The sequence below is a fragment of the Xenopus tropicalis genome, chromosome 1 (genome assembly GCF_000004195.4).
Source record: "Xenopus tropicalis strain Nigerian chromosome 1, UCB_Xtro_10.0, whole genome shotgun sequence".
Classification (NCBI taxonomy): Eukaryota; Metazoa; Chordata; class Amphibia; order Anura; family Pipidae; genus Xenopus; species Xenopus tropicalis.
In genome coordinates this window covers 162,988,716-163,096,622 of record NC_030677.2, presented here as the reverse complement: position 1 = coordinate 163,096,622, position 107,907 = coordinate 162,988,716, and the positions used below count along the sequence as shown (strand labels likewise).

At 38.6% G+C, this 107,907-nt stretch overlaps 3 protein-coding genes across 3 annotated transcripts; 2 read left to right on the top strand and 1 right to left on the bottom strand.

The window, feature by feature from the left end:
- Positions 1-23,298: 23,298 nt before the first annotated feature.
- On the bottom strand, positions 23,299-40,473 carry brap (BRCA1 associated protein). The gene is made up of 12 exons (XM_002937687.5): positions 40,222-40,473; positions 37,755-37,916; positions 37,362-37,557; positions 35,161-35,350; positions 34,199-34,312; positions 32,946-33,094; positions 31,419-31,494; positions 30,515-30,653; positions 29,816-29,925; positions 29,126-29,215; positions 27,994-28,097; positions 23,299-25,153 (listed from the first exon to the last, which is right to left on the bottom strand). The coding sequence occupies exons 1-12, from the start codon at positions 40,298-40,300 to the stop codon at positions 24,805-24,807; spliced, it is 1,758 nt and encodes a 585-aa protein (XP_002937733.1). The 5' UTR covers positions 40,301-40,473; the 3' UTR covers positions 23,299-24,804.
- A 373-nt stretch (positions 40,474-40,846) lies between these two features.
- acad10 (acyl-CoA dehydrogenase family member 10) lies at positions 40,847-76,674 on the top strand. The gene is made up of 21 exons (XM_004910509.4): positions 40,847-40,942; positions 42,612-42,806; positions 44,824-44,972; positions 47,029-47,223; positions 47,362-47,520; positions 50,443-50,602; positions 51,938-52,079; positions 53,965-54,033; positions 54,131-54,312; positions 54,943-55,093; positions 57,550-57,695; positions 58,509-58,682; positions 60,552-60,958; positions 63,054-63,194; positions 64,165-64,302; positions 66,957-67,047; positions 68,624-68,782; positions 70,441-70,613; positions 73,150-73,293; positions 74,289-74,366; positions 75,402-76,674. The coding sequence occupies exons 2-21, from the start codon at positions 42,620-42,622 to the stop codon at positions 75,534-75,536; spliced, it is 3,180 nt and encodes a 1,059-aa protein (XP_004910566.1). The 5' UTR covers positions 40,847-40,942; positions 42,612-42,619; the 3' UTR covers positions 75,537-76,674.
- Positions 76,675-85,982: 9,308 nt separating this feature from the next.
- On the top strand, positions 85,983-107,523 carry aldh2 (aldehyde dehydrogenase 2 family member). The gene is given in 13 exon segments (NM_001004907.1): positions 85,983-86,197; positions 92,378-92,482; positions 93,836-93,976; positions 94,962-95,041; positions 95,565-95,676; positions 96,853-96,981; positions 97,133-97,246; positions 101,294-101,396; positions 102,552-102,736; positions 104,098-104,262; positions 104,411-104,568; positions 106,422-106,536; positions 107,015-107,523. Coding segments are annotated over 13 exon segments (1,566 nt in total). The 5' UTR covers positions 85,983-86,071; the 3' UTR covers positions 107,048-107,523.
- Positions 107,524-107,907: the final 384 nt, after the last annotated feature.

Below are 107,907 nucleotides of genomic sequence, written 5' to 3'. Positions count from 1 at the left end.
ATTTTTCCCACACATCAGAGTCTTTGATCATTCATGTGGAAAACCTATGGAGAACACTTGGGTGTTCTCCTCCATGTTACACAGTCCAAATGCCCATGATGCTGCTGTGTTGCTTCTGTGATCTTGTGTAGCTTTTTTTTATAGAGATGTATTTAGTGGAGTTGATGCTCGGCCAGATTTTGATTGCCCTTTAAAAGGATGGTTTAAAAAAAATTTCAGTGGGCAGTGATTAATGAGTTTTGGCAACAAGTAAAAGAGCTGACATTACCAGCTCACCCATTTAAAAAACTCTATTGTGAGTTTATTTGATGTTTAGCAAATTAATAGGTGCATGCTTTAGATAGCCCTGGCAAAATTCAGTTATTTAAATGATTGCATTTCATAGTGTAGATTTTCTACATTTGGTTATAAATTGCCTCTGTACCCTTCAGTTGGGCAGCAGAAATACTTTAAATTCTGGGGAATAACTATGTTGGCATATACCAATTATATTACACACTTGTAAGTTGTACCTGGTATAAAGAATTGCTATGGCTGCTTGCCTGGTCACAGCTCCAGTTATGTCAGGTCATGCCCCCTTCTTCCTTCTTGTAATGGGATAAGGATGAGGGTGATAAGAAGCTTGTAATGGCCAGCCTGCAGTGAGATGATGGCTGCTTATGCAATGCTATAGCTGCAAGGTGAGAAACTAATATCTTCACAGAATGTTTGAAGAAAAAAAAGCAAGCAAATAATACATATATACGGCATACTTCTAGTGACAAAATAATATCAAGGCGGGTAAGCAGTGAATATTAACTTGGTGTTACTTGACAACTCTTTTTCAAGCACTTAAAAACAGCTGCAACAATTGCCTGATAATCCCTTGGAGTGCATTCAAAGAGAAGGCAAATGGACAACATCAGGTGTTTTTGAGCTTTCCATTTGGATTATTGTTCTGTTGTAGTAAAACATACCGATGGTTTTTAAAAATAAGTTTGATTAGATTCAACTTGTGACTGTCTATCCCCTTAACAGTTTGTGGGTGTAACACCAGGACAAATGCTGACACACACACATTCCTGATTGATAGTCCACTACACACTGGCTTGTGACGTGTGTTTGAAGCATGATTGGACATAAACAAAGGCTGGCATATCTTATACACATTCCATGAGATGTATTTGTAGCAGTATCTTCCATAAGCTGTGTGTATTTAAGAAGGAGCTCCCTGTGCCTTTAGGCTTAGGACTGTACCACCAAAATAGTGACAAACTTACTATATAGAACAAGGCTAATGTCACACAGGGCTACCATCCAATTCTTACTTTATCTGCACTTACTGACTGGATTGTTCTGTGTGCTAACACATAGCGCAGATATCTGCAAAAACTTTCTGGTCCATGTGTCTACACACAGGCTAACATAGTGCCTGTCAGATACCAGAAGGAGCATAATAGGAGCGTATTGGATTTTCTCCATCTAAGAAGAATAGCCAATCTACAGCCCATCATGCCATTAACTTAATGGCTTTTACAGGTATTTATTTGTGTGTTTGAGATGCACATCTAAACTAATTAAGCTAATTAATTCCTTTAAATTTTGTCTGGTTATACTCATGAGTGTTAGAAACAATTACCAAACAATAACGCTCTAATAAAGAATGGAGGCTGCACAGTGTTCTAAACAATACCCCAGTCACCTGTGCCCTGATAATGTTAAAAAAAAATATAATCTGCAAAATTGGGCAAGGGACTTTGCTTATGGACTGAATGGGTCTGTGAAAAGTGATTAGCAAAATTTTTTGTCAGATTTTGCTGTGAATGAATGGCCATAAACCCCAACAGCTGCGAAAAAAAAGTTGTGTGGTAAAAAAATAGAGTTGCGTGGTATGAAAAAAATTGCTATAGAAAAACACCCATTGACTTCAACGTGTTGTGCAGATTTTTGCCATTTCCTGGCAAAACGGGGAAGATTCTCTTGTTGCTATTTGTGAAAGAACACCCAGCTTTAAAAAAGCTCTATGATGTGATGGCAAAACGTATTGAAAAGTGATTTGGTCGGGTGCACTATGCTAGTAGTTGCCATAGCCTCAATTAAGCACTAATATATATCATGGGAAATACTGCAAGGCTTATGTGCAGTTGATCTTCATTGTCTACTGCAGTACTAATAGATTGCATAAGACCAGTCCTTGTTTATTATTAATACACCTATATTGTTTTGCAGTTTTGGTAATGAGCAGTTTGTACAACTGGGACCCTGCATTGAATTGGGCATGGAGTACCAGGGCATGACTGCTACTTGCAATATCCACAAAATAGTGAACTCCACAAAAATGTAAAACAATCTCTAGGATTTTGGGAAATGCCCTTGTCCAGCTACTATGATGGACAACTTATGTCAAGCATCTGTAGATGAACATTCTGCTTGGTGCAATATATTCAGTGACTGCCTCTGCCATGCTCTTATTCATCTGTTTAAACTGCTGTGTGTTCTATAGTATTACGAAATCCATCCAACATCCATAGATGAATTGTTGTCTGTGTCTTCACCAAAACAGATGATAGGGAAGTGACAGACTAGGTAGCTTGTATATAAAATATAGCACGAAGTGTTACGTGTGCACTTGCACAAGGTGATATTTTGTCATATTTGAAATAAATTACAGAGTATTGCTCACTTCTACCCTCCCTTTTTAAGTGCTGCTGTTGTACACAGACTGCTTTGGTAGAGAAAGTAAAGACTTAATTCACTGCCTTGGGATTTTATACAAGTATCACACACAAGAGCCATGAATATGTTGTAAATTATATTTGTATAAACAGTGCTTAGTGATGTATTGTCTGTCATATGACTCACTGAAACTTGTGTATAATAAATAATGTACCCCCTGTCATAAAATATGAGGATATTAAAAGTCACATTGGACCCGTATAAAAGCAGGCATAGTCATATCTTGGTGATATATAATATCCTTATATTTCAGTTGGGTGTACATTATTCACAATATTATGAATTTTTTTTTGATATTTTGTACATGAACCTAAAGAACAGTGAAAACAATTATTAGAAAAAAAAAAAATTACATGGTTACATCTCTGAGAGGTTAGTTAGTGGCAGTGACATATAGGCAGATATGTCCAGCTTTGTACCTTCATGATTACAATTTGCACATTACCCTTCGGAGAGAGTGTAAAATAAACACAATACTGAAAGTCCTAGCATACATGCTAAAATAGAACAGCAATACGAAATATGAATAAATAATAAAATAAACATCTTGATTTCATACATTTTTTTTTTTTATCATGCAGTTACTGTTTCCATGCTGTGTAAACTGCAATTCTCTGCACTGACCATTCAGAACTCAAAGCGTGACAAAAGATTCATCCTTTCTATAGCTGCAGCATGTTGAACAGGAGCCAGTGCCTGAGTACAAAATGCTGGCTACCTGACAGCAGTGAAAAGGGTCTGAGCATGGTTTGTAAAGTAACTGCAGTTTAAAGCAATACTATAATGGGAAACACAGGTCTTTTCAAAACGCATCATTGAAAAAAGCTTTTACAGCAGAATCCTGCATTGAAATCTGTTTTTCAAAAACAAAAATAGATTTTTTTATATTTAATTTTGAAATTTCACATGGGGCTAGACATATTCTTCATTTCCCAGGGTGCCACAGCCATGTGACCTTTGCTCTGATAAACTTCAGTCACACTTTACTGCTGAGCTGCAAGTTTGAGTGATCTCTCCCTTTCCCCCCAGCAGCTGATCAGCAGAAGAATGGGAAGGGAGCAAGATAGCAGCTCCCAGTAGAAAGAAATCCAAGTCCGGCTTGGGACTCCTCCAGTTATATGGAAGTAGGAGAAACAATAGGTTATCTGAAAGCTAATGTGTAGCGCTGGCTCCTTCTGAAAGCTCAGATGCCTACACACTGATATTACAACAAAAAAAATACATTTGTTGGTTCAAGAATAACATTTAAATTGTAGAGTGAATTATTTGCTATGTAAACAGCATAATTTAGAAATAAAAAGTACACCACAAAAATCATCACAGAATCCCTTTAACGTACAGTGACCTTTGCTGTTCTAGATGCATTAGATGTAAGACGTCTCGTCTTTCTGTAATTTGGATCTCCATGCCTTAAGTCTACTAAAAAATGTAAACAATAATTAAACCCAATAGGACTGTCTTGCCTCCAATAAGGATTAATTATATCTTAGTTGGCATCATGTACATGGTACTGTTTTATTATTACAAAGAAATGGGAAGTAATTTTTAAAAATTATAATTATTTTCTTATAATTGAGTCCTTTCTGTAAATTCAGAACTTTCTGGATAATGGATTTCATACCTGTATGTGCAGGGCAGGCAACAGAGTGAACACTTAGTGGGCTGTATGCCCCCTTGTTTAACATGAATTTAATGCTCTGTTCTACAACTGTAAAGGTGCCCATACACAGGCCGATTTCAGCTGCCGATATTGCTCCTTTAAACTGATTCGGCAACTTATCTGGGCATCACCGACGGCCTCCCCAACTGTTTGATCGGGGAGGACGGCTTCTAGGGCCAAACAATCCAATTAGCCTGATATCGCCCACCCATAGGTGGGCATAGCAGGAGAAGATCTGCTTGCTTGGAGACCTCCAAAAAAAGATCAGATTTTACAGTGTATGGCCACCTTAAGTACATTTGGGAACTGAGGTTTATTTTAGAAATTCTAAACCTAGAAGAAAAATAATCTAAGCAACCATTGGAAAAAAAGGCTACATAAAAAATTGGTTTATACATGCAGTGTCAATGTGCCTCATTCACTCTTGGTTTGCAAGCTGATATATTGCATTTCTTAGGCACAGTTATGCTCATAGCAAAATGCGCTTGATGATGGAGTTGGCCAGGCAACTGAGGAGGTGTCCGCTCAATAAATGACTCCTGATATCTCCATGTGATAGAGGGCAAATTAGACATAAAAAGTACAATTTAAAAATCCTTTGACTGGTTTTCAGCACTGAGGAAAAATGAGGTATCCTCAAAACCTATGGATATATAAAGGAATGCCATGTTTTTAAAGCTTCCTGTCAGGCTTTAAAAACACCAGAGGAAAATCAAGCATTTTTACGTGCATATATTTGCTGGGCATATTTTTTAAACAGCCATGATTTACTCTACTCTCCCATTCCTGTACTACCTTTATACCAATACATGTTCCCCACAAAACATGATGTTACTCCCAGCTTCTGTTTTGCCTAATTGTCTGAGTCGTGTAATAATGAACATTTTTGCACATAATGTAAAAAAGAAAAGCAATGTGCTGTTCCTGTTAAATTAGCACTACTACTCCTTGCATTCTGCAACTCACCAATGAAGACAGCTGCTTAACATTATAATACCATTGACAATTATTCAATTTTGGGACATGGACTTCATTGATTTATTGATGTGACCCTTGTCCCGATGGCCTGTATCCTGTCAATGTGAAGGTGGGCATATCGGAGAAAGATCCACTCATTTAGTGAACTTGCCAAACAAGTGGCAAGCTTTAGAATGACAGGAAATTTTAAGTGGAAAAAATAGGGCCCTATTTATTATTGCGCAAGCCTTTGGGCTTGAGCAACCATTATTAAAACCTTGTATGAATTTCCTAACTCACACTGGGTTTCAAGCCCAGTTATATTCTCATCTTTGTTTTTTTCCCAGAGCAGGATTTTGTAAAAAAAAAAAAAAAAAAGTTAATGGGGCTGGAATTCTCCTCTTTTAAACTCTAACCACACTAACTCCTCTTCCCTTGAAGTTCACAGCATACACTTATTTCCCCCAATCCCTCTGTGTTGTATTTATGTATTGCACCCCCCCACCTTTTTAGGGAAGCATATTCAATGTATCTTGATTGATGAGACATCAGCTTATCATAAATCAAGCTCTTGCAAGTAGGGCCCTTTGACACTTTTTTCATTCAGTAACCCTTGTTTGTTAAATTATTTTTTGTAACTGTTTGTTATAAATTAATGTAAAGCACTGCTGGAGCTATATAAATAAATGATGATGAAAAAGAACAACCTACTAAAAACCTTAAGTAAGCAGCAATCTTTGTGTCTTTACGCCAACATGTTCCGGCAATCCAGGTGTATTTATGTAATTTTATAGATAATCATAATGCAATATGCACAGTTAGTTCCATGATTATTTTAAAGGCACATAAGGTTATGGACTGCATTAGTTTGTTAGGTTATCAGTAATGGTGATTGTTCTGAGAAAATTCACCCAAATGTGATGAGCAGTCCTGTTTTGGACCATGACATGGAGTAGGGGCCATAATCGTTAAATATATTGTTGATGAAATGATACTTCAATACCAAGCTTCATATGGGTGACTATGAAACTGGGGTCATAGAATGAAATAGGATGAGTACAAGGCTCTGTTGTTCAGGAGAGTTTGTAATTAATAATTATAACATGGTGATAAGGAATCAGATTTCCCAATATGCCCCCCTTCAGTGGTCCATGAAGGATTTTGTGAAGCTATTCGTATTACCTATCATTCGGGCACCAAAGGAGTTAAAGCTCCAGAGAGTGTCTTATCAGCTACTATGTACTGTTATTGTTTTACTGTTGTAGAGTCCAGCTGCAAGCACAACCCCACAGACTTGGATGGATTCTGTTCTCAAGCTAGCCTTGGTTGCTACTACCATGGCCTTAAAAGAGAAGAAAAGGTAAAAGCTAAGTAAGCTTTATCAGAAAGGTCTATGTAAATATAGCTATAAGCACTTACAAGATAGAGTCCTCTATCAAAAGAAACACATGATTTCTTATCTCCTTTTTTGTGAACATGTTCTTCTGCATTAGACTTCCTCTCTTTTAGGGCTCCTTTAGGTTTGGGTCTTGAGTCTGCTCAGTTCTCTCCTCTCTCCCTCTTACCCTCCCTTCTCCTGCACCCCCCTCCCATAAGAATGCATAAGAACTCAATCCCCCCTCCCTTAGGAATGTGTGATCTTGAGCTTCCAACAACTATAACTATAGCAGGAAGCTACCAAAACCAAGCTAAAATGGCAGCTGCTATTAGAGGGAGCTTCTATGGCTCTTTACTCAGGTATGATAAGCTTTCCGTTTAATAAATATATTGTTCCAAGTGGCACTAATGTGGTGAATCTATTGGCAGTAAAATGCCAAATGACTTTTCTTCTTCTTTAAATACAGAGCCACCTGTTTGGCTGTAAAAGCAGTTCTTTGTCACTTTAAAAACAGGAGAATATTACAAGTCACTTCAGAGTTCCATGATCCATAGAAAAGTACTTGACATCTTGAGCCTTTTATATATTACCAGTTATAAAATTACCAGTAACTAAATGTTTTCACAAACACTTTCCATGGCCTGATGTCAAAGACATGCAAAAGTGTGTTTTCTCAAACAACTTCCCTCATTATATGGATTTGTTCTTTCTCATTCTACCCTGTCTTTAAGAAAGTAAAACATAAACAGATTACTTATACTGATAAACATCAATCCTTTGTCTTAACCTGCAATAGCAAAAAGACAATAACTCTGGAAATGTAAAAAAAAAACATCTGATGTCTGGCTTTAACATCATGTGATGTGTCAGCAGAAAACTAACATTCCTTCCTCTGCTTAGTTATGAAATGTATGATAAATGTGGTTTGTTCATCCCATCCTTACTTAGTGACTCAGGAAGCAAGACAAAGATATTCTGTATAGAAAGACCTCATAGAAAGGTCACAGACTTTTTCAAAATGAAGAACTGGTTGACTGGAAAACAATTACTTATCACCCCCATATTGTTTTCCCCACCAAAGGTGCAGGCTAATAGAGGCCACACTCCAGTTAGGGGAAACAATCGTTTTTTTTCCTTTATATAACCCCTGCCAGTGCTAGACTACCCAGGGCTGCCATGTTGTGACACACCCATGTGCATAACGAGCAAGTGCCACAACTCATTCACTATGCTCATGCGTGTAACGTAGGAGCATCAGTCGCATCCAGCACTCCTATGTCCGGTGCATGAGCATAATGAGCGAGCAGAGAGATTTGCTCATGTGCGCATGCACTCCACATAACATGGCTGCCATTACTGGGACCTCCCTCACAGTGTGGGTGGCCTAGCGCTGGCTATTTTTTTTTTTTTTTGTCATAATTTAGAAATAAAAATCATACAAATATGACAAAATTCCTATTAAGAATGAGTGGAGCAACATACTCTCCTTTATCAGTTTGCTGCATGACAGAATGGTAGGAGGGGCAACTCAGGGAAACTGGAGTGTTTTAACACTGACTAGATAAAGCTAGAACACTGCAATAAATGTTCTCTACTGCCAGTAACCAATCCCCTGCAAATGCTTCCCACTGGCAATAAGGTTAATCGCCAGTAGGAAAACAAATGCATCTCTTTGGGTTCCTGAAGTAGCCCTAAGTTTCCATGTTTTTGTAAACCGAAGTGGTGCATATGTTTTCCCATTTACAGGAGATTTGTTGCCAGTGGTAGAAGAGATTAAGAATCTCCTAGTATGCCTATATATATATATATATATGTGTGTGTATATATATATATATATATATATATATATATATGTATATATGATAGGCTAGTGAGCTCATTAGCACTTGTGCAGTTCTGCTTTCCAATGAAAAACTGCTTAAATGTCCAGATATTTGGTTGGGCAGTTTTATCAATGTTTTAAAGCGGACCTGTCACCCTAAGAAATAATTCCAAATGGTTTTCTTTTGTGTTTGTCAAGCAAAATGAACTTCACCTACACTTTAGAAATTATTTTAATCTTATTTTCTCAGTCTTGGAACTCACAATTGCAGCAAGCAGGCAGGCACCATTTTGTGGACACTGTTATATTGGCAAGCTTTGCATCCTGCCAAAATCTTGTTTCTGTGCCAGTATGGGGGGACCCGATACCCATGTCCATGCACTGGTTATTAAATTAGATTGTGAGGGGGGGGATGTGAGGAGAGCAGCAACATCTAATAAGTTCTAAATTGAAAGTGAAAGTAACTGTCTGCCCCACCTCTATGCCTAAGGCATAGAGGCGGGGCAGGCAATATATGATTGACGGCTGGGATTTTTAAATGCTTTTATTATGGGTATGGATGTGTTAATAAAGAAAAAGGCTTTTGATTTCATATTAAATTTGAAAAGGGCTTTTATTATACAGCTTTTTATGCCTGGGTGACAGGTCCACTTTAACTGTGTTTCAGTTATTAGCCAGAACAAATCATAAATTGTTATATGGATGGCCAAATAAAACAGTATCCAAATTTGACAATATCCAACAGTGTCAAAAAATTTTTGCGATTAATGTCTGTCTGTGTTTGTTTTTATCACAAAAGCTGAAAAACAAAGCAGAAATCTCAAAGACATGGTAGCCAATAGGAAACAAAGAAGTCCTGCAGATATCAGTGCAAGACAGTGTCTGTCTCAGGTACCTAAGAGTTATGCTGCAGGGATTCTCAGTGTTTGTGCATGCAGTAAACATGCTGTTGTGTCTGGAGCAATTCTTTTTTTTTATTAGCTCTGTAGAAAGTAAATCACATTGCAGCACAAAATGCCAAGGCTAGGCATAGGTTCTTTAACAGGGGGAGATTACCAACAATATAGACTAAGCTTTAGTCAAAAGTACAGGTCATAAGTAAAGGCTTCTCCAAGTAAAATCAAGGTCACTGCAGCCTCACGATCTACTGAAAAGAACAGCAGCATGTTTACCTGCTCCCCCTGCATTCCAGAATCCCTTGCTTCTTTCTCTCAATTTTTTTGTTCAAAATCTGTGTTTGAAGCATGGGGGGGGGGGGAGTGCAAAGCAAGCCGTGACAAGGTACCACGGTTTCAGAAATAATGTAGTAGAAAGGCCTACAATAACAAAACATGGGCTTTAGTGCTTTCAGACTCAGCAGCAACCCTATGGCCCATGTATGGGTCCAAATTGGTAAATATCTCATCATAGATTAATCAGATATTAATCATGCTGGCTAGACAATCCCATTAGACAGGGACCACAATGAGATGTAAGTTTGGTCCTCTCTTCACCATGTTGGTGTCCAAACTAATATATAGTGACCTTCAGCCTTATGTTTATGACCAAGCTTTACTCAAAAACCACTTTATACACTACAAGAATTGTGATTTAATGTAAGCACAAACACGTATGAATACATTTGCTGCCTCAGAAAGTTATTCTGTTGTTAGTATGCCTTCCCAGCAAAATGGTTTAATTAAAAGATTATTCAACCCAAACTAATGCAATGGCATAAATATTAGAGTTTAATGGAAAGGAAGCTGCAAATGAACATTGCGTGAATCGTTGAAAATTTATATTTATGACTGAAACTCAAAAATACTCTTTGGTTCAAGGGACACCATACCTCCAATAAAAAGCCTTAGTAGTATAATGAAAATATTAAGAGGTGAATGTAAAATAATTTCTTAGCCATCACCCAAAGCAGGCAGGTAGGTTATTGTGCGCGATGAGCCCCTCCAAAGATTTTTTTTGCAGGGGTGGGCTGTCACTGTGTTATCATGCTGCTGCATTTCTCAGAATAGAGCTACTCAAAAAAATGGAACTGAGATACCACCTCAGCTCAGTCCTCCCATCAAGCAGTCAGTGCTCTGGTGGACAAAGACCCAAACCCTATCTCCCAAGTGGGGAGGGGTCTTCCAAGACAGCACCAAATGGTACACAACAAAGACAAAACTTCATATCATTTTGCTAAAACTATGGGCCATCAGGTATGCCTTACATCAGTGATCCCCAACCAGTGTTTCATGAGCAACATGTTGCTCACCAACCACTTGGATGTTGCTCCCTGTGGCCTCAGAGCAGGTGCTTATTTTTAAATTACTGGCTTGGAGGCAAGTGTTGATTGCATAAAACCAAGTGTAAAGCCAAACAGAACCTTCTGTAGGCTGCCAATCCACATTGGGGCTATCAAATAGCCAATTATAGCTCTTATTGTCACCTCCAGGAATTTTTTCCATGCTTGTGTTGCTCCCCAACACTTTTCCCATTTGAATGTGGCTCACGGGTATAAAAGGTTGGGGATCCCTGCCTTACATCATTGGACAGATCTTCTCCGGAATTCCCCCTTAAAAGTACAGACAGACAATGTAACAGCGGTTGCCTACTTCAGTTATCAAGATGGTACAAACAGCCAGGCGCCCTAGAAGGAAGTGGGCAAGACCTTATCATGGGCAGAACTTATAGGTCAACTAACAATAAATGTGAAATTATTTCATATTGATTGGAAAATATCTACATAAACATACACCAGAAAAGAATAAACATAACTCAATATTTTACACAATAATACCCTTACACTAAACACACAAAATCATATAAAACACATATATTCTATAAGGACACACACTAAAATGATAAGGATACAAAACTAACATGGACTAACTGTTTGTATTTGTTGGTTTGGTAGGGACCAATCAATGGCTTCTGCACTACATGGGGTGCAAAAATTATTTTCCAAATCGATCCAATAAGGACCAGTTAACCCTAGATGTAGTGTGGGTAAACTAGTGGTTAGTTGGGCTGTGTTGTAGTAGTGAAGGAAGGTGGGGAGACCCAGCCTTTGGAAAAAAAAATAATACAACGTGTTATCGCTATTATCTCTCCAGATTTGCACTGCAGATTTGTCTTCACAGTTACAAGTAAGTTCATTAATAGTTTTTGTCAGTCTTTTCATTTGAGTAAAATACTTGATGAAAATGGCTTCAGGAGGGTCATCTCTATTTCTGACCACCTTGTCCATGGTTGTGAAGGCAATACATCCGTAGCTTGGTTCAGTATATTAGCTGTATAATATTTCTTAATGTTGATGTTCTCGTGATATAATACAGAATTGCATGTATACAGTAAATGCATTATCACATCCAAGTTTATACAAATCCTTTCTTTTAATTCATGGTGTATTCAATCAAATGCTGACAAATTACATGTACTATATAAAGCATCTGGTACTATCCACAACCTTAATAAAGCCCACATGGTCTTTGTATATGATATTGCAGATAATATCCTGTAATCTATTTGATAGTATTTTGACATAAAACTTCAAATTTCAGTTTAGCAGGGAAACTGGTCTATAGTTAGAATTTTTAGAAGTTTTTACCTTGTTTTTGTATAACCATAATTGTAGCCTGTAGCATTTCTTCAGGAAAGTATTCTCCTAGTAATATTGAATTATATAAGTAAGTTTCAGAATTAATATCTGCGCAAATTGTCTTATGAAACAGTATATTACAGGTAATCCATCTGGGTCAGGTGCTTTTTTTTAAGGAAGATGATTTATATAGTTTAATTTATATAGTTTTTCTTATTATTATTTGTATTTCCTTGCTTTTAGTTTTAGAAGTATTACATTTGTTTTGAGTTTTTAACTGAGCAAGATTAGATTTGTTCTTAAATTTCAAACTTGTTTTTCTTTTAATAGTTGGCCGCTTTTTGGATGAAGGACCATTGTATAGATTATTAATGCGCACAGCATTGTGTATGAAGTTAGGTTTCTTTAAAAGAGTTAAAAATTCAAGTATGTAATGCTGCACACCTACAGAATCAATACAATAAGGTGGGTGCTCACTGCAGGGGTGCCCTGTAAGATCCCCCCCAAAAATCCAAAACATAAGAGAGAAGCAGGGCACATCCAAATGATAAAAAGTTACAACTTTATTTTACATATATGATATATAAAATGAAGTTGTAACTTTTTATCATTTGGATGTGCCCTGCTTCTCCCTTATCTTTAAAAGAGTTAATCTCAAAATATTCTCAAACTTTTTTTTTTTCTAATATTTTCTCTCTCCTACCTTATTCAATAAAGATTCATTTAAGTTTATTTAACGGTTTGTTTATGTAAATTGAAACAGGAGCTTGGTCTGACCATGTAATAGTTCATATGTCTGCTTTTTTTACATACTGTAAAAGTACTTTGTCTACAATGAAATAATCTATTCTTGAATACCTATCATGAAGGTGAGAAAAATATGTGTAATCGCTAGATTTAGGATTAAGTTCCCTCAAAGAATTGTAAAGATTATATTGAGAAATAAGTTTAGCTAAAGGAATATATGTTTCTCCTCTTTTACTATCTTTAAAAGAAAATTTGGGGTATTTGTCTGAGTTTGATGCAGTGCCTGTTTTAGAATCTAATATATGATTAAAATCTCCGCCTATGACTATAAACCCTTGTTTCTGTTTATATAATTTGTTAAATAGTGGCATTAAAAATCTAATTTGGGAAGTGTTAGGAGCATATATATACTGACCTTGTGAACTAGGTGAACAAGAAAACACCACATATATAGCATGAAGTTAAAGTAATACTGCCATGGGAAAACATGTTTTTTTTCAAAATCAGTTAATAGAGCTTCTCCAGCAGAATCCTGCATTGAAATCTGTTTTTCAAAAACATAAATAGATTTAATTTTTAAATTTTACATGGGGCTAGCCATATTCTTCATTTCCCAGGGTGCCACAGCCATGTGACCTGTGCTCTGATAAACTTCAGTCACACTTCTGAGTCCACTTACTGCTGAGCTGCAAGTTGGAGTGATACCCCCTCCCAGCAGCCAATCAGCAGAACAATGGGAAGGGAGCAAGATAGCAGCTCCCAGTAGATATCAGAATAGCACTCAATAGTAAGAAATCCTAGTCTGGTTTGGGACTCCTCCAGTTACATTGGAGTAGGAGAAACAATAGGTTATCTGAAAGCAGATCTAATGTGTAGTGCTGGGTCCTTCTGAAAGCTTAGACTCAGACACAATGCACTGAGATGGCGCCTACACACCAATATTACAGTTAAAATATACATTTGTTGGTTCAAGAATAACAATTTAAATGGCAGAGTGAATTATTTTCTATTTAAACAGTGTAATTTAGAAAAGTATACCATAAAAATCATGACAGAATCCCTGTAAAATGAGTGAGTGAAAAGCAATCATAGCATGTCTTAAAGGAGAAGGAAAGACTAATAAAAAGTTAATCTCAAGCGGCAGGCATACCTTCAGTTGTCTCAATAGTGCCCTTAAGTCTCCCCATATTTCTCCCGTTGATGATCAGAAGCCTCATGTAAAGAAAGTTCTGTAAAGTTCCCATAATGCCTCACTCCTGAGACCAAGACCAGTGTACATGCTCAGTTAGTAAGCTTCCTGCTGATTGGCTCTGATCCACATTCCTAAGGGAGGGGGAGCGGGAGAGAGGAGAGAGCTGTGTGTCTCTGGCACAGGAAAACAGAGACAACAAATCTGTTGACAGAGAACTCTGTCCAGTGTTTCTGTGAGTGCTTATGGTTGTATTTACATAGACCTTTCTGATAAAGCTTACTTAGTTTTTACCTTTCCTTCTTACAAACTTTAGAAAGGGATGTAAGAGCAACATCTGCATTATTGATTTTATGAATTTAAGTAAAGTAGAATATAATGTGCTAAGACATAGGAAAAACATAACATATAAGTATTAAAAAATAAAATAAATGTAACATCTATAACAACAAGCTGACTATTTAAAGTCAGAAAAGAAAGAATTTATATATTATATCAATATACTCTTTAAAATTTTGTTGAAAACAAATAAAGTGAACGTTTTCCAAGCTCCACTTCACTCACTGAGTGGGCCTCAGGGGCCCACTAGAAAACCTTAGCCCACAGGCCCACTCTCTAAACTATTTTTCCTTCTTTCCTCGCCCAACCTCTTTATTCTAGTCTCTTTTATTTACATGCTATCATCTATTCTTCTATCTATTTCTCCTCTTTCTTCCCATTCAGAAATGGGGAATGACCATGAAGCAGGCCAAATGGTCAGGATCAGAAGGGTCCACTGACACCTTGGCCCACCTGGCTGTTGCCATAACTATTGCTCTCACTCTGGCTGTTGCCATAACTATTGCGCTCACTCTGGCTGTTGCCAAAACTATTGCGCTCACTCTGGCAGTTGCCATAACTATTGTGCTCACTCTGGCTGTTGCCATAACTATTGCGCTCACTCTGGCTGTTGCCAAAACTATTGCGCTCACTCTGGCAGTTGCCATAACTATTGAGCTCACTCTGGCTGTTGCCAAAACTATTGCGCTCACTCTGGCTGTTGCCATAACTATTGCGCTCACTCTGGCTGTTGCCAAAACTATTGCGCTCACTCTGGCAGTTGCCATAACTATTGAGCTCACTCTGGCTGTTGCCAAAACTATTGCGCTCACTCTGGCTGTTGCCATAACTATTGCGCTCACTCTGGCTGTTGCCATAACTATTAATGCAGGCACACAGAGCGGCGTGCGGAAGCAGATCTGCTTCTCTCAGCCAGGCAGAAAAGTGCAGGGCTGAGAAAAGCGGATTAATGCTGAGAGAAAAGATTGGAACATTTATTGGAACATTAATTGTTTAAACATGTAAATAACTTTATAACGCTTATGGGCAGATTTACTGAGACTCTCAACATTTCTCATCTTTTTATTTTCCAATTCAAATAAACTCGTTTCCACAAATGTCTTACATTTACTAAAAAGTCTGTTCTTCCATGAAAACTGAGACTTTTTCGAATTGTCATACAAAAAAAACAGCATTAACATCAAAAATCTGAAACCTCTAAAGTTTCAAAACAAAAGAATGATCTTTCAAAGAAAAAAAGGGACATCTGCTATTGCTATTGTTAATTATAGCTGGAAAATTGTCAAAATCTGGTTTTTAGCTGTTTTGACACATAGTAAATCTCTGAAAGGTCGCACCTTTTTCTCTGTGAATTTTAGCTTTTAAAATAAAAAAAAAATCTGATAGTTAGTAAATGGGCCCCTTAGATAGAATAGAGAAGTTTTTTAGCCAAAAGGTTTCAACACCTCTACAACTAGATGTAGATGCAAAATCCTCTAGCGGTTTGAAAATACTTTCATTTGACTGAAATTATTCTAGGTTTCTTTTAGCAGGAAAGTCCCCGTTGGAGTCTGTATTATCCAACTCCCATTCACTCTTACACAAGCTTCCTCTGGTGTATTTTGTACAGCTGTGATATCATTACTGGCTACAATTAGTTTTGTTGGGAAGCCCCATTTGTATGGGATATTGGTAGCCCTCAGAAGTATTGTTTAGTGATGGGTGAAATGTTTCACCAGGCATGGATTCGCGGCGAATTTCCGCGTTTCGCCATTGGCGGATTGTTTTGCAAAACGGATGAAAAAATTTGCCGCACGTCCAAAAATTGTCACGGGCGTCAAAATAATAGCCGCAGGCGACGAAATAATAGCCACGGGCGACAATTTTTTTTGCCACACGACATTTTCGCCGTTTCGCGGATCTTTTGACAGAAAATTTTTCAGCGACACGGAACAGATTCGCTCATCACTAGTATTGTTATGTCGGCAAATTCCTTGTGTTGAGCTAGAGCAGCAGCTGACAAATCTGCAAAAATACGGATTGATTAAAATTGGTCTAGTAAATCTTTTACATTCATGAGTTCTTTAAGAAAAGTGTCTTTTATATGAATAAAATTATATTTTGTTATAATGTTAGGCAGTGCCATGTGCACGGTTGCCTATGTGCGCAGTCATGTTAAAGGAACAGTAACATCAAAAAATTAAAGTGTTTTAAAGTAATTAAAATATAATGTGCTGTTGCTCTGCAAAAAACTGGTGTTTTTGCTACAGAAAAGCTACTATATAAATAAGCTGCTGAGTAGCCATGGGGGCAGCCATTCAAGCTGGGAAAAAGGATAAAAGGCACAGGTTACATAGCAGATAACTAGTAGATAAGCCCCATATAATGGGGGTTTGTCTGTTATCTGCTAAGTAACCTGTGCCTTTTCTTCTTTTTTCCAGCTTGAATGGCTGCCCCCATGGCTACACAGCAGCTAACTTATATAAACTATAGTAATCTTTCTGAGGCAAACACACAAGTTGTAGCAATGCAAGGCAACAGTACATTATATTGTTATTACTTTTATACACTTTCATTTTTTGGTGTTACTGTTCCTTTAATGTCTTCAGAGAAGTCAATGGCCTGTTTCTGTAAAGAAGAAATATCATCTTCTGTTAATGCAAATGTCCACTACTTGGTTATGAGCAGCAACAGTCTCCTTAGCTTTATTTTCTAGATGTGCAATTTTGTCACCTTACCCCCTTATCTCTGTCTTTATGTCTAACAAAGTTTTCAGTATTCAGTAGTTCTTTTAATTTACCTTCCATGACTGGCTGATTATAATCGCTACTGTGTTCTAAGGTGCTTGGAAAGACTGCCTGTATCTGGAAAGCCGAGACTGCAGCTGTAGAGATTGCGATGCCATCTTGTGAAAGCTCTGTATGCAACTCTTGTGTGGCACTTTTGAGCATTGATAATTTCGGTGGGGAGTGGGATTTTTTGGTTCTGCCTATAGAGAAAATCATGTGCAAGCCCTTAAAAGTATTTCTGCATGTAGCAGTACCATTCAGAATGGGCTTGCTTGCCAACAGGAGAGACTGGTGCAGGGATTGTGGGACTATGTGACCATCTTGCATGGCGCCAAACCACACCTCCAGTCTAATTATTTTTTATTAGTACTTGTATAATAAAAATTATTTTCTTTTTAAATAGAATGCAAGAAAACAGGTTAATTGCTAAAACATTATAGATGAAAAGTTTAAATACAAAGTCCTGGAGGGACACTATTACCTTACATGTAAGTATGCAATCCTATTGATTCCTACTAATAAATTCTTAAGATTAATGGACCTGGTAGAAGAAAACATAGATACTGATAGGAGATCTGAGGACAAATCAATACACTTTGTTAGCGTATGAATACTAATGAGCTGCAGAAAAGGACGATTGCAGCCATAAAAAAAAAATTGGAGCAATCTATAGGGCATGTGAGCAAAGTTCTGAAGTCAAAAGTAACCATGGTGGATTCTAACTCATTACATTCTCACACAAATATAATTGTGAGTGAGTTGTCTTATGTCCTTAGTGAAAAATATCATCTTAGATATGTGTACAGGGGCTTTTTCCTGATATTTAGTGATGCTAAATAGAAAAGGATCCCATGTTGGCACCCAGACAGCTCCTTCAATAGATAGAGGGAGGGCTGCGGTGGCTTCCAATCCCATTGGTTGATATGGAAGGCAAGTGGCAGATAATTATGTCCTTTTGTGGTGAAAATGTACCAGGCAAAAAAGTTCACTTATCTCTACTTATATTGTGGCTCTTGTGCTTTTTATAACATTTTCACAAAGAGCAGACCACTGGAGCTGTACTTGTCATTAAAATGTTGGCTTGGTGCAAATTTGGACACAGACAAAAAGACAAAAAATGGACACAAGCGCATTGAAACTAAAAGCATGTCTGTACAGGCACAAGGGAAGCAATTCATGTTAATATTAAAGTTATATTACATTGTCATTGTGTTTTGTAGTATAAGGGCAGAGGTACATGGGCCATTGATGCCCTTGTGATCCTTGCTAGTTTGCAGTTGCTATCTTAACCCAGGATAAAGTCATTTTAAGTAACCTTAATGTTTGCATCTGATTGGACAAGCACCTGAACAAGATGGTGCTTGTAGCAACATGACAAGTGACCAGCGCATCACACATAATTATACAATATGAGGAAAAAATGAAGTTGCTGCACTGTGCATGATACACCTTAGCACTAGCGCTTACAAGGAAGAACAGAAAATTAGCTATTCTGAAACAGGTAGTCAATTCTTTGGCCATTCCTTGGATACCTGCAGTCAAACTAATAAGCACAGAGAAGTGCTGTGGGCACATTTTACAATTTTGTTTTTCTCTTTTAAGCACCAAAAAATAGATTTGGCATATTCAATTAAAAGTAAAAGTATAATGTGTTTTTAATGTGATAAAGATCTTTTTACACAATTCAAATTCAATTAAATTTACCTTTTATAAGTTGATAATATTTAGTTTGTGGACAATTATTCCCAATTATAATATGTACCCATATAAGCAAAGGGAACAAAAAACATTGTTTAAATAATTGTACACCTGGTGGGAGATGTGAAATACTGCAAGTGGCATGGAAAGGTAGACACCTATACACCTATACGCTAGGATACGGTATTGCACAGTTCTGTTTGTATTATTTTCAAGGGAAAATATATCCCATTTTTTTGACATTCAGTCGGGCTTAAGGGAGGTGACAGATGGGGGGATTAGTTGCCCTGCGACAAATCTTCGTTGCCACAGGCCTTGGGAGGAAACTTCGGGCGACTTTCGGAAATCGCAGGGACGCGTATGCCATCCCACCAGCGACTTACATTCTTTCCGGTGGGATGGCATTGCGGGGAGACTAATCTCCCCTTCTGTCACCTCCCCAAAAGGTGCACAAACACTATCTGAACTTCTAGATATAAAAATAAAATAACTGCCAGACAACAGTCGTACTGAAGTTATGTTCTGGAAATACATTGTAGGTCACCCAAGGATAATGTCAGATACACAATACATGCACAGATATTATGATTATCTGACTGAAATGATCTGTCTGACTAAACCACCATTTGCCATGGTACAAAAATTATCGAGACAATAATTCTCAGCCCATACACGGTCTGAAAATTTGTTTCATATGAATGTTTATGGCCAGCTTTACTGTAATGCAACCCCACCCTTATCTTGTTGCTTTGTTAAAGGAACAGTAACACCAAAAAATTAAAGAGCTTTAAAGTAATAAAAATATAATGCACTGTTGCCCTGCACTGGTAAAACTGGTGTGTTTGTTACAGTAACACTACTGTAATTTATATAATAAGCTGCTGTGCAGCCATGGGGGCAGCCATTCAAGCTGGAAAAAAGGCACAGGTTACATAGCAGATAACAGACAAGTTCTGTAGAATACAATAGTGTTTTATCTGTTATCTGCTATGTGCCTGTGCCTTTTCTCCTTTGAATGGCTGCCTCCATGGCTACACAGCAGCTTATTTATATAAACTATAGTAGACTTTCTGAAGTAAACACACAACTTTTACCAGTGCAGGGCAGCAGCACATTATATTTTAGTTACTTTTATACACTTTCATTTTTTGGTGTTACTGTTCCTTTAAGTGATGGATTCTGGGAAGACCCTCTGCTTGGCAAAGAATCTATGAATTACTAACTATGAGAAGTAGAGATACTTCAAATCCTCAAACAAATTTGGGGAGGGGATGGGGATCTCTTAGCATAAGAGATCTTATTGGAGTTATTATGGTTTCTTTTAAGTTGTGGAATAAGGCATGTTTGTGTAAAACAGGGGTCCTCAAACTTTTTAAGCAGGGGGCCAGTTCATGGTCCCTCAGACTGTTGAGGGGCCAGACTAAAGTTCTCCCCCTGTGTCCTTATACTATGGCCACTCCCCACTGCTTCTTCCTGCTTCCTCCGTCTCCCCCCTGCATCCTCACGTCAGATCATAGTGGGGGCCAGGTAAATTACCTTGAGGGGCCGTATCCGGTCCGCGGGCGGTAGTTTGAGAATGCCTGGTGTAAAACATATTTCCATTTATTTCTGGAAGTCAAAAGATAGTGTTTACACACCTTTTCTGCATAAGACAAAACTGAATTTCAGGGCTCATGTCAAAAAGGGGGTATATTTTCTCTTTAATGATGGTAAAGAACGCTATACTTGCTGCTGGTTTTTCTATCATTGTTATATATACAGTGGAGGAAATAATTATTTGACCCCTCACTGATTTTGTAAGTTTGTCCAATGACAAAGAAATGAAAAGTCTCAGAACAGTATCATTTCAATGGTAGGTTTATTTTAACAGTGGCAGATAGCACATCAAAAGGAAAATCGAAAAAATAACTTTAAATAAAAACTCCTCCCGTGTAGTTCTAGGATGCTTTTTCACCTTTCTCAGAATCATTGACACCCCACGAGGTGAGATCTTGCGTGGAGACCCAGAGCGAGGTCGATTGATGGTCATTTTGTGCTCCTTCCATTTTCGAACAATCGCACCAACAGTTGTCACCTTCTCTCCCAACTTCTTGCTAATGGTTTTGTAGCCCATTCCAGCCTTGTGCAGGTCTACAATTTTGTCTCTGACATCCTTGGACAGCTCTTTGGTCTTTCCCATGTTGGAGAGTTTGGAGTCTGCTTGATTGATTGATTCTGTGGACAGGTGTCTTTTATACAGGTGACTAGTTAAGACAGGTGTCCTTAATGAGGTTGACTAATTGAGTAGAAGTGTCTAACCACTCTGTGGGAGCCAGAACTCTTAATGGTTGGTAGGGGTTCAAAAACTTATTTCACTCAATGAAATGCAAATCAGTTGCTATCTTTTATTTAAAGTTATTTTTTCGATTTTCCTTTTGATGTGCTATCTGCCACTGTTAAAATAAACCTACCATTGAAATGATACTTTTCATTTCTTTGTCATTGGACAAACTTACAAAATCAGTGAGGGGTCAAATAATTATTTCCTCCACTGTATACGGTTACATGGTTTTTGTCTGTAAAGTACCTTGCCTCACAGGCCTGGATTTCATACTGTTTATGCCGACCCACCAAAAATAAATGTTTTCAGATTATCTAAATTAAAGAACAGAAGGATCAGAAAATATTAAATAAATATATAAAATGTTTCTTGGTGATTAATCCTCGTTTACTCCAGGGTGGTTAAGTTGGCAGATTTCAAAGACAGCCTGGCCGCTATATTGCTGTTAAGTGGTTGATGGGAAATCTTAAGGTCTACAGCAAGTCATGCAACACTCAGAGGGCATATGAGGACAACAGTTCTCACTACTGCCAAAATTAAAAAAAAAAAAAAGAAGACAAGACAGATATGCATTGATGTTAAGGTTGCCTTTACTGTGGTTCTTTTCAAGAACAGTGAAGTGAACTGGGTATAAGAAAGATCTTAAGTTGTAATGCATGCTTTGTACATTAACTTACATAAAGAAATGTTTAGTGAAAACAGAGAAACATGTTTTCACACTCACATACTTTGTATACATTACATTACAATATCAGCGTTGTTTTTTATTTACCTAAAAGCAAACAGAGAATTTGCCAACTACAACTTGTACGGAAGTAAAATTGTGTATTTAGTGGTCTAGTTGGTAATGTGTGTGTCTGGAGTCAAACCAAACAAACAATACAAAAACAACCTCTTACCAACATGTGGCCCCAGCAGACCAGTTATGCCGTACATTTACTAACAAGTCAACAGAGCTAGGTAACAGAGAAAGGAACAACCTCCAAGCGTCTCCCACAATTCCCCAGTTCTTCCTAAATTCCAGCCTAGCTGCATTAGACACCCAGCCTTGATTCTTTCCAGCTAATTAGCCACCCAAATGCTGGATGATGGGCAAGTTGTTTAGTCTATAGTTAAAATGGAGAGATTATGACCATAAGGCCAAATAATCTCTTATCTGGGGATGTGTGAGGAAGTTATAGCTACTTTAGCCAGAGATCTCACATTGACTCAGAGCTGAAATGATTTGCTAAAAATGGTCTGCTGAGGGCCTATGATTGGAGTTAACTGTTCCAAGTGGGTTATAAACAAGATAATCAGCTGACCATCTCACTGTGCGTGCCCAGCTTTATAAATTGCACAATAGCTGCTTTGTATACTGTGCCAGAAAAGCTGCCAGCATAGAAACTTGCACAATTGAACACTGCTAGCTATTTGACTAACATAATATATTCATCATTTCAATACCCTTATAAGCCTGCCTACCATATCTTGGGCAACCAACAGTAAGAGATTCATGGAAAACATTAGACAGCAGTAACTAGTATGCTAGTCTCGAGAACAGAAACACTACACTGACACCATAGGAGCTTTGTAACACAATAATATTTGTGTAGAATACACCATTTAAGTTCAGTAAATGGAACCATATATAAATGTTGTTCTAATAATTTAAAGGGCCAGTAATATACAAACTGAAAGAGCTTCCAGCTGTTCCTTTAAAAGTAATGCACTTTTTTTCTACTTGTGGAAAAATTGTGGCAAATGACCTCTTAGGGCTCTGGCACACAGGGAGATTAGTCGCCCGCGAACAGGGAGATTTGTCGCGGGCGACTAATCTCCCTGTGTGCCAGAGCCCTAAGAGGTCATTTGCCACAATTTCCCCGAGTTGCCATCCCACCGGCTAAAATGTAAGTCGGCGGTGGGATAGCACACGCTGCGCAGGCGATTTCGGGAAATCGCCGAAAATGCCTCGCGAGGCAACTTACATTTTCGCCGGTGGGATGGCAATCCGGGGAGATTAGTCGCCCGCGAACAGGGAGTTTTATCTCCCCGTGTGCCAGAGCCCTTACAAATGTCAGACAGGTAACCAGCCATAAGAATTTTCAGTCATGAATGTCCAATGAGATCAGATGTCAACTGCTCAGAATGATTGTTTGATAGCAGATAGCACCATAAGTGGTAAGGTTTTTTATGGATAATGAAAAATTTTTTTAGAGATACATACAGTATCCTATAAGTTATTTTCTGATTACAGTGCAATAACTTTTAGTATTTAATTACAACTTAGGGTTTCGGCACTTGGTGTTTTGCTGCTCTTAAGCTCTCTAGTACACGATTGGCAAAATACTGTAAAATACCCTTTTTTCCAGCAGTTTGCCACCTGCAAGAGTGTCAAAATGTGTCATTACTCTAAAGGGAGAAAACATAACTACTAAAAGAGCAATGCAAAAAAATGATATTTGCAGGTAATAAATATGCAAAAGATAATACCTGAATTTATAGAAATCTTTTTAACTTTTTTGGTATTACTGGTCCTTTAATAGCTGAAGAAATGCCATACATTAAAAGGGTTTTATAACCCAACAAAACTTTTAAATCAAATAAATAAATAGGATAATGAAGCCATTATACATGGTACAGTCCCTTATTATAGCTGTATAAAACACCATAAGGATTAGCCAAGACATGTGATATAGCAAACAAGCAAGCATAGTAGCAAAGCTGAACAGGGATCAGTTGGAACAGACTTACCCCCTAATATAGTGTTACAGCAAACATAAATAATGGAGGACTCTATAACTACTTGTCACACTAACTTTCTGCTTGCATTTACTTATTGAAACTTTTTGGTATGCCATGTTGCAGTTGTGCTTGTTTGCTACACAGTGATAGCTGGTTCCAGTTTTGGAAAGAAGAAATAGGGACTGTGCAGGGTGGATTACTCCAGTAAAGGCAGCTGGGATGTCATGTGCATAGTGAATTTGTGTCTTTGACTAGACAATATAAATAGGCTTCAGTGATGCTTCAATGGCAGCTACAGTCCAGAAAGAAGTTGTTGCCATATTTATGTGTACAACTGATGTATACTTACATTCATACACCAGCACATACACAGCTCTATGCAGAAATGGCAATATATTTAGGAATCTGAACAACAATCCCAAAGGTACCTAAGCTCCAAACATATGGTAGGCTAATATGGTGCCAAAATCTCCCAGTGCTTTAGTTACTCTGTAGGTATATTATTCACCATAACAATAGCCACTAGTAAGTAAGCAATAAGCTAGTTTAGATCTTTCCACACAAATATTCATAAAACAGACCATATCTGGCTAAGCTCAACAGCAGAAAGTTATATATTTGGCCTCTTGCTTTTCAAGTCTTTTTGTACTGGTTTTACTGACAGTTGTACGGCTAAATTGTTTCTGAACAAGTTCACAAACAAATCATGGAAGAGGTCTGAAAATAAACCATATTGTACCTACTAGTGCTTGATAGCTGAAATAAATAATGCCAGAAGCTCTTAAATCTCCAGCAGAAAATGGAAGAATTCCTACCTGAACAGCCTAAATTCTGTCTCAGGAAAATATTTTAAAGTCAAAACTGTGACAGAAGAACCCTTAAGACGATACATAACAAAGGGATAAAAGACAACTTATTTGCCCCTTTTTCCACGCCCCTTCCGAGATGAGAGCTTTCCGGAAGCAGCAGGAGAACTGGGGGATGCTATGTTGATCTGGCCATCCTGTATCTCCTGTCGAGTGTCTGCAGGCATATGGTTTATTTTTTGCTGTGTTTCCAAGTAAAACATTACATCTCTCAGTTGCTCCTGCATTTCTAAGAGCTGCACGTCCTTCTGCTCGCAGGTTTCCTTGCGCATTATTTCCTCTTCTCGAAGCCTGGATTGCAGCATGGTTTGATTGGCCCTAAGGCACTTGTTCATTTCTTGCTCTTCTTTCAGCTCAGTGGAGAGCTTGGCCACTTTACTGTTCAACTGGGCACACCTTCCAATAAAATAGAAAAAACACCTGATTAGATTATTCCTTGACTTGCAGCAAACACTTAGGGGTATATTTATCCTGCTGTGTAAAAAGTGGAGTAAAGCATTAGGGCTCTGGCACACAGGGAGATTAGTCGCCCGCGACAAATCTCCCTTGTCACGGGCGACTAATCTCCCCAAACTACCATCCCACCGGCAAAAATGTAAGTCGCCGATGGGATGGCACATGCTGCGCAGGCTATTTTGGCAAATCGCCGAAAATGCCTCGCGAGGCAACTTCCGCGATTTGCCGAAATCACCTGCTCAGCGTGTGCCATCCCACCGGCGACTTACATTTTCGCCAGAGGGATGGTAGTTTGGGGAGATTAGTCGCCCGTGACAAGGGAGATTTGTCGCGGGCGACTAATCTCCCTGTGTGCCAGAGCCCTTACCGGTGATGTTGCTCATAGCAGCCAATCAGATGCTTTGCTTTGGCTTTCTAACTGTTAAAATCTAATTGCTGATTGGCTGCCCTGGGCAATATCACTGGTAATGCTTCACTCCACTATTTTTACACAATGATAAATATACCCCTTAGAATCATGTGATAAACACAGCTTGGTTTGTACTCCAGGAAATGGCATGCTCAACATATCTGGAGAGTCACTGTGCCCAAATTATACTTTCACCTTTGAGTTTATTTTTCCCTTGTCAAGCTCTTTGTTGGCTTCAAAAATAAGAAGAATCAGGCTCTCTTTGAAAGGAGATATATGCCTGCCTTCGAACAAACTACATAAATAGGCTGTTTTCCAAGGCTTAATATTCCACATTCGAAGTGCAAACCCCATCATTCTCCACAGAAGAAAAAGTACTGTAGATGGAGTAACCAAGCTTAAACTGCAACCTTCTCTACTGATGCGCCACAACACCTTTTAAAGGGGCCACGTCTGTCCATGAACAGCTAACATGACACTGAAAATGACACAGTTCTTTTCCCCTTTGCATTTGTCTAATGGAAACTTTAAGAAAAGAAGATACAATGATAACATTCTTGGAGGGTTTTTCCTACTTTCTATAAAGTGGCTGCTACTGACTTAACTATATCCTGTCTTGGCATTCATCTATGTCTACTTATCACAAAACGTACATTTCTTCTTTAAAAGCGTTTCTTGCCCAGGGGTGTATTACAGGGGCCACATGCACAATTTATTATTATTATTATTATTATTATTAAATGCTGCTAAAAAAATACTTTAACACTCAAACTCCTAGAAAGCCCATTTTCTTTTTTCATTTGAATTACCCTGATGCTGTTAACTCTTTACAACTCTGCAACTAGGTGATTAAAGCAGTTCACACATAATGGACAAGCCAGGAGGCTCTGTCATTAAGGGCTTTGGCACACGAGGAAATTTGTCGCCTGCGTTTTTTCCCCCAGGCGCTTTGGCGACAAGTCGCCACGACAATACACACGAAGAGATTTCATGCGAGTTGAGCTCCAGGCGATCTGCTACCCATGGTACCACTCAACAGTTAACCCCCCCATATGTTTACTCAAGTCACTCAGAAAAGGGTCTGTGTGTGATTTGAAACAGCAGGCGATTTGAAGTAGCCTCGTATGTTTTGACGCTGGCGATTTCCATTGGTTTAGCATTGGCATCTTGTCGCTCGTCTTGTCGCCAAATCGCTCTTTTAAAAATCGCCAGCGACAAATCTCCTCATGTACCAGAGCCCTAAAGGAACATTAAAGTAATTCCAATATAATGTACTGTTGCCCTGCACTGGTGCTGTTTAGCCAAGGGGGCAGCCATTCAAAGGAGAAAAGGCACAAGTTACTTAGCAGATAAAAGATAAAACACTATTGTATTCTACAGAGTTTATCTGTTACCTGCTATGTAACCTGTGTCTTTTCTCCTTTTTCCAGCTTAAATGGCTGCCCCTGTGGATACACAACAGCCTGGGGCATAGAGGTGGGGGGCAGGCCATATACGATTGACAGCTCAGATTTTTAATTACAATTACTTTATCTTTCCATTCGGAACTTCCTAGATATCACCTAGATGGCAAATGCATAAGATTTTGGGGTGATACAAAGCTTGTGTACACAAAATGGTGCCTGCCTGCTGACTGTGACTGAAAGTTCCAAGACTAAACAGAAAAAAACATTAAATTGTTTATATGGTGTAAGTGAAGTTTATTTTGCTCAACTAACATGATAGAAAAGAATTTGAAATTATTTTTTAGGGTGACAGGTCCTCTTTAACCCAATGTGGTGCTTTATGTCTCTGTGCATAATTTAGGCAAACAATATTTTGTTTTGGACACCAAAATAATTAACTAGAACCCTGCAGTATTTGTTTAAAAATATAAAAAAATTATTTTAAAAAAAATGGCCATACACAACACAATGTGTATAGTACCCCATTAATCAGATCAAGGGCCAAATGGATGGGTATCTTGCAAGAGGCGATCCATGTATATGGACCCTTTTTTATTGCTGTTGGTTTGGGCCTCTATACTTCCTTTTGGTGGTCTGATGAAAAGTTTAACTAAGAGGTTAGAGAAATGAAAGCAGGAAGTGCTCTGGCCATTATGTTATGTGACATCTGCTCATTCCAGCCTTTATAGATTCCATTTTTGCCTAAGCAACTATATTAGAAATATTTTTTATTTTGCGCAGTCTGTTTTGCCCAGTTTCATTTTTACACTGAACTGTTACTTTAAGGCTTGAATTCAGATACAGTCAAAAATTGGTCTGCAGCTGGGAACTGATCAGAAACAGCACTTTACACCATCAAGAGAAAAACAAAGGTGTAGACTGCTATAATAAAATTCAGTCAAATACTAACCACACTAAACCCTTACCTTCTTTCCACAGCTTGTTTCTCTTTGCTCAGGTCATTAAGTCTATGCTCCAGGCTGTCACACTTATCTATGGTCTCCTTAAACTTTGCCTTCATGTTATTAATCTATAATCAGAAACGAATGTTGGGTGAATTCATACAGGCCACTATGTTGTGTTTGACCTTATCATAATGGCAAGAATGGCACTTGTCTATAAAAGCAGCAGTAGGAAGCTTAAAATCCAATGTGTTGCAGCAGTGTGTCTCTTGAAAGTGGGTGTTAACTATACAATGATGCCAAATTTTATCCTGTGTTTAAAAAATCATCTTTGCTCTATAATAGCAATGTAGGAGGTCTCTTAAAAGGCAATTAAGCCCAAATTCATTGGAGAGTGCCTGGCATGTGTAACCCCCAGTGAATTCAGTTGGTAAGTTTTTTCCCTGGCCACTGCTGTTTTTGGAAAACATGCACCAACTCGGGGAACTATCAGCGCAGCAAACTTTCTTCACTTTCTCAGGTTCTTTGTGAAGACTTGCACCTGTAAAATGGAATCAGTCTCATTTAATGCACAGCCTAAAGGTGGCCATAGATGGGCCGATTCTAACTGCTGATATCGGTCCCTTAGACCGATTCGGCAGCTAATTGGCCCATGTAGGGGCACTAACGACGGGCCTGCCTGACTGATATCTGGCCTGAAATTCATTAAAAATTGTAGTTGGATCGGGGACAGCATCAATGAGCCGATGTGGTCCCCGATCAGACTAAATTTTTTATCCTGTCTGATCGAGGTCCGACTTCGCCTATACCCGTCATTCTAATTCGATCGCTTGGCCCCCGGACCAAACGACCAAATTAGCCTGGATTTGCCCAATATCACCCACCCGTAGGTGTATGGCCACCTTAAGTGTAAGTCTTTGGATGGATGCCTAAAAGAGAAAGAAGTGGTGCTATGCTGCTAAAGAAAGTACCCCAGGTTTGTTCATATTTTCCAAAAAAAAAAAAAAAAAGAGCACCAGATACTTAGGAACTGAATTTACTGGGGATGCCTTACTTTTTTCTTTTTTAACCTAATTTGCAAATTACCACAATTATTTTGGGTTTGGAAAGTCAACATGCACATACCACAAGGGACAAATTTAAGCATGTCTCTAACCTCTTCTGCTGTATCTTTTTCCAGGCGCACAATTTTGTTCTCCCAGTAAATACGTTGTGATTCCAGCTGACTGGTGAGAAGGTACGAGTACTAAAGCAATACAGAAACACAATATTGAATAAGACAGAGGGTTTTATGAATCTATTATCTTTTTAGTTATGCTAGAGGGCAATAATATATACACACTGAACAAGTGGAAGGGTGTCCAAACTTTTGCACTTACCACACTGTTTTCTTTGTTCCTGTGTTTTAAAGTTAGTAAAATAAAACATGACTGTTCAGTAACATTTGCAACCTACTGATTCCTATGGAGACCACTAGCAAGGGATTCAATAAAAGGGTTGGTTAGCAAAAAAAAAAAAAAAAATAATAATATTGGCTTTATTATCTGGAATGCTCAGGGCTGGATTCCTCCCAAGGGCACCTACAGGCCAGAATCCTACATTGTCCCCACCCAACCCCCCCCCCCCACAGCATCCCACGAATATGCATCTTATGTCCCTGTGTATGGAGATCCAAATTATGGACAGATGGAGAGATTAGTCGCTGCGATTTTTAAAAAGCGAGTGGTTATAGCACTTTGACTTATCTTGATAAAAGTCTATTAACCAAAATGTCAACAATGTACTTAATTAGCGATAAGGCCAAAAAACAAAAGAAAACTATTCTGAGTTAGTTCAAGTTTCTTACTTCTAGCTGTAGAGAATCAATCTTTTCATCCTGGCAGGTGTCTCCTTCACATTCATACTGAACAATTTTGCCATCTGTTTTGCTTGCAACCAATCGATGGACATAATTATCTGGAGTTAAAAGCATATAATTTTTTTTTGCAACTAGAACCATACATAGGTTGAAGACAGATAAAATAACATAATAGCAAAATTCCATGTAGTGCTGCCTTTTCCAGCCCTAAGAGAGCCCAAGGGGTATTGTCTCCAGCAGACCTTTGTACAATCATCTCATATATTGAAATTAGGAGTGTTTGTTTGGCTGCTGAACAGCTATATTTGCCAGCAATCACTAACACAGTATACAAAGTGCTGGGTAGAGGACTACAGGATGCAAATGTTACCTCTAAATGTAGGCACCCTTGTAGTTGTCAGTCTTTAGTTTACTCAGTGGAAATCATACAGATCAACCTTAAAGCATCTATAAGCCCTGCAAATGTGGTTTATTTTGTAGACTGCATTCTGCTGAACTGCATCCAGGCACTGTGGTTCCTTGTTACCAGTGTGCCAGCTTTTGTTGTTGATATTATATATTATGTATATATGTATGTGAGTATGAAGTGTGTGTCACATAAATGACATCTAATGACATTATCAGAAAGAAAACCAAATTGTGTGGCAATAAAACAAGCAAATAAACAACAAAAAACTGTTTGCTCACCTCCTGCATAATCCCAGACTCTATGATTTGTCAGCTGCATTGCATAGGTGTGTTGTGTTTCTTCAAAGTGCTTATATGCATGCCTACTTACATATCTTCCACATCCAATGTGGCCACAGATTAGACAGATCCAGAGGTTCTGCCAGAGCAAAGAGAAATAGAAGCAGTGCACTTTTATTCTTTTACCTAATTGCCAATATTTGACTTCTTAAGGGTAGCCTGATAATAACCAACTTTCAGTATTTTACACATTGAAATTTACCCAAGCATTTGGTTAAAGAAAGCTTAATGCCTAGGACATACATAGACACACTTTTGGGTGTTTTGTCCACAACATTGCAAATCCAAGAGATTATCCCGACTACACTTCATCACTGGAAAACGTGCTTGTTTTCATGCAAAAATTGCTTGAAAATTGACAGCGCTGGCATTTTCTTGTGAGTCCTATTTAACAGTAATGAGGCAATTGTGGGCATCCACCACATTCTGTGTGGTGTAAAACTTTTAGTGTTTTATTAGTGTGCCTCAGAATGGCATACTAAACTCTGCATTTGGTTTGTTCCTATATATTTCCCACAATAGTGTATTGTAATGCTGTGCAAATAAGTTTTACCAACCATTATAATATTATTAAAAAAGGCATCCTAAGCACAATGCTGCAGATGCTAAGCCTGCATGTTTTCTACCCTTTACTGTGGGCAAGTACCAAACAGGATACAGGAAAAACTACGTCCAGATTAGCAAAAAGTCGCAGTTCTAGACATCAGCAATATGGATATACCTAACATACATACATTTTATTCATATTAGAGAAAAGCAACTGGGAATTATTTTCAATATAAAGAAGATACAGAGTAAATAAAGACAACATGTTTTCCTGTCCAGTTTTTGAATGGCAACTTACTTCCTGAACACCACATTCAAAGCATTTGTTTTCCTCTACTGGCTCGGGAGTTTGGCAGTATCTACACACAGGGCATCTGTAACACAGAGAAGCCACACTTACATTGTGCCTTGCTAGCATTTAAACAATCTAAACAGTGATCCCAAACCAGTAGCTCCTGACGAGCAACATGTTGCTCATCATCCCTCTTTAATGTTGCTCCCAGTGGTCTCAAAGTAGGTGCCCATTTTTAAATTTCTGGCTTGAAGGCAAATTGTGGAAGCACAGAGACACAGTTTAGGCATAGTGGTGGGGCTGGCAGTTACTTTCACTTTCAATTCAGAACTTCTTAGATGTCGCTGCACTCCTCACATTCCCCCTCCCTTCTTACAATCTAATTTTGTAACCAGTGCATATACTGTACATGGGCATCAGGTCCCCCCATAGTGGCACAGAAATAAGATTTTGGCAGGATGCAAACCTTGCCTCAATAACAGTGTCCAAAAAATGGCACCTGCCTGCTTTCTGCAACTGTGAATTCCAAGGCTGAAGAAAATAAGATTAAACTAATTTATATGGTGTAAGTGAAGTTTATTTTGGTGGAAGAATGTACATGTCTTGATATGCTTACACAGTACAGTGCCAGCCGACCGAGCTTAAGGTCTGACCCACAGTAGCATGAGTCTGACCCACAGTAAGCATGAGTTGTGAATCAGCAGAAAAGGTTATACTGTGGGCATTATTGGAGGCAGAAATCTTCACGGTTGGTACAGAATGACAAAACATAAAAGGTATAGCCTTTCTAGCCCAATTCTTTGATGAGCTTTAGTTTTCCTTTAAGCAAGTGTATTTATCTGTGACTGTTGTCTGCCAACATGGACTGTGATGAGTCACACAGATTGGAAATTACTCAAAATATATACAATGTTAGGCCTGTGTGGTCTAAACATATTGACCACCATGTGGTATGTCAGCGAAAATTTGCAAATACTGTATTAATATTAAACATAACAATATAAAAACTTAGCATGACTCAAGGATCTACTTAATCTCTCATAATTGGTTTTTAATTATTGCCATTTTAAGTGAAGTGGTGCTACATGCTGAGGCACCCCCCCAACAATGCTCACTACTTGGTAGTGCTAATAACATAATATCATAACTTCCTTATGTGCTACAGGAACTAAATGTATCTCACCACAAGTTGTACCTGCCCTGGTACTAAAACCTGCTCCAGAAAATGCTGCATAAACGGGACAGCAATTTTTCTAAATATCCCAAAGTGATATGTCTATTACATGATGCAACAGGCAAAAAGAAAGTGAATTTTTAATATAGGTATAATTTATGAAGCACTAATACATTTCTTTACATCTTAGATAATTTCAAAACCTTTAAATGGCCTGCTTAAATTACCACTACTTATTTTTTATAGTGTTTTTTTTTTTAATAGTGTTAAATTAAACATTATCTATAGATCACCTTAGGTATGTAGTGGTTCTCACAGCAGTAAGCAGCATAATGCAAAACCATAAATAATGTACTTACGTGGTGTCCTCCCAACGTTGCAAACACTGGCTATGAAAGCTGTGGTTGCAAAGTGTTGTCAGAATTCCATTCACTGATTCATCCATCCGCTCCAAGCACACGGTGCATTTTGGAAGCTCAGTCAAATCCATTACTGGGAGGCTGGCACCCTGTAAATCACAGCCAGTTACCAGAATCCGCAGAGCTAAAAATTATGCTTTACCACATCATAAAATATGTTCAAGCTTTAAAAATAAAACATAAATGAGCTTGAAAATCTGGGTCTTACATTTTCTCATTTCCTTATGATAATTTACTGTTGCTAACAACGCAAGGAATGCAACACTTTGGACAGGGTGGATAAAATTGAATTATTGTGGCATACTTGGTTGGGATCAATAATATCTTCCAACATCCTGTTGCATTTGCAATGCCCAATAAATTTAGATGGGAACAATCTATTTTGGATTATTTCTCATTATGTCTCATTGGCCACTTTTTTTGTTTGGTACTGGGACCAAAAATAAAACTGCATATCTGCAGCTTTTTGCATAAATAATTACAATACAGATGTAAGTTGAAAAAGGGATACTACAGTATCCTAATGTTTTTATTATAGGGTTTTGAACCATTTAAAGTACTGTCCTGCAGCTCTTTGGTTTACAGTATTAAGAGGGAGATTAAAAAACAAATGATTTAGGAACAGAAATAAATAGGAAATGAAGACTGACTGCAAACTGTTCAGACTATCCGTGTCTATATTCTACCAAAACTTCATTCTAAGAAGTTTGCCCCTTATTTCTGTCTAATTTTTTAACTTTTTATCGGACAATTTGATTATTTGTTGTAGGGGAGAGAGTGGACACAAACAGAATTACAGGGGCTACTGCGCGATCCTAGACTGAGGCAAAGTACTCTTGTGCTTTAAAACCGGAACAGCAGCTTTGTGCATGAATATAATGTAAAATATTGTATGTGACATTAAGTCACCCATTTAGTTGATCTAAGGGCACACATAAAAGGCAACACTTTTAGACAGTTCTAGCACCTACAGCATAAAATGGGTCAGTTATAAATACCACATGCTAAACTTTAGATTGTAAGCTCTTTTGGCCAGGGCCCTTTTTTACTCTTGTATGTGTAATTGATTGTTTTTGTAATCTTTTATGTTTAGTGTATACAACCAGCGTTGTTGAATATGACACTTTATAAAAAAACATGTACCACATTATCAAACATTCCATGACTAATACTGTGAACTGAAATATACTCACGTCTTCAGATTTCAGCACCTCTGCTCTTTCTACATAAACTAGCTGGCAAACATCTTCTTCAATAGAATTAAATTGGCGACCATTATTTGCCATGTAAAAACTGTCAGCATCAGCCTGAAGGCAAAATCGACATATTAGAGGAATCCAGGATTAGGAGATTTTGTCCATGCAGTGGTTCAGGTGAAAGCTGAAAGTGGTGACTAATAAGAGCACAACACAACTGAGGCATTAACAGGAACTGACAGCTGTTTGCATTCAACCTCTCAGGTCATCTGACTTGCTCTGACACAACTACACCCCTTTCACATGCACAATGTTATACTAGATCAATCTTTTATGAGGTTTCTTTTTTTCTCAGACCAGCTAGTCACATGGAAAGAAACCTTTGTTGCTTAAAATACATGTGAATGGAGAATTCCCAGTGGGAAATTGTCATCTAGCTAAATGAAGCAAACTTCTGTCTTCAAAACTCCATATTATAGGTGGAATATACTAGGCTGGCTAAGAAAAAAAACAGATGGTGTAACAGGCAGCTAGCAGTGGCCTATGTTGACCCACAGGCCAGGTTTTGTGAATCATGCTGGGCAAAAAATGAAACAGTCATTTATACATGTGAAGCTAATGTTATGCATATAACCATGTACAATGAAATTATGTTCAGTCTTAATCACACATAATAGAAAATGAAACACTAGAAATTTTACTAAATATAGAGCTGTGCCAGGTAAAGAGTACACAGTACTATATTTAGTAATATAAAGGAAGTACGGGCAGTATGGAGGTTCTCCATATATTTTAACAAGTTATTTTAAAAAAACAACAAGTTATGATACATGAATTCTATTAACCTTTGTTAGGGTATGGTACAATATGCTACACCAAAAAAGACTTAATTATATGATTAGAGAGCTTTAATTCACAGGAATTGGAGATGGTGACTTCTATGTATAATTTGCACTTACCTGGGAACTAAATTTTATCAAAACCATATACTGATTTGGAGTGGAGTCCCGGATGATTTTCATATGCTCTATTACTTCATTAAATGATGCTACAAATTTCATAAGGTCATGACTGGTCATGGTAGCCGGTACAGTGAGTATACACAGCATGGCACTACGTCGGACATCTTCTTTTAGTGATGTCATCTTACTAAGAATGACAAAAAGAAACCAGTACTGTTCCGTTATACAGCACATGAAAACATGTTAACATGCAGTAAAACATTTAGAGTTGTTTGCAAACATTTAGAGTTGTTTGCAAACAATTTATATGAAAACACTATGGGCCATTACACATATAGATGGGACAAAAATAATTGAATGAAAGAGGAGGCTTTCCCTACAGATTAACAGCAGAACACTCTGCACTCTGAATCATTGTTTCAGCTGCATTTCAGCATGCAAAGCATGTGACATTCTAAATATGGTGTACTATTGTACCTCTGAAATTTGCAGGTTCCTCCTCTGGAACCTACAACTGAAAATGGCACACATAGTTTTTTGATTGCTGCTATGTTCTAATGCAGTACCAGTCTATGCCCTCCAGTCTAGCAGCCAGTGAAGAGATGGCATTGCTGGTTCCCATAGAAACTCAGCTCTAGCTGTCTGCTTCAATTTTTGTTCTCCTATCTTTCTCTCCTGAGCTCAGCTTAATCATTACAGTGCTCAAACAAAACAGAACTTTTATCAAATACAGTTTTGCCTGTGTGAGCCTGTATTCTTGATTAAATGTATGCTGAATAAGGGTCATTGTGTGTGTATGCTGTTTGCAGATTTAAATGTATCAGAGGAAAAATGGCCACTGGGTGAAAGCTGCTATTTGCTTTAGGAAAATGTGATGGTGCTGGCAAGCGAAGGGGATGTATGCAGTACAAATGATGCCATTTGGGTGGGGGAGACATGCCCAACTGATGCATTGTAGGCAAATGTAGGCTTTACATGTCCTTTAATATGCTCATTGTGACAGGCAGTGTTATTCCCATGCACATAATAGGTGGTGGGGGAAAAAAAACACCCACTTTTGGTGAAAAAACTTTGTGCTACTCATTAAAATGTTACCATTTCACATTTGTCAACTGGGTGAAAAATACAAAAATATTTACATTTTAACACACTAAAAGTTAAATACAGATTAACAAAAAACTGTATGTATGTATGTATGTATATATATATATATATATATATATATATATATATATATATATATACTGATACTGTATATATAAATGCTCTTCACAGGCTAGCTTTATAGTGGTCTGAAATCTTGGGCTTTGTTCATTGTGAACACATAAGCAGGAGGTAGTCTGTGTAATTTTCCAGACATCTGATTTCTGAGAAAGAATCTCCACATTTGCCATCAGCCTTAGGGTTTATAAGGCTTAATTGCCCAAACTGCACCAGTAGCTTCCTACTGAATGTGAACTTCATAAAGGTGTTAGTTATGCCAATTATTGGCCTAAACATAGGGGCCGATTCACTATGGTACGAATCCAAATCACGAAATCCAAACATTTCTGATGATTGCAAATGCCACGAAAATTCTTTTCATTTAAATATGAAAATTTTGTACTAAGAATCCGAAAGCTCTAAAATTTTCGTGTTGAAACGATCATTTGGAAAGCTCCAAAATTTTCGTATCTGAACGATCATAAGCGGTGGGAAAACCTTTCTGACTTTGACCCTTCAGTGCATGATTTTGGAAGCCTCCCATAGGACTCAATGGCACTCTACGGCTCCAACCAGGCCCCTCCGATACCAAAGCTTGAATGAATCCGAAACTTTCGTACTCGTTGCGACAAATAGAATTTTGATGCACAAATTGTTGCAAAGTACGAAAAAGTTGAAGAAAATATGCACAGTTCTAAAACTGTGAATAATGAATATTATTGGACGCAAAACAATCCTATTGGGTTTAATTAATGTTTTATCGATTTTTTAGTAGACTTTAGATATGGAGATCCAAATTACTCTTGGTCCCGAGCATTCTGGATAACGGGCCCCATACCTGTATACAGAAGTCAGCTGAAGCAATGCAAATATAAACATGGCACATACTTGCAATGAAATTGTTCTAGAATTACAGTTATAAGGATTAATACCTCACTACTGAATTTTTTAGCCAAGGAGCAAAAACAGACTAAACGCAGCAAATGTCTTCTTACTTTGTTTTATACAGGTGCATAATACCATGAACTATTTCCACTGAAGGATTTCCGCTGAAGAAAGTGATCTGTTCAGGTAGTTGTTTAGAGGGTGAATCAGGAACTGCCATTGCACAGATACCCTGTTCATCCATACTGGCCTTATTGGTAACTGCCAGTGGTTCATCCATTTTCTCAGTAGAACTCACCTTAACATCTAATAAAAAAGACAGTTGATCACAGACAGACATTAATCAGACACAAAGTGGAGCTGGTTATCAGCTAGGCAGAAAAAAAAAATCACTACATCCTAATCAGAAGTATTAAAAGTATTTATGAAACAGGTCAGTATTATGACTCAGACAGGCTCATATTGATAGAGAAATATACAGTAAGCTGAAATTTAAAGCTAACCTGGGCTGGGGCCTAGTGTCTCTATTATCATGTCCGTCATTTCTCTCCTTCCAATGTGTTGGTGCAGAATTGCAGTCTTATCCACTGGCAACTTCCCTTCCAAGTAAGTTGCTGCAACATGCAATGTATTTTCTTTGACTTCTTCATCAGACATTTCAGTGGCTAAAAAGGAATATTAATAATAGTTTATTTTCATTTTCAGAAACCAAAAAAGTACTGAAAGTATTGTAAAAATGAGTGGGCACTTTATATTGATTCCTTATGTGAATTTGCAACAAAACACTTTGCTGGCTCTAAACTCTAGAAGATGAAACTGTAGAGAGAGGTCAAGTGATCATAAAACCTGTCTGTAAAATGTAGAAAAAAAAGATAATTGCAGAATTTCTGTGCTCTAACTTTTTTTTTTATTTAAGATTATCTTTATTGATTTTTAACAAAATAGTTGAAGGAAGGAGAAAAGAGTATAGATAGCTAGGGCTTCTATGGCTACGGTGAAAAGGAAGGGAGATCTGTGCTCTAACTTTTGGTAGAATTTATGCAATTTGTTTTTTTTTTTAACACAAAGATTCCAGTCAAGTTCCTGGGAGTGCCAAAAAAGGGCTGTAATCGGCTATTTAGTAGCCCCTATGTTTGGCAGTACACCTGGTTTTTATGCAATTTAAACATAAATGAATAATAATATGAATGAATTAAAATAATGAAAAAATAAGCACCTGCTTTGAGGCCACTGGGAGCAACATGTTGCTCCAAAGCCACTGGTTGGGGATCACTGCTCTAACCTAATTGGACTATCATCATCACTATCACTATCATCAGAGGCCATCGTATAATGAGTTGCTTGTTATCTTGCAACCTAAGGGCAATGGCATACTGGGAGATTTGTTGTGTTAAAAATTCACATACGTGGGCGACAAACCTCACCAAAAATGCCTTGCCCTTTGCTAGCATTATTATATAGGAAAATATATTAATATTATATTAATATAGGAAAATGAGAAAGCAGGCACTTCCTCACATTAACTTTTAATATGTTAAAGAATGGCCAATTCTAAGCAACATTTCAACTGGTCTTCATTATTTAACTTTTATAGTTTTTTTTAATTATTTGCCTTCTTCTTCTGACTCTTTCAAGATTTCGAATGGGGGTGACTGACCCCGGCAGCCAAAAAGCTATTGCTCTGTGAGGCTACAATTGTATTGTTATTGTTACTTTTTATTACTTATCTTTCTATACAGTCCTTCTATTATTCGTTTATCAGGCATTCTCTTAAAACACTTCCTGGTTACTAAGGTAAATTGGACCCTAGAGACCAGATAACTGCTGAAATTCCAAACTGGAGAGCTGCTGAACAAAAAGTAAAATAATTAAAGAACTACTACTAATAACAAATGAAGACCAACTGCAAATTCTCTCAGAATAGCACTCTCTACATCCTACTAAAAGTTAACTCAAAGGTGAACAAACCTTTAAGATAAATCATTGCGAATAATGTAATTTACTTGCGCCCATTACAATATTAGCGAAAGGCAAGGCATTTTTGGGGAGATGTGTCACCCAAGAAAGAAAACTTTTAACAAGGGTGACAATCTCCCCATCTATCATTGCCCTAGGAGGATGCATTGCAGGAAGGGAGGAGTTTGTTTATAAATTGCTGATTTTTTTTTTTTTAAATATGTCTTTACATTTCAGATTTTGTCCTATTTAGTGCATGAAATCATTAAAAACCCATGCATATTTCCTTATTAAAACAAGAGACAAAAGTTATGTTCAGCACAACCAATACTTATGGAACTTTTATTTAAAAAGGGGGCATAATGCACCCCCTTGACTCTTTTCTAAATGGGTGGCAAATTGTGGAAGGGTAATCCGGTTTCTATTTATGACCCATGGTGGACTGGGTGCAACATAATCCACCTTTTACCACAATTTCAGTCACTGTCAATGTCAGGCTGATTCCATTTACATAAACTGGTGGCTGTTTTTCCACATTTGGGTACTTTGTTGTTGTTTTAAAAAACTGGTAGGGATATGCCCAATGTGCCACAGGTCTAAGAGGCTGCAGGTCAGATATCGCCCCCCCCCCCCCAAATGTTTTTTTTTCAGTGTCCCAGGTCAGTTTAAGAATTCCATAATTTCTTAGTATGACATCATTGTAATAGAACTTTGCCACTGTATTTGTGGTACATTGGAGCATAAGCTCAATATGCATTTAAAAGTAGCTTAGCACTGCTTTATATTTATACAATACACTTTTGATTTGGGTGGGTACATTTTATTATCAGCTTTGAGGTGATAATATGGTTATGACACCACTTTGTTGACAAGGTAACATTACATGATTATACTACACCCTGGCTACGGCCAACGCGTTGTTTCATCACGGTTAAATAAAGGGAAAACAAATTTAGAGCAGTCAGCAAGCTTTGGGGTAATAATGTATATGGTCATCCAATGTCCGAAACTTACCAGCACAATACTGAAAGCCCACTGGGAAGCGAGAATGATCCGCAAGCTCCAGTCGGATGACAACTAGTGAAACACTCATATGTTTAGCCGGGCTGGTGACAGCCGCACAGGGAGAGTCGGGAATGACACAACCCCCGGGTCACGGATTGATGACAAAAGAAGGAAGGGGAAAACCAGGGCCGGGAGCAAAGGCTTCAGTGGATTCTCCCAAGACGTTGTCAGTAGCGTTAGATTTCCGGGAAGGCAAACACGTGACTCGGTTCTAGCTATGTGAATGGACAGAACGGCCAGCTTAATAACATTCTCTTGCAGCCATGTTTGATAGGGATTAAAAAAAAACAACTAGTGCCTACCATTAATATCAATAACTTAACGCTATTGTATTAACGTAAACATAGCCACCTCCTTCCTCCTCATTAGAATAACAAGTTCAAAAAGGTTACATTAAAAGGGCATTGCAAGTCTGTTTTCTTTAGGACATATTGCGTTACTTGTGTCAGTCGTCTTTTATATTAGGACTCGTTGGCGGCCGAATTCAACATTTGGAAACAGAATGTACGTACACTGGCAGTAAACAACTCTCTGTGTGCCCATACCCATCATGGAAGCCGCGATTTGGCACAATTTAACCAATGGTGACCTTCTGTCTCCTCGGCCAATTGCTAAGCACAACATGATGACGCGGTAGTCCATTAGACGCTTTCCCTTGTGCAGAGCTAAGGTAAATGGGGGTTACACAGTGACGGAGGTGACAAGGAGAGAACAGTGGCATTATGGAAAAGGACATTTGGCAATTGTGTGGCATTTTATGACATATTTGTGGCATAAGTAGTCCTGCGCCATCAGTATTTTACTAAACCTTTGCCTGTAGTTGAACTAGTACAATTATACTTATTGCTTATGAAGTACTTAGTATGTATGCCCATTTGCTCTTTAATTTCAATAAAATTACATTTTACACCAGTTTTAGTCTATGGGATTTCATAGTGGCGCAACTAGAACGTTCTGGGTGCCAAAGCAAATGTATGTATTTTTATTATTTATATAGCACTTTGGGGCAAACACTGCAATAGATAAAAATAAATCAGCCTATACTCAAATAGCACATGTAATATATACATATTTAATGGAGGCAGGAAGGAGCTTGCAGTCTGAATACAAACAAAAGAGAGTAATAAGTGCAGCTATTCACAATAGCTGGGCCACAGATAAGCAGGGCTCTAGAAGTTTTACAAAAGGGCATGAAACGCAACTTTTTAAACAATTTCTGTGTTTAGATATGTATATATTTTTGGTTATGTATTAGGGCGAAGACACACTGGGCAATTACTTGCCGCAACTTTTTATATTATCTTATATTATCTTTTGATATTATCTTTACCTCAGCTATCTCTTCTTCTTCCTGAAACCCTAAATATAAACTGTATATTCTTTTAGGGAAACCCTAAACACAAGTCTTTTTGCTAATGGTACACTAAAGGCATATTATATAACCAGCACTGTGCCCAAAGCAGACGAAGCAGTGATAGGTAAATAACTACAAAAAGCTCTTGCTCTTTCTGAGCAGTGATTCACCTGTTATTGCCACATTTACTCTAGGCAGTGGGTTTCTCATATAACACTTTGAGAAGCAGTGATAGAATAGATAGAGACTATCTATAGAAGGATTGAACTTTTTTCTGTGCTGAGCGCAGCAGCAGTTGAAAAGTGTCCTAGGCTTCAAATTCTTCTGGAAAATCCTGTGCTTCTAATTGATCTATATCAATAGCCCCCTTAGGGCAGTGGCACATGGGGAGATTAGTTGCCTGCAATAAATCTTCACTATTGTGGGCAACCGAACTCCCTGACATGCCATCCCACTGGCAAGAATGTAAATAGCCAGTGCAATGGTATACGCATCGCTTCTGTTGCCTGAAGTGGCCTCGCAAGGAAACCGGGCAACTTCAGAAAACAGAAGCGACTCGTATGTCATCCTATCGGCGATTTACATTCTTGCCAGTGGGATGGCATGTCGGGGAGATTTGTCACCTCCAATAGTGAAGCTTTAGCGCGGGTGACTAATCTCCCTGTGTGCCTTTGCCCTTAGCATTAAGGGTGAAGACACACAGAGCTACTAGTAGCAGCTACTTGCCACAACTACTAAAATAGACAATGCTGATCATTTACTGATAACTGTCTCTATGTGTGTTTTAGCAGAGACAATTCTCAGTATTGTCAATGGCAGGGTATTCTCTGGCATTTAGTAGCCCTGACAAGTAGCTACTACTAAGTAACTCCGTGTGTCTTCGCTCTTACTGTAATTACAAGTATATGCTTTAAAAAATAGCAAATAGGTTGAAAAGGTAAAATGGCTAAATTAAAACAAAAGTGACTTTTTTCTGTTTACACAGGTGATGTAATGATGATAAGCAGAGTTCTAAAAACATCCTGCCTGAGCTACACAAAGGCAACTGCAATATGGAGGAGCTTTCTTTTTCAACAGAGTAGTTCAATAAGATGGAACCATACTGTGTCAAAAGGGTATAAGGCTGTTATTTTTGATATGGGAGGTGTGCTGCTTCCGTCACCTTATAGAATGATAAAAGGTAAACCTACGTGATGCATATGTGAATTAAATTGCAATGCAATGTATTGTCATCCAGACTAAACCAAACAAGAATACAAGACTAATAATTATAATCTGCCTTTTGCTGCTAAATTTAAATAATAATAAAGGGGAACTATACAGTGACACAAAGTAAGCAGATTGTGTTAGTATTTCACAACACAAAGCACTTTATAAAATACTTTTGATTACTTTTAATTGCAGTTGTAACAATAAAATTACATGTTCTTTCTGCAGCAGTTAAAGTTTTTTTTTGTCTAGGTAGCACAAGGGTCTGTGGCTATGCTGTCTACTGACAGTCAAAGGGAATTAAGAGGCCATGCCTGCTTGCAACTGCACCAATGTTCTACAGACCAAACTACTAATTTCCTATGTGCTTCCACTACAGTCATTACCCCTTATGGCCACTGTCCCCTGACAACAAGAGGATTCATCCTTTTTTATTTAGAATTTTATTATTAGGACTTGTACTCATAAGTGTTTTTTTAGTCCACATGTGTTTGAAACGCATGTTTGAGTGTACCTAAACACAGTTGCTAATTGATTTCATTATATTCTGCCTGGTTATACTCACGAGTGGTCAGAGTTGCGTTTTACTCTACTAGTTTTTCATCTCTTTTTTTTTTAGATGCAAGATGCTGCGTTTTCTTGCGCTGGACGCACATTCATTATTTAGTAGAATAGAGGTTTGCATTTGGAACTGACAAAAATACGCTTAGCTGTGTTTTAAAAGCTGCATATAAATACAATATATGCATCTTTTCGCACTCATCATGCGTTTGTAAACACAGAGAAAGCACTTGTGAGTATGAGCCCATAGAGGGGACATAACCCAAAACAAAATTTCTGCCTAATAATGAAAGAAAGTTTAATTCTAAGGAACTTTGTGATATGCATTTATTATAAAATATCAGTGGTTTTAAAGTTATTTGTATATACTGCTGGAATTCAAAGCAGTATGTCTGTACCTGTCTACACTGCTTGTTCTGACTCTAGAAACAATGCAGCAAAAGTCTCTTCCAGCCACGAGAGGAGTGTTAATCAGCTGCCTTGTTCTACATTGTTTCAAAAGCCAGAGCTACTATTGCAGTAAACAGCAAGGGGAAGACAGTTTCTGTTTTCAGTAGCAGTTACATTTACAAATACATTTGAAACTAATAATGTATCTGGGAAGTTCCTCAGGATACTGCCACAACAGGCTGATTCTCAGCCTGATGATAAATGCAGGCCTAGAATCAGCATACTGAGGGCATACTGAGGCAAGCATAGGGGCTGATTCTCGGCCTGCATTTATCCGCAGGCTGAAAATCATCTGGTGTGGCACTATCCTTAGAATTAAGTTTTCCTTTAGTGGGCAAAATGTTATTTTTGGGTTTACATTCCCTTTAAAACTGTCAAGAAAAATCAAGTATATTAGTTTTTAGTTTTGACATCTACTAAAACAATCTGAACACTCTGTGTAAGATTTAGAAAAAAAAAATCCTAATTACAAATGGGTTTATGTTCTATTTTTTCTGCAAAGCATATTTTTCCTTACTGAGCTTGTTGCTTGCCTATGATGTGTCATTCTCTATAGCTGGAACAACAGAGCAATGTAGGTTATTTCTTGCTATTACTGAGAGTACTACAGCAGTTCTCTCTGTTGCCTTCAGAAGCAAATACACATAGAAGGATCAATAAATGGAATAACTATAGCTTCACTTATTACTGTAAATGTTTAACAAAAAATAAATGGAAGAAACCATAACTTGGTTATCTTGCTGAGAGGGAAAATACAGAATCCTTGCAGTATATCACAATCTATAATGCTGTGGATTTATGCACATTGTTTAATTTTTAAAATGTTGTGGTAATTTTATTCTGCTTGCATAGTACATTTCTTGGTAATTTTGAGTCTTCTAGCTTGATGGTGCATTCCAGATTTAAATCTATTCCTGCACAATTTCCACATGAGGCAAGGGGGCGTGTTTTCCTAAATGTGTTTATTTTGCATATAGAGTGGGAAATTTGTAACAAAGTTCCATCTGGAACATTAAAGCAAGCCATACGAACAGGTGGACACAGTGGACCTTGGATGAAGTTTATGAGAGGAGAATTGACTGCAGAACTATTTGTAGAGCATTTTGGGGAGCAGTGTTCAAATATTGTGAGTTTATTTGCTTAAATTTTTTCAAATGTAATTATTTCAGTTTTCTGTAGTATTCTTTACTTTACCAAAGAAATATAGGCTTCTGTAGTTTGAAATGAAATACCTAACCTTTAAAAAAAAACCCCAAAAAACTTATCACCTTCAGAATTATTCTTTAAAATATTCAAATTCAGCCTGATAATGATTATATCAGTTGAAATTGTACAAATTATGCATCAAAGAAGAAGGAAAGGTAAAATCTAAGTAAGTTTTGTCACAAAGGGCTATGCAAATACAGCCACAAGCACTCATAGAAACCCTGCACTAAGCCCTCTGTCAAAAGAAACAGGATTTCTTGTCTTTTTTTTTCCTGTGCCAGAGTCTGCACAGCTCTCTCCCCTCTCCTGGCCCCTTCCTTAAGAATGCTAAGAATGTGTTATCTGAGCCAATCAGCAGAAATCTTTCTTATAGTCTTACAAATTGTGCGTGTACAGCAGCATGCCATTATGGGAATTTCCTTTACAGAGCTCAGCGTCTTTTTTTCCTATGACGCTTCTGATCATCTGAACAGGAGAAATATGGGAATACTGAAGGTATGCCTGCAGCTTGAGATTAACACTTTATTAGCCTTTCCTTCTCCTTTAACTGCAATACATGGCCATATAGACTGACATTTGCAAAAATGCTAACAAGCATTTTTACTGCTGGTGACTAGGATTACATTAATTGTAATAACAGGCTGCACTATTAGGGTAGGGCACTTGTCTGCCTGCTAAAAAAATCAATAGCAAGGAATTCTCATGAGTCTAAGGTCTGTGGCAGACATCCTTCGCTGTTTTTTCCTGAGAATATTTGAATGTGTGTTTTCAGGTGAAAGTTATGTAAAAAGTAGACAGGCACTTTCCTGTGATTCCCTTTGAACACAATAGGATTAACTAATAGTCTTGGAGGTTGTGGAGCCACCATGGAGCCAAGATTTTGTTAAAATTGATTTGGGTGCCTTGGACCTCTGTGGTCAGTTTAATTAATGTTTAATAATGTGTTATTAACTAAGGTGTCTCCCAAAAAAGATAAATAATTAATCACAATTGTCAGTTTTTTTCTCTCAGACCCCCTTGGTCAAATCAGGCATTGCCTGAAACCATCTGTACTTCATAAGGTCATACAGCTTCATAAGCTTGAGGACAGAGGTCAAGACAAACTGACAAAATAACAAAGTTAACCTAAATGGTATGGGGGAGTGTAGGATGCCCACCAAATGTTGAAACTTGAACTGTGGCTGTAAAGAGAAGAACTGAGCTTTGAAAGCATGTCTAAGATTAAAATATTTGTATATTGGGAGATTGTGTTGGTTGTGTTTTTGGGAGAGTTCCTGATGTGAATAAAATCCAGATTTAAAAATGAGACCCTCAAGGTATTTTACTCCTAGGACTCAGTATGAAGTCCTGGATGTCTGAAATATGGAAGGTAGGAGTTATCCCAAAAAGTTCAGTTCTGGTATGGCATATGTTATCAGAAACCCCTTATCCAGAAAGTTCAGAATTACTGCAATTCCATCTCACATAGACTTATTATAAGCAAATAATTCAAATATTTAAAAATGATTTTCTTTTTCTCTGTTATAATAAAATAGTACCTTCCTTTTGATGCCAACCAAGATACAATTAATCCTTATTGAAGGCAAAACAATCCAATTGGGTTTCTTTAATGTTTAAATTATTTTTAGCAGACTTAAGGTATAGATATCCAAATTACAGGAAGATTCCTTATCCAGAAAATGCCAAGTCATAAGCATTCTGGATAATGGGTCCCATACCTGTAGCTATCAGCAAAGAGTCCAAATAACTAATAACTATTAGTGGATAACCATGCTTGTATTGTATTAAGATATGCATAGTCAGTTTCATTTAAAAATCTCAGTATTGTTTAGCTTTTTTAAATAAAATCTAAACTTACTAATTTGCCTTTGTAAGGACAGGTGTCATGGTGACCGAGCAAAATGCTAAGTGGCATCATTGTATCTAAGATATTGTCTTTCCCATACCAAATAATGACCTTTATTTTTGTTTTCTAGGCTGGTTCCCCTGTCCCAATTTTCAGATTCCTTACAGATTTCACAAGTGGGCCAATGATAGAACAGCATTCATGCATGACCCAGGCCATACAGTGTATCCGTTCTGAGGGTCTCAAAATTGCTGTTTTAAGCAACAACTTCTTTTTACATAGTGGAGAAAGTTTTCTGCCTTTGAATCGTTCACAGTTTGATGTGGTACGTGGATATTTTATTGTATCACTGGTGATTATTCTTACATTATTATTACCACCACCACCACATATTAATCAAGTGACAACATATTTTGTAAATGTAAATTTTATATTTTCAGCCTAATCTTTTAATATCCTTTAGATTGTTGAGTCTTGCATTGAAGGTGTATGTAAACCAAGCCCTCAGATCTATCAGCTTTGCGTGGAACGGCTAGGTGTTCAGCCGAGAGATTCTATCTTCTTAGATGATCTTGAACAGAATGTAAGAGCTGCTGCACAGCTAGGCTTTAGTACAATAAAGGTGAGTTGGGGGGCTAGGACCCATTTTTATAAGTATACATGTTAAGAACTCAGTTTTGTTTTTAATTATGATGTAGAGACCACTAATAATAATGATAATAAGTCTTTTGCTGTACCATTGTGGAAAATCTTGGCGAGAGATTTTTCTCTCTTTAGCAGTTTTACTTTGGGTATTTACATATAGAGGGAGATCCTGAAATCTGAAACACAGACACCCTATAAAACTGCATTTGGTGAATATATGGAGTGTCATTACTATTGTTTTTAAGTGACTGGTTGCACTTTTATGCTAGACATAGCATAGACTGTTTGTGTACAGAGTATATAAGATACCCCATGTCATCTAGCGTTTTTCTTCTGTTTATTTTCTCTTAAACAACTGCAGCTTTTTAACACCTTTTATAATTCTTTTCATATTTATTTTTATTGCTTTTATCCTCAGATGAGACTTCTTATTAGATGCTATAAGAGGATATGCAAGTTTAATTTATGTGACTTAAATATTCCACAAAGGCAGTAAAAATGGAAACAAATTATGAATTCAAAACATACTTATAAAGTACACTATTTAATGCACCCTACTTGTTCTCTATGGGGCTGATTTACTAAGACACGAATTCAAATCCGAATTGGAAAAATTCCGATTGGAAAACGAACATTTTGCGACTTTTTCGTATTTTTTGCGATTTTTTCGGTGCCTTTACGACTTTTCGGAAATTGTCACAACTTTTTCGTTACCAATACGATTTGCGTGAAAAAACGCGAGTTTTTCGTAGCCATTATGATTTGCTCGTATCTTGTCACGACTTTTTCGTATTGAGCGCTCGTAAGCGGCGGGCGAAACTTTCAGACTTAGCATGATTTTGGAAGCCTCCCATAGGACTCAATGGCACCCTGCAGCTCCAACCTGGCCCAAGAAAAGTCACCATACTGAAGCTTTAATGAATCCGAACGCTACGAAAAAATCGCAACATTTTGCTCAACTTTCGGAATGGCTACGAAAAAGGCACGACTTTTCGCGCAAGTTTTAACGCTACGTCAAAATCGCCAGATTTTGCGCAACATTCGGAATGGCAACAAAAAAGTCGCAATAATTTTCCGAAAAATCGCCAAATACCGATCATTACGAAAAAAATGCAATCGGACGCATTCGGCCTGTTCGTGGGTTAGTAAATGTGCCCCTAAATATTTGCTCTTGCTTTTAATACTATACCTGTATTTGTCTAGGGTATATGGCAGATCAACTTTTTGTTCAACGTTCTTTCAGTTATTGTGTTTTTCTTGCTTTAGTCTGGACCCTCCTCAGGTACTCCCTGCCATGAGACAAGGCAGCACCCCACAAGATACCAGGAGCAGTAACCTTAAAGGGGTTGTTCACCTTTAATTTAAATTTAATATGTTATAGCATATCTTATTCCTAGCAACTTTGCAATTGGTCTTAATTATTAATATTATTATTATTATTCCCTGGTCACTGTCCCCAGTAGTCCTAGAAATCTAAAAACTATTGCTCTGTGAGCTTACAATTTTATTATTATTAATACTTTTTATCCTTTTTTTCAGTCCCTCTCCTATTCTTATTCCAGTAAGGTAAACAAGACCCTATCAACCAGATAGCTGCTGAAATTTCAAACTGGAGAGGTGCTGAACAAAACTAAATAACTGAAAAGCCACAAAAAAATAAAAAAAAATGTAAACCAATTGAAAGGAGTCTTAGAATATCAATGTCTTTGTCATAATAAAAGTTAATTTTAAAGTGAAAAATCCTGCTTTAAGAGCAGAATTTCCTGTGATGAAACAAGTTATTCAGTACTTCTTGTTCAGAGAATGCAATTGTGCTCTCTGCACTAGTGATGTGGCACCCCCTTCCCTCAGCAATGGAAAGGTAACAAGTACAAATTCAAGTATAAGTTAACCCAGGAAATTATACAGGAATGGATAAACTGTCATCTACATGAATTCTTGGCAACAGTCACTGGATCACATCTGGACTTCCAAAGCCAGTGGCCCAGAGCAGTGTGTCTGACTGTTGGCAGACCTTTTAGATTCCACCCTGACAATACAGTAAATTATTCAAAAATCTATTTGTGACAACTTTGCACAGTATTTTTTATGCCAGGCATAACTGAGGGAATCACTCAAAATCACAAATGAGCAAGCACTCTCAAGAAGACCACAGCTGGAGATAAAAACAATGTTTATTTCATAGGGTAAAAATAAAAAATCCCCTTATGCATTTTGTATCATTAGATAAGTAGTCATACGTTATGCAATGCGTCAAAAATTAACCATATGAAATAAACCTTTTCTCCTGTCGTGGTCTTCTTGAGAGTGCTTGCCGTTTTGAGTGTTTATCTCACCCCAATCTAAGGGCTCGGGGCAATGTACCTGGGCCACCAACAAAAGCCGCTGAGTTGTTTCTTTATTTGCATGCTGATTTCAAACTGAATCTATAGCAGATTGACTCTTCACACCCAGGCCCAAAGGTTTATATGGTTTGTTTACTCTTAGGTTGAGCTGCATTTTGCTTTAATCCAATAAATGGGGGAATCAGCATAAAGCATATTATTGTTTGACTTTTAAATATAAAAAAGTAATTGTGATTAGTCAGATGCTAGACACATGGCACAATAAAAGCATTAAGTACTGACAATTTTTCTGTACAGAAGAAGATATGTCACCACACACTTGGACAGATGCTAAGTATCTCTCTGTCTATCAATTACCTATGGATTTTTCAGAATTTTGGCTGGCAACTTTGAGAAGTTTTAAAGGGGAGTGTTTATGGTGTAGCAGTATTTACTACAATATATAATTAAATTATTATTATTATTATTAATTAAGCTAAACCCTACTTAGAGACTGAGCATATTATAAGTTGCTATAATAGGTTTCCCTTTTAATGTATTTTAAATAAATACAGGTGGATGATCCAAGAGAATCTCTTGAGCAATTAGAAAAGCAGTTAGGATTCTCATTAAAAGACTTTGTTCCAAACACTCGTTCTGTAAGACCAGCAATGGAAATTCCAAGAGATACTTTGAAGAAGTATCTGGAAAACATTTTAGGGGAAAGAATATCAGGTACTCAAATAATATAGTATTTTGTATTTCAGTTGTATATGTGCTGATATTTATTTACTGCACCGTACAACACATGGTATTTTGTGTCTTTTTTTCTTTTCTTGGCTTTTAGCAGTATTGTAATGGTTAGCACAAGCATTTAGTAAACCAATTGCTTCCTGCATTGACAGTTCATGGACATTCCTTGTTGGTTCAGCATTATATTATAAGGTACAAGAGCAGTGCGCGTGCCATCTTCAGGCTTACAGTACAGGTATGGGATCCCATATCTGGAAACACGTTATCCAGAAAGTTCCGAATTACGGAAGGGCCATCTCCCATAGACTCCATTATAAGCAAATAATTATAATTTTTAAAAATGATTTCCTTTTTCTCTGTAATTATAAAACAGTACCTTGTACTTGATCCCAACTAAGATATAATTAATCTTTATTGGAGGCAAAACAATCTTATTGGGTTTATTCAATAATTATTTTTATCAAACTTAATTTATGGAATTTATGGAGATCCAAATTACAGAAAGATCCCTTATCTGGAAAACCCCTGGTCATGAGACTTCTGAGTAAAAGGTCCCATACCTGAAATAGCATGGCCCTAGTCCCTAGCATACTAATTGCAGCAATTAAGTATAAGTAAACCTTTAAAATAAGTGAATGTAAAATTGATGAGAGTGCTATTCTGAACAATTTTATTTATTTTTTTTAATTCCAAGATATTAAGGGTTAAAGTACTGTCATTCTAAATGAGTTTTGTCACAACAGCTCTGCTGTTCTGTTTCTAACCATGCTCATGCTGTGGAAATTGTCAGGAGAAATAACAAGGGCTGATTTGATATTCTTCTTGTTAGGAAAGATGTGTAAATGTAAATTGCAAAAGTCCTTAGAATAGCATAGTACATACACCTATTTTAAAGGTTTACTTATCTATTAAGCATTTTCTGTGCTGATCCAGAAACATTGTTTAGTTGTTTGTTTTTAAATACTGTAGCAGCTGCAGAGAAGACTGCTGCCCTGTCATAAATAAGTCCCAAAGCAAACTTGTGTTGTACCATTAAAATATTACCTCATGAGCTGTGGTGTTTTATACCATTTCAGACTATGTCTTGCAAAGTAGATGCCAAGTAAGGAAAGTGTAATGGTAGATTTGCTAATATAGCAAGAAAAGTATAATTTAACTAAAATCATTTGAAGATGTTTGAACTTATTATGTACAGATGACAGAATTCTTATGTTATGTTTTGCGTACAGATGACAGAATTCTTATGCTATGTTTTGCTGGTATGGCGTGCAATGCAAAAAAGAAAAATTGCTAATTTTTTCATCTGATAACTTGCAGACCAACTTACTGTCCGACAGTTCAGTCATGGACAGTCTAACCCCACATACTATGTCAAATTTAATGAAAAGGAATTTGTGTTGCGGAAAAAACCTCCAGGGAAACTCCTACCTGCAGCACATGCTGTTGAGAGAGAATATAGGTAATTTATCTATGTACAGTCCGATATTCCTGATGTACCAGATCCATAAAGTTTTAGACTGTGCTGAAACATTTCTTAAAATGCAACTATCACACTAAATTTGCTTCCCCCACCAGAGGTGTGGGCTAATAGAGCTGCACTCTGGTTAGGGGAAACAGTTTTTTATTCGAAAAACAGTCACCGCCGGTGCTAGGCCACCGCCGGTGCCCTAGTTCCCCTAACCTGAGTACAGGCTCGATTAGCCTGCACCTCTGGTGGAGGAAGCAATTTTAGGGTAATAGGTGCCCTTTAACCTCAGGCTGAATGCTAAATCTTTTTTGGACTGCACTTGCTTGTTTGAATTGGAGGTTGACAACTAAAATAAACAGCTTTTTTGAGAAAAAAAATGTTGTCTTTAGTTGCCCATGTTAGTAATGTAAAGCCACACAACATACATGATATTTTTGATTTAACCAAATACAAGTATGGGATCCGTTATCCAGAAACGCGTTTCCAGAAAGTTCCGAATTACAGAAAAGGCTGTTTCCCATAGACTCCATTATAAGCAAATAATTCTAATTTTTGAAAATGATTTCCTTTTTCTCTGTAATAATAAAATAGTACCTTGTACTTGATCCCAACTAAGATATAATGAATCCTTATTGGAGGCAAGACAATCCTATTGGGGTTATTCAATATTTAAATGCTTTTTTAGTAGACTTAGTAGACTAAGGTATGGAGATCCAAATTACGGAAAGATCCCTTATCTGCAAAACCCCAGGTCCCAAGCATTCTTGATAACAGGTCCCATACCTGCACTAAAGATGTATTTTTCTAAGAGTTATGCCAGTTATCTAGAAACCTTTCATTATTTTTGATTGATTTGCTTTGTTGCTTATATCCAATATGCATTATATATAAGCTATTTGTAAATAAAACTGCTTTTGTAAGCAGTATCTTGTATATTTTTGTAATAAAAAACAGCTTTTGGGTGGTGGCCTCTTTTAACTAAGATAACATAACTTCATGTAAATCGCCCTGCAGTATGAAAAGACCTATTTTCTGGAAGCCCCCAGGTACTAAACATTTTAGATAACAGATCCAATACCTTTATTTGTGATTTAGCAAAATTTGAAAATCACTTGCACCATACATAATTTGTATAGTTTTTTGTAGAATTTATTTTGATTTGCAAGAGAATTATCTTGTCATTAGGGATTCTCTGAATACATGATTTGGACAATGCAGGGCCACTATCAGTAATTATAATCCCCTTACAACTAATTTAGTGGGGCCCACCTCCAGGGGACCAAGACCCTTGAGTGGTCGGCCCAGCCAACAATTAAAATAGATCTCAATAAAAACAAATAAGCCCTTCTAACTTAAAGCCCTTACCCTGATCTGTTCATGCACCAATTCTGCCAAAATTCTGCCCACAATCCACCCAGATTTCCCTTTCATGACCTTTCCATCCTGGAGCCCCTCTCTATCATGTGGCCCCTGACTGCAGTACCCCCCGATGGCAGCAGATTTAAGCCCGGGCAACTGAATTACATTATTTACTAGGGATATTATAAAACAGTAATCTATATTATAAAAAAAAAAATGTCATACTGTGTCCTTTGGCAAATTGCTTTTTCTCCAGTTTCTGATTGTATTTACAGCACTGCATATAAATAGTAGCACTATATATATAACTAGGCTTGTCCATCCTAATAGCTCATTAGCTGGAAACCCTATAATTCACATTATGATTAGTGTAGGCGTGTCCAAAAACTGTACAAAATCACGGATTCACTTGCATATTTTACCTTCTTGTAGTAAGGTTTATAATGGTACATTGGTTATATTCAAAACAAACTGCATAAAACAGTTAAATTTGTTATAGCATAAAATTCTTTTTTAGGATAATGAAAGCCCTTAGTGAGGCTGGTGTTCCTGTTCCAAGAGTGCTCAGTCTTTGTGAAGATTCCAGGTATGAGCTTAGTAGTATGTTACACCAACACTATTATATATTCCAGCTGTCTTTTTAATTCTGGCTTCTAAAAGAAACACATTTGCATTCTTTTTAGCATTATTGGCACTCCATTCTATGTTATGGAGTATTTAACTGGACGCATCTTCAAAAATCCTGCCTTACCTGGAATGGAAAAAAAACAGCGTTGTGCAATATACTCAGCAATGAATCAAGCTTTGTGTAAAGTCCATAGTGTGGATATCAAGGCAGCTGGAGTAGAGGATTATGGAAAACATGGTAAAAGTGATGGGTGTTTTCAATGTCTTAAAGAAAAGGCTAACTAGTATTGTGAAATACAATGCAAGTTCTATTGTATGAGGAAACTTAATTTACCTTCACTATAGTAATTGTGTGTGGAATATGGAGCTCCAAGCCAGATGTTGCTCTGCTGGCATAGCAGTCATTAGATAACTTTGAAATATATTTCACAATATCAGTGCTCTGGTTACATTGTATATTTCCCTTTGTGCATGGAATTCCCACCACTACAGAAAGTGGTTCATTCCCACAGATCTTCAGTAGAGTGCTCTGCGCTTTGCTGTGAGTCTGCTGGAAAATATAATGTGACCTCTGTGATTGCTGGCCACAGGCCAAGGAATGAAAAAGATAAACAAAGGACACAAATGTACACCAGGAGAATAAATGTCTATAAATTATAAAAGATACTTTCATTTTAAGTTATATATTCTTGGTCTAAATTTTATTTTATATGTATATCTTACATGTGTAGCATTGAGATTAGTCGAATGTACTGGCATTAGATATAAATCAATATTTTTTCTTTATGTTTAACAAAATTGTGCCCTAATTTCATATGCTTTTTCATTTTAACTTTTAATCTTAATTATTATGATGGCTTACATTTAGGAGCTTATATTCAGCGTCAAGTTCAGATTTGGACTAAGCAGTATAGACTTAGTGAGACCCATACCATCCCAGCTATGGAGAGGCTGATTGAGTGGCTCCCACAGCATCTACCCAAGGAACAGAAAACGACAGTAGTACATGGAGACTTCAGGTACAATTCAATTTCTAACATTGCCTTATTAATAGAAAATGCCTTCTGGCTGTTTCTTGACCTACGTATAAACAGCCCCTGTGCCATTAGCTTAAGAGCGATCTCTAATAATAAACTTGCAGTGCAGAGAAAGAATTTTACACAATAATTAAATGTGTTACAGCCACTAAAAAATTATGTTTCAGTCCAGTTGTCTTTAAAGGAGAAGGAAAGGCATTTTGGTATTTTGAGCCAATAGAACATTATATTTATTCAGCAATAGAAGCTCCCACTGTTTGTTTAAGATAGCTGCTGCCATTTTAGCTTGGTCTCAGAAGCTTCGGTGCTGCAGCTCTAGCTGCAGGTAGCTCAGATTGGAGTGAAAGAGAATTCTGATGGGAGGGGGAGCAGGAGAAGTAGAAGGGAGAGAGTAGAGAGCTGAGCAGACTCATGCCCTGAAGGATTTTTCTGAGATTCCCAAGCCGGACTTGGATTTCTTACTACTGAGTGCTATTCTGATACTGGGAGCTGCTATCTTGCTACATTCCCATTGTTCTGCTGATCAGCTGCTAGGGAGGTAAGGGAGGTGGGGTGATGACACTCCAACTTTCAGCTTAGCAGTAAAGTGTGACTGAAGTTTTCAGAGCACAGGTCACATAGCTGTGTCACCCTGGGAAATGAAGAATATTGCTAGCCCCATGTGAAATTTCAAAATTAAATATAAATAACTCTCTTGTGTTTTTGAAAACTGCATTTCAACGCAGGATTCTGCTGGAGAAGCGCTATTAACCGATTTGTTTCAACAGTATTCTTTTAAAAGTTGCCAAAAATTGGCGCATTACATAAGGCTTGAAATTGAAAGAGTTGAAATGACAAAAAATCCTATTTTCCCTACTTTTTTTACAAAAAATACAGGGAAGTTATTTTTAGAGTTTTTTATCTGCCTTTAAATAAACAGACCTCTCCCTCATCTAAGGGCTCTGGCACACGGGAAATTAGTCGCCCGCGACAAATCTCCCTGTTCGCGGGCGACTAATCTCCCTGAAATGCCATCCCACCGACGAAAATGTAAATGGCCGGTGGGATGGCACACGCGGTGGCGCGATTTCGCGCAAATCGCCAAAAAAGCCTCGCGAGGCAACTTCGGCGATTTGCGCGAAATCGCGCCGCCGCGTGTGCCATCCCACCGGCCATTTACATTTTTGTCGGTGGGATGGCATTTCAGGGAGATTAGTCGCCCGCGAACAGGGAGATTTGTCGCGGGCGACTAATCTCCCGTGTGCCAGAGCCCTAAGAAGTAACCTTTAGGGTGAAGAAACACAGCTACTAGTAGCAGCTACTTGGCATGGCTACTAAAAAAGACAATGCTGATCATTTACTGATAATTGTCTTTACGTGTGTTTTAGCAAAGGCAATTCTCAGTATTGTCTATGGCAGGGTATTTTCTGGAGTTTAGTAGCCTTGAAAAGTAGCTGCTACTAGTAGCCCAGCGTGTCTTTACCCTTAAGGGCTCTGGCACACAAGGAGATTTGTCGCCTGCGTTTTTTCCCCCTGGCGCTTTGGAGACAAGTCGCCACGACAATACCCACGAAGAGATTTCATGCGAGTTGAGCTCCAGGCGATCTGCTACCCATGGTACCACTCAACAGTTAACCCCCCCTCATGTTTACTCAAGTCGCTCAGAAAAGGGTCTGTGTGCGATTTGAAACAGCGGGCGATTTGAAGTAGCCTCGTATGTTTTGGCGATTTCCATTGATTTAGCATTGGCGTCTTGTCGCTCGTCTTGTCGCCAAGTCGCTCTTTTAAAAATCGCCGGCGACAAATCTCCTCGTGTGCCAGAGCCCTAAGGAGCTTATTATTTGGGGGCTTCTCAGTGGACTGGTTATTATTTTTATCAGCTTCTTTAAAGGTTATTTTGGACTAGAAGTGACAGGAACTGCTACTGGAAAGTGAAACTGGCTTCATAGTCTTGTTTAGTTACCATAAATACCAGAAACCCAGGTATTTAAGTAGGCAAAAATTATGTTCAGTACAAACCCTGTTTATTTAACTTATGTTAAAAAAGGGGTGTATACTGTCCATTTAAAATTTCCTAAATCCGAATGGTGCCGCTTATGATGCTCACCATCAAAACTGCATCTGCACTATTCACTTTCACAAGCGCACTGCACATTCTGCTCTGGGAACCCTCGAGCTACTGCAGCCTTGGAGAGAGAATAGTAGCTTCAGGGTTCCTGTATGTCAGTAGATAAACCTGCAGTTCATTTGGTACAGGAGTATGGCAGTACCCAAGTGCAACTGTATGGAAATGCAAAGAGCACCTTTAATGATTGGGATTTTTCTTGCAACTGACTATGGAGAATTTAGCCTTTCAGCTGCACTTGCGGTCATAATACAGTATCAGTGTATTATGCTTATTTTATTTTTTGTTGTATTTATTATTATGTTTTATGTTTTTATTTCATTTCTGGATACAGGTTGGATAATTTAATTTTTCACCCAGAGGAACCTGAGGTTCTTGGTATTTTGGACTGGGAATTGTCCACATTGGGGGATCCTATTTCTGATGTGGCTTACAACTGCTTGGCTCATTACCTCCCTCCTGATCTTCCAATTCAAAAAGGTATAAATAAGGTTCACATATAATTATTTTCTCAAAGCAGAGCATTATACTCTGTAAGAGGTAAATGCAACTAGAAGTAGAATATTTGTGGCTAGAACTGCACTAATATATTTATTAACTGACAGAGCTGGGTAAAATGGCATACTTTCAGTGAAAATTATTTGTTTTGTTTTATCTGATGTAGCTAGCTCTGGTGCAGATTCCAGTTCAGTGAATGCCCCTATATAGGCCATTGAAGTATTTAAAATGCCCCTTGACATCACCTCTAAAGTCAAGAGTCTCCAGGCAAGGTTGGAAATGATTTTATAAATAACAATTTCCCTGTTGCAATAAATTTTCACTATTCAGGTATAGATTGGGCTGAATATAAAATCTTGTTTGTCAAGAACCACATTGAGGCTCTGAATGTGGGGCTGACCCACATGTCCTATTCCCCCATGCCATGGCATCTTGACTGAACGATCTACATTCAAATCAGCCCAGTATTGCCCACCAGCTTGATTACCAAACTAAGCAAAGATTACCGCATAAAGTAACGTAAAAAAATGAAGCCAATAGGATGATTATGTAATGATGATAGTAATGATTGCGTCATTTGTAACTGTTTCTGTCTTTCATATTTGTTTGTGTTCTTGCCAATTCATTGTACAGTGCTGTAGAATATGTTGCCAGTTTATAAATAAAGTATGATAATAATTGTATGATTTCATGTGATAATGTATAATGGATCAAAACTGCAAGACAATGCTCTGCTTCCACCTAGTGGAGGCAAACCACATAACCTTTTAACTACTGTATTGCTTCTTTTTTTAGGCCTAAAAAACTGTGATCTCGCAGCACTTGGGATTCCCACAACTGAAGAATATTTTCAACAGTACTGCAACAATATGGGAATACCAAAGATTCGCAACTGGAATTTCTACATGGCATTCTCCTTTTTTAGGGTGGCAGCTATATTACAGGGTGTATACAAACGTTCACTCACAGGTAGACCAAATAAATTTAACAACACAAACATTCATTTAAATTAATACTCATTTATTCTTATTATACATGTTATTTTGTTGGTTATCTGAAGCTTGAAATGGTATTTTTATCTGAATATGTTCTGAACTCTGCTGTGACCAAATAAACAGAGGGTTTTGTAGCAGTGTTTCAAATCAATATAAATAAAGGTTCATAATAATTATACCTAAGCTCTTGCACAGATAAAAATTATTCAAACAATAGGTAGCATTATAGGTAAGTAAAGGTATAATACATCTTGGCAGATATCACACTTGTATCCTGTTGTGTTGTTGCCATGGAACAACAAATGCTAGACAGGGATTCTGATGTCATACGGCACATCCTATAACATGAACACATACAGATACAAACACATACAAACAGCTAAAGTAAAATTACCATTTTTTAAGAATAGCACATTTTCTAATGGATATCCAAGAATAGCACACCATACAATGAAGTGATAACCTTATCTTTTATTTTATTTTAATAGATTTTTATTGAGTTTTGATTTATAGAGAACACTGACGTCTTAATTATGTACATCAGTTATTGTATTATCAGTAATTTTCTGTCAAGGGTTGTGGGGTAGAGAACAGTGTGTTAGTACAGGAAGGTAGGGGGTCAAACAGTCTAGCACTGGATACCTTAAGTCTACGCAAACATTATTTAAACATTAAATAAACGCTATAGGATTGTTTTGCCTCCAATAAGGATTAATTATAGCTTAGTTGGGATCAAGTACAAGGTGCTACAGAGAAAAAAGGAATAATTTTTAAAAATTAGAATTATTTGCTTGTAATGGAGTATATGGGTGATGGCCCTTCCATAATTCCGGAAATTTCTGGATAACAGGTTTCCAGATAACAGATCTCATACCTGTATACTGCTCCAAGTGATTGCCACATCTGGTGGCACCTCTGACACTTTTTTGGACTTCCTAGTCCAAAAGTTCCAATTGTATTTTTAAGTTCTGTTTCCCAGATGGTCATATGTTTGCTTTTACCTTCTGAATATTTCATTTACATAGTCTGTACAGTGTTGATATCATACTTGGGGAGTGTTGATCTAATATACAATTTTTTTTAATATACAAATATTTCCTTGAGATCTCAGGGAGTGTCTCACCTGTTGGTATTTATAATGGTCTGCCTGTGGTGGAGATTAGTGGTGTACTAATTATTCATGCGATTGGATGTGGTTTCTGTGGTATAATGCACCTGGTGTGGCGATGCCTTGGGCTTCCCAGTTTTATAGGGAGAGGAAAAGAATTTCCCTCTGCAATGCTTTAAGTGGGAGTACAGGGACAGATTAATCTTAAAAAGCTATGTTCTTTAACTCTTCTCCAGGTTGTGAGGAGGCCCTTGGTAGTTTGCAATTGACAGTTGAGTTTTTGCTCATCTGGAGTTGTTTTAGCCCATATGAGCATTTGAGTGCATACGAGCTGGGTTTAGAGTAGCTTTTTCAATCTCCACCCATTGTTTATCTGGCCTAGCAATGGTTAGGTGTAGAATTATCTTCAATATGAATGTGTTTGGGAACCCTAGAACCCCCACTGAGCTTGGGTCTGTAAAGTATGTTACTGGCTACTTGTTTCTTTTTATGATTCCAGATAACATCGAAGAGCACTCGCTGTACTGACCCTTATCTTTTATTTTACATCTTATTATGAATTGGGATATCTGCATATTTTATGTAAATAGTTAAAACGATGTGAAGTAATTGTGAATTTTGCATGTATTGGAAACACAAAAGAACAAGTTAATTTTCTCTTAGATATCCCATGCTCATGGTTGAGGCATAAAAGGTTTGTTTGAAAATAAAATGTCACACTGTAACCTCTTGCAGGACAGGCTAGTTCGTCAGATGCATCAAGTGGTGGGAAACTTGTGGATGTTATGGCTGACATAGCTTGGGATTTTGCAACAAAGGAAGGATTTCGGATCTTCAATGCTCAATCAGGAACAAATTCTAACAACCCATCATCAAGGTCATACAGTACATTTAGTAGAATGGCTAAACAAAGGGGATCCCCAAAGACAGCCTTTCCTACATTGCCTAAGGCTTCTCTGTACTCCTCTTCAAGGGGTGGCCTTATTCTTTCTCCTGATGACCTCTCTGGGGAGGCTCTGGATCTGTACCAAAAACTAAAGCAGTTTATAGAAGTGTACATTTATTCCGCTGAGCAAGAATTTAGAAATTATCAGTCATCTGAGAAGAGATGGACGCCACATCCACTTATAGAAGACCTGAAGGTATATAAAGACCATTCTTTCTGTGATATACTATTCAGCGTATAAGTTAAAAAGTTAACTCTGGATGAGAAATAAATATGTTTTAATAAGGAAAGTATAGATCTGTGTTAATCTGTTATATTTCACCAGTTAATTATTATTAACCAACAGTAAAGATTATTTTGTCTCTCATAACATTAATATTTGACATTTAAATATAAAAACTGCACGTGACTTTAAAATCTGAAAATTAAAATGAAGCAGAGGTCCAAAATAATGTAAGAGCCTTAAGCTTAATGTCAGTGTTAATGTCAGTGTTTTTCTGCCAATATGTTTAATACTAAAATCTACAGTTAGTATTGATGTTGGTATACATGGTTTATGCATGTGAGTGTATAGATAGGTCAGTATGGGTCTGTATGTGAGTGGATAGATAGGTCAGTATGGGTCTGTATGTGAGTGGATAGATAGGTCAGTATGGGTCTGTATGTGAGTGGATAGATAGGTCAGTGTGGGTCTGTATGTGAGTGGATAGATAGGTCAGTATGGGTCTGTATGTGAGTGGATAGATAGGTCAGTATGGGTCTGTATGTGAGTGTATAGATAGGTCAGTATGGGTTTGTATGTGAGTGTATAGATAGGTCAGTATGGGTCTGTATGTGAGTGTATAGATAGGTCAGTATGGGTTTGTATGTGAGTGTATAGATAGGTCAGTATGGGTCTGTATGTGAGTGTAGAGATAGGTCAGTATGGGTCTGTATGTGAGTGTATAGGTAGGTCAGTATGGGTCTGTATGTGAGTGTATAGGTAGGTCAGTATGGGTTTGTATGTGAGTGTATAGATAGGTCAGTATGGGTCTGTATGTGAGTGTAGAGATAGGTCAGTATGGGTCTGTATGTGAGTGTATAGATAAGTCGTTATGGGTCTGTATGTGAGTATATAGAAAGGTCGGTATGGGTCTGTATGTGAGTGGATAGATAGGTCAGTATGGGTCTGTATGTGAGTGTAGAGATAGGTCAGTATGGGTCTGTATGTGAGTGTATAGATAAGTCGTTATGGGTCTGTATGTGAGTATATAGATAGGTCGGTATGGGTCTGTATGTGAGTGGATAGATAGGTCAGTATGGGTCTGTATGTGAGTGTAGAGATAGGTCAGTATGGGTCTGTATGTGAGTGTATAGATAAGTCGTTATGGGTCTGTATGTGAGTATATAGATAGGTCAGTATGGGTCTGTATGTGAGTATATAGATAAGTCGTTATGGGTCTGTATGTGAGTGGATAGATAGGTCAGTGTGGGTCTGTATGTGAGTGTATAGATAGGCCAGTATGGGTCTGTATGTGAGTGTATAGATAGGTCAGTATGGGTATGTATGTGAGTGTATAGATAGGTCAGTATGGGTATGTATGTGAGTGTATAGATAGGTCAGTATGGGTCTGTATGTGAGTGTATAGATAGGTCAGTATGGGTCTGTGTGTGAGTGTATAGATAGGCCAGTATGGGTCTGTATGTGAGTGTATAGATAGGTCAGTATGGGTATGTATGTGAGTGTATAGATAGGTCAGTATGGGTATGTATGTGAGTGTATAGATAGGTCAGTATGGGTCTGTATGTGAGTGTATAGATAGGTCAGTATGGGTCTGTATGTGAGTGGATAGATAGGTCAATATGGGTCTGTATGTGAGTGGATAGATAGGTCAGTATGGGTCTGTATGTGAGTGTATAGATAGGTCAATATGGGTCTGTATGTGAGTGGATAGATAGGTCAGTATGGGTCTGTATGTGAGTGTATAAATAGGTCAGTATGGGTCTGTATGTGAGTGTATAGATAGGTCAGTATAGGTTTGTGTGTGCTGTGTTTACTTAGAAGGGTTGAACTTGATGGTCTTTTTTCAATCCAGTGTAACTACAATAAGAGAAATCAAATCTGCAACTCATTTTCATGTTAACCAACAGTTGGTTTTGGAACATTCCTCCAACATTTTGCTAGCTAAGTAAGCAAATACAATTACAAAATAGGATAGGACTGGCACCAGATAGGTAAAACGGGTGATGTTGCTGTAGATATGTGCCCAGAATATATGTATGAAAACTCCTTAAATATGATTCTTTAATAGGAAAAGGCCAAATTACAAGGATTATGGAACCTTTTTCTTCCTTTGGAGAGTGACCCAGAAGGCAAATATGGTGCAAGACTTACAAACATGGAATATGCTCACCTTTGTGAATTAATGGGTACATCCCTATATGCACCGGAGGTATGTATCAACATGTGCAATTAGATCAGCTCAGGGCTGGACTGGGGAGTGCAGGGCAGGCCCACCAGGCTGCTGCCCCGGGCCCCTGCAATGGCCCCTATACCCCCCCCCCCCCCCCCACAGGGGCCACCCGACCAATCCCCATCCCCAAGCATGTATAAATGAAACTTAAGGTGCCCATACACAATACCTAATTTGGCGAGGGCCCCAAAGAGGGAATCATCTCCCATTATCAGGCTAATTAGTTTGTTTTCAAGTAGATTAAATATATGTATAGGTATATGGGCTGTCACACCAAGGACCACATCAAGAATCCGATGCGGCCCCTGATCTGATGGGAAAACCTACCCAATCTAAATCAATTTTAGGTCACATATCGGTAGGGTAGGCCTGTCGAGGGTGCCTATACATGGGCAGAAAAGCTGCTGAGTTGGCCAATACCCTGCTCCTGAGAAAGCGTGCCGCCAGCACGTGAAACGCGTTGAGCTATTGGATTTTGTTTTTATACCTCTGTACACTGATCGAGTTCCCACTACAATCAATGTCTGTTTTGGGTATCCTTTTGCCTCATTCCAATTATGTCTGGTGAGCATATATTTTGGATTATTTGAGTTAATATTACACCTGCCATTATAATTCATCTCTAAGCACTTTTGGTGTTTGGCTTATTCAGCAATTTAACATTTTGCACTAGATTTTGTTTTATTTTTTATGCGCTTCCATCAACTTTATCATGCACACAGGAAAGTCTTATGATGTTTTACCGCTCAGAAAATGTTAAAAGACATCTGATGTTTTTTTAGTCAGTTCCAAGTAGAGCAAACCAAGATTTCCTTTGAAAACTGCTAATATCTTAAAAAATAAAAAAAATAATGTAAATTGCATTAATTAATTTCGGTGGTTTAACTACTCCACTTGTATCTCTCTTTACCTCTTTATAGATTACTGTCTTTTATTGTGTTATGTTTAGATATTTAACTGCTCAGCCCCCGATACAGGAAACATGGAAGTGCTGGTTCGTTATGGAACAGAAGAACAGAAAGAACTCTGGCTGAAACCCTTGTTAGAAGGAGAGATCAGGTCCTGTTTTGCCATGACTGAGCCGCAGGTGATACTTTTTCTAATGCTGCAGTTAATCTTTGTCTTTGCATTTACATGCTTTCTTCAGATTAAGTGCAGCAGATAAAATATTGTACTTATTTTCTTACTGAAGACACTAGGGGGCTGATTTACTACGTTCGAAAAGCGTCCGAATTCGTTTTTTTCGTAATGAACGGTATTTTGTGATTTTTTCATCGCCGTCGCGACTTTTTTTTCGTAGCCGTTATGACTTTTTCGTAGCCGTCGTGAAAAAATCGGAAAATACGAAAAAGTCGCAAAATGTTAGTTTCCAATCCGATTTTTTCCCATTCGGATTCGTGGATTAGTAAATCAGCCCCTAGGTCTGCAAAACTATACCTCTAAAATGAATTCTTAACCAAGAATTATTTATATTATGTTAAGTGAACTATTAAAGAATTTTGCCAAAATTAAATATAGGGCTGAGGTATTAAAATAACTTGATGACCAAGTTTATAGGAAACTTGATTGTGACCCCACATTTGCTTTTAAAAGAAGGGTAGACATGACTCTATCTATGGCCTTGAAACAGGGACACATCTCAGAAAAAAAAGATTTCCTTTCACAAACACACCTTATTTGTCCTATACTTTATACTCTTCCAAAAATCTACAGCGTCCACCTGGACGTCCGATAGTCAGCGCCAGGGGCTCAATACTACAACTACTTGCTACATTTGTTGCAAGTTACAACAGGTCCCTACATACATCAAGGACAAGGATTTTTTTGGTTAAACTTAAACAGAGTTATCCTTTACCTGGGAACACCAAATTAGCTACAATGAATGTTACCTCCCTATATACAGTTATCCCCACCACTGATGGCATCAATTGTATTAAGGATAAACTCATCCTGTGTCCAGATAATCTTGTTTTTTACAACTCAGTGGCACAAGTATGGGTTCTAACATTGCCCCATCATTTGCAACATTTGGTTTGTTCTTAAACCAACAAATGTATTTTTTGTTGTTGTAATATTGGTGTGTAGGCAGCCATGTCTGTGCATTGTGCACATTGTGTCAGAGCTTTCAGAAGATACCAGCGCTACACATTAGAACTGGTTTCAGGTAACCTATTGTTTCTCTTACTCCCATGTAACTGGAGGAGTCCCAAGTCAGACTTGGATTTTTTACTTTTATTCTAATATCTACTGGGAGCTGCTGTCTTGCTACCTTCCCATTGTTCTGCTGATCGGCTGCTGGGAGCAGGGTGCTATCACTCCAACTTGCATCTTAGCAGTAAAGTGTGGCTGCAGGTTTTTCAGAGTACAGGTCACATGGTTGTGGCACCCTGGGAAATGAAGAATATGGGTAGCCCCATGTGACATTTCAAAATTAAATGGAAAAAAAAATCTCTTTGTGTTTTTGAAAACGGATTTCAATGTAGGATTCTGCTGGAGAAACTCTATTAACTAATGTGGCTTGGAAAAATACATTTTTTCCCATGACTGTATTCCTTTAATATAAATACCCAATAATTTTATCACCCAACCTTTACCCTCTAAAGCCTGACCGCCAATTTCTGCCTGTCTACATTGGGACTGAAGGGGGCTAGTCACCTTACACAGTCCACCTATACAGCCCAGCCCAAGGGTAAAGGTTGGGTAATGAAATTATTGGGTGTTTATATTAATAACGTATAGCAATACAATACAACCAATAATGGTCCTCCTTGTCAGGTTTTAATATTAACAAGTACTGTATGAAACAAAATGAGCAGGGGCATGTAGCATGGTGGATTTTCTATTGATTTTATAATGATTTACAATATATACATCTGCTTTGACATATGAATTAAATCTTAGGTTTGAGTCCAGTAAAAGCAGCAGATTTTGGGACAGCTATTGTCCAATGCTCAAGGTACAATGTCTTTGTTCTATGTATATTTCTGGGTAAACAGTAAACACAGGTATTGTTACCCAGCAAATATCCTTGGAATAAACAGCATATAGACAATACACTCTATGTACAACTTATTTGAGCAACAAATAAGGCCTTCTACGAAGTTAGTAAATTGTCTAGATAAGAGGTTTTGTTCATGACAAAAGTTTGTACACAATATTGCACAAGTCAGCACTTGGTGTTAGGGGGGTTTGCTAAGAACTCTGGTATAAATGGGAGCCTCCACCATGGGTCAGTAGCTTCGCCTAGGACTCCTGAACGAGTGCCGGGACATTTGGATCATCGCTTGGTTATCGGGAACCTGAAGGTCTTGCACCAAAGGTTGTGGGGCTCCCCGATTGTGCTGAATTGATGCAGAACTGGCTATGCTTGTAACTATAATCATACAAAGATAAGTAAATCTATTTGGTTTTATTATTACTTGTGTGCATGTAAGTCATTGCTCACTAATAGTTTATCAGAAGGTTTAATCATTGATCCTGCATATGTATTAATATTTGTTATTAATGTCAATTAATACAAATTATTAATATTAATAAAGATTCACCCCCTTTATTACAGGGCACTATCTAAACTGCTCTGCTAGGTCACCTAGAGGAGTTATTCTGTAGGCTTCCTGTGCTTGTTGTTGTAAATGCTGTAGAATATATGTTGTATTCAGACTTGCACATAGTGGTCTTGAAATTAAAATTTAATAGTATCTTTAGTTTGATGGTTTAATTTCATCTTCCATTATTCCCCAGGTTGCTTCTTCTGATGCCACCAATATTAAGTCCTCCATTAAAGAAGACGGTGATTCATATATAGTTAATGGCCACAAATGGTGGACTTCAGGTAATTAATTTTTTAAAGCAGAATATGTTTTAATTATTGCTTAAGTAACATTATACATTAGCTATGGCACCTTTAGGGTGGTATGTTTTTTTTGCAGAACAAAAAAATATGTTTACACTGTCTCCTGGCATTCTCGAAATGTAGTTATGGGTTGGTGACCCCCGGCACCCCCCCGACAACCAATTATCTCCAGGCAAGAAAAATAGGAGGGCTAATCAAAAACCATTTAAAATTGTTTAAAGAAGACCATAATAATGGTTGGTTAGGACAGGACCATCTATAACATATTTGAATTCCCTCTTTAAAATTATATTTTAGTTTAATGTAGCCAGCAATATTCTTAAACTTTTAGCTTATTCTCTGGCTTTCACGCTTGATATAGGAGATATACTCCCACCTATACATTTGCTCTTCTGAGTCCTTTTGCAATTTGCATTTATTATTTTTAGTTTTAGTTTTACACTGCTTATATGAATTTGTAAGTGAAGCTCTCTCTGCTGGTTTGATTAAAAGTGATACAGGCAACAATATGGCATTTACAGTTGCAGGGTAAAAAATATCAGTATAGTTAATTGATAATAAACAAACTAATAAATAGTCAATAACTAATAATTATAATACAAAATAAGTGATGAAGATCAGTTCTTAAAAAATAATTAGGGCGCCCCACAAAATATATTTTTATACTACACAACTAAAGGGCCTGAACATTTTCTGTCTGCTCACTGGAACTAGCTACATCAGATAGGATGACACTATACAACTTAGTCACCTTTGTAATAACTACAGAAATAGGATGTTTCCCCCAAATGAAATCCATTTCCCTTTTCACTACATTTTTATTAATCCATGATAAAAAGAAAACACTATTACTAGGAAAACCTAGAATTCATCTATATAATTATTTTGTCTTACAGTGGACAAATAATTAGCTTTTTCACTTGCAATTCTTTTGTAAACATCCAGACTCCAACAGCCGCCATTAAAGGGGTGGTTCACCTTTCAGTTAACTTTTAGTATGTTATAGAAATGCCAGTTCGAAGCAACTTTTCAATTAGTCTTCATTATCTATTTTTTCTAGTTTTTTAATTATTTGCCTTCCTTTTTGCAGCTTTGAAACAGCTTTCAAAGCAGATTTCAGACCCCCACAGTGAATAAACTATTGCTCTGTGAGGCTAGAGTTTAATAGTTATTTTTACTTTATATTACTTATCTTTCCATTCAGGTCCTCTCCTATTTAGGGCCGTGGCTGACGGGGAGATTAGTCGCCGCGCGACAAATCTCCCTTGTCGCTGGCGACTAACCTCCCCGAAGTGCCATCCCACCGGCTAGAACGTAAATCGCCGGTGTGGTTGAATACGCAGCGCTGAAATCGTCAAAGTTTCCTCTCAAGGCAACTTTGGCAATTTCGACAAATCGCCATGCCACGTATGCCATCCCACCGGCGATTTACATTCTAGCCGGTGGGTGGGTCTGTCACGGCCCTTATATATCAGTCTTTCATTCAAACCACACCCTGGCTGCTAAGGTAATATGGATCCTAGAAAGTGAACGTATCTTAATTATCTTTTAACAGGTGCATTGGACCCTCGTTGTAAATTATGCATCTTTATGGGAAAGACAGACCCAGATGCTCCTCGACATAAACAGCAGACCATGATCCTGATTCCAATGGACACTGCTGGAATAAAACTCACAAGGCCATTAACTGTGTATGGACTGGATGATGCACCAGGTGAACACTTGTCATTTGTTAGGTTTCCCTTTCAGTTATGTTAAACTGTGGTCAGGAGTGCTGTTGTAGCCTAATATAAGCTTTGGAAATTTTAAATATTTCATCTCTAAGGGCAATTTGACGGGCTGTTTTGGGCACTTATAACCCAGTTTCAAAATGAGTTCAATGAAAAGGCCTTTTGCTGAATATACTTTTTATTTTTTGTTATTTCCTATGCTAAACTGAGCTAATATGGAAAGTGAAACTACTCCATGCTACTCCACAGATGAACAGAATTCCAGAGGGATTACACGTGCACTGGTAAAATATCTCATACGGACCAAACATGAAGTAGTTTCAGTTTCCTTGTTTGTTCCAGTCCTCTGTTTTATTAAGTGGACCTGGCCTGAGCCTCTCAGATGACACTGCAGTTGAAGGATAGCAACAGGGAAGGCTTTACATCTAAGGGCCGTGGTAGACGGGGAGATTAATCTCCCCAATATGCCATCCCACCGGCTTGAATGTAAATCGCCAGTGGGATGGCACATGTGGCGCCAGAAGTTGCCTTGAGAGGAAACTTCCCCGATTTTGGGAAATCACGGCGCCACATATGCCATCCCACCGGCGATTTACATTCAAGCTGGTGGGATGGCATATCGGGGAGATTTGTCACCCGCAACAAGGGAGATTTGTCACGGGCGACTAATCTCCCTGTCTACCATGGCCCTAAATGGCCATCTGCAAAACCCATTCCCAGAAGTCTGTTTATCAGCCCCAACTCAGTTAACCTTTTGTGCCAATTCACCCATCACCAGTATAGATGACTTCCATCTGCATGTTATTGCACAGTGGCTCTTTTGTTAGTATTGCTGCCTTTATGGTCTAGTGTTGTGAGTTTGATTCCAGCCTGAACACTATCTGCAAGGAGTTTGTATGCTCTCCCTATGTCTTTGCAGGTGTCCTCTACTCCAGTTTCCCCCCAGACTCCAAAAACATACAGGTTAATTGGCTCTTTGGTCAACTTGGTCACTTATTGTATGGCTGCTATAGCAGACATTAAGACCAATGGTACACATGGCATTTTCAAAAATTTGTTTGTCCACTTAATTATGCCAGTAATGTATTCACATTTGAATGAATTCAATTGGCCAAAAGGTAGACACATACATTTCCGATGGGCATAACAATGCCAAACTGTTCAGGCCAGTGCATTCTTTGGTGTTGGGTAAAAAATGCCATTAACTTTCCATGTGTATTGATTGCAATGCAAATGCAGTAGTAACTACTACACGTTGCTGAAATACGCTGCTGTTTCAAGATGGCACCACCAGTTCTCATAAGATTGTGTCACTGTGTCATTATATGGTGCTCCGTATCATTGTGCAGTTGCGCAAAAGAAATGCATAATGGGGAAGTAGAAGTTACTGATAATTGGAATGGAGTATGGGGAAGGTAAAAAAAACTCCTTGTATCTGTCGTGTTTATGCATTGGTGTAATTGTGCTGTCAAGAAATTTTTAGAAAAGCAGTGTAATAAGTCCACATATGGCATTAGCCTCAAAGTAGGGAAGAAATTCTGAACTAAAAGCAAATAATGCAAATGGCACAATAATTTTAGTAGACATAATAATAATATATTAGAATAACTACTTGTTTTTTAAATATTTGTTTTTTTAACAGCTGGGCATGGCGAGATCCAATTTGACAATGTACGAGTGCCCAAGGAAAATATTTTGCTAGGAAGTGGCAGGGGGTTTGAAATTGCGCAAGGCAGACTTGGTCCAGGACGAATACACCACTGTATGAGGCTTGTAGGAAATGCAGAGAGGTCTTTAAGCCTCATGAAGCAGCGAGTAAGTGCTCTGCTCTTTTCTTGTCTACAAATTTAATACTGCTTTTGTGCTCTATATTTATTTGTGCCTTGGCTTCAATGTAAACTACGCCTGGTCTTTCCCTGCTAGCACTGTAGGTCCCTACATTTCTGCTTTGATCTGTGCCTTGGAATAGAGTCTGGCAACAGGGGGCACAGTAATTCACTGAGATTCGGCAGTAAAAGGGGAACACCACCCAAATTATAAAATAACATTTTGCAAAATAAAAAAAAATCTCATGCTAAGCAAGGTTTTATTCTATTCAAAAATCATTTTCAGTGACTTTAAAAGTTATTTGTAAATGTATTTGCTATTGGAAGCTGTATCTTTCTGTGCTTCCTTGTTCAAGAATTGCTCGTACTGACTACATGTGCCATTTAAACAGCGTTGCAATAATAATCTGTACTCCAGTTCCCACAATACCATGTATGTAATCAACAGACCTGTATAAAAGGAGAATTACAGAAGCATGCAAGGTATTGTAAGAATTGGAGTCTTGGATGGAGAAGAAATAACTAATGCTGCAGTGTATTTAGGACTAGCAGTGAAATGAAATACCAAGGGACGGACTGATACTGATTTCAGTAGCACCTAAATAAAACAAATTTCAAAATCCAAAAATACATTTTTGCCTATTGCAAGAAAATTATGTTAACCGTATAAATGTAATTGCTTTGAAAGCAGTATTGTCTGTTCCTTTCTGCAATGAATTGTGTCAGGCGTTGTGACCAGCACTTTAGTGAACAGATACAGCCAGACAGATACTGTTTTTAGTTTAAAAAATTTCCAAATAATTTTAAAAGGTCAGTGAAAATGGAAGTGCACAAGCAACATCTGACTAACCTGAACAACATGGAGCAAATCTACCTTGAAGAATGGGGCATAATCACTCCTGAACTATGTACAAACTCGTACTAAAGATCAAAATATAGGGACTGAATATTTGCAAGCAACACTTAATTTTTTTTCTTAAGATTTTTTAGTTTTTGAGCTTGGTGCTTCAAAATAAAAATATTACAGACAACAACATATTAGCCAAAGATTTTTTTATTTGGTGAAATAGGATTTGGTCAGTGGTCTGAATACCTTTGCAGGGCACCAGATATTATTCAGGAGCTTAAACTGTATATACCACTCATAAGAACATAGGAAAAAAGTTTGTTACAGGGATATTATACCTAACATTTGAAGGGGCAAAATACAGTGGTTCTGGATATTTTCCCTTCAGCTAAAAGTGAAGAATGTATACTTGGCATAGCTTGTATGCATATTTGCATTTCCATATGTGAAAACTCCTACTGCTTGTTTCTACAAAAGCATTTTCATACTACAGAGAAACTTGCTTGTCTTCAAATGTCACTGTCCCCATTAACAAACACAACAGCAGCTTTTGCAGTATCTAAATATCTCACTTTTTTGGTGCATACAAAGAATTTTGTGTGAAAACACATAATTTTGTACTGCGCACACTGGTTTTTGTTTAAGGTGTGCACACAATTTTAAAAAGTGTGCACAAAAGACAATTTTTGCACACACAGCGAAGAAGAAATTAAAAGGAACATTGCAAGCTCCCAACCAAATCTAGCTTTACTTTTCGTTTATAATAAATCACTCACCTGGTTTGAAAGATGAAGATATGTATTCAGTTTATGACTGTTCAGGGCTGTATGAGCAAATGGTTCCTGTAAGGCCTACTAAGTGCCTCTTTGGATGTAGTGGCTCTTATTTATGAATGGATCACAAAGCACTCTGATCTTTATTCTGTTTATAGTGAATTTGCTTTGCTGGTTTGCTACCTTGCAGTTGCAGTTTGTTGTGTATGATGGAATCAAAGCTTTAGTCAAGGTGATGGCTCAGAAACCTTTTTAAGCTGTCTGCTTTAAGAACCAATTCCTGATACCACCAAAATTAGGAGTAACATCTACTTTTACTCCCAAATGAAACTACCAGTAGAATTTGCTGCCTCCCCTGAGTCGACTGCATTTGAGATACGTAATAACTATGACGATGGACAACTCACAAAATAAGAGCATACACTGCTAAGTAGAATGGTAGCAGATGCAAAACAAAGTTATCACAGTGGATAAAAACGTCAGCAGTCCCTTCACTGAAAATAAATATTACCTGTGTTCTTTCTTGTGTTCACAGAGAAATTAAGAATCACTGTGCGCTTTTGCAATATGTGTAAAGTTTATCATGGATTACCAGTAGGATTATTATATGCTTACTGGTCTAAAGAGAGCATAGTACCCATCCCAAAGGTTGCTGTTTTTATTGGTTTGAGAGCTAACAATGAGGAATGCTTTGTGGAAGTCAGAAACAGAGTGTCTGGATATAAATTCTTATTTCAGCATTCACATGCTTGAGTCATGCTTAACAACTTTTTAATATATAAATGACGATTCCATATGTGAATTTATTCGATTAAGAAAAACAAAATCGAATTCACAAATTCAATGATTTGTAAATAAGCCCATCAATGTTACTGGAATTTGCTGTTTCTATTTTTCTTCTACAGGTGAAGTCAAGAATAGCTTTTGGCAAGCCTTTAGTTGAACAAGGAACTATTCTAGCAAGCATTGCACAATCCAGAGCAGAAATCGAGCAAGCCAGATTGCTGGTACTGAAAGCAGCCCATCTTATGGATACAGTTGGCAATAAGGTAAAAGTGACAGCTTAGCCTGTTATGTGTTTGACTACTGTGTTTATTACCTGAACATACTGACTTAAGACATGGCAATGTTGTGTTAAAGGGGTCTTTCTGTTGGAATATCGCCTCTTCAGTCTACAAAAAACATTAAAAAAAGAATTGTATTGCCATCAGAGTGAAAATACACTTGTGGAATTAACATCAGGTACACAGTATTGTCTTACTATTACAGAAAAAGTGCAAATCAGTTCAAAATGTATTTTTGAATAAGACACTGTGGGAAATGTCATATTTGGTAAATTTTCTGGATAAAGGATTATCTCAGTATAATGGTTAGGTTTGTTTTGTTTAGGGATGCACTGAATCCAGGATTCGGTTAGGGATTCGCCCAAGATTCGTCCTTTATCATAGGATGAATCATAGCACATTATAATTTAAAATATTTTATACATTATGTTGGATTCTGGTATATTCACAGAGCATCATGGGTAAGCACCAATATAAAAGACAGTATTGAATTCGAAAGACGCGTTGTCTGACCATAAATTGTTGCAGATTGAATGAGCAGGTGTCTGTAAGGCTTCTGCCACAAGGGGCAGATTCTTTGACCTGCAGAGAAAAGCTCTGTGTGCCTTAACCGGCCTGGCACAATGGCTCAGGGTGCAGGCACAACAGTGAGCTTTTTTTAAGCATGGCAGGTAATTATGATCTACTGCGGGCCACTAATCTCCTGAAAATGCTTTCCCACCAACATAAATTTTAATCGCTGGTGGGAAAACATGCACCGAATAGTAGCCTGGAGTTGACTGTTGCTGTAGTAGGATGAGATTGTGCCTGCAGCAGTCTGGTTATCACCCCTGTTGGAGGAGACTGTGGGTCCTTAGGAAAAATATCTGTCTGTGCGATAGCTGGTATAGTAGGTGGATAATAAAAGTGGATAAGAACCTGCAGAATGAGATTGTGGTTTACGCATGTACTTACAAACCCTTTCTTTGCTTCCTTCCTAGAAAGCTGCCCTAGAAATCTCCTTGATTAAAATGGTTGCTCCAACTATGGCCTATAATGTGATTGATCGAGCTATTCAGGTAAAAAAAAACATTGTTTGATTGTTTTCATGCAAGTAAATATAAAAAATGTTTCACTGCTGTGATCATCCTTCATTTGCCACCCATTGACTATGCCTTGAGAGATAGAGATTGTGTGAGGGGCCACACATGGCACATTCTTCCTGTTTTTTTGATTGTTTATGCAAAGTGAAGAGGAGCTGCAGCACCTTTTCATTTGCTCATCTACCGATACACTTGCCAATATGGTGCCAGTGCCAGAACTAGGGGCCTTGAGCGCTGCCCGCAATCCCCTTGCTGCCTGCTCTTTACTACACACCCCTTACTCTGCATATCCACTCTCACTGTTGTGGGGGAGGAGTGTCTGGCTGGGTTGCCTAGGGCATCTGGCTGGCTTGGCTTGGCACTGCATGGCACATGGGCAGATAAAATCTTCAAACCTTTCCCATCCCAGAACCAACTGATAACCATAATACATGGATATTGTTCACACCAGATACTCACAACAAAACCTTTTCTGCATGCGATTGTCTATGTTTGTGCAAGGCCATTTTAAGACCAGTAGCATAACTAAACAATAATGGGCCTCACTGGGCTTCCTACACTCCTGCCCCTCCTACAGCATTCAAAAGATCTTTTTGACTGTTGGTATACCCTTAAAACATTATGCTTTTCCTGCCAACTATATAAATTCTGTGTTGTTGGTAGGGTTGTCATCACTCTGGCTGGAAAAACTAATGCTTGAGGCAAATGTTATTAATAGTGGAAAAAAAGATAAAACTATAGGAAGGATAGTATTTTTTCAGGAAAAGTTGGCAACCCTAGTTGTTGGCAAGGGGGTTAAAAGCCCACCAGCAATTTAGAATCTATATTTCAGTAAAGTCAGTGGGAAAGTGTGCACTCGGAACTCATGAACAGGCATTAAGTAAGAAATTACTTTGTAATGCTTCTATAAACTCTCAGTGAGAATTAGAATTTTACTGGGTGTTACCTATTTTTTTTATATTAATGATAAATGCATTGGCATATAAGCTGTGTATGCATTATGTTTTTCAGGCCTTTGGTGCTGCGGGTCTCAGTAGTGACTTCCCACTTGCTCAGTTCCATGCATGGGCACGAGCACTACGACTTGCAGATGGACCTGATGAAGTTCACCAGGCAGCCGTGGCTAAAATTGAATTGAAACATTAGCCAGCCTTGCCTTCAAAATAATGCGATCATCAGGTCTATTATCTCATGGATGTATTTCAACAAAAATCTGCTTTATTATTATATACATATGCTTTTATAAATCCTGTCGCTAACATAACCAGATAAATGTCACAGACCTTTATTAACAGACACCATTCTCAGAAACGAAATTTTTGCTGTTAATTAAAGCATACAGATAAAAATGCATGTACCACTTTCTATTATATAGTCTTATTTTTAGTAGTACACATTTCAAGCTTACACAGGAATGAATTAACATCACTTTAAAATCTTTCAGGAAACAAGATTACTTTTTGAAACTACAACCTTGCCTCCCATTTGCCCCGTCCCTGTTTCTTCTGCTGTTGCCTTTACATTAGTGGAAACAGTGCCTCTAGTTTATCAGCTCTTTCAGCACATTCAGAATTTGGCTATTCCCACACGGACTGATTCTTGACAAACAGAAAAACGCTGGCTGAGAATCAGCCCCTACACTGACACCAGTCTGCTACCTTGCTTTACGCGGCAGATATAAGGCAAAAAACACAAGAGTTTGCATTTTACAGCCAATGTTAATCTAGAAAGAGAAAAGTATTTTACTCAAGGTTTTGATCTCACATCTGGAGTGAAAAACAATAATAAACCTTTCTCTTTTTGCATTTACATTTTTTTCACTAGTCTTGAAATCCTAGGAGTGCTCTCCTTGTTTTAGTATATATATATATATATATATATATATATATATATATATATATGATATGTATCTTCAATTACAACCAAAGCCTAGGTTCAACATTGCTTTGTTTAATAGTAAAAAGGGTGTCAGTCATTGCTCATGATAAATGTGTGCCTTAAAGTAGTAATTTCTCACAGTCCATGCTATAATGCAATGTGTCAGAATGTATATGTTCTGATTCTTCTATACAGTGTCTTACATAGTAAGCTTTTTACTAGGCACTGTCTTATGATTTGTTCTATTCTTTTTGTTAAAAATAAAGGGCTAATATTTTGTATTGATAAAGAATTCAAATACATTGCAACCACTACTTTTTTAAATGTTACTCTTTTACTCTCCAGTAAACTTCTGGATGCTGTGATTGACATTTTCTGTTTTTGGAATAAAGTCCAAGTGAGGAAAGCTTGCATTTCTGTTAATCTTGACAACTGTTTCCTAGTCAGAAAGGGGAAACACTGGGGATGGTGTTTAGCTAGCATCTAGATGAACCTTGGGTGGCAGAATGGCTGTGAAAGCCATAATGTATTTGGTATATTATCCACAGATGAATATCTGTGCGCTTTTACTAAGAAATGTAGCATGAGGAGGAACGCAATCATAGAAGTGCTTGTTTTTTATTCTCTGTTGTTTTATCTCACCATGCAAAAATAGTTTTTGGGTGGAGGACAAGGCAACCTTTTTCCAAAGCATATACACTTTTATTTTCTGCTCCCAAACTGCTTTTTGTCTGGAAAATGTTACTTTTTACCCGTATTTTAGCTGGAAAATGCAGAGCTTGTCAGCATTCTTTACAGGGCTGGAACTAGGGGTAGGCAGAATAGGCAGCTGCCTAGGGTGCAATTTGTTGTGGATTCAGCTTGAAAAAAAAAACCACTAAAAAATATATTCCTCCCTGCTCCAGTCCTGGCTTATTAGTTTTGGAAAGGAGAGATGGAGCAGGTAAGTAAGCGTAGCGGTGGTAGAAGAAGACGACTGTGGTGGTGTGTGGAACTAGAGCATGTTGAAATGAGCAGTAAATGGCTGGCAGCAGTGGCCAGTGGCTCAAGAAGTACTTGCCTTGGTTGCAATTGCTTCTTGACTTGGCTCTGATTTGTTGCTGTACTATTTCCTAAAATAAGCTGTTGATCTCTGCATTCTCTGTTCAGAAACAGGCACTAAAAACACAACTGATTCAGTTCTGGGGGAACATGGGGCAATGGGCATGCACAGTCCTGTGGTGCATTCACAGAAAGTCCTCTATCAAAAGAAAAACAGGATTTCTTGTCTCCTTTTTTGTAAACATGTTCTTCTGTATCAGACTTCCTCTCCTTTAGGGCTTCTTCAGGTCTGCAGAGTCTGTTAGGAGAGAGCTTCTCTCTCCCTCCCTTCTCTTGCTCCCCCCTCCCATAAGAATTCATAAGAACTCACTCCCCCCACCATTAGAAATGTGTGATCTATTGTACAGCGCTGCGGAATATGTTGGCGCTTTATAAATAAATGTTAATAATAATAATAATAAATAATAATCTGCAGCCGGAAGCTATGAAGACCAAGCTAAAATGGCAGCTGCAATCTTAAACAAACACAGGGAGCTTATAGGGTTCTTTACTCAGTTATGGTAAAGCTTTTTGCAGAATAAATATAGTGTTCTAGGTGGCACTAATGTGCTGAATCTATTTGCAGTAAAATGTCTTTCCTTTTCCTTTAAATTCCAAAATCATACAAAAATACCTTTGAAGGCATTTTCATGTTTTAATAAAAGCCAGTTATTTAACATGCTATAATTACTATGCACTGCCCTGGAAAGGTATTTTCTGTGTTGTCATCTGCGGGAAAATCAGTTTTCTGTGTCCAGTGTTCATCATTCAGCTCAAAAACTAGACTCAGTTTGGGTTTTTTTCCTGAAAAGTAGTTTGGATGGGTATTAACGTTATTAACAGGTACTGTAATAAAAGGTACAAAGTTTTCTACAGGCCTAGTTACTTATAGCAATGAAACAGCATGTATAATTTACTGGTCAGCTATATAAAAGAAAACTTATGATTGGTCGTTATGGGTTATAGACCTGTTTTTTTTATAACACATATAATTGTAAATATATAATAAGTTATAAAAGGAAGGTAGCTTTTAGCACAGAAACTAAATGATTTGGAAAAGAGCCAATTTTTTTCTCCAGTGTAATGTTTAAGTTAAGAATTTGAGTGATTTTATTATTTAATTTTCACCACCATATCTAATCTCAGGTCTTTTATGTCATGGCAACGTTTCTAATATGCATACTAATGTAGGGCCTACTATTCCTATGGATTAATATATTGGACGGTATAAGCTTGTGCCAGCTGTTATGAATTACAGCTCCCAGCATCTCTCTGTTGCTGTTGACTGGTGAGGATACATTGCATTACTGATCCCAGCTGCAGGTATAAATGTTTTGAAAAACCTTGGAATATAAAAATATTAATTGCTTTTTAATACATTCTGCAGGATGTCAACATTTCATGTTTGTATGTGTTCCACTCATATCTTTGGGTAACTGCCAAAAAGAAAGTTAGAACAAACTGTACAGCATTATGGGTGTTACATAGAACAAAATATGTGCAAGTAAGCGGGAACAGACATACTACAAAACATTTGTGAAAATGTAGGAACTTTACAAGAGTCCATTAAAAGCAGCTGCTTTTCAATATACATTTATTTTTTAGTAGATAAAGATCAGGTTCCTCCAGCTACAGTGGATATAAAAAGTCTACACGCCCCTGATAAAATGTCAGGTTCCTGTGCTGTACAAAAATACAAAAGATAAATAATTTCAGAACTTTTCCCACCTTTAATGTGACCTATAAAATGTACCACTCAATTGAAAAACAAACTGAAATCTTTTAGGTGGAGGGAAGAAAACCAAAAAAACTAAAATAATGTGGTTGCATAAGTGTGCACACCCTCTTCTAACTGGGGATGTAGCTGTGTTCATAATTAAGCAATCACATTCAAAATCATGTTAAGTAGGAGTCAGCATACACCTGCCATCATTTAAAGTGCCTCTGATTAACCCCAAATAAAGTTCAGCTGCTCTAGTTGGTCTTTCCTGGCATTTTTTTAGTCGCATCCCACAGCAAAAGCCATGGTCCCCAGAGAGCTTCTAAAGCATCAGAGGGATCTCATTGTTAAAAGATATCAGTCAGGAGAAGGGTACAAAAGAATTTCCAAGGCATTAGATATACCATGGAACACAGTGAAGACAGTCATCATCAAGTGGAGAAATATGGCACAACAGTGACATTACCAAGAACTGGACGTCCCTCCAAAATTGATGAAAAGACGAGAAGAAAACTGGTCAGGGAGGCTACCAAGAGGCCTACAGCAACATTAAAGGAGCAGCAAGAATATCTGGCAAGTACTGGCTGTGTGGTACATGTGACAACAATCTCCCGTATTCTTCATATGTCTGGGCTATAGGGTAGAGTGGCAAGACAAAAGCCTTTTCTTACGAAGAAAAACATCCAAGCCAGGCTACATTTTGCAAAAACACATCTGAAGTCTCCCAAAAGCATGTGGGAAAAGGTGTTATGGTCTGATGAAACCAAGGTTGAACTTTTTGGCCATAATTCCAAAAAATATGTTTGGCGCAAAAACAATACTGCACATCACCAAAAGAACACCATACCCACAGTGAAGCATGGTGGTGGCAGCATCATGCTTTGGGGCTGTTTTTCTTCAGCTGGAACTGGGGCCTTAGTTAAGATAGAGGGAATTATGAACAGTTCCAAATACCAGGCAATATTGGCACAAAACCTTCAGGTTTCTGCTAGAATGCTGAACATGAGGAGGAACTAAATCTTTCAGCATGACAACGGCCCAAAGAATACATCCAAATCAACAAAGGAATGGCTTCACCGGAAGAAGGTTAAAGTTTTGGAATGGCCCAGCCAGAGCCCAGACCTGAATCCAATTGAAAATCTGTGGGGTGATCTGAAGAGGGCTGTGCACAGGAGATGCCCTCGCAATCTGACAGATTTGGAGTGTTTCTGCAAAGAAGAATGGGCAAATCTTGCAAAGTCAAAATGTGCCATGCTGATAGACTCATACCCAAAAAGACTGAGTGCTATAATAAAATCAAAAGGGGCTTCAACAAAGTATTAGTTTAAGGGTGTGCACACTTATGCAACCACATTATTTTAGTTTTTTTGGTTTTCTTCCCTCCCCCTAAAAGATTTCAGTTTGTTTTTCAATTGAGTGGTACAGTTTATTGGTCACATTAAAAGTTCTGAAATGATTAATCTTTGTCTCATTATTAAACAGCATAGGAACCTGACATTTTATCAGGAGTGTGTAGACTTTTTATATCCACTGTACATCTGACAGTCCCAACCTCAATAAGAACATTTGGTGACAGCACCCACTTCTCTTGCAGCAGGAGCTACTGCCAAAAGTGTATTTATTCTGGCTTAAACAGCAAGCCTCAGAGCTGCCTGGGAGTTGGTGCTTGAGGTGCAGAGAGAGAGAATTCGAGAGCTGCCTGGCATTTGGTGCATGAGGTGCAGAGAGAGAGAATTAAAGCAATGCCTGGTAGTTGGTGCATAGGGTGCAGAGAGAGAAAACTGGATAGCTGCCTGGGAGTTGGTGCATGGGGTGGAGAGAGAGAAAACTGGAGAGCTGCCTGGGAGTTGGTGCATGGGGTGCAGAGAGAGAACACTGAATAGCTGCCTGGGAGTTGGTGCATGGAGTGCAGAGAGATAAAATTGGAGAGGTGCATGAGGTGCAGAGAGAGAGAATTAAAGCAATGCCTGGGAGTTGGTGCATGAGGTGCAGAGAGAGAGAATTAAAGCAATGCCTGGGAGTTGGTGCATGAGGTGCAGAGAGAGAGAGAGAGAGAGAATTAAAGCAATGCCTGGGAGTTGGTGCATGAGGTGCAGAGAGAGAATTAAAGCAATGCCTGGGAGTTGGTGCATGAGGTGCAGAGAGAGAGAGAATTAAAGCAATGCCTGGGAGTTGGTGCATGAGGTGCAGAGAGAGAGAGAGAGAATTAAAGCAATGCCTGGGAGTTGGTGCATGAGGTGCAGAGAGAGAGAGAATTAAAGCAATGCCTGGGAGTTGGTGCATGAGGTGCAGATAGGCCCAGATTTGTAGAGAGGCCACAAAGGCCCGGGCCTAGGGCGGCATAAGTTTAGGGGCCGCTGCGAGAAAATTTTTAAATTTGGGGGGGGGGGGAGTGTTGTGGCGCGCATGCGAACTGGGGGGGGGCTCGTTTGCGCATGCGCACGGGGCGGACCAACGGGGGCGGCCTCGGGGCACCCAGAAGAGAAATCTGGCCCTGGGTGCAGAGAGAGAGAATTAAAGCAATGCCTGGGAGTTGGAGCATGGGATGCAGATAAAAAATTAGAGAGCTGCCTGGGAGTTGTTGCATGGGGTGCAGAGAGAGAAAATTGGAGAGGTGCCTGGGAGTTGGGGCACAGGGTGCATATAGAAAATTAGAGAGCTGCCTGGGAGTTGGTGCATGGGGTGCAGAAAGAGAGAGAATTAAAGGAATGCCTGGGAGTTGTTGCTCAGGGTTCAGAGAGAGAAAATTGGATAGCTGCCTGGGAGTTGGTGCACAGGGTGCAGATTGAAAACTATAGAGCTGCCTGGGAGTTGTTGCAGAGAGAGAAAATTGGAGAGTTGCCTGGGAGCTGGTGCTTGGGGTGTAGAGAGAGAAAATTGGATAGCTGCCTTGGAGTTGGTGCATGGGGTGCAGAGAAAGAGAGAATAAAAGCAATGCCTGGGAGTTGGTGCATGGGGTGCAGAGAGAGAGAGAATAAAAGCAATGCCTGGGAGTTGGTGCATGGGGTGCAGAGAGAGAGAGAATAAAAGCAATGCCTGGGAGTTGGTGCATGGGGTGCAGAGAGAGAGAGAATAAAAGCAATGCCTGGGAGTTGGTGCATGGGGTGCAGAGAGAGAGAGAATAAAAGCAATGCCTGGGAGTTGGTGCATGGGGTGCAGAGAGAGAATAAAAGCAATGCCTGGGAGTTGGTGCATGGGGTGCAAAAAAGAGGGAGAATTAAAGAGCTGCCTGGGAGTTAAGACATGGGGGGGGGGAGAATAAGGAGGGCAGGCTGCTGGGGGACTGACTGGCTGTTGCAGGCATGTGCTAAAGATGTTCAGAAATTTATTTGTTTCTAACCTTTTTGATACCACCCCAGCATTCTGCCTGAACAGTCCTGCTTCTTAACCTACACTGCCCCTGCTGTTTAGATGTGTCCATGTTTCCCTTAATGTGAACATTTCTTACTTATATTATTATTATTATTATATTGTAATCCCTATTTGAATGCAAAACAGTCCAGCTAGAATAGGTTAGAGCATGGGGTACATGCGACTCTTCAACAGGATGGGACTTCGCTATATGGAAGAAGCCTGGGGTGTAGTGCAACACCAACTCACTACAGCTGTGTGCAGTGCAAATTAGCAAAAATGGATGCCAGAAAATTCTTGATGAACAAATAGCAACTGGGTTTATAGTCAGAGACAAATCAAGATGCAGGGTTATCACATATACTCACAAAGCAGATGTAACATGCAGTATTATACTCAACAAGAGAGAGGATGCACCGGTTTATCCCATCTATTTTGGGAGAATGGGCAGGGTAAATCATCTGGTCAGCTTGGAACCACTAATGGAGGGCAGTCTGGATAGATACCTCAGTCCTCAGGTTGAAGTCTAGCTTAAAGGACAAGGAAAGGTTAATATAAATTAAAAGTAAGTCTAAAGGCATTCTTTTTAAGTACTTACTGCATATCTAAATGGTGCTGGCAGCCTACAGCAGTGTGGAGACTACAGTGACATCACTGAAATATCTCTCCCCTTCCAGCCTTCAGAAGCAATGCATATGTGCGTAACTTGATCCTGTCTCCTGTTCTGAGCTACACATACCCACCAGCCAATCAGAAGCGGATTTGCCAGAGGCGGGGGGAGGGAATGAAACACATGTGCAGTATGAAGCAAGGAGGGAAAGGAATGGAGAATACATTTTTAAAGATGGTTGCCTGTTCAAGAAAACAGATAGAAAATGTGAAGTAAGTGTGACTGAGTAAATATTTGATTAGGTGAGCCAAAAGTGTGGCGTTTTTACTAAACAACAGGAGGACTATTGGGCAGTATGCTTTTTAAATTTTGACTTGCATTCTCCTTTAAAAAGTTTTACAGCCAACTGTGGATCAGGTTTTAGGTACTAGCCTGTATCCTGTGTCTTAACCATGGCTCTATGCTAAGGCAACAGTGCCTGTATGGAAGGGTACTTCCAGCTGCTTTCCTGGTTGGAGCTAAAAAGTGCTCTTGCTTCCTTCACCTAACTACCTCACTTTCCTAGAAAGTCCTCGACAGAGTATAACTATATAGCTGGTCCTCATTCACGGGGTCCCTGTCCCCGACTTCACTAGAGTGTAGATGGATACTCTAGGATAGGAGTGGCTTTACTGGGGCCCTGTTGACCCCAGGCTTCCACCTGCGACACCAGAGGCAGCCAAAGAGAGAGACTCACCCCTTTGCTAAACACTAGAGGGTGCAAAGGGTGGAGTCAACCTGTAAACCAATAAGGCACATATGCAAAACTATACCTGGATACAAGGGTCTTAACAGCATAACCTAGGAAGTTGTAAGGCAGGGGGCTCAAACTCAATTTACCTGGGGGCCGCAGGAGGCAAAGTCAGGATGAGGCTGGGCCGCATAAGGGATTTCACAAAAAATTGGCTTTCAAGGGATAATGCAAGGCACGGCGGGCGGGAGCTGCTGATTGCGGAAATGACGTTATGCCATCATAACAGTTACTATGGGAAGACGTTCTCTGTGTGCACAATTAGCTGCTAAGGAGCTAATTGTGCACACAGAGAACGTCTTCCCATAATAACTGTTATGATGGCATAACGTCATTTCCGCAATCAGCAGCTCCCGCCCGCCGTGCCTTGCATTATCCCTTGAATCGCAATAAAAATCGCAATCCATTCATTGCTTTTGAGAAGGCGTTGGTGCGGGCCACAAAATATTGTACCGAGGGCCGCAAATGGCCCGCGGGCCGCGAGTTTGAGACCCCTGTTGTAAGGTTTAAAGCCATAGGGGTGTGTTAACTAGGGATACACCAAATTCTGGATTTGGTTCGGGATTGGTTCGGCTGAATCCCGGGTTTTTTTAAGGATTCGGTTTTGGCCGGATCTGAGGTTCCGGTCGAACCGAATTAGCATAAATTGGGAAATTTTTTTAACCCCTTCCGGTCCTGATCAGCATATGCTCATTAGGATTCGGTTCGGGATTCGGCCAAATCCTGCTGGTTGGGTATGGGGGTTCTGCCGAACCCAAAAAAAGTGGGTTTGGTGCATGCCTAATGTTAACCCTATGGGGTCCCTACATTATGTATCATATTTCAATGTAACAGCCATTAAAGGGGACATATAGGATAAATGGGAAAACCCTAATTTTGTAGGCAATTATGAATAATATACGGTGCTGGTTTCCATTTGTGCTAAACATTAATCCTCTCTGTAACAATGGCCCCTTTATTGGAGCTCCCTATAGATCCTATCACTTCTCTGTCTGAGTTTGAAATGGAGAGTGGGCGTGTCCTAACGGTCCCTGCCAGAAGCACAGTAGGAGGGGGAGAGCCAATCACAGCCCTGCAGTCACACAAGCACAGACAGGCTTCAGTTCCCTATCAGGTCAGCCTAGCTGCTGATTGGTTCCTATCCTACAGTGCAGGGTAGGGAGGGCCCCTGGCTCCCCAGCTCATCCAGAGAATTCAGCCAGCAGGAAGTGGAACAGATGGGCGGGACTAGTGGGGTTTTTGTGAAATTTCTCAATAAATCAGCCTGAAATACAACTTTTTTAAGCACATTCCTTCTATATCTAGAGGAGTATAATTCACTGGTACATTCTTAATTTTTATAGGATATGTCTCCTTTAAAATGAGGTGCAAAAGCATATTGGTCTAAACCATCTGGGTCATAAAGGAGAACTAAATGCTACTGAAAATCATGATATCCTGCTGTATTTTATATAGGGAACCAGACCTGAGGTTCAGCAGCCCTATAACAGGAATGAGCCATGCCAAGCTGCCCACTATAGATCTTATTAGTGCTTGTGCTTACTGTTAGGGGCCATAGGAATATAATATCAGAGAGGGGGTTACATCTGTCAGAAAAGCTGGCGCTACAGGGATAATGATTAATGACGCAGAATGCAGTGATTTCTATGATGCCATGTAATATATTTTCAACCAACAGACAATGAAGCTATAAGTATCACATAAAAACCCACTTCATTCCGGGTAAAGCATGTGATCGCGCTATAAAAGTAGAGCAAAAATGTCTGACACGCTTTCAACATCCAATCTTCATGTTTGTTTGGGGAAGCTACCATTACATTCCACTGGAGAACTATGAATATACTGTTTATTAGTCGGTGTCCTTCTGGGGCGGGGTCAAACTCCTTTATTCCTCATTATTCTCCAATTTCATGCCTGCCTGTGCCCAATCCTGACGCAGACAGTCCATAGGGGCAGGAAAAACAAACAATACAAATCTTGCATGGGGAAGAGGAGAAGCAGCAGGAAGAGCTGTAACAATTAAACATTACCTTGTCATGGGCCTTCCCCTTGAACTTCAGCTGCACCCCCCCCTCCCCGCTGTTAGTGCCCGCCCATCGGTTTGGGAAACACTGCTGTAATATGATTAGACTCGGGCCATTCCACTCCCTCTTTTAGGGAGGGGGCAGAAGCAGCAGCTATAAGGCTGATCTGGGGCTAAGTTGTTGTGTTGAGCTTTGCAGCTGAAGTTCGGGCTCTCGATCTGATTAACCATGCTCCGGACAGCCTTGGGGAGCCTCTGCGGTAGGGTGGCTCGTATGCCACTGGGGGTACAGCTCTGCAGGTATTCCGTTGCAATCCCAACTCCAAACCCCAAGCCAGATGTGCACTTCAACCAGGTAAGGAGTGACACCTCGGCATAGAGCCGCGCAGTGCCAACTTCACTCCTATAAGGGATATATAAGGGAGCTGTAGGCCTTTTAGCAGGCAATGCCTTTTTGTGATTTTGGCATTGTGGTTCCTCATGTTTGTACGTCCTTGTGCTCGTAACGTACCCAGTACTGTACAACATGAGGGCAGGAGTGTGTGAGAATGTGTATATGTGCAATAACGTACCCAGTACTGTACAACATGAGGGCAGGAGTGTGTGAGAATGTGTATATGTGCAATAACGTACCCAGTACTGTACAACATGAGGGCAGGAGTGTGTGAGAATGTGTATATGTGCAATAACCCAGTACTGTACAACATGAGGGCAGGAGTGTGTCAGAATGTGTATATGTGCAATAACGTACCCAGTACTGTACAACATGAGGGCAGGAGTGTGTGAGAATGTGTATATGTGCAATAATGTACCCAGTACTGTACAACTTGAGGGCTACAAGTCAACCAGAAGTCAGTTGACCATATAAAGACGCAAGGCTGCACGCCAATTGCTCTCAGTCAGGATCCTTTTACAACAGGGGGGCATTATTTATAGTATTACATAAGCATAAGTCTAAATAATTTCTGATTTTTTTTTTTGGAGAGTATTGATTGGTGGAGTGTTTCTAAGGAGGAAAAGTCTGCCCTACTTCTGCTAATCAGGGTGTTGCAATAAAGTTGGCAGTCGCCTGCGTTGGTTTAGCCTATCGCTCAAACTTATAACTGAGAGTGTTTTGCAATAAGTGGGACTGAACCAACTGCAAATTAAGAGCCATTCCTCTGCAATCCTGGCATGTACCATACCTCTTTATTTTTCAGCTGATCTGGACAGTTATTGCAGATAAAATGGGGGCATTACTGAGGAAATAAAAGTAGATAATAGTGCTTAGATTACTTGACAGCACAGCTCCATTCGATACTATGCAGAATGCCTCAATTTTAGGGGAGGGGGGGGGAAATTTGCTTCAAACAAGCTGTGGTGTATATTTATCAAGGCTGTTGCCTCAGTCTTTAATATTTCAATTTACAAATGTCTTTATTCCAGTTTCAAATTGTTGTATGTTTTTCCCACAAATTTGTATTATTCCTAAATGCTAATATACAAAAATGTAATCAACATCCATGCTGGCATCTCCTTGCAATGTGGAGCCAGCCAGAGGTGAGTATACATGGCACTTAAGAGTAAAATCATGCTTAGGAACCATGTATACTCGCTTCAGATTACAACTGTACAACGAAGACTGCAAAGCTGGAGATACCTGAGCTGGTTTGGGGCAAAATATAGAGTCTTTTTTAAAGATTTTTAACAGAATACCTAGACTTTGTGGCATGAATTTTCATCCATTACCAGTCCCAACCATATGTTCCAGTTAACCTCTGCCTTCTTGTGCAGGGAGCCCTCAGCACACTGCACTGTAGGATAGGAACCAATCAGCAGCTAGGCTGACCTGATAGGGAACTGAAGCCTGTCTTTGCTTGTGTGACTGCAGGGCTGTGATTGGCTATCCCCTTCCTACTGTGCTTCTGGCAGGGACTGTTAGGAATGTGTTAATGATAATTTGTAGCCCAGACTGAAACCAGCACCTTAAAATATTTATCATTGCCTACAAGAGGGGGGATTTTCACTTGTCAAATGTGTCTACTTTAAGGGCAATGACACATGGAGCTACTTGTAGCCAGCTACAAAGCAGACAATATTGATAATTGTCTCTACATGTGTTTTAGTAGAGACAAATCTCACTCAAAAGTATTGTAGCAGGGACAAGTTGCTGGCTACAAGCTCTGTGTGTGGTAGTCCTAAGACTAATGCCACATGGGGGCTGATCTCAGCCTTTTGGAAGAGTGCAGGCCTAGAATCAGCTCCAGCGCTGACATTAGTTTTCTTCTTTGCCTGCACCCACACTGGATATCCTCTCTGAAATGCAAACTCTTGGTTTTAGCACCGATATCTGCTGCAAGTGCCTACACCTGGGCCAAGACTATACAGGTCCTTTTCAAAAAATTAGCATATTGTGATAAAGTTCATTATTTTCTGTAATGTACTGATAAACATTAGACTTTCATATATTTTAGATTCATTACACACAACTGAAGTAGTTCAAGCCTTTTCTTGTTTTAATATTGATGATTGTGGCATACAGCTCATGAAAACCCAAAATTCCTATCTCAAAAAATTAGCATATCATGAAAAGGTTCTCTAAATGAGCTATTAACCTAATCATCTGAATCAACAAATTAACTCTAAAAACCTGCAAAAGATTCCTGAGGCTTTTAAAAACTCCCAGCCTGGTTCATTACTCAAAACCGCAATCATGGGTAAGACTGCCGACCTGACTGCTGTCCAGAAGGCCATCATTGACACCCTCAAGCAAGAGGGTAAGACACAAAAAGAAATTTCTGAACAAATAGGCTGTTCCCAGAGTGCTGTATCAAGGCACCTCAGTGGGAAGTCTGTGGGAAGGAAAAAGTGTGGCAGAAAACGCTGCACAACGAGAAGAGGTGACTGGGCCCTGAGGAAGATTGTGGAGAAGGACCGATTCCTGACCTTGGGGGACCTGCGGAAGCAGTGGACTGAGTCTGGAGTAGAAACATCCAGAGCCACCGTGTACAGGCGCGTGCAGGAAATGGGCTACAGGTGCTGCATTCCCCAGGTCAAGCCACTTTTGAACCAGAAACAGCGGCAGAAGCGCCTGACCTGGGCTACAGAGAAGCAGCACTGGACTGTTGCTCAGTGGTCCAAAGTATGTCATTCGGAAATCAAGGTGCCAGAGTCTGGAGGAAGACTGGGGAGAGGGAAATGCCAAAATGCCTGAAGTCCAGTGTCAAGTACCCACAGTCAGTGATGGTCTGGGGTGCCATGTCAGCTGCTGGTGTTGGTCCACTGTGTTTTATCAAGGGCAGGGTCAATGCAGCTAGCTATCAGGAGATTTTGGAGCACTTCATGCTTCCATCTGCTGAAAAGCTTTATGGAGATGAAGATTTCATTTTTCAGCACGACCTGGCACCTGCTCACAGTGCCAAAACCACTGGTAAATGGTTTACTGACCATGGTATTACTGTGCTCAATTGGCCTGCCAACTCTCCTGACCTGAACCCCATAGAGAATCTGTGGGATATTGTGAAGAGAAAGTTGAGAGACACAAGACCCAACACTCTGGATGAGCTTAAGGCCGCTATTGAAGCATCCTGGGCCTCCATAACACCTGAGCAGTGCCACAGGCTGATTGCCTCCATGCCACGCCACATTGAAGCAGTCATTTCTGCAAAAGGATTCCCGACCAAGTATTGAGTGCATAACTGAACATAATTATTTGAAGGTTGACTTTTTTTGTATTAAAAACACTTTTCTTTTATTGGGCGGATGAAATATGCTAATTTTTTGAGATAGGAATTTTGGGTTTTCATGAGCTGTATGCCACAATCATCAATATTAAAACAAGAAAAGGCTTGAACTACTTCAGTTGTGTGTAATGAATCTAAAATATATGAAAGTCTAATGTTTATCAGTACATTACAGAAAATAATGAACTTTATCACAATATGCTAATTTTTTGAAAAGGACCTGTAGTTCCAGGTGCAGGTGAAGAAAGCAAGCTAAGGCTGATGCCAGACGAGGCGTAGGGCGGATTTTTTTGGCAAGTGGAAAAGCGCTTGCTGAAAATTCCGCCCTACGCCTCCTACATGTGCCTGCACCTGAATGAATGGAATACGCTCGGGTGCAGGCACATGTAGCCGATATACGCATGAAAACGCGAGACTTTGCATTCTCTCGCATTTTCATGCGGATATCGGCTACATGTGCCTGCACCCGGTTGTATTTTCCTTTTCCGCTTGCCGAAAAAATCCGCCCTACGCCTCATCTGGCATCAGCCTAATGTCAGCTATGGGGCTAATTCAACTTTAGGCTTGGGGCTTCACTTTATTGAAAGATCCCTCATCTGGAAAACAGCAGGTCTCAATTATTCCAGGTAATATGGGGGCAGATTTATCAAAATGTGAGATTAGATTAGCACTCGCCACAGAAATTCCCCCACTTTCTATTCATCCCTTTAGTGAACTGATTTTCACCATTGATAAATAGTTTTCTTAAAATCCCATAGGAATTATTTGGGAGTGGGTGAATTTTGATAAGTCTGCCCCATATGTGTGTACTTGACAACGCAAAAGGTATTCATCTTCAAATGGAATTATAATCAATTATTTAATGGAATTAATATAATCAAATATGTCAGGACCCAATAATACGTTAGAGTTTCCATGATCCCTTTACTTTAATGTAACGTTTCTTTCAATAATAGAACATACAAACTAAAACAAGGTGCATATTTAGTTTTAAGACCGCTTTGGGTCAAAAAGCTGATTGTGCTACTTAATCTGTGTCCATCTTTCCCAAAATATTTAAGGGGTGTGGTAGTCACATCCTCCCCTAAGAGGGCAGAGTGGTCATATCACATGGGGGCAACTGGCAAGTATATCCAACCCAAAAATGCTGTCTTCTACATGTGAGATTAAGACCTGGGCATTACACTTTATATAATGCTCCTTTACATTGAGTAAATTCACCCTTGTGGTGCGCTACAAAATGTTACAGATCTGAGCCCAGGACTCCTGTCCTACTGGCAGCTCATTGCATCCTCTTGTCCTTTTGCTTTTTGCCAGGTATTTGCCAAGCAACCTTTGGCGCATATGTAACTCTTACCCTTTGCACTGGAAACAGTTTACTGTTGTAGAATGGCATGATAAGAATCAGCTGTAGTAATCCCTGACTTTAGTATGTGGGGTCGACATTGTCCCTGTATAATTATGTTTCTGCCAATATGAAAAGTATTCCCTACACCTTCAGGACAATTTGAACAGTGCCACAAAGAATATCATGCTAGGTTATCCCCTGATAGTCACAAGGCAAAGCTCACTTATTCCACATGACTGTTGATCTGATTTTACTTTGGAAGCTGTTTTGGTTTAAAACGTGAATCCCATCTCACTGAATAAATATCAGATAGTGACGTGTTTAGGGCTAATGGCATTTATCTCTGTGGGAAGCAGTAATAGGCTGAAGCACAGCAGTAGTTAAAACTCTCCATACACCAGTGCATAAAAACTAAGCAACATGAACTCATTCCTTTTAGAAATGCATGTTTAATGCAATAAGCTGCTTTAAGAGCTCATTTTCTATTGCTGTGGAACAGACCGCGCTTGCATTTTTTCCCCAGATGCATTCCCCATACCATGCATTTTTACTGATGTATCTGGTCCCTGATATAACACAGGGGCTGGGCTAGTAAAGCTGCTGTTTCTCTGCTGCAGTTCCCACTAAAGCATAACAAGTGCTGCTTTCAGTGTCATATAATTTATCTTGCCAATTAATATTAATATCAAGTTCAGATATGTCTGTGGCAAACAGAGGGTTTAGACCACCTTTGTGCTTTAGCTGACAACTGCAGTTGTTTAAAAAGGTCAGACATTTAAACTGCAGTTTAAACTCCACCCCCCCCCCCCCATTTTGTGCCATAGGCCTAGAATGACTTGGTCTTCCGGGAAAGCCTTTGTTATTTTCTGTCAACAATTCCTTTTGTGTATATGTGTGTGTGTGTGTGTGTGTGTGTGTGTGTGTGTGTATATATATATATATATATATATATATATATATATTTTACTTCCTTAAAGGTCACAGTATATGAAGCAGTTTCAGAGGTTTTGCCCAGTGTTTTTCTATGCTAAAAATGAGGCATTCAAATGATTGACATCACCCCCATTACCTATGTGAATTATATCAGAATGCCAGCACCTGATGTTTGCAACCATCACCATTGCAACCATGGTAAAAAGGTTTCAGGTGTTTGACTAGAAACATATCTGTTTACCATGGGCTAAAGTGGTCTCCGACTCTGCTTCCATTTTGTGTCTGAATCCATTGATCCAAACATACATCCAAATCATGTACTGTCAGATTAGATTTAACATTGGGAAAAGTACATACATAAATAAATGCAGCTGCTGCATCTGAAATTGACGTACAATGGATTTTTCAGATGTAATGGGTGGTCTGCTGTGTTGGACCAGAGTTGTTCTAAATCTGATGACCCTCTGAATATCAGATCTGTTTTATGTAGTTCTTTGTTGTTTGTTGTATTATTCTGTAATTTTTTTTCTAGCTCTTTATAAACAACGAGTGGCATGATGCTGCCAGCAAGAAGACCTTCCCCACCATCAACCCATCCACAGGAGAAGTGATATGCCATGTTGCAGAGGGAGACAAAGTAAGTAGCAGTATAACAATAAAATGAATGGCAGACTATTGCACTGCACTTATATGTGAGTATGTATTTTGTTACCAACCATTTTGAGCAGTTTTTCAAGTTTGCCTGCTCCATTTTATGAAAAATTAAGTTTTAATCTGTGGAATGTGGCCGTGCCTGTAGCACATGACAGTGTGGATCTATACTCAGCATTTTTTTTAGAAACTGGTTATTTCCTTTGTGCTAAGTGTTTATGGCTCTTCTGTTGGGCTGTACTTTAACATGCTTGGAGATGTAGTCCACACACACACACGTGTGAGTATACCAATTGCAAACTGTGCATTAGGCAATACATCTAATGTATTTAGAATAAGGAATTTGTGTTTCTGTGGTTCACTACACTAGTGCAAGCCCACATGCATTTTTAAACATTAGTGCTAATATGTTTCTAATCTGTGTGCCTTTTAACTGCTTCAGCGGTATTGTTTCATGAATATCTGCAAAGCATTCTGTAGTTTTGCCAGTTATGGGTAGGAAAGTCATCCAGATATTGTCAGACTGGCTGGAATCGGATGCCAGTGGAACGGTGGAAGTTGTAGGAAGCAACAAATGCACTAACAGATCTGTAATTGTTTTTTCTTTTCTTTTTTAAAATATGATCTTTCCTGAAACTGTATTTTAACTACGATTGTTGTAAATCCATTTGAAAACCTACACCCATATGTGAAATCCATAAGTGGAGTACACATGAGAATGCCAAAAATTGTTTAGGCCTAGCTTGTACATACTATATTCTAATTACAGCTCCTCATTAAGATAGATCTGGATTAGTAAAAGTAGATTTCTTAACCTTCTTAATTCTATTTTTGCCGGATATAGGCAGTGGCATTTTGGGACCGCACAGGTGGCTTGGTTATATCTTTTGATCCAACTGTTGCTAATCCCATTTTGTATGGCAGTTGATGAAGTGCATGTGGGGGAAATTGTTAAGAACTGGGAAAACATCATAGTGCAGGTTATTTATATTTCCTCTTGTATCAGGCATCAGGCACTTCAATTATTCTGCACATAATACTATCTTTGTTATCGTATTAGTTTTATGTGATTATAACAGTCCATGCTCGGAATCACAGCTGATAATGTTCAAATATGTTATTACATATGCTTTATAGCACAGTTTCCTTTCTTGATAAGCCACATATAACACTGGTCCTTGCACTGAGATTATAATTTAGTCCATGCTCTGAATCATAGTTTATAATGATCAAACAATGTTATTGTACATGCTTTATAACACAATTGCCTATATTGATAAGCCACATGTAACACTGGTTCTTGCATTGTATTGGAGTTAATGGTTAACGTTCTTTGCAGGCTGATGTGGACAAAGCAGTTAAAGCTGCACGTGAGGCATTCAGATTGGGATCACCATGGAGAAGAATGGATGCATCTCAAAGAGGTGTTCTGCTAAACCGCCTGGCAGATCTTATTGAGAGAGACAGAGCTATATTAGCAGTAAGTGGCACCAAGAAAAGGAAGTTATGCCTTAAATTATAATATAATATATTTTGTAAGTTCTCAAATATGAGATACCGCCTACATGTCTGGGTCCTAAGGTAAAGTTAAATAACGCAATACCACACACCCACTATCTTATTTGCTCTGACACCTAAAGCATATGGCCTACACAGTGTGTAACAAATTACCGACATTCATAAATCAACATGTAACTGCCCAGTTTTATTACTTTTGTAACTTTAAGCTTTATTGGTAGGTTTAAAGCACATTCCTTTCTGGTTATTAAATAATCTCTAAAGTTGTGTCTTCGCTCTCCTTATGGGCCTGAACACTGGCCCAAATATATTTTAACACACACACCTACACCCCCCTCTGCCTTTGGAGTAGTGAAACTTAGAAGAATGTAATAAAAGTTACAAACTTTACTAACCCATAGCATCCAATCAGATCTTTGCTTTCAAACAGATGACTAATAATTGTTTTTTAAGTGTTTTTGAAGGTTATTTAGAGTTTAGCTTTTGCAGCATGGCCTAGCGTTGGTGGCCAAACCAGATACCTGATTTGTTTATGGAGAAATGCAGAATAAAGCTAAAGGGGTAAAGAAAAAAATTGTCAAATATCACATTATATTGTATTTTAAGGTGATTTAATAAAACAAAAAACACTGTTGTCTGTATCAGTTCATGTTTGCTCATATATCCATGGCCTTCATAATTTGAGATTCTTTCAGCATTAACATTACATTACATTAACATTTATTTATAAAGCGCCAACATATTCCGCAGCGCTGTACAATAAGTGGGTTACATACATTGGACATACAGAGTAACATATAAAGCAATCAATAACCGATACAAGAGGTGAAGAGGGCCCTGCCCAAAAGAGCTTACAATCTACAAGGAGAAAGCGTGTGTTTCTCTAATAGCTTCAATATTATGTGTGTTTACCTGGCTTAAGTCTTTTTATTCTCCTTTATATGTAGACTTTGGAGACCTTAGACAATGGAAAACCATATGCAATTTCTTATGCGGTGGACTTGGATCTTGTAGTAAAGTGCCTAAGGTAATGGCCTCCTTAATCTTCTCGTTAAACTCTGCTGGGGGATTTCATATGGTTTATTGCAATGATCTGTATTTGCATACAGATCAGTGTTACAAACATATTGTGGGTGGATAAGTCTTTTCTAGTGGCAATATATCTTACTAAACCCAACCATGAAGTCATTCCATTGTGACCGTTTACTCATTCGTATTCTAAGATGTAGTAAAAAAACATATTGTGGGTGGATAAGTCTTTTCTAGTGGCAATATATCTTACTAAACCCAGCCATGAAGTCATTCCATTGTGACCGTTTACTCATTCATATTATAAGATGTAGTAATGTTATTTTATACATTCTAATCGTAGGGGGGAAGGTGCGGCTATTCTAGATCGTACAACTGTGTTTTGAAAAACATTTTTTTTAAAAGATATATGATAATTTATAAATATCATATTATAAGTCATTTTGAATTTCAAGTCTAGCGTGACTGGACACGCATGATACTGGCTGATATTTAAAAAGATGTTTTTTTGTCCATATCAGATATTATGCAGGCTGGGCTGACAAATGTCATGGAAAAACAATCCCAATCGATGGAGATTATTTTACCTACACCAGACATGAACCGGTTGGAGTTTGCGGACAGATCATTCCGGTATGTTGTGGCTGAGTGAAGTGCGTGAAAATATTTGCCATACTCATTTGAACGTTATTAATCCTTTAAGTAGCATGGAGAATAAAATCTCCACTTCTGTAGAAATTGCATTGTGTTCATTTTTTCCCCAGTGGAGTAGCATTTTCAGGTAAATATAGTAGATAGAAGGATGTCACACACTGACGTTTTATCACTTTGTCATAATCCCAGAACGATAGAAACCATATACCACCACTTTAAAGCCTGGTTTGCAAATGATATATTGCCCATTACTCTTTGTTCTGTCTGTCAGTAGATTTCTGCTTCATTGATGTTTGGTTACCACACATGTCGAACTGTTGCTTTGTAGTGTGTGTACATTATTATGTCCCCTCATTTGAGCATTATTTGCTAAGCTCCAAACACCATGTATTGATCTTGGTACAGGAGGGGGATGTAGAGTTTAGTTTGTAAATGTCATTATTGATTTTTTTTCTTTAAATATATATATGGCAAACTGTCTTAGATGTAAATGGACACAGACTGTAGTGAATTCTTAAAGAGATAGTGACACCAAAAATAAAAAAAAATTTACATTTATCATAACATTGTCTTTGCACGCTATTATAATTTTTCCATAAAAGTATTTGTCAGATGCGTTTACATTACTTTCTGATGCCCCATGTTCCTCTGTGAGGGGGCTGCCATATTTGTGCAGCACAAGAGAAGGGACAGTCAGGTTTAGGAACTTCAAGTAACAATTACTGACAATAGCAGCCCTATGAATGAAATATGATCAACATTAACTATAGGTAACTTATGTAGATTCATATTTTAAAGTAGTTTTTTCATGTATCACTTTAATGTTATTCTTATTTTGCTTTCTCAACATTTGTCATACTGCAAATAACTCCACCATGCTGTATGCCAGTAGTGTTTTTCAAATTGTTGCCTCTTACTGGGATCAGCTAGTTAGAGCAGGTGAAAGCTGACTTGTGTTTAGTAACTTGAAAGAAAAAAATAGATTGAGGAATGCACAAATAAATACATAAAATGTAAAGGTTAAAAACATTTAATGGTTTACAGATATTTTGTAATTACTACAGTTCCACTTAATTATGTATGTATCTTTATGCATTGTGTATTTTCAAGTTACATGACCAGTTGGGTATTTTATTTATTTATTTTTCACTCCAGTGGAATTTCCCGCTACTGATGCTGGCGTGGAAATTTGGACCTGCTCTGGCCACTGGAAATGTGATTGTCATGAAGGTGGCTGAGCAGACCCCTCTCACTGCTCTGCATGTTGCCAGCCTTGTGAAAGAGGTGAGCCATATACTATTGTTCTAATTTTCAGAGGTCACCGTATACTGAACACAGTAAATGTTTCTTTAATATTTTCAAATGGATTCTGTCTAAATTGTAGACATCTAAAGTGTAACTTGCGGCAGTAGTTTTCATTGTCCTCTTATTACAGGCTGGATTCCCACCGGGTGTTGTGAATATCATTACTGGAATGGGTCCCACAGCTGGTGCAGCTATCTCCTCTCACATGGACGTGGATAAAGTAGCATTTACTGGCTCTACAGAGGTAAAATCAGCCATTATTATCTTTTTATACACTTCCCAGAATAATTTAAGACTGAATGGTTGCCATTGATATATGAATACCAATCATAAATTGTTCCTGCCATGTTGGTAAGACCTTGAGAATGAAATGAGAGATGATGTGGTTTGGAGGAGCTAGTGAAAGGTGTGGTGTACAACATAAAGAATAGAAAATATAGGGAAGCTTCAGGAGGTACTGAGAGTGAAATTTGGCATTAGAAGTCCCTTGAAGTTAAAGGTGGAGAGAATGAAAAGGCATTTAGGAGGTACAGTGCCTTTTATTCATTCTTTTTTTTTTTAATTTCCTCACATTTTGTATTGCTGCCTGAAGTGATACATTTTTCACATTTAAAAAACAAAACAAAACATATTACTTAGAATAGATCATTAGCTTGTGATTGGTGTAAGAACAACAAGCATCATCAGAGCGGAACAACCTCTGATTGTATATGGTTTCTACGTAGATCAAGCTAATTTATAATCATGACCAGCCAATATGCTCTAAGGCTTCAGACAAAGAATAGCCAACAATTAATTTTTAAGTTATCGTGTCCAATTCACACCAGGGGGCCAATATTTTATCAAATCTAGGGTTGAAGATGTGACACTCATCCACCAAAGTTTAATATTCCTAACTCCTGGGGGCATATTTACTAATCCACGAATGTCCGAAAAGCATCCGAATGCGTTTTTTTCGTAATGATCGGTATTTTGCGATTTTTTTTTTTTCGTAAATTGTTGCGACTTTTTCATAGCGTTAAGACTTGCGCTAATTGTCGCGACTTTTTCGTAGCCATCGCGCTGAGTATGAAAGTTTCGGATTCATTCAAGCTTCAGTATCGTGACTTTCCTTGGGCCAGGTTGGAGCTGCAGAGTGCCATTGAGTCCTATGGGAGACTTTCCTTGGGCCAGGTTGGAGCTGCAGAGTGCCATTGAGTCCTATGGGAGACTTTCCTTGGGCCGAGTTGGAGCTGCAGAGTGCCATTGAGCCCTATGGGAGACTTTCCTTGGGCCAGGTTGGAGCTGCAGAGTGCCATCGAGCCCTATGGGAGACTTTCCTTGGGCCGGGTTGGAGCTGCAGAGTGCCATTGAGGCCTATGGGAGGCTTCCAAAATCATGCAAAGTCTGAAAGTTTTGCCCGCCGTTTACAAGCCCTCAATACAAAAAGTTGCGACAATATACGAGCAAGTTGTAACGGCTACGAAAAAGTTGCGACAATTCGCGCAAGTCGTAACGGCTACGAAAAAGTCGTGACAGTTTACGAAAGTCGTAACGGCGACTGAAAAAATTGCAAAAAATATGAAAAAGTAGCAAAATGTTCGTTTCCAATCCGAATTTTTCCCATTCAAATTCGTGATTAGTAAATCAGCCCCCTGGTGTTGCAGTCTGGCAACTCTGTAATCATGGTGCAGCCTCTGAACTGCCAAAAGTATTTCTGGTGAAGTGTTAGAGAACAATGTAAGTCAAAAAATGTTTGGAAGGTTAACCTTCTAAATGTTTTTATTATGACACTAAAACAAAAAGCGGACATCTGTTGGGTACATACTGTAAGTATTAACTTCCCTCAGTCCCTCAGAAATGGTTTTGCACATTTTTACTGTGATTTAGGCTGATGTCAGACGAGGCATAGGGCGGATATTTTCGGCAAGCGGAAAAACGCTTGCCGAAAATTCCTCTCTACGCCTCCTACTTGTGCCTGCACCCGAATGAATGGAATACGCTCGGGTGCAGGCACATGTAGCGGAAATACGCATAAAAAGAGTCTGTCGTTTTTATGCATATTTCGGCTACATGTGCCTGCACCCGAGCGTATTCCATTCATTCGGGTGCAGGCATATGTTTGAGGCGTAAAGCGGAATTTTCAGCAAGCGTTTTTCCACTTGCTGAAAATATCCACCCTACACCTCGTCTGACATTAGCCTTACATGTTCAGATTTTGGGATAGTTAGCCCAACCCTGATTGGAACTTTTCCAGAATCTTATTGCAGACTTGTTTGGATAGCTGCTTGTTCTTCATGATGCTCTTAATATCAGCATTTCCAGAATCGGGTGAACAGAATTATAACATAAAGATTCTTCAGCTGAATGGAGGCCACCTGTGTGCAATTAACTATTTGACTCCTGAGCATTTGGTTGCACCAGATCTTATTTAGGGGTTTCTCTGCAAACGGAGCCTGGGACATTGAATGAGAAAATATTGATGGGAGGTGATGTTGGGGTCTTTTTCACTGAAATTCTTCAGTGATTTTGGAAAATAAGCAGCATGACTGACTATTTGATCATGGGCCAGGATTGTGTGGCATGATATATTAACTGAAATGTAGTGATGCACAGAATCCAGTACAGGTATAGGACCCATTATCCAGAATGCTCGGGACCAAGGGTATTCGGGATAAGGGGTCTTTCCGTAATTTGGATCTCCATACCTTAAGTCTACTAAAAAATCAATAAAACATTAATTAAACCCAATAGGACTGTTTTGCATCCAATAAGGATTAATTATATCTTAGTTGGAATCAAATACAAGGTACTGTTTTATTTCTACATAGAAAAAGGAAATCGGTATTAAAATTCTGAATTATTTGATTAAAATGGAGTCTATGGGAGACGGGCATTCCGTAATTCGGAGCTTTCTGGATAACGGGTTTCCGGATAAGGGGTCCGATACCTGTATTCCATTTGGGGTTCGTCCTTTATCACAGGGGTCCCCAACCACTGGGCCTTGGACCGGTGCCGGGCCGCGGACTGTGCTGAACTGGGCCACCTGGTCTCCCATTGATTTTGTATTATAGTGAGCTGTATTATATTTTATAATGTAATAATATCAATAACAATAAAAATAAAGTGCATAATATAAAATGTAATAATGATATTTACATTATATATGTAATAATTAACTTACATACTATGCACTAGTTGCGTCCCTACCAACCTTGGTCCTTGGAAAAATTGTCTTGCTTAAAACTGGTCCGTGATGCAAAAAAGGTTGGGGACCACTGCTTAATCAGCAAGATTTGGATTTGTCCGAATCCATGCCTCTGGCCAAACAAATTCAGAATCCTTAAAATCATGACTTTTTGTCACATAAACTCGGTGCGCGGTTCTCTTTAACCATTCTGCATCCTGATTTGCATATGCAAATTAGCATTCATATTTTCATTATACAAATGATTTGTGGTTCGGCCGGATCCTAAAATTGTGGATTGTGCGTATCCCTACTGAAGTAGCCCACCTGGGTACTAGAGGGAATGGTTTGTGCTCGCCGATGCTGCATGACCTACTAGTTTACAAAAATGTGTTTTATGGTTTAAACCTACCTGTTACACAACAAGACCTGCAAGTTTCTTGAAGGGCCTTTGAGTCTTTGAGCATACAGTACATTCTTAACAGTGAGCCATTAATCACCAGAAACCTTTGGCTAATCCAACAAGACTTTCCGGAGATTATCTTTTTAAGGACAGCACTTCCAGGCTTCTATCAAACAGATAAACATTATTTGCACTGTGATCCGTTTATAGGATTCTCTATCTCTAGGTTAACAAATAAACCGTTATTGAAAGAGTCTGATCCAATTAAAGGGGAGCAATCAAAAAATTAAACTTTTTGTTAATTTGTTTCTTTAAACTTTTGAAAGAATTTTAGAGATTTAATAATTAGGGATGTACTAAATTGAGGATTAAGGTTAAGGGTTAAGGATCTGAACAAATCCTGGCACTCTTTGCAGGATTTAGATATGGCAAAACCCTAAGTGCTCAGCTGAGCCAAATAAAGACCTTTTTAAGGGCTTGTACTGACGAGCGTTTGATCCTGCGCTCCCCTGTGGCAGCGTTCTGCGTTTCACCGCAGGGGCTAAATGATATGAGCAGTACTTATGAGTATGTTAATTACATCTGGATTTAACACCTCAGCGTGAGCATTATTCACTTGAGTACCATTCTCTTTTGCATGACTATATAAAAATGAGTCAATGTTTCTTCTCAAGGTCAATTGCATTCTCTTTTATGACTATATAAAAATATATTTTCTTCAGGTTGGTCGTTTAATCCAACAAGCAGCTGGGAAGAGCAATTTGAAAAAAGTGACGCTGGAACTTGGCGGAAAGAGCCCAAATATTATCTTTTCTGATGCTGATTGTACGTATTCCAGCACTAAAGATATGTACAGCGTTTGTGTGGTTTATTTTAATACTCAAACCAGAACTACCGGACTATTGTGGTGGTGTGGTTCAGTCTGTATTGACCAAATTATGCCATCCACCACCCCCCCCCGTGCAGTTACTCCTCTATTCGTAAGGGGCCATTTACTATCTGCAGGGAAGGATGCAAAGTGCAACCCACTATGTTTAAGCACTTCGCCCCATGCCCTGCAGGTGTCAGAATTGCTGCAGGTCTTTGTGCTCTATTTTGAAGTGTAGAGAACTACATTTGGCCCATGAATATATTGCTATTTGTGTTCAGTAATGCTGCTCAACTTAGTGCTCTTAAACCTCTGTCTGGGACTGAGTAAATGACTCCTTTTTAGTTTTTTAAAATGGCTGATAGCACCAATCATAACATAAAAATGTAAGCACGTAAATAAAGCTATACATACAGCACTCCCTACTGCAGTACCCTGTGTCTCTTGCTAAATAGCCCCACTAACCAGTAATTAGACATTGTCATTTATCAACTCTTTTAGCAGACCATACAGCTGTATAGGGAAGATCATCTGTTAGGCTGATGCCACACGTGGCGTTTTTACGCTGCATATTTTCTCAGCCTAAAAATGCCACACAGCCCCTGACTATGGCGTTTTTCAGCCTAGTACTGGTGACGTAGCAAATCCCGTCTCCATGGTGTTAATAGCGTGAAATAGTAAAAAACGCTGCGTATTTCCGCTAGGCTGGCAGCTGCCTTTGTGTATACATAGGAATAGCTTTCTGTGCAAATACTGGCGTATTTCGGCAAACGCTTGAAAAATCTGTGGTAAGGCGTTTTCTAGCGTATTGTGTGGTTTGCTTCGAATCTTTTCAAGTTATTTCTATGGATGATGATATTATGCGTTTTTTCAGCCGCCGAGAGAATTAGAAAATACGCAGCGTAAAAACGCCATGTGTGGATCAGCCTAAAGCTGCCCTGATGTTCTTCTTTTAAGTGATGTGCTTTAGGTTTAATTATATTTGTTTCAAGCAGAATGCATTTTGTATTTCATGTACAGGTATCTTAGTTCACAGGAAACAATGAAAACTAACTAGTAACATTCTGTCTAACTTCATATTAATCTCTGTATTTTTTTCTGTTTTGTTTTAGTGGATTGGGCTGTGGAGCAGGCCCACTTTGCTCTGTTCTTTAACCAGGGCCAGTGCTGCTGTGCTGGCTCTCGCACCTATGTTCAGGAAGATATCTACAATGAGTTTGTTGAGAGGAGCATACAAAGAGCAAAGAATAGGATTGTGGGGAACCCCTTTGACTTTAAAACAGAACAAGGACCTCAGGTAAAATGATTTTTAGTGAGCTGAACACAGAGCTGTGCTTGACTTATTTAAAATGTGCTTTATTTTTATAGGTCTCCATGTGCACAGGGTATCCAATTGATCAACTGTCACTATACCCACTTTGCAATTGCACACAAAAAAGTAGCATGCACAAGTACTTTTTGATAGCTATTGTCTGTAGCCCTTACACTGGCTTTCCTTAAAGAAGAATTAAACCCTAAAAATAAATATGGCTAGAAGTGCCATTTTATATACTTACTGCACCAACCTAAAGGTTTGGAATCTCTATTGTAGTAATGATCCTGTGTGCTCTGGGAAGCTTTTAAGAAGCTAATTTTAGGGGTTGTCACAAATTATTGAGCAGAAAATGTTTGCCTGGCATATAAGCTGATGCAGGTCTGATTTATTAAATTCTGATGTTAATTGCACTGGTTTCTTAGCTGCAATGTAATGTGAATCTGAATCCAGGCACTGAAGGGTTAAAAAGAACCACATGCCCAACTTCCATGCTTTTGTGACTAAAATCACATGTTTTGTTTTGTTTGTTTTTTTTTTATTCGGATGTGGTTCAGCCAGAACCATGGACTCTGCCGAATCCTGCTGAAAAGGGCAGAATCTTGGCCGAATCCTGAACAGATATATTGTATACACCGTATATAGTGCATTGGTTCCAAAGCTCCGGTAACTGACAGATAGATCCCTATCATTCATTGCACATGCTGGGTGCTTCTAACACTTTGTTTTAAAGGAGAAGGAAAGGCTAGTAAAGAGTTAATCTCAAGCTGCAGGCATACCTTCAGTTCTCTCAATAGTGCCCTTAAGTCTCCCCATATTTCACCTGTTCAGATGATCAGAAGGCAACCAGAAACAAAAAACGCTGAGCTGTGTAAAGAAAGTTCCCATAATGCCTTGCTCCTGCACCAAGACCAGTGTACATGCTCAGTTAGTAAGACTATGAGGAAGCTTCCTGCTGATTGGCTCAGATCCACATTCCTAAGGGGGGGAGTGAGTTCTTGGCATTCTTGAGGGAGGGGGGAGCAGGAGAGGGGAGAGATGAGAGAGCTGGCACAGGAAAACAAACAGACAAGAAATCCTGTCAGTGCAGTGTTTCTGTGAGTGCTTATGGATGTATTTACATAGACCTTTCTGATAAAGCTTACTTAGTTTTTACCTTTTTTTTCTCCTTTAAACTTAATATTCCCTGTAATTGTTAACCCAGTTCCAAAAAAATGACAACTTTGGCATCTCATGGCAGCGGAATTTATACTTTGTGCTTTTATATAAATAACATTTATACCCCAAGTTTGAAAAATATAAATTTTTAGGTGTGCCTCATTTTACCTGTTGCCTTTCTATTATAGGTGGATGAGGAGCAGTTTAATAAAGTTCTGGGGTATATAAAATCTGGAAAAAAGGAAGGTGCAAAACTCCTCTATGGTGGTAACCCTGCTGCTGATCGGGGCTATTTTATCCAGCCCACCGTTTTTGGGGATGTGACTGACAACATGACCATTGCTAGAGAAGAGGTATGGAAGAGTCCCAGGCTGCTGAAGTAACTTTAGTGTTCTACACTGGTATATTGTATCCAAAGTTATAACGTGGGGGTAATCTAAAAAAGGGAGGGCTCAACCATTTTTTTTATTTAAACTTTTTACTTGTTTTTGCATTAATTAGATTTTTGGACCTGTGATGCAAATCCTAAAGTTTAAATCCATTGAAGAGGTGATTGACCGAGCCAACAACTCAATGTATGGTTTGGCAGCTGCTGTGTTCACAAAGGACATTGATAAGGCTCACTATGTGTCTCAGTCAGTAAGAGCTGGAACTGTCTGGTAAGTATTCTCATGTCTTACTACACTAAGGGCAATGGCACACATGGTATTTTTTTGATTCAGTTCAAAGCTCACTGAGGCTTAAGCTCTCCTATATGAAAGGTCTGAAGATAGCTGTGGTTATGATATAGGCTGGTGATGTGTCCCATAACAGTCTTATTTTCAAAAAGTTTCTTCAGAATTCTTAGCTATCTCCCTACAAAAAAAAAATTTAGAGAGAAAATCCAAATAACACTCACCACTGTTTTTATAAGTAAAAAGAAAACCTTTTGGGGTTGTATAATAAAATCTAGTTCCTTTTATCTTATATGGGGGTTAGTGTTAAAAAAAAAACTGATCACACAGCTGCGTAAAGGGTCAGGTGAAGATGTATCATTTTATTGGATGAAGTCCAAATATTTGTGCAGTTGTAGGGTTGTAATGACAGTATTTTTGTGGCTAATGGGTTTCTGGATAGCGAATCTCATACCTGTAGTGGCAGATCTATAAAAGGGACCAAGCGACTTTCCAAATAAACAGCACAGAGAAACTGGCAACGTATGTTGCATTCTTGCCTGGATTTATGGTGCTGTTCTTTCTGTTGTCTTGTGCCACCACTCCTCATGTATACACTCTTCAAATGGTAGACTATGCTTGGCAGTATTCTTACTGGAATCAACTTTATTGTATCCAATGAATACCCAATAAAGTAATGTAATTAACTTTACACACAATTGACACCTGAAGAACTTGTTAATATATTTATCTTCAAGCCCAGCACTGTAGCCCACTGGAATGTTTCTATAATAAAAACACATGAATTTTGTTAATTTTGTGTAAGGCTTCTCCCATGGCCTTACCTGCCAGTGAGGGACTACTGGGTACTATACTTAACCACTGGAGGCGGTAGAATGTTTACTTCTTTCATGTGCAAGTAACAAGTTCACTTCAGATGCCCTCTGGTGTCTCTTGGAGTGGGTAATGCTGTTCATGTACAAAACTTCATTATACATGCTGGAGATTCAGGAGGTAGCCATACCCAGTAAACAAGAAGACTACAGAACTACAGAAGCGTTTTAACTAATAAATGGACGTTTTCCATATAGTGGGCCAGTTATATATTATATCTTCAGAGACCAAATTATGATAAAATGATATTCAGTGGAGCTCTTGAACAGTCTGGCACCATCAAAATCTATTGCAGGGCTATACCATGTGGATAAGGTAGTTATATTACATACCCTGTATACCTTTTTCAGGGTTAGAAAAGACACTTCAGCAGTTTATTAAAATCTCCCCTCATCAGCACCAAGCATTAACCTTAACAAAGGACAGTAAATGAATAGAACTCTAAAATCCATCTGCAAGACATTAATACTGTGCTAACAGCAAATATGTCAAAGCACACAGAGTTTTAGGGAGTTGCCCTATTTGGGCCACACACTCCGTCTCCCAGTCCTGGACATTGACATTTTGTTGTCTTCCTTCCCCACATTCAGGTTAGTAGTTCTGCACTGAAAGGTAGGGCGGTGAGAGTTTTTTTTTTTTTTTACCAGAAAATCCATTTCTTCTAGTCTCATATTGTCAATGCAGATAGGCTTTGCAATAGGAATGTTGAGGGCACCTAAAGTTAATTTTTTACATGTTCAGGGAAGAAGAATTCAAAGTTGGCCTGCCTACACTGGTGAGTTACAATTCCCACAAATTATGCACTGAATCTACTGGTCTAAATGAAAAGCATTTTCTATGAATAGTTTGGATCGGACTGAAGTTTATAGGAGCGGGTTTCTGTCAGGGAAAATGTTACTTTTATCTTCAGGCTCCTAAACTAAGATCTTGCTGACATGAAATTACATTTGTTTTTTACTTTTAAGGATTAACTGCTATGATGTTTTTGGAGCTCAAGCCCCCTTTGGTGGATTCAAGGCATCAGGAATAGGAAGAGAACTTGGCGAATATGGACTTGAGGCATATACAGAAGTGAAGAATGTAAGTTCTGTAATTGATCCATATGCTTAAATCCTCTATACCCCCATAATTGAAGATGGCTCTAGCTGTGTGCATGTTTTGTTTATAAAGATAGCTAAATTAGTAATAAAAGGTGCAAAGTTTGGTCACCTATAGCAACCAATCAGCAGATAGCATTTAATGTTTACTGATTTAAAAGCAAACATCTTATTCGTTGTTATGGGTTACTGTACAAAGGCAGTCTAATGTTTGAGACCACTGTGCTGATTCTCTTTGCCAGCAAGTATGTATGCTCAGTCCCCTGTCCCATCCTCAAGTCTAGGGAGTAATTCACGGTATAGTCCAGAAAGTTATTTTTTTTTCTACCTAGGACACAAAAGCAACACATCTAGAAAAGCACAAGTCTTTAGCATATCTGTATTGGTACACATCTTAGCAACATGAAGTCTGTGGCAGGAAAGGTCTTACAAAATAATATGCTTGTGTGTTTGTTTTGCAGGTCACCATTAAGATTCCCCAGAAGAATTCCTAAATGTGTTGTGAAAGAAAAACCACTGGGAAACTGTAGGGTTGGTTCTGGCTTTATAAGTTCATATTAGCTGCTTTCAGAGTTTAGTGGCCACCTTTTAAAACCCTTTTATGTCTTGAATTAACAAATAGCTTTACTTTTCTGTAATTCTGTAATGCTTTTTTTTTTTTTTTTTTTTTTTTTTTGCACACAGAGCAGATTAAAACCGTGCAGTAAAATGAATCTTAAAAAGTAATGCCCAAACAGAAAGCACTTAATCCTATACACGGTTTTCAGAATACCCCAGGCTCTGTGTTGCCAGGCATCAATGTGATATTTGCCCCAAAATACCATCAAGTGGCTTTGGACTCCAAACTATTCAAGAAAGTTTTGTTAAACTTCACACTGGAATTTCTTCTGGCTTCAAACTGTGACTTTCCATCATATACCAGCTGCAATAGAGGCACTTCTAATACATAATAAAGTCATATATTTCTGTATCTGCCTGGGTTTCTTTTGTCTGACTGTAGATGTTAAAGATACATTATGTCAAATTAAATGTGGTGACATTTGATTTTTATGGCAGGCAATCTTGAGGAGTGCAAACACCCTGATGCCCAATGAGCTATGCTATGTTGTTTCAATAGTCTGAACCACCAGTGTAGAAGTGAGGGACAGACTGATACTGGTTTAGCAATCACACAAAAAGTGTGAAAACACTGAAAAAGTTCAATCTAAATGTAACTTCACTTTCATTGTATCACTTTAAATTATTCACATTGCATCTTTAGAAGAAGTCCTGTGCACTAGCACCAACAAGCTCTGGAAGTGTATGAGATGGGTGAGTCAAGCGCACAGCCCCAAATGCAACAACCGCAGGAGGA

What these genes read in the sequence shown, in the direction of transcription:
- acad10 (XM_004910509.4), top strand. Translation starts at nt 42,620, where the DNA reads ATGATGATAAGCAGAGTTCTAAAAACATCCTGCCTGAGCTACACAAAG. An exon ending in GTAGTACATGGAGACTTCAG is followed by an intron (nt 55,094 to 57,549) that starts GTACAATTCAAT and finishes TTCTGGATACAG; the next exon opens with GTTGGATAATTTAATTTTTC. An exon ending in CATCCCTATATGCACCGGAG is followed by an intron (nt 63,195 to 64,164) that starts GTATGTATCAAC and finishes TGTTATGTTTAG; the next exon opens with ATATTTAACTGCTCAGCCCC.
- brap (XM_002937687.5), bottom strand. Translation starts at nt 40,300, where the DNA reads ATGAGTGTTTCACTAGTTGTCATCCGACTGGAGCTTGCGGATCATTCT. An exon ending in ATGCACCTGTATAAAACAAA is followed by an intron (nt 35,351 to 37,361) that starts GTAAGAAGACAT and finishes TGTCATTCTTAG; the next exon opens with TAAGATGACATCACTAAAAG. An exon ending in TTGAATGTGGTGTTCAGGAA is followed by an intron (nt 30,654 to 31,418) that starts GTAAGTTGCCAT and finishes TTGCTCTGGCAG; the next exon opens with AACCTCTGGATCTGTCTAAT.